Genomic DNA, 144,179 nt, shown 5'->3' with positions numbered 1-144,179 from the left:
CATTAAATATTAAAATGAAAGAAAATTAGTATCTTATTGTTGTTCTTTGTGAAACAAATAGAAAAACCATGCACACAAACTGCTAAACTTTAACAAAGCAATGTATAAAGTTTTATTCTTTTCACAATTAAAATTTACCTCACATCCTTTTCATTCAATACCATTCCTAAGACCACCAACCTAGAAACAATTTCCAGTTTTTAACAGCTCCCATTAATATATATGAAAACAGAATAAATGCATAATTTTCACATCAGGATATGGAACCACAAGAAGTGAATTATTTATATGAACTACATAAAAGTAATCTAGTAATACTAATGCTTGCCAAACAAAAGTATCCTTTATAATTTTCATTCATTCAACTAAGATTACTTGATGTCCTACCAAATGCTTTGTACCACGGCAGAATGTTTAAGGGATATGAAATATATAACATGCAACTCCTGTCCTAGAGAAACTAGACTCTAGTTGGGAAAACACACAAGTATGAATGTATGCACACACATACACAAAATACCCAGAGATATGTGGTCAAGGCTTTAACAATAGTCACAACACACAAAGGGCATAGTGACTCAGTGGAAATAGTGATAACTCTTACTTCTAAGAGTTTAAGAAGTTACCATGGAACTGGTGGGCATTTTTCTAAAGGATAAACCAATGGCCAAGGATTCCATTCTTTACAGATGTATACATCTAATTGAAAAGAACATTCTGTTGATGTCCCATTACCCTGGATAAATAGTTTTATACCTTAACATCCCTCTTCCTTTTTCACTTCTCCCCACCCCACTCTCATCAGCTGCTTATGCTGATAGTGCCTATCGCTATGATTCCTACAGATTCTGCCAGAAATCCTAAGAACAAGTCTTAACCTCTGAGTACCAGAGAAAATGATGTTACATTAATGCTACATTCTTATGTACAAATTAAATGGCCTTTTCAGAGTTGGAAAAGGGACATATATATAAACATTAATTTTCTGAAGAACTTTCACTAAGAGTTATAAGCCATTGGTTGTATTATCTTCCATGGAACTAAATCAGCTGACTTCAGAATGATTTATCTTTTTGCATAGATGACTAAGCTAGGTGAAAACAAAGTTTTCATACTCTAGTCGAGTTTTCTAAATATTTCTGAACCTGCACATTTAATCAATTCTTTTTACCTGAGTATTATTATTTTAATTATTAATTAGAACTTGCACTAGAAGAATGTATTATATCATTGAGAGCCTTATATATACGTAAAGGTAAGGGAACTAAAACCAGATAGAAATTCTAGGAGGGTCATAACAGAACTGAAATGTTTTCTTCCAACCCTTTTGGGCTGTAGCACCTCCATCAATGAGATACTACACCTTCATCAGGAGACGAGAGCCCATGATCTGAGATGGGTGGCACAGAGTATGTGCTAGTCTCTGACACAGAAGCTCTCCAGAATGTAGAAAGATTTCTATGCTTCTTCAAAACCCTTTTCTACTTTGTTTTCTTCAGAACTATACTACAATTAGGATGTTTCACACATGTGTTAAGGCTTATTTGGAGAATTCAAGTCGTGTATCTTTTCTTAACAAATTGCTTGCTCTCTGCACCAGCAACATGGATGTCATTTTCACATAACAAGCCAAAAAAGAAATCAATTTACAGCCTGTTATTCAAATTAGACCAGCTGTGAATTCCTCTCTGTGCAGGGAGGTTTTATGGCCATCCATTTTTAAAGTTGACAGTTGTTCAAGAAATATGTGTTAATTTTACCAATTGAAATTTTATTTATTAAGAAATTCCATGTACTCAGAAAGATATATGACTTGTATAGGCTAGCTTTGTTGAAATGAGCAAGCCAGATTTTGGGGAGATATAAGAACCAATTTTTCAGACCAAGATGCCCCTTCAACTAATAAAATAGCAGAAATTATTGTGCCACTGAGTTTAGTGATAGCCAAAATCTTGTTCTGGGCCATAAGTCTATGGCCTACTAAAGAGCTGGAAGACTTTGTGCATTTCTGAAGTTAAGCAAAGGTACCTATGATTTGAAAAGATGTATAACCATGAAGCATGAAGGGAAACCCTAAGAGATTAGAAAAGGACTATAAGAATCCACTTCTCAATTTGCCCATCTTTATGACTGTTTTAGCCAGTGAAGTTATCTTCTGTGACTGACTAACTCAGCATCATCAGATTTCATTCAAGTGAATTCATTTCAATGCAAGTGTCTACAGGAGCTGGGAAGGTAATACAAAGAACTCTGAGCTCCTAAAGAAAAGGTGCCTGTACTCACAAGGAATTTTTAATTAACCTTTCTTCCTTTAAAAACCTGCTTTTATATTTTCCTTTCTCTCCTTTTATTATTTCCCTCCCCCCTCCCCGCCCCCCATCAGTCACTCTTTACCATGGTCAGTTGGGTTACCACCCAAACCCACAGTGACACCTGCTGGCCAATTGGGAATGGCGGGACTGAGTCCCTGCAAAGGCCTTGCCTGACCTGTGGTAAGCAACAGAGTATATTGAAACAAACGTTAAATACTCTAAAATTCTTTCAGAAACTTAGTGAGGAAAAAATTGAGCGAGAATTGCCTTCCAAGTACAGCTTGGGAGGGGGGAACTTTGGAGGGAAATTGGCCTGAACTATTAAAAACATAAAATTTAAGAGTTTCAAGTGTTTTGACCTCATAAAAATGAGCCCAAAATACATCCTGTACTACAAACCAATGATTAAGCCTTAAGAAAATTGTTATACTAATTACTCATGGAAAGTCACTTTTTACATTGGTTTTTATCGGCTATGCTTAGAGTCCAAAGATTTCATGTAGCATTAATTTAATAAAGTCCCCAAAGAAACACATGGGAATGTGTTGCACGCACACTTGTTTCCGTTTAAAATACTGCTTAGATCTTCACCACAAAGGGTTAACCATTTAGGTTTAAAACATCCTTTCCTATCATTTCCCAAGGACTTCCAATTCCTGGTTAAGTTTCTTTACTGAAGAATATTCATATTTTGTTAATCCTAGGCATTTATACATTGGTTATTTTGGCTGCGTACATTTTTGAGGATGTTTGCTTTGTTTTAAGCAAATCCGTTTCTGACTTGAAAGTACAAATTCTAGTAAAAACAAAGACAACAGGAATACTTTTTAACAGTTGTACATTTTCTTAAAAATATTTACACTTTTCATTTGAAGGTTAAATCCTAGGGAAAATTCTCCATACACATGTTCATATTTGAACCAGGAGGTTGTCCCTGAGGACTTGTAGCAGCAAATGTGTATTAGACAAAAATGTTGGCCTTCTTCATCCTTACTCTATGTTCTAAAAGCCAAAACTTCATTTTAGCATGACCTTAGGAGAATAGGGATACTTTTAGCATTTCCTGGTATTTGGTGGAAGGAATGTTTTTATTTGACTGCGGATGTCACTTGGTTTACAGGAAAGATTTGGTAATGTGTTCATGCCAGTACTGCACTTACCCCAAATTTCTTGCTATGTAGGAAGAACACATGTCAAAGCTCACTGTTTGTTAAATGGAAAAGATTCAGTACACCAGAAGCTTCTATTATAAACATTGTGACTTCGTGCAATTTACAAAATGTTCTATCTCCATTAAACAATAAACCCTTGACCCCAGAGCTCAGTTTCGTGATTCTGTGATTTGAGAAGGTAGACATAATGGATGGCAATAATAAATGAAAAGTTCAAGAGGTTAAGAGAAACTGTTTAATTATTTCTCTAGAGCATGAGCTGCAGAAGCCTTGCATGTCTGCCTTCTTCGTTGTGCAAATGCTGCGTGGAAGGGGCCCATCGGTGCAGCCCAGGCAGGGCATAAAAGCCGGTTGCTGGCCTTCAGCTGTGTTTATGAACAAATGGTCTCTAGATACCCTTCCATCTCTGAACCTTGCAGCTCCTGCCAGGGGAGATCCAGTGCCAGTCCCAGGGTTCAGCATCTGTTTTCCAAAGAGCTTGGATTTGTTAGCATGAGAAATTCATTGCTCATAGTTGCATCCCAGCTGTGGCACTGGTGAGCGTTGCCTTTTGCCTTATTTATTTGTAGAAAACCATGTTCTGTCCTCTCTAGGAGGCTTTCTTATATAACTAGTCCTGGACACATGCTGCTGTGCTCTCAATACCAGACCCATGAAGCTGCCTTGTGAGCTCAAGAGCTCCTCCTTAAAAGCCTCCTCATTTGAACTTTGCAAGGTCGGGGGTTGGGGTGATGTCCCCCATGAGGGCGGGACCTGGCAGTTTCCATGGCACCATGGGCACGACTAAATCAGATATCCAAGAAATAGACCAAGTCTATAGACTGGGCCCTTGTTTGGAGAAATGGCCTAGGGAAAGCGAGCTTTGAAGGCAAGATTAAGAGCCTTCCCAGAACAGAATGACTGAAGCAGAGCTTCTGGGAACTCCTCACAGGGTCCATAGTGTGCTCAGAGGAGGAGCCAGTAAAGAATACACAGAATGTTGCCCTGGCCGGTGTGGCTTAGTTGGTTGAGTATAATCCTGTACACCAAGAGGTTGCAGGTTCGAATCCCGATCAGGGTCCATGCCCGAAGTTGTGGATTCAATCCCCAGTAACAGATGTGCAGGAGGCAGCTAATCGATGTTTCTGTTCTCTCTCACATCGATGTTTCCCTTTCTCTCTCTCCCTTCCTCTCTCCCTAAAATCAATAAAAAACGTATTTGTTTTTTTAAAAAAAGAATATACAGTCTCCTTACACGCAGGGTTTTAAGGAGAGTGCACAGACATTCTTGTTGCCAGGTGAATGTGAATTCTTTAAAGCTTCCTAACCCTCGACCCATCCCAAAAACGTTTACAGTAAATTGCTATCAGTCTGATTCCATCTAGACTTGCAGAAACCGGATCAGGGCAGCTGTTTAGGAATTTAGATTGGGGACCTTGGCTTCTGAAATACATTGTTCAGGCTGCTACACGGGAAATAAAAAGGAATTGGCTTTGCTATAATTTAGACACTGAGGATTTTTTCATTCTCTGTAATCTAAAAAAAAAAAAAAGAAACCACATTGAAATTGAAACTTTAATGAAAGAAGTCTAGCATATTATTTACTTGGTGTCTTAATGTGAAAGACACTGCTATCAGCATGCCCCATAAAAGAAAGGAAACTGACTTTTTCCCGATGTGTGTGCTATATGAAGGAAATGTGCAGAAGGATGGGTAAGAACCATTACTTTGAGTTAGAAAGGTCTGGATCCCACTATTATCTACCTGGTAATCCTTCTCTAAGCCTCAGTTTTCTAACCTGTAAAATAGGAATAATAATAGTTCTGACACAATGCACCTAAGAAGATATTCAACATAGGGTCTAGCACTATGCAGTCATTACTGGCAATAACTATTATCATTAAGCTATCAACTGTGAATATGAAGACCTTGAATGTAAAGCTAATCTTAACAATAGTGTGGATTCAAATTTATTCCCTTTCCTTTGGCTCAGGAAATGCCCTTAGGTGTCATCACTGGGGTGATAATAGAGTTTCCTGTTACCAATCTGTATGAGATTAAAATAATCATTTTTTTTTGGGGGGGGGAGACTATGTTCTAGGAGCTAGTGTCTTTATTCAGTTCTTATTCTGAGCTACTCAGATAACTTCTTGACAAGAGGGGAATTACAATCTCTATGGCCTCAGCACTAACTCAGATCAGAAGAGGGGCACATGACCGGACACACTGGATACAGGCCATCTGGTCCCCAGGAAGAGAAAGCCCAGCTGAACCAAAAGTCAAGGGTGGGCGAGAGCAGAATTTCTGAACCACCATGCCCACCCACACTGCACAATGGGGTGCTTCGAACGGACTAGAGCCACACTTCAAGATGAACAGAACCCTTTCCCAAGCCCTTCCTGCCCTTCACCAACCTCTCCAAGTAAGAGCTGTTTATCCGTTTGTGCAGATGCCATATACTTTTTTTTAATGTGAGCCACAGAGTAAAGAGGACAGGAAAGCCCCAGGTGGGAGGTGAAGCCAGAACTAGGGTGAGACTAGTGGGGCATGTGCCTCAGGCACAAAATTTAAAGAATGCCAAAAAACTCAGTAAGAAATATAAACAGCATTTCAAAGCAATGTCTTAAAACAAAAACTAATGCATAAAACCCCAGGATGAAAAATATATAATCTGAAATATAGATAGGATCACGGGGTTCAAAAGCACCAGGCATGGGCAGGATTGGGTCAAACTTGGGGCTGCACCTGCAGCAGGGGAGAATCTAATGCTGGCAGAGTCCAATGGGTATCAGGAGGCCTTCGTGGAAAAGCTCACAAATGGGCCTTTTCCCCCGCCCCCAAAGCCTTGTCCCCATCATGCTTTATTTTGGACACATGTAAACATCTACAGACTGGCTGGGTTCAGGGTTCATTCAAAGTTGGCATAATTTTACTTTTGAGTTCAAAGGGAAAAGCCACTTATTGGAGAGCCCAAGAGATTTCTTGAACCCAGACCTCATATTTACCTTGCAATATTTTAATGAACAAGGGTTCAATGATTCCAAAACACACAGATTAAATTTCCCCAGAATATACATGGTTTTGAAAAATGAAAGGGAAACAGTGCTTTGAGCAAAATACATTTGGGGCTCTGCTGTACCCCAAATATTTAAAAGAAATTGCAAAGCTTGCCAAACCCCAAGTGCTTCTGGGCTCTCGTAGCCCAGATCTCAAGTGCAGAATACCTTTCCACCATCATTCACCCCAAGCATCTCTGCTCACGACAGGAAATCTGTAATTCAATTTTCTCTTCTGTAAATAAAGGCATCTCCAAGCCTATGGGCCTGATTTCCACACCAGTAGCCAAAAGAAAGGCAAATACAATTCTTTCAGGTCTTGTCATCTGCACAGGATTATCACACAACTAGGCAACTGACAAGGCAGGTGCTGACCTTGGGGGACTCTCTCTGATTAAGGAACAGCACTGATTCTCAAGTGATATTACACTCCATCACAGGCCTTGGGAAAATAGCAATGTTGGCACCAAGCTCATAAGTCCTTACTGAAATCTACATACACAGATGAACCCAGGAGTGTGAGCTGGTTCAAATTCAGATATAAGCACCAAGTGAGCTTTAAGTAGGGACATGATCCATGGGGGCAGATGCAACACTGTGGGCTGGGGGACCACATTGTGATAAAAGCCAAAACGTTGTGTTTGGGCGAAAGTCTCATATATGTGCACATGCTCCTAATTCTCTAAAGCAGGATTAGAAATGGGTATCAGACTGATAGAAAAATAAGTCTGAGTCTGAGAGCTCAAGGCGTCTACTGAGCCCCCGTGACTGAAGTCCTCAGGTTTGCAAATGGGTTAGCAGGGCAGCCGCGAAGTGTTTCCTTTCCTTTCACAAGTTTGTTTTGTTCTCTCCTTGGCGTGAGAAGCCAGGCACATTTCTTCAACTTTGGAAGCAAGGAAGGAGTCCTATTCATTGGGGTTTGTGAATCAACAAAGAGGAATGGCGTTTAATATTTAAATATGTCTCATGTAGCCATTAAAAGTCTTTTACGAGTGCTAAGCCATTATTAAAGCAAGATGAGCTCTAGGTCATGGACCCTTTCACGGCACTCCCACCGTGCTAATGAGACAAACAATATCTCCTCACAGGATGGGGCTGCCTCCAGCACTGAATTCAGTGTGCCTGCTGTCGTTAAAAATTCTAAAGGGAAAAAAAGGTACCATTAAAATAATCCCACCCCAGGAACTTTTCCCTTCTCATTGTCTGAGCAACAACAACAACCAAAAAACACCGATTCTAACTCAATTAATGTCAATGGGTGTGTGTTTTCCTATGTGTGTTTGTGTGTCTCTGTGAGGGTATTTGAAGGGGCTGAGTAGGGAATATAGACCAAAGACAGTTAAATGCATGGATATTGATAATACACATATATGCCTGTTAGTCACTAAAAGTTCTTTACCATCTCATGTTTAGGGATGGCATTATGTTGCACTCCAGCCTAAGTCATCCCCTCTTTCCATGACAACTAAGTGATGACAGGAGGAAAGAACAATTATGGCCAAAGCATGGAAAGCTAATAAATGATGAGCACACTGCGTAAGAAAAATATGCGAGTGAGCATGGATGCTGTAAATTTTACACAGCAACTTGTTGGGGAAGATTTACCTTACTATGGAGTCATATCCCACACTTGCCAAAATCAAAGCTTTATTATACCCCATTGCCAAACCAAATCCTACAGAGAGAAGCCATCACACAAATGAACAGTTAAGATACTAGTACTTATATATGTAAATGTTCCCAAATGAACTTCTTTCACTCTACCCCAAAGGAGATAGAGTTCTACATTCAGCCTCCATCAGAATGGGTATTCCCCCCACCAGCAGTTTAATGGCAACCATAACACCATGAGAATGAAACACAAATGTCTTGTGGTTTTCAGAGGATATATTCAGCACAAAAGTTCATCATCGCCTATTTTATGTCGTGTATAACAACTGACTAGGTCCTTAAAGCATTTATTAAAATGAAACAACACAGGATTACATAACATGGACCTTTGAGTGCTTATTGATGTTATCAGATTTTTTTTAATGAACACTGACTGAAAAGGAACAATTTCCAGTATTTTTCAAACTACAGCCTAATGTCAAGGCATTTAGAAAAAATTTTCACAGTTGGCAGGTGGTAGCAAGAGGGCAACAATTACATCAATGTCTTTAAGTTAATTTCTCTTGGTTGCTGTGATATTATTCATTACTAGAGGCCAGGTTCACAAATTCATGCATGGGTGGGGTCCGGTGGGCCCACCCCAATGGGGGCTGATCTGGCTGGGCCAGTGGGCGGGGAGGGGATGCCAAAGGTTGGCTGGTTGGCCCTGCTCATTCTGGTCATCTTGGTCGCTTGGCTTTTATATATATAAATAGTGCTATAATGTTCAAAGAAAATTCATCAGACTTCACTGATGTTTTCAAGATTCATTTGTCATGAGGGGCAAAGATGGCTCAGTCAAGATGCCCCAAAGAAAGAGGCCTGGGTGTACTGAAACTGAAAGCAGAATGCAGTCATGAATTGAGGTGGCTTTTGCACTGTGTCTGCGCATGAACTTGTGTGTGTGTCTGTCTGCCTGCCTTTCTCCCTTTCTCTCAGGGACTGCATGCACATTTACTGAGTGCAGTTCTGCCTTGTTCTCCCCATTTTCTTGGTCCTCATCCTCATACTTTCAGCCCATAATTGCTGCCCTGGACCCAAGCCTACCTCATGACATTTCAATTCAGTTCCTAAAGCTAACCTGCTCAGGCTCTGAATTTCCTCAGTTCTAAATTCCAAGAGAACAGAGAGAGGATGTCTCCTTTTGTCCAGCCAGACACACCGGCTGGCGGTCACGACAAGCCTGATAGGCCATCTTTAGACCATAGGTGCCCCATCAATCCAATCTGGCCTTGCTGGGCCATGGAGTCACTGATGTAGCAGGGCCTCGGCTGGCTGTGAAAGGACACATCTCACAACACCGAGGGCATGAAAATGGCAAAACACTACCCCAAGAAGCTGCTGCCGCCAGGGGTTAGCAGACAGAGGACGGGTGACGGCCACTGTGTTTCCAACTAATGGGAGACTCTTTTTTCACTTCAGTCTGGAAGCAATTCAAAGGCAAAAGTCTTGTCCCTTGTGTTTTTTTATTTTTTTGTTAAAAGAAAAAAATCTAAGACTATACGAGTACACATAAAAAAAGAGGCATTCCCTGCTAATAATTAGAGGCAAGCATTTTTCAGACTAAAGTGGGTAGAGGAAGGTATCCTTGGAAACAAAACTGATTAAACCTAAATGACAATAACAACAACAGGGCCCTGCTACGTGAAAATGACCATGTCAGACTAGTCTATAGAAGGGTAAGAGTGACACTTGGAAGAGGAACAGCAGCCAGTGGAGAACCCTAGAGGAGAAGCACAATGTCGAGAAGATACTGCTGCTATTAGCATGTCATTATTGTCAGGGTCTATACTAATGTGTTATTAGCTAGCCTTGGTCTGGGTTTTTAACAGTCCTTAGCGAGGAGGAACTTAGAAAAGAATGTCCAAACCAGCTGTGTTCTTGATCATTTGTTACTCATAACATTTGCTTATATTAATTGATCTATAACAAATTATATATGATTTTCAATCCTCAGTAGAATTTAAGCACCTCTGTTGCTTAAATAGATACCCCTGTTGCTGCCCATCCCAAGAGGTTTTAAGAAATAGGAAAACTGCACAGCAAGGCGGTGTGGAGCTTTTTCTTTCAAAATGTTGTTTTTAAGCAATTGCCTAGTCCCTTATTATCTCCTCAGCCATCTCCCCAACTGTTTCAAGGAAAGGAGCAAAAAGGCCAGCAATCTTATAGTTTACAAGTCTATTCTCAATCCCCCATAGAAAGAACAGAAAGTGAGTCACCCAGACTTATTCTAAAAGAATACATTTTTAACTCATTGCTGTGGGTTTGTGTTTTTTTTTAGGACTTAGAGGTAATGTCTAGGATAAACGAATTCAAAGATATTCAAATCTACCTTTACAGTACTGGAACCTAAGGTCTCTAAGGGCAGTCAGAGAGCATGCCTGCATGGTTCCCCTGGTGCCTAGTACAGAGTTTGGTCCAAGATAATGACTCAATTAGTTTGTGCTGAATGATTCAATTAATTAATGGATAGTAGGCAGGAAGGGAGTAAAGGACAAAGGGAGGTAAGGGTCACTAATGACATCTTTACAGGATTTTCCCTCCCATCTCGTTAGATGTTATACTAGAAGAATCTAAATTTGGACAGTTTAATGAACACAGCTGTTAGATCATGCTGAATGATAGACCCAGACCTTTTAAGTTAATTGAATCTAAAGGAGCAAGCCACAAAAATGGCATCCAACTTGTCCTCAACTAAGCCAGTGAGTAGCAGTGGGGCTTAGACTCATTGTCAAACACATCTGCCTTTTTTGAGTTGACGTTTTGGGATTTACTAGGTTAATACCTATACTGTGACTTATATCAGACATTTTAGAAATGAACAAAGATGATGTTAATTATGATTGATGACCCTGACCATATCCTGATTACTATTTGTAGTTCCATCCTTTCACTGCCTATTAGCTCATATCAATGTCTGGTTATAAAAGTGTTCCTAATGTTTACAACGAGAGGCCTTGGTGATTACAGCCATATAAATGTGTGAATAATTGAGAGGTTATGCTGCAGTACACGCCTCATCAAGCTTCCTTTTCAAGTCTCAAGAATATATTTAAAGCTCAACACTAGACCTCAATTATGCTTGAGTTACCAACAAGGAAGAAAAAAAACTACATTAACAAAGCTGTCAAAAAACACCCTCTGCTTTAAATTTCCCTGGACAACTGGACAATGGAAATAGTTCACTCATTTAAGGGTTGGCCTCCTCTGGTAAAGATTCCATGGCATTTAAAAGAAGAAAAAAGAAAAAGAACCCTGAAATCTATTGAGTTCCTTTCTTGGTCCTCTAGAAGATAGACAGAAAGTCAATCTTGACAAAAGGATTGTAAAGATAACTAGATTGCCAAATTTATATTGCAGATTCAGTACAATTAATAGAGAGGGAAATGAAATGTTTATATATGTATGGTACAACAAGATCATATTACAGTGGTCTCAATAAATTACAAAGGACCTGGCAATAAAATCATCTGTTTTAGTACATAATACCCAAAAATACAATTAAGCACCAATGACCTTTATTTTGACTCCATAAGAGAAGATTCTGCAGCTTGAAACCAAAACTAACCCAATGCATGCTAGAGTTCTATCCTTTTCCACAAAAAAAGGTACATTTGATACAATGCTATTTTAAAGGATACTTCAAGCTTCAGGGATAACTTAAATTATTCTAATATGAAAAGTAAAGGGGGAAAGTGTGGTAAGATTTTAAAATAATAATAACCACCAAAATTTATTAAAATTCAAATCCATGTCTATTTTTAAGGTACAGAATATATTTTGCAATCTGTACAACATCCCAAGTGGAGATAATCTTGGATTACTCCTCTAATGCTAGGGTTTTTATTTTAAACCATCCACAGATAAACTTGACAAATTCCTTACTCTAAATCCCATATTTATGTAAACTAATCCTTATTACTCAAAATAGAATATATTCCTATCCCCCTTGTTGAGTGATTCCTATTTTAAAACATCTCTCGATTTGTTTGAAGTTCTCCAGCACCTTACCTTAGGCTTAAATGAAGGTAGCATACCACAGGAAATGTTAGAATCTTAGTGTTGTAAGGAGCCTTGAAGGCCAACTCATCCTATTCTTTCATCATAAAAAGGAGGGAACAAAGGTTCAAAGAGTTCAGTGATGCATCCAAAGCCATGGACAAAAATGCAGTGGCAAAATGTGGACTACAGTCCAGTTCTCTGACTCTTACTCTGATTTCTTTCCCTATGGTGTCCTCCACCGATACCAGATGCTTTTCTGCAGTCACTACCATTTTCCCTCCCATGCAAACCCTACTAAAGAAATGTAGTGATTCAACTCACAAAGTGTTCACTGTGCATGTACAGGTGTGGCACTCTGGAAGGTAAGGCGGGCAGGGGCCAGTACAGAGCTGACAAGACGTTCCCAAATGACCATTAGCTACAGTTGGTAACCTCACAGAAGAGCTGCCAGGGAAATAATCAGTACTGGGAAAGCACAGGAACTAAGGGGGGAGTGTTCCAGGTTAAAAGACCTCAGAGTGCCCTGAGAAGTAGGTGTCATTTGAGGGTGATGAAGAAGATTATGGCAAGTGGCTTTGGTGTTCATCCTGGAGAATTACTTCATTCTTCCAAATGAGCTCAACTTTAATCACTAAAAAATATAATTTAAAAATATAGTAAATTATATCTGGTCAATGAATAGAAGGTCAGAACGTTACTACAGATTGAACAGATGGGCCTGCAGAACACTAAAACGCACATTCATCCATGGCTTTGTCTAAGTTATTCGTATGACTAAATCTGTCCCCAACACAATGCTTTCATGTTATGATAGGGCATTAGGGACAAGTATTATTTCATTTGTTTTATGGATAAAAAATGAGTATCCGAAAAATTGAAGACTTTCCCACAGTCTCATGGCTGACAAGATGCAGAACTGAGACTAAAACCTATCTCTTCTCACTCCCAGCATTCTCCACACCCCCATGTTGTCTTTTGCAAGTTTACTGCTTTCAAATCCATTTTTATGAGCATTGAGTAAGATAGGGGGAAGCATAAATGCAAGGTCACAAACTTTCAAAATACCACTGCAAAACCAACCCTGATACATCAGATATAGCTGTCACACACTGTGGACTCACTCACGACCCACCATCCAAACTGTGATCAGCATCCTAGTGTTATCAGGCAGTATCCTGTCAATATAGTCCATCGGGTATTGCATATACATTGGCTATCTTTCCTAAGAAAACTAGAAACACCTGGATCATGTTAGGTCACTTCTGAGTTTCTACAGCTGGGTTTTATGCTTCTCCCCTCTTAAGGAGTTGACAATCTGGAAAAATCTTGATATTCAGCCAAGAAAACAAGAGCCTTTCATTTTGAGCATGGACGTTTCTATATGTTCTGGCGAGGGAGTGAAGTGGGGAGAGTGAGTTGGAAATTATTCCTTATGGTGGATAAATAAAAGTGTGGAGAATACAAAAGATGGGTCACAACCTTCTAGAATGGACATATTAATGCAAGAAAAAGCACCCCATTGCCCCCTAAACAGTCCCCTTCAGCAAAACAAGTGGCTGCCTCAGTCAGTAGTGCCCAATTGGACAGTAGCCTCCGGCCACCTGTGTCTCAGCTGGACCATCTGCTGTGTGGGTCCAGGCAGCAGGGCCTCCACTCTGCCATTCCTCTGTCCTTTCGTAAAGACACACTTGAAAATCTCACTCCAAGCAAAGGGCAGGGGGCCAGGGGCAGGGTGGCTCTGCTTACTCTGTAGCACACAATTTCTCTGGTTGAAAGGCTTCTGATGTAAAATTAGTCATCAATTTAGCTATTTTTTCCATGAGTTGAAACCCTGGCTTTCTGAATGTAATGTGTAGATATAAAATATCCAAACCATGAGAAGAGCTACAGTTTCCAGGACATGAACGTTGAGGCTAGCAAAGTCTCAAGTAAATTTGACATGAACCAAACATCCCTTCCCTACCCAGTCTGTGAGCTAAAAACTCATTATGCTGCAAACAAGAAAAGGAGGGTCCCTACCCAAGGGCACATGAAATACCCTGTGACAGTGTGAAACAAGGGCTCTTCTCTACAGCAAGAATAGGCCAAGGTATACATGGAGGAGGGGTAGTAAATGCCTCTTTGCATTTACTTATGAAATGTGTGCGTCACACACACGTCACATGTGTGCGTCACAAGGTGAGAGGGAAAATTTCACAGGCTGCTGTATCATTTCCTTGACCAAATTGGAATTATTTACACATATGTTTATATCCCGTCAGCCTATGACTCAGTGCTTGTGTGCAGCTAGAGACATGAGGGCAGGTGTGTCTCTTGTTAAAAGGTCCCTTCCACATGGGCAGTCCCAGTTGTACATCTGATCTACCCCAATCAGATGCTATACTTTTGATTTCCCCACACTGGCATGCTGACTCCTGTCTAGCCAGTGGCCATTAAAGGCAGGTCGTCATGCTCCAGCTACACTCTTGGAATTGTCCAACACTTCTCTCTGTTGCTCCTGATCTTGCACCATTCTGGCTCCACCCAGCTCCTAACTCCTGGCTTTGCCTCCCATTGGCCAACCTAAGGGCAGCTCCTTGTATTTACAGGCAGTACTCATGTGTGCTAGTGTTAAGCTTCCATGTTCCCAAAAGAGAGTGGATCTGAATCATTGTTTGACTTGTTCCGCTTTTGGACACTTAGATGGTAATTTCCTCCTCCCCTTACCCAGCTCTGGTTCCTGGGACCCAAACTGCAACCCTGATCTGTCAAACTTCAGTCCCCTAGGAGTTAAGGGTTGGGAGAAGTGGCACAAATCATCTATTACTCTATTGTGGAGCATCTTGTTACCTTATTAAGGAGTCTCATGTCATGGGATAAAGCAGAAAGAGTACCCTCCTTAGGTGAGAAGGTCAGAGGAAATAAGGTGACATTAATGAATCTTAGTTTGAAAAATAATGAAGTCCTCGCTGGTTTGGCTCAGTGGATAGAGCATCAGCCTGCGGACTGAAGAGTCTCAGATTTTATTCCAGTCAAGGGCACATGTCTGGGTTGTGGGCTCCATCCCTACCTAGTAGGGGGCATGCAGGAGATAGCCATCAATGATTCTCTCTCATCATTGATGTTTTTTTTTCTCTCTCTCTCCCTCTCCCTTCCTCTCTGAAATCAATAAAAATATATATATTTTAAAAAATGAAAACAGTAGCAATGAGTATTCCTACCTTCTCATTATGAGTAACCAAAAGCTGTGATATGTTTGCTCCTGTGCAGAGAACTCTGCTATTCATTAAAAAGTACTTTAGCCCAACCAGTGTGGCTCAGTAATTGGGAATCAACCCACGAACTAGGGGTTCCCGGTCAATTCCCGGTCGGGGCACGTGCCCAGGTTGCAGGCTGGATCCCCAGTGTGGGGCCTGCAGGGGGCAGCCAATCAATGGTTCTTTCTCTATAATATTTCAGTCATTGCCAAGGCCACAAACAAATAAATCTTTAGGAGAACCTAAATAACATGCTCATATATTCTGCATGGAAGGTGAGGGAGATGCAAGAGTTGCCCTCCTATCAGAAAAAGTATCCTACAAGAGGATCCTTGAAAACTAGAAATGAAGCAATTTAGAAAGTTTGGCAAAAGAGGAGATTCCAAGTACTCACCAAGTAGTCAGACTTAGAACTGAGCAGGGCAGATGGCTAGAGAGAGAAGATGTGGAGGGAAGCATGTAGTGGGGAAGAAGAGAAAATAATAGTAGCTACTGTTCATTATGCATAGAAATAATAAGGTTTAGTTAGAAAGGACGAGCATGCTACCTCCTTTCTGGACCCAGGTCATGCTACTTCTCTGCCCTGTCTTTACTCAGAACTGGTTTCCTATTGCTCATGATCCTTCAGGAAGCTTTCCAAACACAGTCTGGTAGGCCACAGGAGAGGTTTTGATCTTTGCTGGAGGAAGGCTCATCTCTGTCTTAGTGGTGGCAGCCTGCGTGCTGGGCCACCTGGGCAGTCTGCAGCAGCTGCCCCTGGAATATGAGGTCATTATGGACATGACTGAAAGCATCTTTCCTCCCTCCTCCCACCCAGAGTCTCCTGATTCTTGCCAAGGCTTTGTTTTAGTCACTGTGGTATGAGATGCCATGAGACCCTCTTGGTGTTCATGTATATGGACTGCTTCACCTGATTCTGCAGTGTGCTGGAAGGCTGGCCAGCAGGCTTGCTGCTACTTGCTGTGTGCCCTGTATGCTGTGGCTCACACTAAAGAGACAGCTGCTATCTTGGGTTTGACCTTCCACAGTGGCTATAGGAGGACCAGTTGGTATAACTCAGAAATGCAGAGTTTGTGGGGCAAACTTTGACCAATGGGACATAGGAACTGGTGGAAAAGTCCTTCCCTCTTTCTTCCCACAGGTGAACTATTCTGAGAGATGATAATTCCTGTGGCCTCTCTCAAGATGTCTTTAAAGAATGAGTGATCAACAGCATTGGCTACAAAGCTGTGGCCAGCTTGGGAATGTACCACGTCGTATTTGCTCTTCCTCCTTCGCTGCCTCACTCTTTTTCTTTCAGTGTTGTTGCTCTGGGATGACTCTTCCCATTAAAATGATAACACATAAAAGCCTTGAACCTTGTTTTCCAAGCTAACAGTTGGCTAAGATAAGTGACATCCCTAATGCTGTACAACTTGTAAGTGACAGAGCTGGAATTTGAATCCAAGCCAAATTCAACTATGAAAGGTAGCCATAGACATAGAAAGAGTCAGACTTTAATGAAGAAACAATGGTAGGCATTGCTCTACTCATTTCTTGTTGAAATCCCTAGACAAGAAATGACTAGTGCAAAGCCAGGAGAACAAGTGCCACATTTTATAATTCTGGATATCTGCAACCAGAGGAAAATTAAAGCTATCAGTTCTGCCTCACACCTTTCTATCACACAAGCTATCTTGAAATTATTGGTGGTCTTGATTTATCCTAGAAGAAATTATCTAATGAAGATAACAGAATTTTGATTCCATGTGTAATTTTTACTCTGTTTTAAGTTCCTTCTAGTGTACCATCTCTAAAATGGGTACCAAACATCAGTGGCTACTTCACAAGAGACTAGCTCTTTGATTTTAAGATAAAGGCTTCAATTTAAGTATTTTTAACCACAAAACATCAATTACTACAACTATTGCATTTTTATTATCTTCTTATTTTATATAGAATCTTCAAGAACATTGAAGTAAAAAAATCTCTACATGAACAATAATGATAAAACACTCTCCTGGAAAAGCCCATTATCTTTAACAAAGAGATGTCATTTTTAAGATGTGTATATCTCTGATTTCTTGTACTGTCTTTAGGAGCTTTCGATTTTTACAATGAGCACTGCCATTACAGTAATGAAGAGAAGACCTACAACATACATTTGTCAGCTCTATCTCATAGATTAAGATCTAATTTTCTCCAGTAATGGAAGATGGGCCACACATTACCAAATAAATCTTCTCTGGCTTCTCTTCAGCAGACTGTGCATCCTCTACCTGGAGGACTATTAACAGATGACACAATAATTTCCTTGGACTTCAACAGTCTTCGTAGTTTATCTCCTTGAATTTTCATTCCAGTCTCTATAACATGACTGGGTCCAGCAGCATCATCTTACTTCTCCTCTTGCATACCTCTCCTCCCCCATTCCCTGCATTCCATCCAGGATAATTCATTAGAAAAGATCATATAGGAGTATCCTTGATCACATAACTACACCATGACCATCAGAAGAAAAAAAAAGAATATTTAAATTATCCATTCCAAAAACTTTAAACACAAATGTCTATAATCAATGGTAAGCCTGGAACTCTTTCTTTTCCTGCACATATGACCAAATGGTAACAGAGGAACCTCTCTGAAGGTAAAAAAATAAATTAAAAAAATCTGGAAGTGAATCCATTTGGAATTTCTAGCTCAGTGAAGGCTGGGTTCCATACTGGTTGATCTTCAGATCTTCAAGGAAGTACCAAGAGAGCTGGAGGTCTTGTATTAGTAAGACTAGATAAATGAGGTACTCAGAGCATCACTCTGGTAAATTTTATGGCTTCTATCTGCCATCACTACTGCTTTAACATTTTATATGGTTGAAATAGAGATTAAGGGAAATGCTGGATAGGAAAAGAAGCCACAAGAGGCCAGCCAAGCGGTGGATATGGAAGTAGAAAGTGTTGTCCAACTGTGTGCCTCGAGTAAGACACTGGCAATGAGTACTTCAGTGACTGAAAATATATCCATGTCATTTTTAGACTTGTGAAGCCACCTTCTCTCTCCCTGCCCATATGCCAACATCAGAAGGATTCCTAAGCCATGGACTTTCATACAATCAATTTACCCCATTATTGGGACAACAGTGCTTATAGAAGACTCCTTGTTCATTGAAGAACTCTATTTTCTCACAAAAGAATCAATACCACTCAAGGTAATAGAATCAAAAGTATTTGGCTTTCAAAAATGAACTTGACTATACAGAAATTGATATTAAGAAAACCTGCCATTTGGAACAGAAAAATACATTAGCCTTTTTTGGCCAACTTTATAAAATTGTTTCAATATGGTTTTACTTGTTTATTTGTTTGTTTGTTTACTTCAATCGTTTCTTGGAATGCATTCAAGCCATTTCAACATGACCAAGTGACTCACATTACATGCAAAGTGTACAGACCAACTACATTCAGAGAAATCCAAGGAGGAGAGATTATCCATTTGATAACTTTTCTATTTAAAGGAGAGACACCACTTTTTTCCTACTCTGAATTCAGCATTTGTACTCTGGTCATTACTGAAGTTGAGAGTGGAGCCAATGACTCCTTTTCTCCCAGAGAGAATGTATCCTACTGAGGGCCCAGGGGAAAGAGTGACACCTGCAAAGCCCATCCATCTTCATGGAGGTACAAAGGAGAAATTTAGTGACCTCCCCTGATTCTTTTCTCTCCAGCTTATAATTATGGGAACACTGTGGTTAAAAGAAAAGGACAAAGTGAAAAAAAAATGCCTCATTTGTAAAAATGACCACTTTTCCCCAGGGAATTCTCATGATGCTCAAACTCTTTATCATTTTATGACCCTTGATGTCTGTTTTTTTTCCATACTTAGATGGCTTTATATTGTGTTCCACTTTGGGTGGAAGAATTTAATAGGAATGTTGGCACAGAAGAATGCATCAGAAGAAAAGAGAAGGAAGCAAACATTTTTTGAAAAATATTGCAATAGTGAAGGGTCTGGTAAGAGTATCATGAAAGAAATCATCAAGGTTATAAAAGAAATTTAGCTGATAGAAGACTATATGGGGTAGCACTACTGTGTGGAAAAGATAAAAGACTTACTTTGTGTAACACCTCAAGATAAAGACTGAGATTCACCATAATAGGAAGATTTTAGATTATTTTAAGAACAAAATAGAATTGTCTAACATTTAAACATGCTGCATAAATAAGGAGTGAGTTTTTCAACAATGGAAATACTTTAATAAAAACTAGATGACTTCTTGTTAGGAATGTTGCTAAGGGGATGTCCCTTAGAAGACATGATTGAACAATGTTTCCAACTAAAATATTCCCTAAGTACCAATCAGCACTGGTAATTATGATTAAAGTTTTTCAAAATATAAAAGCTGGCACCAAGTCAATAAATTTACACAAACTGCCTTTAAAGTGGAATTAGTCATTTATTCATCCATTCATCAAATAATTATTTGAGCCCCTAGAATACGCCTTTATGATTTCAGGCACTGTGGTACAGTAATGGAAGAACAGATAAAGGCACTGCCTTCACAGCAGTTGAATTCCTATGTGTGTATCACACAATAATCATTTTTAATAACAATACATAAGAGAACCAAGATGGCAGCATAGGTAAACACCTGTACTCGCTGCCTCCCATAACAACATCAAAATTACAACTAAAATACAGAACAACCATCATCCAGAACCTCTGGAAAGCTTGTTGAGTGGAAGTACTACAACTAGAGAAGTAAAGAAGAAAGCACACTGAGACTGGTAGGAGGTGCAGAGGCGCTGAACGGCTGGTTGGGCACCCACGTGGGCCGCTTTTTGATCAGGAGGGAGATCACCTCTGTAGAGGCCGCACGGAGAAGCAAGCGGTCCCAGCCCCACACCAGTTGCCCAGCCCAGCGTCCCAGAGCTAGAGAAAGAAGTCCCTATGGGCAGTAAGAACTACAGGCTATAAAAACTAGTGCAGATTGGGGCTGAGTGACACATAGGCTGCTGGAGACTCAGCTGCTCCTCTTAAAAGGCCGGCACCACAAACTGAATTTACAAGCTCCCACTTCCTCTGAGCTCCAGTGCCGGGCAAGGCTCTAGGGGACCCAGACACATATGGGGAGAAACTGGACTGTCTGGCATTGGGGCAGGAACTCAGGGGCAGCTTTCTTCCAGACAGAGGTGCTCGCATTGTTCCTGTGCTGGGACCTCCCTGGTTGCAGGGCTGAATGGCAGCCATGTCTGTTTGCTCTACCCTGGTGATTCCCTGAGACCCCCGCCCCATCCAATTTACAACTCATCCAAGCTGTGCGCAGCAGCTTTTGCATATGAATGGCCTGTCCTATCAATAAAAGGCCCAAGACCTGGCACCAGCACCTGCCTGCCTTCCTTCACAGCTGGGCCTCATCTGGGCACTTCCAAACCTGATAGCTCCTGCTGGATGGCCCCAAGCAGTGTCTGACTTTGCACCTCCCTGGAGACCCAAAAGCCAGTGTACCCAGTGGTCAGTGTGAGACCAGAACAGATTATAACTCTTCACACCCATAAGCGACACATTGAAGGGGCAGACTCAGTGAGCACCAAAGCCCCACTGAAGCAAGTCTTGCCTCATAAGGGTGTCTCCAGCACAGAAGTTCTCTCAGCGTAGACACAGCTGATCCGCACAGCCAATTGGCCTTGAGGTCAATTCCTCCCAGTGACATCAACACCAATCAAGTCTCAACTACAACAAGACTGTGCACACAGCCAACAAAGGGGTGCAACAAGAGTGTCTACCTCAGGTGATTGGAGAGGCTGAGCCACTGGGCCCTATAGGACACCTACTACATAAGGCCACTCTATCAACTCAATGAGACTTAGCAGCTACCCAATACATAGAAACAAACACAGGTAAGAAGCCAAAATGCGGAGACAAAGAAACATGTCACAAATGAAAGAAATGGAAAAAAGCAAACTACTGGATATAGAGTTCCAGATCACAGTTATAAGGTTAATCAAGAATATTCTAGAAACCTCCAAGTAACTTAGTGAGACTTTCAAGGACCTTAGTGAGAATGGCAAAGAAATGGAAAAGGACCAGTCAGAAATTAAGCATACACTGACTGAAATAAAGAGTAATATATAGGGATTCAACAGACTAGAAAATCCTGAGAATCAAATCAATGATTTGAAATATGAGGAAGCAAAAAAACATCCAACCAGAAGAGAAAAAAGAAAAAATAATCCAAAAATATGAAGATAGTGCAAGGAGCCTCCAGGACAACTTCAAGTGTACCAACATCCGAATTATGGGGGTGCCAGAAGAAGAGAGAGAGCAAGATATTGAAAATCTATTTGAAAAAAATAATGACAGAAAACTTCCCCTACTTGGTAAAAGAAATAGACTTACAAGTCCAGAAAGCACAGAGAACCCCAAACAAGAGGAATCCAAAGAGGACCACACCAAGACACATCATAATTAAAATGCCAAGGGCAAAAGACAGAATCTTAAAAGCAGCAAGAGAAAAACCGTTAGTTATCTACAAGGGAGTGCCCATATGACTGTCAGCTGATTTCTCAACAGAAACTATGCAGGCCAGACGGGAGTGGCAAGAAATATTCAAAGTGCTGAATAGCAAAAATCTACAACCAAGATTACTCTACCCAGCAAAACTATCACTTAAAATTGAAGGTCAGATAAAGAGCTTCACAGATAAGAAAAAGCTAAAGGAGTTCATCACCACCAAACCAGTATTATATGAAATTCTTTAAGAAGAGGAAGAAGAAGAAAAAGGTAAAGATAAAAAATATAAACAACAAAGTGGCAACAAATACATATCTATCAACAATTAAATCTAAAAATAAAATCAATAAAAAATCTGATGAACAGAATAAACTGGTGAATGGAATAGAATCAGGGGCATGAAAATGGAACAGACTGACAATTCTCAGAGGGAAGGGGGTATGGGAGGGTGCAGGAAGAGATTAGACAAAGATCTTATATGCATGTATGCATTACCTATGGACCCAGACAATAGGGTGGCGAGGGCCAGGGGTGTGGTGGGAACAGGGTGGAGGAGAGCTATGGGGGGGGGGGGGAAGAGGGACATCTGTAATAATCTCAACAATAAAGGTTAATTTTTAAAACAAAATACGTAAGATCATTTTAGACAGTGATAAATTCTATTACAAAAATAAAATAGAATAATAGGACAGGGAGTGGAGGAAGGCAGTTACTTTAGCAATGTTGGACAGGGAGGTTCTCTCCTGGAAATGTCATATGAGTTAAGACCTGAATGAAAAGAAAAAGCTGGCCATGCTAATATCTTGGGGAAGAGAGGTTCAGGCACGGGAAAGAGCAAGTGGAAGGGCTCCTGAGGGAGAAAGGGTCTTGATCCAAAAATAGAATGAAGGCCAAGTATCCTTATGAGATGAGGTCAGAGAGAAAGGCAGGATTTATGTCATGTATTGACAGTGTAGACTATGATAATGCATTTCGATTCTACTCCCATTGCAGTGGAAAGCTACCAGAAAGTGGTAAGCAGGGGAGTGATATGGTCTGAATTACTTGTTTAAATTACTCTGGCTATTGCTGTAGAAAATGGCTGTCAGGAGTCAAGGGTGAAAGCAGGAAGCCTGATTAGGAATCCATCACAGCGGTCTAGGTGAGCACTAATGAGGACTCAAGAGGTAGCATAATTCAAATAGCATGTTGACTACTCTTTAGACATTTGCACATGGCACAATTAGAAAGTTGTTCAAAACAGAAGTTATTTAACAGTTTGTGTGTGTTTATAGTTATATGTGTATGCACATGTCTATGTATACTTCATATAGGCTGTCTTTGATACTTCAAAGATTCAATTGATGGAAATTTAACAATAAAAAAAAAACCCACAAAAATACATGTCAGTATTTTTTTATTTGACGCAAAAACACTGTTTTCCAAGGGAAGTAAAAAACTCATTCTATCTAGTTACATAATTAGAACTAAATGATAATGAAATTGGTGTTTGATGCCTGCTGAGATGGACTTCTTTCTCCAGCTGTGAGAAGACAACAGGGGAACAAGCCACAGACTAAATCTGGAGACCCTCCCATGGCCCGTCACAGAGTCACACAGAACAATTAACCAGTGAGGGGCTCCTCCACATTTGTTCAACAGGGTAGAAAGGAAAAGCTAACTTGTAAGTATTTATCCTCATTGTTTTGTATTTTACTTTGGGAGAAAATATGCAGTTGTTTGGAAACTGCAGGTGATATGACCCATTCAAACCAAGATTCAAACATTGGTTTTATGCGCAGATGGATAAGCCATCAATCACTTGGCTGTTGGTGGAAAATCTTTGCTTAAGTCATCAACGCTCCCAAGTGTAATCCTACCTGTGTTAAGAAGGGGGAATTCTGTTTTTCTACTGTGATTTGATATTGAGAAATAACATGAGCAGATAAGCTTTATAACAGCACTAGAAGCCCTTGTTATTTCTAACAAATGAGAACCACTGGGTTCCATGAGCTGGACTCTGGCTCATGGTCTCTGTGTGTGATGACCAAAGTAATGTGGCAGAACCCAGATCACTCAAAGGCAAATGAGCAAGAAAGCAGAGTAGCTGAAACAAACAGTGGAGAAGGGGAGTGCAGGTGGGGAGGAGAGGGAATGAAAACAATGAGATAAAGAGACTAGCTAGACCCCAAATTTTCAAAATTATTCCTTTACTATATTTATTAATTCATTTCAATGTGACAGCTAACTCAAGAGAGTTGCCTTTCTAAAAACTCTATGCTCACACATATCATACCAAGAGTGGTCCTGACCCTTGTATCTCAAAAATTCCTTCCCTCCCATTCCATTGTTAAAACTTTAAGGAGGATTGTTATCATTGAAAGTCTATTGGGTGGTTTCACCTAGGGAGTTATTCAAAATACCCCTTCCTTAATTCTCTCTTTCTTCCCACCCTTGTGGCACCAAACCTTCAATGTGACCCCCACTCTTTTCTTGTTCACATTTTTCAGCTTCTTTCAAAAAACAGTTGGGAATTTCCATCAATAGTAAGCACTGTAGTGCAGCTACATGAGAGGACAGCCCCAACCCTTAGAAACATTCACCCTTGTTATGACTAATTCCATGTGATTATTATGTAGTGTCTAAGAAAAACACTTGTTATAAGGAGTAAGCATCTATATATATATGCCTATATGTGTACATGTGTAGACATGTCTAATACACATATGTTCTAAAAAGAGTTGGAATGAAATAGCCACAAATAATTGGTGATAGCTACCAACATATTTATCACTTAAACTGGTTTTATAATACAATTCATCCTATATAATAAAAGCCTAATATGATAAGTGTCTGGTCAACCCATCAGCCATTCAACCAATCAAAGTGTAATATGCTAATGATATGCTAAGGCCTCTCAACCACTTGCTATGATGTGCACTGACCACCAGGGAGCAGACGCTCCGACTGGTAGGTTAGCTTTCTGCTGGGGTCCGGCTGATCTGGACTGAGAGAGATGGGCCGGACATGCCCTGGAGCCCTCCCGCGATCCCTCCCCAGCTGACCAACCTCCTGCATCCCTCTCCAGCCTTGATTGTGCACTGGTGGGGTCCCTTGGCATGGCCTGTGCCCTCTCGCAATCCGGGACCCCTCGGGGAATGTCAGAGAGCCAGTTTCAGCCCAATTCCACAGGCCAGGCTGAGGGACCCCACTGGTGCATGAATTTGTGCACCGAGCCTCTAGTTTATGAACAATAATCATAAGATAGCAATACAGTTCACTGGTGAAGAGCACAGTCTTTAGACCCAGACTATCTAGATTAAGACCTCATTTCACTACTAACCTATTAAAAAATGCTTAAAACAGTTCATGGTACATAATAATTGCTATGTAAGTGTTTGCCATCATCTTCATCATCATCATCATCATCATCATCATCATCATCATTTCACTGCCATTAACTTATGACTCCAAGATAAAGAAACAAGCTATAAAATATCATGTCAGTATTAATTATTATTATAAGAAATAATTTTTTAAAAAACTTTACAAATCTTCAAAGATTTCATTCAACTAAAAACCATTCTGTCAATGTCTTTTGAGTGCTTACGATGTGCTAAGCATTGTTTATGTACTTGGTGCTAGGGATGGTCATAAGCAAGACAGACAAGATCTCAGGTCTCATGTAGATTACATTTTAGGGGGCTGAGCACTATGTATGGTTCATGTGCACCAAAAATTGTTTCAAAGAAGATTCCATTTTAAAGAAGAAAACCAAGTTTTCTTCATCCACAGGCTAGAGAGTAATATGTTTTATTTTCCTTTAGAGCTTCATCCAAATTGTGTGATTCCTATGTAAATATATCACTTCTGTTTCATAAGCCACAAGAAGACTTATATTAGTGATTGTCCTCTAATTGGTCTGCTTCCTTTACAAGGTGCCTGGTCAGAAGGAGAGAGTACTATTGGGTTCTCGTACCCTTGACTATGAAAGACAAGAAAATGTGAATAGTATCATGAGCCTTATTGAAAAAAATTCAACAGCAGGTATCATTGCAGGCTGCTATAACAGATGCCATAGACTGGATGACTTATAAATAAGATAAATTTATTTTTCATCATTCTGGAGGCTGGGAAGTCCAAGATCAAGATGCCAGCAGATTTGGTATCTGGTGAAGCCCTGCTTCCTGGTTCAGAGCCATTTTCTCATTGTGTTCTCACATGGTGGGAAGGATGAGGGAGGTCTCTGGGATCTCTTTTATAAAGGCACCCTCATCACCTAATCACCTCCCAAAGCCCCACGTGCTAAAACCATCACATTGAGGGGTTAGGATCTCAAAAGAAGAATTTGGGAAGGCAAAAATACTCAGTCCATAACAGCAGGTTATTTTTAAACATAAAAAGAAAGAAATGCCAAATGAAGCTCCATTATAATTTGACTTGCACTTGAGAAATCTTAGCTCAAGCTATACACAGAAGAAGGCTGACCCTGACAAAAAGATCTCACACCAACTTCATGTGCATGGTTTTGAAAAATCATGATATTAAAACTCAGAACAAGTTTAGGACATTTAACCAAAGTCCAATGGTATGAGTTCTAATCCTGTGCAAATTGTGTGAAAGTCCCCAAACCTCACAGAACCTTAGCTTCTTCTTCTGTAAAATGGGATAAGTTCCTACTTTGTGTCTCTCATAGGTAAATATAATAACTAGTGGCCCAGTGCACGAAATTCTGCAGGGGGGGGGGGTGTTGTCCCTCAGTCCAGTCTGCACTCTCTCCAATCTCGGACCCTTCGGGGGATGTCCAACAGGGATCGGGCCTAAACCGGCAGTCAGACATCCCTCTCACAATTCAGGACCGCTGGCTCCTAACCGCTTGCCTGCCTGCCTGCCAGCCTGATCGCCCCCTAATCACTCCCTTGCTGGCCTGATTGACGCCTGACTGCTCCCCTGCCAACCTGATCACCCCAAAGGCTTTTATTAGTATAGCTATGACCCTTCACAGAAAATTTCACTAACCCTGCTTTACAATAAGGACTTGACGATTGAATCATTGGGGCCAGACACCAAGATTTCCTTTATTTGAACAGTGGAGGGAATAATTATCTTGTCTTTAAGTTGCCCTGAACATCAAATGAGATAATGATTTAGAAAAGTATAAAAGCACCATATAAAGACAACTGTCTTTTTCATGTACTGAAAGACAATAAAGTGGTAAAATGAAAAGCACTATTTTTATTCTCCCCCTTCCTTCCTTTACAGCCTTTATTTAAACTTTGAAATTTATAAAAATTTCACTCCTATTTTCATTTCTTTACATTCAATATTATTTTGTATTAGTTTCAGCTTTTATATTAGTTACAGAATAGTGGTTAGACAATCATATACTTTACAAAGTGTTCCCCAATATTTCCAGTACCCACCTGGCATCATACTGTCATTGCAACACTATTGACTATATTCCCTATTTAAGTGACAATACGTTTACAGGTTCCTTCCAATCATTTTTTTGTGTTGCTCGCCCTTCCTTTTCTTTCTCACTTCTTCATTCATTTTCTTTATATAGTATTTCAATTGGCCCTCAAAGTTCAGTGAAGGCACTGGGACACGCTTAATCCATTTTACAGACCAGGAAACTGAGGCCAATTCCAGTTGGCTGTGGAACTTGACTCAGCGCGCAGGGAGACCTCACAACTGCGTTCTCCACCCTTCCTATGGAACAGCCACGGGGCAAACAGAACAAACCTCCCCGTGAGGCTTCCAAGCCTCTTCCCAAGCACCTCTTCATAGTGGATGCTCCACATTCTTTCCTCTCCCTTGTCCCCACCCCCATTTTTACTGCCCCCCCCCTTTCTGGGGAGCAGGTGGTAGGCTTTGCACTCACCGTGCAGGTGCGCGCCACTGTGGGGCAGGGCGGGAACTGGGGGCGGGGTGGGCGTGGGCTTGCTTTTGGGCCTAGGTGGGAGCAGGAGTCATGGCCTCTCAAGTGCGCAGGCTGCGGTGAGGCCCTGTTAGTGCAGGGAGCTTCGCTGAACCGCCGTAGTGGGGTACCCGGCAGTGCGGTGTCCCTCCACTGAGGTGGTGCTGCCCCTCAACCCGCCTCAGGGCTGCAGGTCCGTGCCCCGCCCCCAGGGAGTCCTACCACGCAGGCAGTCATCACCTCTTGTTTCCAGCTTCTTGGGCCACTGCAGAACCTCACTCTCCGCAGGCCAGGCAGATCCCCACCCGCTGGCCCCCTGCCCCGGCCTGAGCCCCCTCCGGTGCACCCCACCTTGGCACCACTCTGCGTCCCTTGGGCCACCCGCTTCCTGTCTGGCCGCTTCCTCGAAGCTTCCTCTTCCTTCAGGCGTTCTCCTCAGAACCCCCGGAGCTTGGCTCCAGCACCCCACCACTCTATGGCTCCCTTCAGCCCCCACTCCACTCAGCTCTCCCGGGCTGCCCGCCTCTCAGGACGCTGCTGGGGCGCCCTGCTGCGGGCAGCAGGGTCCTGGGGCAAGGGGTGAGGGTATGGGGAGCAGCTCCAGTAAAGTTTAGTAAACCCCAAGTGGGCATTGGGATTTGGCTGCAGGCCACAAGGGAGTCTGCCTGGGCGGGAGGAAATCGCACTTAGACCCAGAGTGCTGCCCCCACGGCCCTGCAGCCACACCCACCCTGTGAACGGTTGTGACGTGATGCTGTCCTGGACTAATTTGCATATTCCTCCATTATATATATAGATAGCATTATAGATTATAGAGCACAGGTAATGGTCTTGATGCTGGGGCATGATTCATGTGATAGAGATAACCTGCTGAGGATCGCATCAGTTAGGATTCAACTAGAGAATCAGAACCAGTAGGGGTTTGTTCCAGGAAATTGGCTCTGTGCAACTGCAGTGGCTAGATAAACAATCTTGGTAAAGGCTATTCTCTCCATATACAATGTTGAAGATGGACGTCCACAGAGCAGGCAGTCAGGTGGAAGACAGCTGTAAAGCAAAGGATATCAAGGGCAGGATGAAAGCCAGAGGCACAAGCTGGGATCCCTGGAGCTTGGATAAAACCTGTGATGACCTTGGTGACAGACAGAAGCTGGACCCTTCATCACGGAGCTAAACACACGCACACCTGGCCTCAAAGAACCTGAAGCAGGGTCCAGGGGAAATAGAACAGTTACAGGCCCAGTTTAACACTAGTCACTAGGTGACTCAGCAGATCAGCACAACATGTGTGAACTATAAAATGGCAGCTGCTACCCCGCCGGTGTGGCTCAGTGCTTGAGCATCCACCTATGAACCAGGAGGTCATGGTTGGATTCCCAGTCAGGGCACATGCCCGGGTTGCGTGCTCGATCCCTAGTAGGAGATGTGCAGGAGGCAGCCGATCAGTGATTCTCTTTCATCATTGATGTTTCTATCTCTCTCTCCCTCTTTGTTCCTCTCTGAAACCAATAAATATATATATATTTATGATGGCAGCTGCTTCCTTTCCCCTCCAAATCTCCCAAGAATTGTTCTGTGGTTCTGCTGTCACCAGAAATGTACAAGAAAGTGACTTCTGAGAAATGAAATGCAGTCTAGACAAGTTGATACACCAAAAAAAAAATATCATAAATTCCTTGATCATGATTGGGAAATTGACAGTAATTTTCATATTCTTATCCATACAAATGTCACTAAGTTCTAAAGCACTGGTACTGCAACAGTTAAGAACAAGAACGTTAGAGTCTTCCTGACCCAAGTTCAAATCCAAGGTTTATTACTTTCTTGTTTTATGACATTGAGCAAGCAAATTATTTAACTCTCTATGCCTCGGTTTCCTCATCTGTAAAATGGGGATTATAATACCTCCCTCATCTGTCAGATCAAAGAGTAAGGGAGATGATATAGGTAAAATGATAGAATAGAGTCTATTATGTGGCTAGTGCTTCATACTAGTAAGTGATAACTGTTATTCTAATGGTCACTCACCATGGGGTCTTAAGAGCTAACTATCTTAGAATCAAATGTCTGAAGAGATTCCCAGGGATCTCTTTTCCCTAAGCATCAGCATATGCTTAAGGGGAGTGCAAAAGAAGTTCAAAGGACATCCTTGAGGCAAATAAGAATGGATCCAATTCATACATGAAATCATAGAAGCTGACTATTTTTATATTTTCCCAGCTGCCGGGGATATTTGCTGAAAGAACATTGGTATTTTGAACCATTATGCTTCCAAGTTGACTTGCATAGTGGGTTCATCAGAAAAAGCATTTAACAGGCAAGCCAAATTATGTTGGACACTATATGCCAAGAAACAGAGTTATGAGTATGGACTTATACTCTTGGGACAGATTGCCTGGGTCCAAATCCTGGCTCCATCATTTATTGTGCTTAGACAAGTTATATAAACTCTCTATCTCCTGTTCTACATCTGGAAGATGGAAATATACTATCATCTATGTCATAGAGTCACTTTGAGGATTAAGAATTTAAAATATATCGAATGTTTAGAAGAGTAAGCATAGTAATCATCAGGTAAGTGTTTGCTATCATCGTAAACAACATCTTCATTGTCATCACCCACAAATGTATCATCTTCTTCAAATGTATCAACTCAGGTCTATCCACACCCAATAGGAAACAGAAAAGCAAGCAAAGAAAACTTGACCTTCTGGAGTGGGGAGTGGAGGCAGGCTAGCAGAGGTCAACGGGGGAGAAAGGGAGGCATATGTAATACTTTCAACAATAAAGGTTTTAAAAAAGAGAAGAAAAAAAACTTAACTTTCATCAAAGGACCAGTATTCAATTCTCTAACATCTATACTCCTTCTTATTGAGATCTACCTGCTCCATTTGCATAGGGAGCCTTCTCTGTACTTGACTCCTCACCTGCCCAGACCTGGGAAATTGATCAGATTGTCCTTTTAAACTGGATTTCAAGACTGTCTTCCTGGCCAACTGCAGCCAGCTTCCACTCATACTCCAGAGTAATAGTCCATTTGAATGGACTTCCATGACACCCTTGTGCCTAAAGAGAATTGGTGAAATTGCTTTCCATTACTTGTTTTAACAAGTCAAAATAAAGGACTATTTTACAATCTCATTGTCCAAAAGAGAATGTAATTCTTTAAGCTCTTTGCTCACCCATTGGAAAGCATCAAGTGATTGAAAACTTAGCCCTGCTGCTCTATAAAGACCATGGTTTTTCTCAAATGTTTGCTTTTCCACACTTGCACCTGCACTTTGCCATAATAATCAAACTTGAAGAAGTTTAAATAAAGATGTGTCTAATTCAGAACACAGACGCTTAAGGAAAGATTTCTGTTTTTAAAAGAGATTCCTATAAATGATTTAGCAAATTTGAACATACAACCTGTCCAAAGTGCTAGCACACTTTGCTTCAAGCAGCCAATTTTGCAGGCAAAGCTGTGGTTTTCTTGTTCCTCTGTGAGCTGTGGCTGCCATTTCCTCATGGCCCAGCCCTCAGTGGTGCACAAACCAGGGATGTATTTCTCATTTGTGCATAAAAGTGATTTCCTTGAATTATGAGCCCCAAAGTTCCAAGACACTTACAATCTGGGTGGCCACACAGGTATAAGTGCATAAAAGTCTGTTCTTAGCATGACTCAAGGAGAGAACGAATTTACTTCAAACAACTTGTCTCTCTGGGAACATGCTTCACAGCACTCCATCAGGGAGAGGCATATTTGTGGTCATAATGTACGACAGCAAAGGTACAAGGAGACACACTGAGAGAAGTTAGAAAACCAAAGAGCCAAATAAATCCAGCTCTTTATAGGATAACATCCTTTAGCTCCCCTTCTTGCCTCTGAAACTTGGAATTCAACAGAAATGTCAAAAGAAAGGTTACCTTTGTGAACTCAACCATAAGCCCAACAGTAGCAGAAGTTAAAATCTAAACTTAAGAATAAAGGGATTATGCAAAAAAAAATCTATATAGATTTCCACACACATAGAAACAGCAGCAGTGTGGTGATAGCCAGAGGGAAAGGGGGTGGGGAGTTGGTAGAGTGGGCAAAGGTGGGGGGGGGTGGAGACAGAAAGAGACTTTGCTTGGGGCGATGGGGGGCACAATGCAGTGTGAAGATGATGTTTAGTTGAGTTGTATACTTGAAACCTCTATGTTTTTTTAACCAATGTCAGCACAATAAATTCAATAGAAAGGAAGGGAGGGAGGGAGGGAAGAAAGATTTTTTGAAAAGGGGACTCCTAACTTATGGGGTTAATTCCACAAAATAAAGATTCCTCTGGAGGTGAAAGCTCTCATCCTTTTCAGACTTGAAGAAGGAAGGCTCCCATTGGCCATGCAGAGGTGCTGGAGTGGTGTGTGCCTCAGGCTCTGAAACTGCAGAAGGACAAGTCAGCACAGCCCACAGCAGGCCCCAGGCCTCCACTGAAGATTGAGGACCACTACAACCACCTGAATCTCCCTGCTCTCCTGGAACAGAGGAAGAGCATGAAGGGTAATTTGGTCACCTGTAATTATGCAAGTCCTTCAGATTCAGGACATCCATTTTCTCTTTTGAGTGGATCCTAGGGCCCCACAAACTTACTCTTCTATGAGCCAAGAAGAGAATACTTAAGAGGTTATAACTATTTTCTTGGAAAAGTTAACTCAAATTGGAAGTAACCTGTTTCCTATAAGCAGTATGTCTTACATTCCTTTTTCATCCTATGCACATAGGAATAGAATTATTATTGATTATAAAGTACATATTTGCCTATTAAAATAAAACTGCCAAACTGAGCAATGTCATTATAAGTCACTATGAATGCATGAATTTGATTCTGTTTGGTTATATATGCACTTGAACTAAAATTGTCTACAGATGTATTTTTGACTACAGAATAGATACACCCCTAAAGAGTTGCCAGGAAATCTTTGAAAATAAAACTATCTTTAGTGTGCTAGGGAGCTCATTATTTCCAAGAACCCTGAGATGAATTATTTAGTACAGAAACAATGTGTATTTATGGAGGGCCTAGTGGATGAAAGAAATATAAGACAAGATCTTTGCCCTCAATCAGAATCCAATTCAGGAAATTGTTTCAAGAATTTAGATTTTCAATTAGTGAATTTTCTTAAAATGAGGCCACCTGTACAATATACAGTATACAAGAAGTCCCAATCTCACCTTGTGCCAAGGAAGCCTTCGATGAGATCCTGTGATGAAATGACACTCCTTCCTAATAGTTGAAAGAGTGCTGAACTGCAGACCGTCCAACTTGCAAAGGTGATTTGCCTAGGACTGAGTAGCCACTAAGGAAACTTGAGTAGCCATTTTTCCTCCTCCTTCCTTTGTCTTCCCATGCTGTACTGTCCTCTGTTCACTCATCATACATAAAGAAGCATCTGCATGCACACACACACACACACATACACACCACACACACACACACACACACACACATACACACACACACCACATACACCCCACATACACAACATACTCACACAGTTCCCAGTGTCTCGGCTACACTTCTTGGTTATCATAGGCCTTCCATAGGGAGGCCTCATTCTAATGAGTTCAGCATCACCAGTCTATTCTCTAGGTACTCACTGACTTAATTCTACCTCCCCCAATCAGGAGAGAATCAGAGGCAAGATGGGAGGTCTTTCTCGGAGCTCCTCAAAGCACACTCTGTAAGTAGCTGCAGTCCATCTATGTCTAGGTCTTAACTCTATCCTGAACAAAATCAGAAAAAAAGTCATCTTACTCTCTTGGTTCGGTTATAGCTGAGAATGTGCCCAGATGATTGAGAGAACCCTGAGAGTCTAAACCTGGGTTAAGTGGCAAAGGACTGTTGGTGGTTTAATGGCAGTAAGTCAATCAGAAATAATGCTGTACTCTCAGAACCCAGAGAATGTTAGACCTCCATAGGCACATCACTCTAGGAACAGTCAGTGCAACACATCTAGCGCTTGATTCTGTGGCTTTGGCCCCATCCTCTATACACCTTTTCCTCTTAGCTTCTGTGACACATGTTCTCATGATTTCTATCTTTGTCTCTACTAATGACAGCAACAGCACCAACAACAATCCTATCTAATAAAGAGGGAATATGCAAATTGACCATCACTCTGTCACAAAGATGGCAGCACTCATAGCCACAAGATGGAGGCACCCAGTCCCCTCAGCCCCGCCGGAGTCCCCCAGGCCTGGGGGGCAGCAGGTGGGCAGTGCAGCTGGGCCTCCTCCAGGCAGGTATGGCCATGCCACTTGCCTGCCGCTGGAGTCCCCCAGTCCTTTCAGTCCCACCGGCGGTGAGCAGGCAAGCAGGCCCCAAAGACAGCAGACAGCAGGGCCTGCTTGCCCATTGCTGCGGTGACCCGTGAGCAGGCAAGCAGGCCCCACAGACAGCAGACAGCAGGGCCTGCTTGCCTGTCGTCGTGGTGTCAAGCAGGCAGGCCCCGCAGAGAGCAGAGAACCACGGGGAGCGGGTCTAAGCCATCAGTAGGACATCCCCTGAGGGCTTCTGGATTGGAGAGGGTGCAGGTTGGGCTGAGGGACACCCCCCCCCCCGTGCACGAATTTTGTGCACTGGCACTGGGCCTCTAGTATTTGCTATAAGTTGTAATGATGACTTACATTTATTGTTTCCTCTGTACCAAACATAGTGCTCAGTATATTTCCATGTATTAACACAAGTCCCAGCCTTGACTTTTCCCTTTATTTCCCCTCCCTTTATCCCTCCAGGGATTTAGAAACCATCTATAAGCTAATCATTCCCAGATTGTTATCTCTAACTCACACCTCTTTTTTTGCATTCCAGACCCAATATCTAACAGTCTAGTTGGCAACTCTTCTTGAATGTCTATTTCTCAGGCATCTCAATGTGAATTCTTCATCTTTTCTCAGACAGCAGCCCCAAGGTTCCCTAACTCAGTGAATGGTGCTATAACGACAGGAATATAGCGATCATTCTGACACTTCCCTTCCTTCAACTCTTATACCCAATCCATCATCAACCTTGTCAATACTGTCTCCATAATGTACTAGTACAGTGGTTGGCAAACTCATTAGTCAACAGAGCCAAATATTGAAACAGTACAACGATTGAAACTTCTTTTGAGAGCCAAATTTTTTAAACTTAAACTATATAGGTAGGTACATTGTTATTAACTTAATTAGGGTACTCCTAAGTTGGTCTTTGCTAAAAACTCAAGGGGCCAAAGAGCCGCATGTGGCTCGAGAGCCTCAGTTTGCCGACCAGGGTACTAGTATACCAAACTCACTGTTTCCCTCCTTTTCCACGGCCACACAGATCAGTGCCATCACCTTGTAACCAGCTTTCATTCTAGTCCAGTGCCAACCTATTCTCCAAAATGCAGTCAGAATAATTTTTCAAAATAAAGTGGTTCTTGCCCATTTAAAAACCCTTCCTGTGGCTTCATGTGGTGCCTGGGATAAAATTGAGAATCTTCATGTGGCTTCTGTCCATTTCTGCAGCCTTACCTCTCCCCACTCCCCCCGCCGCCCCCCCCCCCCCCCGCCCCCATCACTCTGCTTCACTCATTACTCATTTCCCCAAACACTCCAAGACCATCCCTACCTTGGAACTCTCCCACAGGCTGCTCTCTCTGCTCTCTTAATGTTGGTCTCCGTCCCTAAATTGTACTCTTTACGAGTGTCCACTAGTTCAACACTATATCCACAGAGCAAACACAATACCTGGCATAGGTGTTTGGTAAATATTTGCTGAATACATGAATATATAAAATATATTTAATACATGTCTTTTGAAGGTCTAATATGTTCCAAGTATGATGATAGACATGTGAACAGTCCATAGGTTAGATTCTGTATCCAATTCCATGTGTGTGGGGATTTTCCCCCACACAAACAATTCTCTGACATCAGCTGGGTGTCCCACAACTCAACTCAATTCTGACATTATCTTCCTAGAGACAGCATCAGACTCCACCGGTTAAGGGCTCAGTCTTACAAGACTATTCCCACTTTAGGTGCCAATTACAAGTCCAGGATGTCACCTCTGCTTCTGATCCACAGCTATAGATTGTCGGTTCCACAGATCCCCTTCTTGGGTTCAATTAATTTGCTAGAATGGCCCACAGAACTCAGAGAAACATTTTCTTACTAGATTACTGATTCATTATAAAAGAATATAACTCAGGAATAGTGAGCTGGAAAAGATGTATAAAGTAGGGGATGTGGAAAGGTGTACAGAGTTTCCATGCCCTCTCTGGGTGAGCAATTCTCCCCAAATCTCCACTTGCTCACCAATCTGGAAGTTTTGGAACCCTGTCCTTCTAGGGTTTTATGAAGGCTTTATAACTAGTACATAGTTATAATTGATTAAATCATTGGCCACTTTCAATTGATTCAACATCCAGCCCCTCTCTCCTCTGTGGAGGTCAGGGGGTGGGACTGAAAGTTGCAACCCTTTAATCACATGGTTGGGTCCCCTGGCAAATAGATCCTATCCTTAGGTGATGAATTCAAAAAGTCACCTCATTAACATAACAAAAGAATCCTAATTGTTCTTACCACTTAGGACATTCCAATCATTTTAGGAGCTCTGTGCCAAAGAAATATATCTTATCTATATATATAAAAGTCTAAGTGACCGAACAACCAGTTGACCGGTCGCTGCGACACACACTGATCACCAGGGGACAGATGCTCAATGCACAGGATTGGGTTCCCTCCTGTCTGGATCGGGCCTGCAGGGATCAGGCTGAAACTGGCTATCCGATACTCCCTGAGGGGTCCTGGATTGCGAGAGGGTGCAGGCTAGGCCGAGGACCCCTACCAATGCACAAATCCGTGCACCAGGTCTCTAGTTATTATTATAAAGCACAATATGGCAACTGATTTCTCTAGGAGTACACAAGTAAGAAAGCAAAAGAGAGCAGGACAGAAGTTAGCCTTTTGGGAACCCAATCTCAAAAGTGTCATCCCATAACATTTGTCATATCTATTCATTAGAAGCAAGTCACTAAATTCAAGGGGAGGGGATTGAACCAGGGCATGAATATGAATACCAGGAGGCAGGGATCATTGGGGCCATCTCAGAGGCTGCCATCCTAAGTGCCTATCACTCCATGTCAATGTATATAAATCTATTTGTTGTTGTTGAAAAGATAGGGTATTCTAATTTAGAAATAAAATAATTAGCTATCTGAGCAATCCCCTATTGTTGGGATTTTTAGGATGTTTATAATTCCTCACTGATTTTGCAATGAACATCCTTGAACATACTAGTATACATTCTCACACTTCTCCAATTATTTCTAGAAGATCAATTTCTACAAATAAAATTGTTGGGCCAAAAGTTCTGCACAATTATTCATATGTGTTGCCAAACTGCCTTCCAGAAATGTTGTAGCAATTTACCTCTCAACAATTTCTAATACTTCAAATACTAAATATTAAAATGTTTTGATATTTCACTTTTCCATGACATAAGAAATATTGGGATGGTGCCACCTTCTTCTCATGGCCTTTTTCCCAGTGTTGTTTTACTAACTTTCCCAGTCAGGTATTTGATGATCTTAAGATGTGATATCTATCATTAGATATTTTACTTAATTTCCCTACTTGGTACAGCTTTTATTCTTCATCAGAGAGATGGTGAAAGATGTATTAGCTAGGATAGACTACGTTATGCTGCAGTAACAAAACAAAAACAAAAACTAGAAATTTCAATAGTTTTCACATGAAAACTTATTTCTTACACACATGAAACCCATTCAGGCTCTCCATAATACCTTTTCTTCCCATGGTGATTCAGGGCCATCTGCTTCTACCAGGTGGTTCCACCAGATCAACATGTGGTATCCTCAGTTGAAGTATGGGAGGACAAGAGAGCTGAAGGGTTGAGTAAGAGCTTTCAACTACCTTAGCCAGGAACTGACATACCATCATTTCATCTGAACATGCTTTGACCAGAACAAGTCATGTAGCCCACCCAATGTTTTTGGTGAACATTCAATTATTAATTAAACTAGGGGCCCAGTGTACGAATTCGTGCACCTTGAAAGGAAGTGTGGGCCACAAGGCTGTGCCGGGCACAGGAGCAGGTCTCGGCCTATCCTCCGTGCCCTGCCCGGCCCTTCCTGCCGTGGCCTCCCACGTGCTGAGGGTGCTGGCCCCACTCGCACCCGCTGACGGCATGGAGCAATTGGGGCTGGCGCCAACTGCGGGTTTGAGTGGGGCAGGCACTGTCAACAGGTGCGAGCAGTGGCTGCTAGCCCCAATCACCCCTTAGGAGCAGAAGGAGGTGGAGAAGCCCTCAGGGTCAATCAGGACCATCAGCTGCTGCTCGCACCCACTGACAGTGCCGAGCAATCGGGACCAGTGCCGGGTGCCAGCAGCAGGTGCGAGCAGCAGCTCTGGCACTGGTTGCGGTTGCAAGTGGGGCTGGCGCTGGCAGTGGGTGTGAGAGGCAGCTTTCGGCCCCGATCGCCCCTCTGGAGCAGGGGAGATGGAGAAGCCCTGAGTGGTGATCGGGGCTGGCAGCCACCACTCGCACCCTCTGATGGCACTGAGCAATTGGAACCGGCGCCAGGTACCAGCAGTAGGTGTTAGCAGGGCTGGTGCCGGCATCAGGTGCGAGTGCTGGGCAGGACCGCAGTGCATGGGAGCAAAGAATTTTCAGTAACCACCAGAGCCTCGCCCCTATGACAGCGACCAGCGCCCCACCTTGGTCTGGCACCCCCGCTCACCTGCTCCACCATCCTGCCACAGCCGACGCCTGCCATGTTCTGCGCTCTGCCACCTGTTGCCAACGCCCGCCATGTTCCGCATGCCCCCCTTGTGGTCAGCCCACATCATAGCAACCGATTGTTCAGTTGTTTGGTTGTTCCGCCATTCGGTCTATTTGTATATTAGGGTTTTATATACTATATAGATGTTTTAACTTTACTAAATATTAAATAACTAATACCAATAAGCATTTAATATTCACATATTTCAATAATTGATATAGGCATGCAATATATGTTGGTAAGTATGTAAAAGTGATAAATAATTCATGTAATATCTATTAAACTATATCTCCACCACAAAACACACCAAATACTTTTATGGATAGCAGAGACTTCTCTCAATGAGCCCAGGTATTGTCAACAAATCATCAGGCTTGCCCTGACCTTGGTCTTCTTGGTAAAGTCGTATAAAAATATGAAAGTAAAATTGCAAGTCTCTAACCTTGCCTTGCTTGATACAGACAGACATGTGCCACTTTGCTCCACATGTTGAAATGGCCGTTGCCAGATGATGTATTCTTTAAGTGGACACAAATTGGCACTGGGCTTTTCCACCTCTCCTGTTTCTAATCATCCACTGCCTGGGCATGTCAGGGTCAGGCTTAAAGACTTGCTAGAACTGGATTCAAGATTTATGAGAACGAGATGTAACCAGGCCTCTCCCAGAGGTTTGAGAAGAACAGCTGGAGTCTGGCCCTTTCCATCATGACAAGGACTATTAAAAACTAAAGCAGGTTTTTGGGTTTTTTTTGAAAGATGAGTATAGAAAAGCAAAAAGTATTCCAAAAGAATATCAAAGACATTCTCTTTCAGAAGCACCTTTAAAGAAAAAGATTGTAACAGCCCTGGCTCTCTACCTCACTCACATTTCAAACTCTTTGTAAACAAGGGGCAAAAATTATTAGGTTTGAACTGTGGATTTTCCCCCTTGACCCATTCCTGAATGGAGTTGAATCATTCCCACTCAAAGCAGTAAGGGGCTGTTTTGTTCTTCAGGCCCCACCCTGTGCTGATGTAATGCACCCAGGCTGTGTTTTTCTGATGAGTGTGCTAGGGAGGGTCCTCACCAGGAGGAGGGAAGCTGTTGCCCAGCACTCCTGGGATGGCAGGGAGAGAGGAAGCCTGAGAGCACACAATGCCTGCAGTGGAAGGAACTGACAGCTCACGCTGAGCATTGGAAAGTTCACCTTGTCCCTTCTTCCCTTAACCCCCATGACTGCCCCCACCCATCCCCTCCAAAACCATTCATCCCTGAGAGCTCATCACTCATCATGGGAGAGCTCTGGTTTCCTGAAACTGGTGCCAGCATCCACACCTCCCTTTCTATGTAGCATTAGACAATGATAACAACCCAGTCTAAGGGTTGCCCAGGTTCACCCCCCTAGGAAGAGGAAAGAGACAGCTCAGGACCTTCTTCTGGCCTTCCCTAAGGACAACCCTGTCATCTTCTCAAAGGGACTCTTTTTTAACTGCTTTGATACACTTTTAATGTTGAATTTGTATTTGTGAACATGTCAGGAAGACAAAGGCAGAGAGCAAGTTTGAAATAAGATACATAAAATTAATTGAATAAATTAAATAAAATAAACCCGTTTGTGTGTGCGCACGCACACACATGCACACACATAATTCTCACTCCTAATTCACCTCTTTAATGTCTTTACCTTTCTTATTGGTTTTCAGTTTCCTGCTAGTTGAGAAATATTTTAAATTCAAGAATTGAATGTTTCTTAAAACACATGATATATATATATATATATATATATATATATATATATATATATATATATATATATATATATATATAAAATAGAGGCCCAGTGCACGAATTCATGGGTGGGATCCCTTGCTCTGGCTGGTGATCAGGGCTGATCGGGGCAATTTCGCCCAGTCCCCATCAGGGCCAGGGCTGGGGCCGGCCGGGGGGAAGGACCACAGAAAGTTGGCCGGCCATGGGAGGTTGGCTGTGGCTGTGGGAGCACACTGACGACCAGGGGCAGCTCCTGTGTTGAGCGTCTACCCCCTGGTGATCAGTGCATTGTCATAGCAACTGGTCAACTGGTAGAGCGGTTGTAATGGTCGTTTAGGCTTTTATATATATATACTAGGGGCCCAGTGCATGAAATTCGTGCACTGGGGAGGGGTCCCTCAGCCCAGCCTGCCCCCTCTCACATACTGGGAGCCCTCAGGAGATGTTCTACTTATGGCTTAGGCCTGCTCCCCATTGGGAGCGGACCTAAGCCGCAGTCTGGCCTCCCTTTGCAGGAGGCGACTGGGCTGATCAGGGGAAGGTGCCAGCCCCATCACCCCGCTGCTGCAGCCACTGCCAGTCACTGCAGCGGCCAAGATATTTTCATCAACACGGACTTCAGTCCCTTCACCATGAAAAAATGACAACTTTCTTTAGGCATTTTCAAGATGTGTCTTTCATAGGATATGACATTTCTTTCTTTATTTTTCTTTTTATCCTCACCTGAGGATATGTTTCCATTGATTTTTTCCCCTTCCCTCCGATCCCAGGCTCGGCCTCTACCCAAGCCTAAAACCTCCGCCCCAGGCTATAGGCTTGGGAAGCGGCCGCCGCCCCCCGCCCCTCCGATCGCAGGCTTGGCCCCTTCCCTCGCCCCTCCAATGGCCAGCTGGGAGTGACCTGGGTGCCAAGGAGGTTCCCAGGACCCAGGTATGTATGCAAATTAACTGCCATCTTTGTTGGGTTAATTTGCACACTTACTCTGATTGGCTGTGGGTGTAGCGGAGGTACAGTCAATTTACATGTTTCTCTATTATTAGGTAAGACTAGTAGCCCAGCGTGTGAAATCACACACAGTAGGCTGCCCGCTGCTTCCGCAGGAGCTGGCAAGAGCTGCGGCGAGCCCACGGGAGCCTGTGGGAGCCGTGCCGCTTCCGCAGGAGTGAGGCAGGAGGGACCAGAGGTGCTCCATGCATCTCCTGGTGACCAATTGCACAGGCAGCCCTGCCCACCTGCACACGTCTCGCCGCGCATGCAGCCCTGCCCACCCACGCGCATTGCTGCGCATGCAGCCTCCTGCTGATCGGTCGTTATGCATGAGGGCATGATGACCATTTGCATATTAGCCTTTTATTATATAGGATAGACATATGTATTCAAACTTTATAATGCAATTTTTTAAATTCTCCAGTTTATTTCATAAAAATATAAACAAATATTTTAAAGTAATTTTGCTTTATTTTTTATATGAGAGCAACTTTAGTGAAAAACTCTGACTAAAAATGATATGTTCCTAATATTCCTAATAGATCAGTGAAAGCTGCACACAATCCTGGAATGTAAAGAAAAGTGTTAAGTACTGTAAATGCATTGCTGTAAACCATATATTTTTTCTATGGAATTTAAATGCATCCCAATCTATTCAGAGGTTTAACTTGGTCTCTATTTGGTAGTTGATTTTTTTTGTACAGTCACACCTCGGTTCTCGAATGTCTCCCATCTCAAACAATTCAGTTCTCAACCAAGTTGTTCATGGGAAAAATGTCTCAGTTCTTGAACAAACTTCAGTTTTGGGGTTTTCAACCTGACAATCCTTTCCTGCTGATACATCAGCATAACAAAAAGCAACTCTCAGGCCGCAAACAAAGGAGAGAATGTACTGGTATGAGTCAGTTTACCTCTAACATCTCAGGAAATTGTGCTGCGAATATTTTTGTGTGTTTTTTTTGCTTTTGTTGCTGGCAAATGGATGGTTAGCACAATTTAAAAACATAAAAAGGCCACCAAGAGTGCTAATATTGCTAATGATGTGAAAGAAACATTGATCACTAGCAATTGAAGAGGTAGAAAAACTATTGCTGATTTGAATAAAGTAGATAGCCAGTGACAGCTAGGGAAGATGCTGCATACTGACCTCCTGAAAGACACCCCTGGAATGAGTACTGAAAGGATTCCTGTAAGGCTAATAGGGGGTGGATGGATAAATTTAAGAAAAGAAGTGTTTGTTCATAGATTAAGCTATACATTAGGCATGTACTGTATATGAGAAAGGTTAATGCCCTAACTGGTTTGGCTCAGTAGATAGAGCGTTGGCCTGCGGACTGAAGGGGCCCAGGTTCGATTCCGGTCAAAGGCATGTACCTTAGTTGCGGGCACATCCCCAGTAGGGCCTGTGCAGGAGGCAGCTGATTGATGTTTCTCTCTCATCGATGTTTCTAACTCTCTATCCCTCTCCCTTCCTCTCTGTAAAAAAATCAATAAATATATATATATTTTTTAAAAGGTTAAAGCAGGGAATCATTTGGGGTTTGGAATGAATTAATTCAATTTACACTATATCTAATGGGGGGAAAATGATTCCGTTTTTTAACAAATCGCTTCTTGAACAACTTTCTGGAACAAATTAAGTTTGAGAACTGAGGTTCCACTGTACTCCCCCTGGAAAAAAGAGCAAAAAATGGGAGAAAGCAGTTCTTTCTTTGAAGGAGGTTAGAAGTCATGTACTGTGAAAAACATAAAAAACATTTTCTGATTCATTTTCATCATTAGTGGAGACATGTTAACTAAGCATTAAGAGGTCTGCACAAATGATTGAAATAATGTTAAAAATAGTTCATCTAAAACTATTTTTTTCATTGGTGAGAAACTGATCATGAAAACTTTAAATCTGATAATAAATAATAGCTTAACAAAATACATCCGAAAAATCCTCTAATACTATTGGTTGAAACCATTCTAACCTTTTTAGCAACCCTCTCAAAATGTTTCTTACTACAGAAACAAATTAAAAAAATAAATCTATTTGAATTTATTAGCCTCAGATTAAAGGAAATTTAGAAACATATTTTATCCTTCATAAAACTTTGCCTTAGGGCTCTGCCTCCTCCTACCCCTTTAGAACACCCATCAAGAGCCTCCAAGTATACATCATGAGCCTGCTTAGGACTTACTCAACTGAAGCAATAAAGCAAAATAGTTAAGAATGCGGGCTCTAAAATCAAATGGAACACAGCTCTATCATTTTAGCTGTGCGATTTCATGCAAATTATCTAACTTCTCTGAACCTGTTTTCATATATACAAAATGCCCCTAATCATAGTACTTCTTTTTGATGTAAAATATTAGCCATTATTATTCTTGTATTTCTGACACTACTGGGGGAGAGTCTTAACTGCCTACAATTTCTCATTTGTTTTAATCACATATTTAAATTTATACAACTATATGAATATGAATGTATATATGAATAATCTATGTATATACTCATAACTGATCTTGAGTTAAAGTTAAAAAATAAGGAACCTCAATATTAAAATTATAACAATAATGAGCATAAAAATAATAATTCTGTAAATTCACCGCAGTATTATCTTCACCATAATCACAAAGGGCATTCCTTTCATCACAATTTTTATCTTTGTGAAGAAATTCCTGGTATTTCAAAACCCAGTTACAAAAAATTTTAATAACAATTATTACCTGATTTAGCTTTCTTACTGGCAATAAATATTATTCATATTTGAAATGTATTATTTGTATGAAAACACAGGCAAATAGCAACCTCAAAACTTCTCACAGATTTAGATTTAGAAAGGAAACAGGAAAATCCGAAAATCCAACCAGGTAAGCTTTTAAAGCACCAACTGCAAGAATTACAAATATGAGATGGTAAAAGCAATTTTGTTTATTTTTTGTGTCATCAAATAATTACATTTCAACTTACATTTTCCTGTGATTTTTCCTCAGACTCAAGTACAATATTTTCAATGTATTTATCTTACATCATGCATTTTATTACATTATTTATGGAAAGAAAATTAAATCAAATGCATTACTGGTGAAATGGAAACAGGCAAAATGGGTCTACATATACAATGAATGTTATTGAGACTGCATTCAAACTAAATTAATAATAAAACATTTTTTATTTATTTTATTTTTTTCCTTCACAATTTATCCCCCCTATACTCTCTTCCACCTCCACCCCCTCCACAATCACCACACTGTTGTCCATGTTCATGAGTTCTTTCTCTTTTTTTTTTCTTTTCTATTCAATCCTGCCATCCCAACACGCCCCCCATAAGATAATTTAAAATATTTGATTTACCTAACATAGCTTTTTTACTCTATACTACACACATAATCCTATGTAATAAAAGCCTAATATGCTACGTGTCCAGTCATCCGTTCAACCAATCAAAGTGTAATATGCTAATGATATGCTAAGGCTGCTCAACTGCTTGCTATGACGTGCACTGACCACTAGGGGACAGACGCTCTGACTGGTAGGTTAGTTTGCTGCTGGAGTCCGACCAATCAGGACTGAGCAAGACAAGCCAGACACACCCTGGAGCCCTCCCGTGGTCCCTCCCAGCTGGCCAACCTCCCTCATCCCTCCCTGGCCCCGATTGTGCACTGGTGGGGTCCCTCGGCCTGGCCTGTGCCCTTTTGCAATCCGGGACCCCCTCAGGGGATGTCGGAGAACCGGTTTCGGCCCGATCCCACAGGCCAGGCCAAGGGACCCCACTGGTGCACAAATTCGTGCACCGGGCCTCTAGTAAAATCATAAAAATTAAACTCCAAGGAGGATCAAGAGATTATACACATAAGTTTTAAAGGGTAAATAAGTCAGAAAAGCTTGGGAAACCATGCTATAGGTGATGATGGGGTTTATGCAAAGGAGTGAAAGAGGACTTGGACAAGAACAAGATCGAGACAAAGAGAACAATTAGGAGACTATTGGAAAAACCCATGTGAAAGAGGGTGAACACCAGAACTTAGAATTATAACAAGATTGGCTTGAAAAGGAGAGATTTGGAACAGTTTTAGGAGGTAAAATTGTCAGGATTTGTGATGGCACAATGGAGTAGTTTCTCAGTGAGAAAAAGAAAGGAGAGCAAGAAGTCATAGATGGCACCCCATTACCTCTTGGCCAATAGGGAGATGGTGCCACCCACTTAAATAATTAGTGCTGGGGGAGGAACCAGTAGGAGAGAAGATAACAAGTTCAGCTTAGCCAATCAACAAGGCAGGGTTTTTCCTTCCTCATTGAGCATGCATTTCCTTTCCTTCTCCTTTTTTTTTTTTCTTTCTTCTACCCCACAGAGCCTCTTTTCCTTTATTCTGATGCTAGTTTTTATAGTGATTTAAAAAACTTCAGAATACCTTAAAGGTTCTGAACTGTGGACAGAGGTAAGGTATATTTTACAAAACTAACATCTGTTTTCAACCTGTAAACCTGTCCTCAGCTGTGATTATTAGACCCAAGTTCTGGTTCTAGTTCTTCCTTAAACCAATTGTATGATCTTGTGCAAATCATGTAAATTCTCTGGGTCTCAATTTTTTTTCTCTGCAAAATAAGGGGGATGAATTAGATATTTTTAAGACTTCTTCCAATACAGAGATTTTGATTCCATAGAATCAATGCTTTTTGCTAAGCACCAAGCTTGGCAGGCTTTTTATAATTCATGCAGCATTGTAATGGTTAAATGTACATTGACTGAAACCATCTCTCATTTAATGCCAACTAGCAGGCTGCATTATGGTGTTTGAGGTTTTATATTAAATAGGTAGGTAGGTAGGTAGATAGATAGACAGACAGACAGACAGACAGACAGACAGACAGACAGACAGATAGAGATGGAAGGAAGTGAAGGAAGGGAGGGAGAGAGGAAAGAAAGGAAGAAGGAAAGAAGGGAGGGAGGGAGGGAGGGAGGGAGGGAGGGAGGGAGGGAGGGAGGGAGGAGGGAATGTGATTTCATAGGGGGAAAATGATTGAATTCAAGTTCTTCTCACTATGTGCTCCGTTGCATACAGGCAAGTCACTTTCTTCTTTGCTTCAATATCCTGAATTTTAAACTGAAAAAAAAAATAATCCTCCAATTACACCCCAAGAGCACATGGAGAAGATGATTAATAAAGTTCAAGGTTGAGAGGATGAAGAAAAGCATTGCAAATGGGGTCTGATATGTTCTTGGAGAAAAACGCTCCATAAATAAAACTTAATTATCTTACTTTCAATTGAAAATGCTAAATTTGCTTGGTTAATCCTATGCCAAATTCTGTTTCATCTTGCTCCTTCCAAATGACAGAATAGATATAAAAGTACTTTAAAAAATAAAAGAATTTCCTAATGAAAGTGGTATTTTAAAAATGTTTACAGTTTTCCCTCGGGCTTGGAAAACAGTATTAAAATAAACGCAAAATTCTCTCGATCATGGTTCTTATTCCAAATATGACACTTAGCAGATGAGAGATAAAAATAAAAAGTAACACCAAAAAAAAAAACCGCTCTGAACTTCAGTTTTCTCCTCTATAATATGGAGATTATCATATCCAATTATAGAATTGCTGAGATGATTAAATGCAATCTGCATGCTCAAAGTCCTTAGCATTAGAGCTGACATGTAATACGTGTTCAACAAATATTTGTTCTTCTATCCCTCTCTCCATTCATCCATCACACAGCCTGATTACATCACTTCCCTACTTAAAATGTATCAGTGGTTCCCCATTACCTATGAAGTCTGAATTCTCTGCAATGGTGTTCGAGTCCCCTGCCCGCCATCTCCGACCTTAGCAGACATTGCAACCTGTTCTCCTGGCAAATGCAACTACTGACAGTTTACTGAGAAAACCACATTTCTTCCTTCAGGTCTTTGGATAATCTAAATTAAACGTTATGCTTTTTGCAAGGAATGCCCTTTCCAACCTCATCTGCTTGGCCAACTCCTACTCCTCCTGCAAGTCTCACTTCAAATGTCACCACCTCTTAGGAGCCTTCCCTGACCCTCCTGGCTGAGTTAGGTGTTCCTCCCATCTGTATTGTGGCTGCACTTATGCTTTTTTAATCATCCAAGTTCTTGAATGTGTAACGCATCAGACGGGAATATCTGGAGGACAGCTTTGGTTGGATTTATTTCTGAATTCCTAGCACCTTGTAGCGACTCAATATATAATTGAAAAAGGAAGAAATGTAAGACGATGAGAAGAAACAGTGGAAAGAAAGGAAGTAAATGGGGAAGAAGGGGAAGGGACGGGGAGAATGAAGGATAGAAAAAGGGGGATGAGAGGAAGATAAAGATATTTTGACACTCTAACAACCCAATCAATTCAAATGATAGTTTTAAGAAAAAACTCATTAACCTAAATGAAGTTTATCTGCCTAAATTTCTTCTATGATGGCGATGCTACAAAGTAAGACTTATGATCTACCAAGGTTGCAATTTGATGAAAAGGAAAGATTTAGACCAATATAAATTAAACAACTTTAAAAGTTAATTTTGTATTGACAAAAAGAAGAGAGTAAGGGTCAAATAGGCAGTGCATGGTTATTATATTAGATACCAGGGAAACTGCCCTGGGGTGAAAATACTAACAAACTAGAAAACATCACCAAGGGAAGTTTCCAAGTCTACATAGAGAATTCAAGGAAAAGCCAAAAGGAAAAATTAAAGAGACACACAGATACATATGATATGATATGTAGAGATAAGTAACTCTGAAGGTGATTTGAAGGCAGTCTTGCCCCTTTGTTTCATTTTTCAGGAAAGATTATTTCTTTGATGATTTTTTTCTGTGGTTCATGATTATCATTATGAACTATGACTACGCTTAATTCATCCTTTGAAACCAATTTTTAAAATTGAAAATCTTTATATCTTATTCACAGAATGCTCTCATTTAAAAAAAATCTGTACCAAATGAAGTTTGAAATCATGAGATTGTACTTTCAGCAACTATGGAGCATGTCTAAAAGAACATGTTCTTCAAAATAAAAACTTGGACATTAGCACATCACCACACAAACATTCCTGCTACCTCAGTGTTTTATCTGTGCCTACCTCTCAAGCCTTGTCCATTGAATGAACCAAATGAAGTGCTTGGGCTACAGCGGGTAAGGGCTGCAAAGTCTTAGTAAACTGTTACTCAAAGAGAGAGAGAAGAGAGAAAAGGACAAACTAAGCAAGGCTACCTTAGGCCAGAGATTCATAATGTCTTTTATGGTAAATACTAGTGGCCCAGTGCACAAAATTCGTGCATGGGGGGTGTCCCTCAGCTTGGCTTGCACCCTCTCCAATCTGGGACATCCCTCTTGCAATCTGGGACCGCTGGCTCCTAACGCCTCACCTGCCTGCCAGCCTGATTGCCCCCAACTCCCCCCCCACTGGCCTGCTTACCCCCAACTGGCCCCCTGCCAGCCTGCTCACCCCCAACTGGCCCCCTCTGCTGGCTTGCTTGCCCCCAACTGCCCCCCCCCTCCGCTGGCCTGATCGCCCCTAACCACCTCTGCCTCGGCCCCACCACCATGGCTTTGTCCACGTCCAGAAGGTCTCCCAGTCTAATTAGCATATTACTCTTTTATCAGTATAGATATTTCAATGCTCTTGAAAAGGACATCATCTCTGGTGCCAGGGTCAATATCTGGTCTTGCCTCAGGTGAAACACTTTTCTGGTCCAATTTTCTTACCCAGCCTTGTAGAGTTCTGCACAACCACACACAGAGAAACACCAAATGCAAGCTCAAGCATTTCAATCTTTGACTTTAATGGACACTGAATAACCACAGCCTCATCACGGAGCATAATTTCTATGCAAATTGTTCTTCATGGAAGAGGAAAACTCTCAATACACCCTGTTGAAACAATTATTTGCAGCATATCCCAGCTTTTCTTTCTTTTTCTTTTTTTTCTGGGTCTCTCATTATGAAGGTTTTACCCATTCACATGTGAACTGTAAACAGACTGACAGATGGAATTCTTTTGTATAAACAATTTCAGATACACTACTCCTTCGTGGCCGTGTCAGTTGTTTACAGTATCAAAAAGCCACAGATACGCCTAAAAGTAAGGAAAGTCCATACTTCTGCCAAACATTTGCACAACATCTATCCATAGTTTGTACCCGGGTGCTCAAAGTGTTGCTGATGAAACACAGTTTTCTCAAGTTATTTATGAGCATTGTCTCAAAAAGATTCCCCAGGAATATTCTCAGAGCACCCCCTTCCAAAGTGGTCCATATTTTTGTGAAAAGGCCACAGAGATGGCCATACCAGTCTAGAAGCAAGCTGAAAAACAGGGTGGCCATAGAAAAAATGTAATAATGTATAAGCAGAAAACATTCTCATACTCTCTTCATATGTTTTTTTCTCGCAGGCTTAGTGCACTTTGTCCAAAGCAAAGGATTCATTTCTCTTCTTCCCGGCAGCTCAACTTCAAGAGTCTTAGGGAGCCAATATTGCAAATATTCATATCCATTTTTTAAAAGAATAGTTTATTGATTTTTTGGATAAAGAGGAAGAGAGAATCATCAATGTGAGAGCATAACATCAATTTGCTGCCTCCTGCATGACCCTTACCCAGGCATGTGCCCTGACTGGGAATCGAACTGGCAACTTTTCTGTGTATAGGATGATGCCCAACCAACTTAGCCACACCAGCCAGGGCCATTCATATCCATTTTAGATTTCTCTCCCTCATCGCCCTTCAGCCATGTAAGCACCTTATCCTCCTTTCCACGTATTTCCTCTAAGGTGGTCCACTTCTCTGGCTATTGGAGCTCTTTGGAATCTCTTTTTCATTGTTTTATGGCCTCTACTACCCAAAAGTTCACCTTTTCTGAGAAAATGACTAGTTTCATAAATCATGCCTAATGCTCTTCTATATCATTTTATTTACTCATTCATCAGTTGCTGGGCATTTGGGTAGTTTTCACTTTTGACTATTAATAATGCTACTATGAACATTTATATATAAGTTTTTATGATTTTGAGCATCTTTTCATATGTTTATTTGGCATTTGTATATCATTTTTGAAGAAATATCTTTCAAACATTTTGCCCATTTTTAAATTGAGTGATCTTTTTATAACTGAGTTATAAGAGTTCATATATTCTGAATATAGCTCTTTATCAATATATGGTTTGCAAATATTTTCTCACAAGATGTGTGTTTGGTGTATTTTTTGTTTTTCTTTTACTTTCTTTATGGTATCATTTGAAGCATGAAAGTTTTTAGCTTTGGTGAAGTACAATTCATGTTTTTCTTTGTCACTTGTGTTTTTAGTCTCAGATCTAAGAAGGGTTTACCGAACCCAAGGTCATGCATATTTTTTTCCTATGTTTTCATCTAATAGTTTATAGGTTTAGCTCTTACATTGAGGCCGATGATTTCTTTTGATTTGATTTAGTGGAATTTTGTGGAATAGTGTAAGGAAATAATCTAACTTCATTCTTTTGCATGTGAATATCCAGTTGTACCAGCACCATTTGTTGAAAAAAAAATTTTTCTCTCATTGAAGTTTTGGCACCCTTGTCAAAAATCATGCATGTAAAAGTTTAATTCTGGACTCTCAATTCTATTCTATTGATTTATATGTTTATGCTATATGAGTACAACACTGCCTTGATTACTATGGCCTAACTAAGTCTTCCAGTACTTGTGAATAGAATTGGCAAGAGCAGAGAGTATTTTACCATTCAGCATGATGTTACCTGTAGTCTTTTCACAGATACTCTTTATCAACTTAAGGAAATTACCTTCTGTTTTTAGTTTGCTATGTGTTTTTACTATATAAGGTTGTAGGATTCTGTCAAGTGCTGTTCTGTTTTTATTAATATAAGCATGTCAATTTTGTTCTTTATTGTTACATTACATTGATTAATTTGTTGGAAATTAAACCAGCCTGTACTTCTAAAATAAATTTCACTTGGTCATGGTATATAATAATTTTACAAAAGCCTTTTGAAATATTTCCTTTTTAGGTTAAAGAATGGAAGAGATATTAAATTTGTCACCCTTGAATTCATTGTGCGTAATACAGGTTTGGGGAGCAATCTTAATGTGACATGAACTCTGAGTAGTAGACTGAGTAAACCAAGCAGCTGCATAGTAGCAAATAAATAATTCCCCTAGATCCCTTGTAGCTGACTTATTGGGAAAACTTGGTAAGTGGTAGGTAATTAATAGTTGAATATTGTTCTAATGATACATTACAAATGAGAGGAACTAATATGGGAGATTGGTGGGTAGAGAGAAGAAATCACCTAACAATCAAAAAATGTAAATATCCAGAGAATAAAACCATTAAAAAAATAAAAATAAAAACTGCAGCTTCCAAGTGACTTGCTGAACCCTGGGGACTTAAAGTTATTTTTATCACACATTAATGTGGGGAAAAAGGCAGAACAGATGGAAACTAAGGCTCAAAGAAGTTAGATGAATCTATCAATGTTAGATCATATGACTCCCTGTCCACTTTCCCTTACAAGGGCTACCTCCCTTAACAAAGATGCTCAAATGTGTGTCTGGACAGCTCTTTATAGTGTGCAAATCACTGTCACATATATGATCCTGTTTCATTCAGAGAACTTTGCCAAGCGCCCCCTGACTCACATGTCAACTAAGGACAGATGCTGAGTGGCCCTTGCCTCTTGGGCGATGACAGTGGCAGGATTTATTCTTAAAATTATTAAGAATTTTGTTCCATATTTTACACAGAAGTCAGGGTAACAGAAATTTAACTTAAATCATGTGATTCGCTGCACTAAAATGGACGTAAATATAGAGGGATGACCTATTAAGCAACAATCTACACAAATCTGAGTTGCTTATGGGTAGAACTACAGAGTACATAGAAGCCAGTGCTTTTAATCTGCTAGCAAATATAATACATATGTACCCAGATGTTCATATTGAACTAAAAGCACAGAGAGAAAATTTACTAGTTTACAGCAGTGATTAGGACAAACCACATTTTTTTGACATCTTGAAAATGATTGGTATAAACTAATTTCATATAGAATTAAATGTATCCATATCTACCAAAAAAAAAAAAAAGAATCTTCTAGTGGGTCACTGCAATTGATAGCCTGGTAAAATAGAGACTTCCTGGGCTCATCCCTTAGCCTGGAAGGTGGGGGTTGTACTACAAGGATGCTATATAGGATGGGAATGGGGTCTCTTTACTAGCTGTACAGTGCAGAGAAAAGAGTGTGTGGCTGGGAAACAGTCATCGCAGAACCTTTGAAGAAAGAGTATGAGTGAATTGATGGATAGAGGCGAATGGCCTTGTTATCAAAGGATCAGAGAATTTGGCTAAACTGGTGTCTTTAGGCAGGTGAATTCACTGCTAGGCTTCCATTTCTTAACTGACAAATGGAAATACGCACATCTGCCCTTCCTCACAAGTTGCTGTGAATTTGAATGAGATAATATCTTCAAGGTAATTTCGTAACTGTAAAATGGCAAATAGATATAAAATAGTATTGTTATTAGCTGAAACTGATCATTTCAAGAACACAACAGGAAGCTTGAGGGGAGAAACTGAGTCAGGGCAGTTGGGAAGGAGGTGAAAGATGTGCAGTGATATCAGTTCTTGTTGCAGAAGTCCAAAGTGTTCCAAATTTAAAGACTCACAGAGATATGGATTGAGTTGTCCTTGTAAAAGAAACGTCTTCCTGTACAACTCCTACTTTGAATGTTACAAAGTACTTTATGATAGTGCACACTACTCCAGAATGTATTTATAGAGACTTATGAACAAAATTATCTGTGTGACCTCCAGGCCCCTTCTTCCCTTATTTTCTTTTTATGTTAGTTTAATGAGCTTTAATCAAGACAACCTTGTGAATTAATTTTAATGCAAGTTTAAAATCTAAAATGTGAAGCAGGTGGAGACTACGGGAGCCATAGAATTGCAAGAATAGTAAAATATCATTTCAGGAAAAGTGTTTGCAATGTGTGCACTTGTGTAATAGGAAGGGAGGATTTGCATGCAGGAGCAGAGAGGAAAAAAAAATCAGAGAAGTTGGGAAATAGTACTTAAGAAAATAGATAAGCTAAAAATTTCCCTCCCTTTGCATGGAGTAAATGTTCTTTGAAAAAGCTAGACTCGGGTTCTGGGAAGGACTGGGGCACAGAGTCTCTTTGAGTGATAGAGAGCATTAATCAGCTATTTTGTTAATAGCATTAATCAACCCAAATTTATTAAGCCCCTCAAATTTGTGCCCAGCCCCACTTTTGGAGACAGCCTCTTCTCTTTATAATACAAATTTCAGAGTGTACCTTTGTAGTAGCTAGGCATCCCCATCATATAAAATTATTTCTTTTCTAAAGAATTTGTTTGAAATAAATTGCTTGGAATGCTTGAGGCTTAGCCTTCATGATTGGAAGCCCTATGACACAGTCTGAATTCACTTACTAAGTGTGCACCACAAAGATGAACAAAACAATGAGATTCAGCATCACTGGCCCACACTACAGACACTGGTAAAGCCTCTGAGGTAATCTAATGTATTCTGCTTCAGCAGCGTTTCTATGACAGAGTAAAGAAAAAACATTTGTATTTCAGTATAAAGCCATGACCTAGCAACTATCTTTAAGCCTACATGTCCTACAGGGCTTTTCATTTCTAATTTCTAAGATCTTTTCCTTTTTATAAATATGTTTTTATTGATTTTTTTAGAGACAGAGAGGAAGGAAGAGGGAGGGAGAGAAACATCAATCAGCTGCCTCCTGCTCGCCCATATTGGAGATGGAGCCCACAGCCAGGGCATGTGCCCTGGAACTGGCAACCTCTCGATGCACGGGACAGCATTCAACCAACTGAGCCACACCGGTGATGTATTAATTTTGTAGTGCTTATCGTATACACATTTAAAAATCATGCCACTGCATCCTAACATGTAAAAATTTAATTATAAACATATTCAACAACGTGAATGCCTCATTAAAACTCAAATGGGGAAACAAAAATACTACCTCTTCCCCCTCAAAAGTTCATGTGATCCAGGATCCAAAAGACAACATGCACCCTGGGGAAATGGCAGCTGAACAACATGTGAGATGGAAGCACTTAGAATTATTACAGATTTAGAGCTGCACTGTCCAAAATGGTAGCCATTAGCCACATGTGAGCACTTGAAATGTGGCTAGTACAACTGAGGAGCTAAAGTTTAATATCGTTTCCTTTTTATTAAAATTTAATTTTAAAAATTGAGCATTTTGGATATTGGAAAAAAAGTATGTTCAAAACAACTTGGTATATAAATCTACTTCTTCAACAGTAAATCTTATGAAATGTATATACAGATCTGGTACTTAATTTCTGATGAATATGTAGTATCTGAATTGAGTTGTGCTATAAAACACACAAAGGATTCCCAAAATGTAGCAAAAAAAAAGGAATTTAAATCTCCCATTAATAATTGTAAATGTTGATTATACACCAAAATGATAATTTTGATATATTGTTAAAATTAATTTAACATGATCTTACTATTTTAAGGGTGACTAACAGAACATTTAAAATTACCGGTGACTCATATTTTGTTTCTACTAGACAGTCTGATTTAGAGTTGTATGCCCTCAGGCACAAATGAAAGTTTATAAATAATTAAATAAGAATTCTCTGTATAAAGGCAATCTCATAGACAAAGTAAACTCATATTGCACTTTTTGAAGGCTCAGACAAAAGTAGCCCATATTATCTAGTTCAGGGTGAGACCACACTCAGGAGGATCCATTCAAGCTTTGGGGACCTCCCAGTGAGAAAGATGCACAGTGTGTAGAGTTCAGAGCAAGTCAGAAAGAATTACTGAATGGCCAGAGGGGTTGACTTATGAGGGGGGAAAATAAACGAATGAAATGTAAGGAAGGACCAAAGATGATATAATTGTCTGCAAAGGACAGAGGGGAATTAGTTGGCATGACAAAAGAAGTTGTAACTAGAACTAATGGGATAAAGGGAAGAAAAGAAAATTTAGGCTTGAGACATTTCAAGTTGAGGAAAAACTAGACAGGGCTCAGGGGGTAAAGCTGACCCAGGATTGACAAAGGAATGGAGGACTTGACCCAGAGGTCTCTCCAGCTCTGATTTCTCAAATCCTTTCTCGGTGGTGTAGTAATTTGCTGATAGAGGGGAGCGGGGCAGGCAGAGGCGGAGATGGAAGGATGAATTGGATAGCCATTTCTATCTGTGGCAAATCTGAAATGGCTATGGTCTCCTTGCTCCTTTGGCTTCCTGGAGCATCATTTCGGTGACATTGGTGTGTGTCCCCTGTTGGGAATCTCTGTAGTGTCCCTTTGGTATTCATGTGTGTCTGTACAAAAACTCCACCAGGAACAGTGTGTCACAAGGCAAATCTGCTAAATGACTCAGAGGGTTGTGAGGCCACAGATATGGTGCACCTGTTTGTTACTAAGTGTTTTTTTCCCCCCACCACAGTTTCTTTGTGAAACAGAAGTAGAAAGAGCCAAGAGCCCTGGCCTGAAGATTAAAAACAGATTGATGTTCACACACATGCACCAAGCCTATTTCTCAACAGCCTTCCAACACACAGTGCCGAGACTCCTCACAAATGCTGATATGGGAGACATTATCTACAAGAAAAGATAGATCACCAACTTAAAAATATCTTATAGTTATCACCAATATGCAAACATCACTCTGGTAACCTCTTAAAAAACATCACCTATGCTCCATGAAAGGTTACAAAAACACGTGTTTCTACAATCAATGGAAATGAAATGAATAGAAGGGGTCAATGGAGGGAAAAGGGGGACATATGTAATACTTTCAACAATGAAGATTTTTTTAAAGCAAAAAAATAACTTATGTTAATTCAAGTATACTGTATTAGAAAGGAACTCTCCACTATCATCAAGGGTATACTAGTATGTGGGGTGGGAGGGAATATCACATCCCTTTTTCCTCACTCTATATAATCTTACTAATTTAAAAAAATCAAAAATAGAAAGCAATGATACTGCAAACTCTTCCACACACATCACTAGCAGTTTCTTCTTGTTCTGATAATTTCCTAAATGTAAAATGTAAATAGTTCTAGTTTTCAAAAATTAGCTCTGATGTGGGGGGTTTTCTTCTAGGACTCTAATTAAGAGCACGGATTCTAGAATTAGAGTGCCAGGGTTCAAATTCTGGCTCTCCCACTTAAGAGGTGTATGACTTTGGGCAAGTTACTTTCTTCTCTAAGCCTTCGTTTCCTCATCATCAAGCTGGATCTTGTATCTCTCTCATAGAAGGTAACTTAGAGAAGTACGTAAGCTAAAGTATATAAAATTCAGAGCGTAGTACCTGGCACAGGGCACACACTGACACATATTCTTTGTTGTTGTTTCTGCTGCTGTTGTCATTGTTATGATTGAGAGTCACCAGTGATGGAGCACCAGGCAACTAGTCGGGAAATACAAGCAGTTAAATAATCGAAAGCAGAAATTTGAAGAAATCCAGTTCTCAGTAGGAGAGTAACAGGTTGCCTCACCTGCCAAATACATACTGGAGAGCAGATTCCACTCTTTATTCGACAAAATGACTCTTGAACCTTAAGATCAAATGGGTTGGATGAGTGTACTTGAAATAGCCATTGCATAACTCTGTTAGGCTAAACTGGGATAAATTATTAGCATGGCCCTGGGACTGTGCTTCATTGTGCAATCAAGAGATTCTGTATGGTTTTACTTTTCATATGAAAAAAAAATCAAAAACTAGAACCAGAAAACATTTGGAATTTTTTTTAGTCCATGGCCAGACCTTACAACATCAGTGATTTAAACCAGGCATAGAATATGAACTCAACTAGGCTTCTAATATTTCTGCATTACTTGGTTACGGCGAGCAATGCAGTCACTGGCTGTTGTTGAAACTCTGCAGCATGCGGAGGCTACAGGGCTGTGCAGGACCACTGCAATCTCACTTTCACAGGGTTACTCTCCTGGCATGCTGGGATAACTTAGTCCTCCAATGCTCAAGTCTTCTGCACCGTAAGTAAAAAAATAAAAATATGAAATTTAATAAGTTCAGAGATGAAAATCAAAGCCACATTTACCGACAAAGAAGCCAACCAACAATGATGTGAAGCAAGGAAAGAGAAATCTACATTCACCCTGGTTTAAGTTTGCGAGAAAATGATAGAAGAAAAAATTATGTGTATAACTCCAATATATCTGCTTTCCAAAAGTCTTTAAGAAGTACACACAGGATTTCCTACGTCCATTAGGAAATTATTTTCTAAATGGCTACAATTCTATCAGTACTGCTTTTCCTGAAAGAGGAAGCTGTTTATTTGCATCTTCTATGCTGTCTTTTCCAAAGGGCCATTAAGCGAAGAAGCAGCTACAAACAAGTACCTGAAAAGAATGGGATCAAGGCAATGGTACAAAGCTTTGTCCCAGCAATCTGAATGCAGGTGTGAGAGACACAAACCAGGTGGCTAAAAGGCTTCTTTGTTTGAAGCTGTCAGTAGGAGGACCTGATTAATCTCATGCCCCATCCCTAAACTCCCTTTTAACTATGTCAAGACATCGCCTCACATCAGGAAGTCTACAATGACATGGCTATGTGCTAAGCTCAGTTAATGTGGCCCTAGGTTTAAACACTTCAGGTTGAAAGTGGATAATTGGTGGTAGTGGATTTTAAAAGCTCACACAGGTGCCTTTGAAAAGAGGTCAAAAGTCAAGTGCATCTCTCCTGAGAGTTCTGGTGAGCCCTTCCTAAGGAGATCAAAATTCTTTCACACAAACCCCCAGGGTCTTGTAAGAACTGTTATTAATTTAGTTCTGTATGTTCCAAATAATGGAAAAACGATACCACATGTGTATATTCCCAGTAACCTGGGCATATTTGTTCCAGAGAGGTAAATGTTAGATAGATTTTCACCTGGCACTTCTGGGTTGCTAATGAAGTAATCCACTTTCTACCAGGGCAAAACTGGGAGTTCGGGTCAGGGTAATGAACCTTGAAAACGATGAAAAGCCTGAGGGAAAAAAGAGTATAAACAGAGGAATGTGTTGTCATATACTGAGTGTATTTGTAAAACCAAAGCTATGGAGTTTTAACTATAGCTCATAAAAAAACAACAACACACAAACATTGCTGTATATATTCTGAGTTCAAAAAAAGTGTGGTATTAAGCATTTTCCCTTTTTATTTAATATAAGTTACAAAGTTTCATCATCATAACATATTTTATGTGTTTTGGAAAGCACTCAAACACCCCAACCATTAATTGGTACATTGGAAATACCAGTTGGGAAGTTTTCTAGTTCCATTTGGAGGTCCTCCACTGTCCACCTTTATTTTTTTCCTTCCACCACTGGTTAGACACTTTTAGTAAAGGTGTCTACTATCCTATTATCCTTAGGATGTGTTATTTATTATATGCTATATTTGAAGTTAATTTTAAAACAGGAACATACAGCTAGAAAATTTTATGGTTTTGCATATATCCAGTAAAATATTTAATTTTATATCTTTTGTGTCTGCCTATAAAAAGCTACAATAGGATACCGATATTTTTTTAAGCCTTCATATGTACCCATTAGAATGGCTATTAATAAGAAATACAAGTCCTGGAAAAGAAGATGAAAAATTGGAACTCCTGTGCACTTTTGGTGAGAATGTAAAAAGAAAAAGTATAGCCACTATGGAAAACAGTATGGTTGCTCAAAACTTTAAAAATAGGATCACCATATAATCCAACAATTTCACTCCTGGGTGTACACGCCAAAAAGTTGAAAGCAGGGATCCAAGCAGATGTTTATATACCCATGTTCAGAGCAGCACTATTTGCAATAGCCCCAAACTGAAGCAACCCACGTGTCCATCAACAAATGAATAGATATACTTACAATGGAATATTATTCAGCCTTAAAAAAGAAGGGAATTTTGATACATGCTACAACATGGATGAACCCTGAAGACATTCTAAGTGACGTAAGCCAGACACAAAAGGCAAATATGATATTATTCCACTTACAAAGTCATAGAGAAAGTAGAATGGTGGCTGCCAGGATTTGGGGGGGGGGGGGAGAAATGGGGAGTTACTGTTTAATAAAAGGTACAGAGTTTCAGTTTGGTAAGATGAAAAAGTTCTGGAGATGGACGGTGATGATGGTGGCACAGCAATGTGGAGGTACTTAATGCCACTAAACTGCATACTTAAAGACGGTTAAAATGCTAAAATTTATGTTATGTATATACTTTACCACAATAATTTTTTTAAATTAAAAACCCCTTCATATGTACATTAGTGCTCTGGAGTTGGGGTCTGGATTGGATATGCTTAGTTGATTGACTGCACTTAAGTCTGATGCACAGTTACTAATCAAAAGAAAATGTGTTTCTTTCAAGATCTTAAAGAATCCAACTGGCTTGAGCAAACAGATAAAAACAAGGGTGTAGCTGACATTTTGAAATTGGTACACAAGTTCTTGGACCCACTCACTCTATACTTAAAATTAAGAAAGAATGTTTGTCACTAAAATGTTTAATGAAAATCACCAGTTTGTCATAGTAGTTTTGTCACAAAATCATGGTTTCGCTCAAGAAATGGGGGAAAAAAGGAAAAACTCTTTCTGAAATAACACTTTAATTCAAATTTAATGTTAAGCACATATGTTCATGGTATGTAGCAAAACAGAGTTAATAGCAAATATGACATTTGATTAACTGGTGTTAAACGGAACGTGTTAATTGCAGAGAAGAGAAACTTGCCAAGGCACGTTAGGAGCTGAGCTTCCAATTTGAATTGGGAATACAAAAGAAATGGCTCTAAGATCTGAGTAGCTGTTTCAACATTTACCCAAGTCCAAGAAATTTCAAGCTCAAATCCCAGGAACATAAGTCTATTTATTCTACTTAAAGTGTTAACAGAGGACAGTCCAATTAACAGCATGTAACATTTTTTTTGAGAAGACCTCAAAATCCCTTAACTTGCCAATAATAGTTTAAAGACTCCATCATGTTTTAAAGTCTGGGAAAAGATTCAGTCTCTACTAAAAAGTAGATGGCCCTTGGAGAGCTTGCTAAAGACGTCGGTTAACCAATAAGCTATGAACCCCAATGTTCTCATTATTGCTCACATATCTTTCACTGTTGATAGAGCACAGCAGTTCACTTGATTGCTTATAACTAATAGTATTCTCTGGTATAAGTTCACCAATAAGGAGAAAGTTCCAGAGCCCAATCTTCCCAATTTATACTTTCCCAGCCAATTTTCACCTACCAGTAAAATAACAACAAAAATAACCAGAGAGATTGGATGGTCACAGAGAGATTGGGTAGTCATGCTTGATTTCTGCTGCCTTTTAATCAACCTCATGACTGAAAACTTTAAGAAGCAAAACACACACACACACACACACACACACACACACACACACACACATACACACTCCTATATAATAAAAGGCTAATATGCAAATCAACCAAACGGCAGAATGACCGGTCACTATGTCGTGCACTGACCACCAGGGGACAGACACTCAATGCAAGAGCTGCCCCTTGGTGGTCAGTGCGCTCCCACAGGGGGAGCACCGCTCAGCCAGAAGCCAGGCTCACTCCTGGCAAGCACAGTGGCAGTGGTGGGAGCTTCTCCCGCCTCTGCGGCAGCACTAATCATCAGTCGGACATCCCCCGAGGGCTCCTGGACTGTGAGAGGGCGCAGGCCGGGCTGAGGGACGTCCCCCACCCCCACCCTGAGTGCACAAATTTCATGCAACAGTACTCCAGTATTAGCAAAATTAAGGACCACAGATGTTGAAGCATTTAGTAGAACTTACGTTTTGGAGTGCTATTCATGATCCTTAATGAGCATTTAGTAAGTTGCTAACTGAGATGAGTGTCTTTCCTTGGTTTTGACATTGGTTACATAAAAATTCATTAGGTTATAAACTCATGAAGTCAGACACCATCTTGGTGTGTTCACAACTAGATTCTCAACTTCTAGCACAGTGCTTATCCAAGTTAGGCACTCAATACAAATGTGTGTGGAATGAATGAATGAATGAATGAATGAATGAAAGAAAGAAAGAAAGAAAGAAAGAAAAAATAAAAACAGATAACATTATTGGAAGCAAGCAGAATTTTAGAACTTAAAGCAAATTATGAAATGCTTACTATGTGCCCAACACCATTCTAAGTAGTTTACATGAAATACGTCATTTCATCCTCAAAACAGTCCTATGAAGTGGTCTTATTTTTTTAACCTTTTTAATTTTTTCAATAACAGTTTACATTTAATATTATTTTGTATTAGTTTCAAGTGTACAGCATAGTGGTTATACAATCATATACTTTACAAAATGATCACTCTGATATTTCCAGTACCCAACTGGCATCAGACATATTACAATATTACAGTCTATATTCCCTATGCTGTACTTTATGTCCTCATGACTGCTTTAAACGTCTCAATCCCTTCACCTTTTTCACTCAATCCTCCAACCCTCCTCCTCTCTGGCAACCATCAGTCTGTTTGAAGTGGTCCTATTATTATCCCCATTTTATAGATGAGGAAACTGAGGCACAGACATACAGCTTAAGTGGTGGTGTTAAGAAGCAGAATGTCTGGTTTCAGAGTCACACTTACCCTTACACATTATATGAAAATCTTAAACTAAGATTGATGATGTGAAAAGTTCCAGGAACTCTGACTCTCCTCTCCCTAAAAATAGACTTGAATGTATAACATTTTTAAAGTACTAGGGTGGGTCATTTCAATCAGAAATGCTCACTTATAGGCATGAAAATGGAATTTCTAAGGGGAAAAATATCAATGTCTTAGTGTGTCAGCCAAAGCAAATGTTTTTTAAAATCACTTCCTGAGACCCTCCAAATATTAGAGAGAGAAGGCAAAGGGCCATCTCTTCCTGCTATTTACCCTTTGCAAGTGTTTATAACAGTAACTGGCAAGGTGTGAGTGCTATTTAAGTGTTGTCATTACACAAATCCCTTCTTTGATATGGGTATCTGGTCACACTTTTTATACTTCAACTTCTTCAGATGTAGAAGGGATGGCCAAGTCATTGCAAGCAACTGTAATATCAGAAAACTATTTCTTACATTGAGATAAAACACAAATTGGTGTTCTTCCTTGCCCACTTTGGCAATTCAAAACAACTTTTTTATAAAATTCTCTTTTATAGGATGACAACTCATCCTCAGGTTCATTAACTACTCATTTGGTGCCATGAACTGAAACTGTCTTTAGCCATTGGAATGGCCTCTTCTGGATACTATTGAATCAGTCACTATGCCTCCTAAACAATGGCATGAGAATTGGACATAACATTGCAGCTGCTTTCTGACCAAGGCAGGTTTTCAAGGAATTAGTAGACCTCATGATCTGGAAACTACTTCTACTATGTGGCCTGTTCTGCTAGCCATTTCTACGCTTGCATCAGACTGTTGATTCATAATAAACCAGAGGTCAACTAAAATTTCTGACCCATCACCACGTGCCTTTTAACTCATGCTTGGGAAATTAATACTCTGACCCTAACTATTTGGTTTTACTTTTATTGAATTAAATTTAATCTCATTTGATCTAGAATTTTGAGATTGTTTTCTAATTTTAATTCTGTTGTTATCTGGGAGTTTTACAATAAAGGCAGTGAAACTTAAGCTTTCAGGAGCTCTCACTTGTACAGATACCTTCTAAGACAACTGGGAGAGGCCCTAGTAATGTGTCCATGTGGTCATAAGTTTTTGTTCAATTAGCATAAGAAAGACATTTTAACTGTAATCAGCTCTTGATCTTTCCACCCCATTTTCCCCTCTGTCACATGTGCCCCATGGTGCTCAACATAGACGTATGTGGGAAAAATAAGATGTGAAATATACAGGGCCAAAAGTTAATCTTTGGAAAATTCTCCCAAATCTCACAGCTCATTATGAACGAAACATAATTTTTCCAGTTCTGACAATTCTAAAAATTTACATTGCATTACCAAAATAAATTTCAATTAGCCATGCTAGAGACAAGACAATTATCTTTACATTCTCTTGCTAGAAAAACATTATAAAACTATTCCCATATGAAGTGACAAAGAGTAAGCAGCCAAAAAATGGGAAAGGGTATTATGAAGATGTATCCAAAAGTTACAAATAAAGTTGCTATGTTATCTTCCTATATACTGTAGTATTTTTAGATTTGTAATTTGTTGTAATTTTTTCTTTTTCTAAATAAATAGATTATATATCCTAAATACTGATAAACACTTCAGATGTCAATCCTTAGCAAAATTCTGTTACAAGTAATGTGTGGTTTGCTAATAGCTTAACAAGAATGCAAGTCATTCTACAATAATTTCATTTTTAATTTCCTTTAGTAGCACCAGCTTTATACATTAAGATAACTATACAAAGTATAAGAATATTAGCAAAAAATACTGGATTTGACCAAATCTCCCATAATGTACGCATGGATTAAATGGCACCCATGAGGGTATGTGGTAGATGTGGGATAATATTGTGAGGTTATTTTTTAGCTGGTTGAACTCAACCTGGTATCATCCTGGTGAGGATCTCCAAGAATAGTATGCCTCAGGCTCTTCAGTAACATGGAGTGAGTAAAATATTTGGCCCTGGATAGGAGTGGATTTAGGTTGAGTGGGGCCTGAAGCTTACACACTGGGGGAGGGAGGTGAGGAGAAGGCAAGGAGGGGACAGAGATCACATTAGAAAACAAATACAAAATTACAGATAAAAAGTTGAGTATGAATATTTATTTAGAATGAAAAAGAAATCACAAGAAATGACTAATTTTGAAAAGCTGACATGCCATAAGCATCACAAAATCCAGGAAAAGAACATTCTATTTTTACTAATTCACTGCTTACCATACCATTATAACATCTTTTTCTGTACAGCTTTTTGACATTATCCTCTTTGAAGGCAGGTTTATATTGCTTACGTCTGCATAAAATCGTCTTCAAATATTGATTTATTGATTGATTAATAAAAATAACAAAAGCTAAACGAACTGGAGTAATTGAGGCAGACTGGTCTAAGTGGCAAATATGAATTATAAAATTCTTAAAATTGCATGAATTTCAAATACTCTTCAATGTATATTACTGTCCAAGGCAGAATTAAAATATAAAGGTATAATTTAAAGGCAAAGTAAAAATTTATAATAGAATCATATCATATTGTATCATAAGCATAAAATTTCTTTAAAATAAAAAAAAATAAATGCAGAAACTGGGATTGTAGAGCCATTTACACTGATTTAAAAAAAATAAAGTTTGAATTGAAATTACTTTAGAGTGCTTTATTTAATAAAATCACAGTTTGTTATGGAAATATTACTGATATTAAAATGAACTATGGTTTTTAATTAATAGAAGTTTATTGCATATTTGAATGAGTCAATTATATTTTCTAGAGATTAGAATTACAACATAAAATTTATTTAATGTGTGATTTCAAGAATTAGGATGTAATGGTAGGACATTTATTAGTATATACTGATCTAACATAGCTTCTTATAATAACCTGAAAGAAAAGTAACTAAAGTTGACCCTGAATAACACAAGGGTTAGGGTTGCCAATCCCTCTTGCTCCCCCTTCCCTCCATGCCCTCTGTGCAGTCAAAAATTTGTATATAACTTTTGACTCCCCAAAAACTTAACTACAAATAGCCTACTGTTGGCTGGAACCCTTACCAATAACAAAAAGTCAATTTACTTACATTTGGTATGTTATATGTATTATATACTATACTCTTACCATAAAGCAAGCAAGAGAAAAGAAAATGTTATTAAGAATATCATAAGGGCCCAGCCAGCATGGCTTTGTGGTTGAGCGTCGACCTATGAACCAGGAGATCACTGTTCGATTCCGATCAGGGCATATGCCTGGGTTACGGCTCAATCCCCATTGTGGGGTGTGCAGGAGGCAGCTGATCAATGATTCTCTCTCTTCATTGATGTTTCCCTTCCCTTCCCTTCCCTTCCCTTCCCTTCCCTTCCCTTCCCTTCCCTTCCCTTCCCTTCCCTCTCTCTCTCTCTCTCTCTCTGTCTCTCTCTCTCTCTCCCCCCTTCTTCTACGAAATCAATAAAAAATAAGATAAAATTCATTTACAGTATTTATTGAAAAAAAGTCAACATATAAGTGGACCTGTGCAGTTTAAACCCATGTTGTTCAAGGGTCAACTATATTTTGAAGTTAGCTTTTTATCTATAATAAATATCAACCATGAAAATTAACATCTGGTCACAAGCACAGAATTTCACAGAATCTTTGCTGTCAACAGTAGTAAAGAGCCAAAAATTCATAAGCAAAATATGTAACCTAAATATAACTTAAAATATTTGGGGAGCTGGCAATTTACAGGAAAACTACAGTGAAAACTTCTGCAAACTCTCCTCCAAGTGTTGAAATGTATTTATTTGTACATTGTATAAAAAGAGGTTCATGCTCAGAGAAAGGCAACTAAATTCTCCAGTGCCATCAGGGGCTCTTCATTTTAATATTAATCAGAGACGACCAAAGGTCTTGGGACAGCTGGAAACCCTGATGCAGAGTTCAAGGCTGCTGCAGGACAGTGTGGTGTAGGGTCCCAGCTTATTGCTTAGAGTCTATCTGCTCACCAGCCCCTGCTTTGATCAAGCTATTTCTGATGATAATTGCACCCTTTTGGTTTCATCTGCCTACACACTAGTGTTTCATTGTTTTTGTTTGCTGAATTACTCAGTAAAATAAAAGCCATACAAAGTACCAACTAGACAAGCAGTTCTCAACCCAACTTGCACATTCCAAACACTAGGGAAGATTTTTTTAAAATATACTTTTATTGATTTCAGAGAGGAAAGGAGAGGGAGAGAGTGAAAGAGAGAAATATCAACAATGAGAGGGAATCGTTGATCGGCTGCCTCCTGCTTGCCCCACACAGGGGATCGAGCCCGCAACCCGGTCATGTGCCCTGACTAGGAATCAAACCATCACCTTCTGGTTCATAGATCGACACACCACTGTGCCATGCTGGGCAAACTAGGGAAGATTTTTATAAAATATACTAGAGGCCCAGTGCATGAAATTTGTGCACGGTGGTGTGTGTCCCCCAGCCCAGCCTGCACCCTCTCCAATCTGGGATCCCTTGAGGGATGTCCATCTGCCTGTTTAGGCCCGATCCAGGTAGGATCAGGCCTAAACGGGCAGTCGGACATCCCTCTCACAATCCAGGACTGCTGGCTCTCAACTGCTCGCCTGCCTGCCTTCCTGATTGCCCCTAACCACTTCTGCCTGCCAGCCTGATCACCCCCTAACCACTCCCCTGCTAGCCTGATTGATGCCTAACTGTTCCCCTGCCAGCCTGTTTGCCCCTAACTGCCCTCCCCTGCAGGCCTGGTCACCCTAACTGCCCTCCCCTGCAGGCCTGGTCACCCCTAACTGCCCTCCCCTGCAGGCCTGGTCCCCCCAAACTGCTCTCCCCTGCAGGCCTGGGTCCCCCCCAACTGCCCTTCCCTGCAGGCCTGGTCACCCCCAACTTCCCTCCTCTGCCGGCCTGGTAACCCCTAACTGCCCTACCCTGCAGGCTTGATCACCCCCAACTGCCCTCCCTTGCAGACCTGGTCCCTCCCAACTGCCCTCCCCTGCTGGCCATCTTGTGGTGGCCATCTTGTGTCCACATGGGGGCAGGATCTTTGACCACATGGGGGCAGCCATCTTGTGTGTTGGACTGATGGTCAATTTGCATGTTACTCTTTTATTAGATAGGATAGAGGCCTGGTGCATGGGTGGGGGCCAGCTGGTTTGCCCTGAAGGGTGTCCCGGATCAGGGTGGAGGTTCCCTTGGGCCATGGGGCGGCCTGGGTGAGGGGCCTGTGGTGGTTTGCAGGCCAGCCACGCCCCCCTCCCTCCCCAGCAACCCAAGCAGAGGCCCTGGTATCTGGGATTTATTTATCTTCTATAATTGAAACTTTGTAGCCTTAAGCGGAGACCAAGGCAGGCCAGGGCAGGCAGAAAGCTTGGCTTCCTCCATTGCCGGGAAAACCCAAACCTCCTGCTCTCTCCGTGGCCGCAGCCATCTTGGTTGGGTTAATTTGCATACTCACTCCTGATTAGCTGGTGTGCGTGGCTTGTAGGTGTAGCGGAGGTATGGTCAATTTGCATATTACTCTTTTATTAGATAGGATGCCTGGACTCCACCAGAATCTCTAATGTTGGGTCCCAGCATAATAAAGAGCTGCCAGGTGATTCAAACATGAATCTAGGATTGAGAACCAGGCAGTGGAATAATGAATGAGCATGTCCAGATAATGTAGGGATGGGAGAGCAGCAATAAAATCAATTCATTTTGTTATAATATTTAGAATGTAGTAAATTTAGAAAGGGTAAAAGCTTGCCAATAAATTCCGGTGACCCCAAGAATCTGAAATTTGAATCTAGAGGGACTAGAGGTAAAAAGAAAAAAAACTTAATTAAAAAAAAAAACACAACAGGGAGTCCACACAATGGCAAACAGGAGAGAGTTCAAGCTCCATCTAAAGGAGGTGGCTTGATTCAGCTTTGATCAAGTATTATCATACAGAAGGTGAGCCAATGTTGCTGCATATTTTAATTTTTCAAGAAAAATCAGGTAGGGATGTGTGTGTGTGTGTGTGTGTGTGTGTATGAGTGTGTGTGTGTGTAATTTCCTGACTATTCAAAAATCCTAATATATAAAAAGCCAGGGGCCATCACCACCGAAACAACCGGATGGATGACCAAATAGCAGGTTGCGTGGGGCGACCAGGCCAGCGGGAGGGAGGGAGGGCAGTGAGGGGCGATCAGGCCGGCAGAGGGGACAGTAAGGGGTGACCAGGCCGGTAGGGGGGGCAGTTAGGGGTGACCAGGCCAGCAGAGGTGGGCAGTTGGGGGTGACCAGGCCAGCAGGGGGGGCAGTTAGGGGTTACCAGGCCAGCAGAGGGGGGTAGTTGGGGGCAACCAGGCCAGCGGGGACGGGGGGGCAGTTAGGGGCGATCAGGCCAGCAGGCAGAGGCGGTTAAGGGTGATCAGGCTGGCCTAAACCGGTTTGGCTCAGGGGATAGAGCGTCGGCCTGCGGACTCAAGGGTCCCAGGTTCGATTCTGGTCAAGGGCATGTACCTTGGTTGCGGGCACATCCCCAGTGGGGGGTGTGCAAGAGGCAGCTGATCGATGTTTCTCTCTCATCGATGTTTCTAACTCTCTATCCCTCTCTCTTCCTCTCTGTAAAAAATCAATAAAATATATTTTTTTAAAAAAGGGTGATCAGGCTGGCAAGGGGGGGCAGTTAGGGGTGATCACGCAGGCAAGCAGGTGAGCAGTTAGGAGCCAGCAGTCCTGGATTGGAGAGGGTGCAGGCTGGGCTGAGGGGACCCCCCCTCTGTGCACGAATTTCATGCACCGGGCCTCTAGTCTATATATATATAAAACCCTAATATGCAAATAGATTGAACGGTGGAACAATTGAACAACCGGTCGCTATGATGTGCGCTAACCACCAGGCGCGGAACATGGTGGGCGTCAGCAGCAGGTGGCAGAGCACTGAATATGGTGGGCATCTGATGCAGCGGGCTGGTGGAGCAGGTGAGCAGGGGTGCCAGACCAAGGCAGGGCACCAGTCACTGTCATTGGGGAGAGCCTCTGGTGGTTACTGAAAATTCTTTGCTCCCACATGCCCCGGTCCCGCCTGGCACTTGCACCTGCTGCTGGCGCCGGCCCTGTTTGTACCCACTGCTGGTGCCCAGCCCCAATTGCCCCTCGGGGCTTCTCTACCTCCCCGTGTTCCTGAGGGGCAATCGGGGTCAGCAGCCACCTCTCGCACCCGCTGCTGGTGACGGCCCCACTCACACCTGATGCCAGCATCAGAGCTGCCACTCACACCCACCGCTGGTGCCAGCCCCAACTGCTCCATGCTGTCAGCAGGTGTGAGCGGGGCCGGTGCCATCAGCACATGGGAGCAGCAGCAATGGCGGGAACGGGGCTGTCTGCAGACAGGGGAGTGGGGGGCACAGCGGGAGGGGCACAGAGGATGGGCCGAGACATGCCCCTGTGCCCAACGCAGCCTCGTGGCCCACAGTTCCTTTCAAGGTGCACAAATTCGTGCACTGGGCCCCTTGTATTTTATAAAGTTGGAAAGCAAAATAAGGATGCCTTCTAAGTAAACTGGGAGCTTTGCTATGTACAACCCAAGGCCCAATTCCAGGTCCTGGAGCTGTGGGACCAAGAGGTATGCCTGGTGGTGGCTGCAGGGTCCTGAGCCTCCTGCCTGAGTTGTCAGTTCTATACCAAGGATCAAAAACAAATGAATTAGCCACTAAACATGTGACATGCAACAAAAGTAAACATTTCTCCACACTGTTATTTATCCCTTAAAAAATATTACCTCATACTACCATTAAAAAAGAAAATGAGTACTTACTTAAAAACCACATTAAAGTCATTTTGAGAGATGTGAGATCATAAAATTCTGTTCTAAAAATGGACACATCAGTGGAACACACATAACATGACGGGTGTCCATCCAGACTTGCCCAAGAATGGTAACGCTAATATGAAAAGAGAAGATTGCCAGCTCTTTATATCTTCTTCAATATTTATTTCATAATAATGTCTATATTAGAGATGCTTAAAAAATATCTGTGAATTCATTAAGCCAAATGTGACAGTGAGTATTGCCTTAATGCTCCATTGCTATTACTTGGGCTTCTTTAGACTCCACATGCATTTATGTACATACAGATGATTTCTATGAAAGCAACCTGATAATGCAAATCAGAGTTTCTAAAGCATGTACTTTTTGGTCCAGCATTTACACCATTAGGAATACACAACCTATAGAAATACGCAAGTATACAAAATTATATGCTCAAAATCTTCAGCAATGAGCTATGCGGCTCTACATTCCACCACCCGAAATCCTGGGAGCCACCTCCATACCCTCAGACATTATCCAAATAAAAGCAGTGGGTATTTAGAAATATAAAACCAAAGAATTGTTGGGGGGAAAATAAGTTCTAAGGTGACCATTTAAATCAGTTTTTCAAATTGTAGGTCACAATCCATTGGCTGGTCATAACATCAATCCAGAGAATTGCCACTGGAAAAAAATTGTAATTTAAAAGAATAGAATAAAATAGAGCAAAACAGAAAGTATTTAAGTAAATTAAAACTAGTAAGGGGAAATGTGTTTCATAAATACACTGTTTCAGTTTTCATGCATGCATATAATGTGATGTAAGTTGTATTTTTACTGTGGATCACAACAAAATTTTGAGAAAATTCGTTAAAAATTTTATGGATTAATAATGCTATTTTTTTGTCCACTAATAGCATGTGGGAGCTTATTTAGAAAACCCACTCAGTTACACATACATGTAAATACATGCCACTTGTTGGCCCATGAAGAGGTCCAAAGTATGCACACCCAACAGTCAACTATGAATACCTTCCGGGAATATGGGAGATGTTATAAAAGGGAAGAATTTTCATTTTTATATTTTAATTACTTTATATCCTTACATGCTTTTGTATTGCAATTTTTAAAAATAAAGAAAAAATAGGTGTGTAAGAACACCTTGCCTATGAGATATTTAGTCTATTGATATAAAACGTGCCAATGTCTTTCAGCCAAAAGTCAATGGGAAACAAGAGAGAAGGAAGCCATGTTTTAAGCATGAAAAGTTGTGATAAACTGGCAGGAATGTGACTGATAGAAGCCCATAGTGGCCTATTTATTTATGTCCTGCCTAATTTATAAAAGGATTTGAGGCAGGTAGGTGTTTGGATAGCCAGAAGACATAGCAAAGAGAACGTGAGGGAAAAAATCTTAGAAGAAAACATAGCACTAGGAAGGAGACTTGAAAAGTGGGAGAAGGGTGAGACTCGGGGTCAAAAGTAGAAAACCCAGTGCTCACAAACAAATGAAACTCTGAGGAATGTTCACCTAATGGCCAGCGGGCCCCAAACCATTAGGAAACGCTGGCGTTAGTAAGAAGAGAGCTACTACTTGGAACTCCAATACATCAAGGGCTCAGTGACCATGATAAAGGCCATTCACCAGGCAGTTCCTCTGTTCACCATCATTCAGTCATGGTGGACTGCGGTATCCTCCTTCATCACAAGGCTCCACCTGCTGCCTGGACCAGGCAACCATGTTCATGGACAAGGCCTCTGGGCAGTGCTGGGGGTGCCCAGAGTTTGCCTCTCTGCCTTACCTTCTTTCTGATTCTATGGTGAACAGCTTCACATCTGGCTGGCACATGCTTGTGGCATAAATGCTAATATCTTTGATTAGATGTCATCTAAGAAGTAGTGTGGGTCATACTGAGTGGCACACAATTGATTAGCTGTTGCATTAGACCAGCTCTCATACTTGATGATACCGGCATCGGTATCCTACTAGCTTGCCTTGTCCTGCTGTTCCCAACGGGTTCTGTGGCCTCTCACCTTTCCCAGGGCACACTGATCAAAAAGTGGCCACCCTGTATTTGGTGCCTGCTGGCTTGGAGGTAATAGCACAGATTTCTTTTTATGGGCAATAATATATGCTTGAATGGCAACTATTCTACCTTTACAAACCTGAATACAGCCAAGTTCCGGGATGCCAAGATGTTCTAAAGCAGCATTTTCAAAGGGAGCAGGCTTCTGTTTCCTAAATTCTCATGAAAATGTGCAAAATGCATCATTACCCACTTGAGTAAACCAACCCCAAGGGAAGCCTTTGCAATTTTTTTTGTCTTAACTTAGAAAATCCATTTAACAAAGGCAACAGGTAAACTACTTTCGTAACTAAAACCCACAAATCCTCATCCTACACTTCACACAAGGAATTCCTTGCAAACAGATTAGCAGCAAACATATCTTAGTCATATTTGAAATTTCAGTCCTCAGTGGTATCTCACACTTCACATGCTTAAGAAACATTAAGTGAGTATATTAACGGGTAAGCTAATCAAATGAGGTAGCCATGAGGCCGATTTCATTGATGACTGTTGCCAATCACCACAGAACCTTAGAATCAGAAAATCAAAGGCTGATTCTCTTCATGAAATCTTGTACTTGTGAACATTAATTATCCTTTTATTTGAGGGGGGGGGGGCTTCCCTCCCTTCCAGTCATCAAGAAAGCTGCAAGATTCCTTGATCTCAGTTTCTATGGCAACTAAAATACATAAATTTTCCAGCTGCAAATTATTAATTGAGCATTCAATCCACCCACCACTCCATATTGGCAGCTTCACTCTTGTAAGTCCCTCCTAAATCATATTAATGTTATGAGCAGTGAAATCCATTAATTATCTTTTCTATTGCTCGTTGATAGTTCATTATAAGTGAGAGAGAGGAGATCTATTCCTTTTATAAGTAAGTAGCATAGACATAACACACCCATAACCAAACCTAACTCTTTTTCTCTTTCCGCCCACTTTTTCTTCTTTCACAACAGTTCGATTTAAGACCAAAAATCCAGATGAAAGTCAGACTCTTGATGTTAAATGCATTTTTATAGAGGCAAGTGTCTGTGAAAGACATTTTATAGGAACAAATGATCAATTGAATGTTTAAAAGTAACTCCTACACATACTGGTGGGTAAGCTGCCAAAAGGTTCATTGTGTTTCCCACACTGGGGCTGAGTGCTAAGGACACTCAAGAGGTGAGCTTAATATTTCACAACTTAGAAGTTTAATTTTTAAAAACTTGATTGAGATAATGCAATAGCAGTTTCAGAATAATGACTTTGATTCAGATTCTCTGCCCTGGTGTCACCGAACTATGTTTTTAATCTTTCTATTCAAAAGTTAATCATTTGTCTGATTAAATAGAAAATAAATATTTTCAAAGTCCTTCTTACTGAGCAATAGATTCATACCATTAGTCATATCAGCAGTGTTTTTTCCATCATGGGCCAGAACTTACAGTCTTTACAATTTTTAAAGTAGAGGCATTAGAGAGCCTCCTGGAGCAATTCACTGGCTGTGGTGTAACTACCATAGTAACTCCTTTGTGTGTGAGACAATGGTGGCAAATTCTCAGTGGTTGGCTGTAGGACCTTTTCTAACCACTGGTTAACCAGTGGCAATATTAACAATAACAGATCCAATGCCAGCTAGCTATAGACACCTCACCTCTTCATTTGATCACTTTCATGTAGTTGGAAATTAACAGTAATATTTACTTATGTATGGGATACACAGCCATACTGCTAAAGAAATGTTTCTCTCATAAATTAATTTTAAAACTACATAGCATATAATCAAGTGTTGAACAATATCAGCCTGCTCTCTGGGGTGTGGACATAACCTTAGCCAGCATAGATGCTGTTGAATATCAGAAGAATCACAGGAAAGAGGAAAGAAAACTTGGGCCCATGGATAGAAATGGTTAGTTACCACAGTGACATGTGTGTCTCAGTAAGTGTTCTTAAGGTAAATGGAGGAGCTATGGGAACTGGGTAAGGAGACATCTTCCTCTCCGGTATCACTCTAAGTCTGTAATTCAAAGGAATTGGGCTTTGCTTTCTCCCAAGCAAAGGCTCAATTTTCCATTAAGAGAGTAAATTTGCTGCCATTTTGAGTAATTGTGCACATCACCATGTCCCATAGTCAGAGAAAGAAAGAAAGAAAGAAAGAAAGAGGAGAGAGAGAGAGAGAGAGAGAGAGAGAGAGAGAGAGAGAGAGAGAGAGGAAGGAAGAAGGAAGGAGGTAGGGAGGGAGGAAAGGCACTTTGCACAAGAAGTAAATAAAACAAAAACAGGGATACTATGTCTACCTGTAGCCCTCCAAATAGAGGAAACTTGCCCTTTTGGGTAAGTTACTATCTCCTTTACAAAAACAGTTTTTTCTCTGATGCTTTTGCAATGGATACAATATGACAATCAAGTGAGGAAAATGTTCTTTTTCTTTCTACCATGTTCAGACAAATCCTCTCTAATAAAATGGTAATATGCAAATTAACCATCACTCCACTACATAAGCCACGCCCACCCGCCAAGCCACGCCCACCAGCCAATCAGGGCGAGTATGCAAATTAACCCCAATCCAAGATGGCTACAGCCACAGAGAGCAAGGTTTCCCAGGTAACAGAGGAAGCCAAGCTTTCCATAGCCGTTGCAGGCCTAAGCCTCCACTCAAGCTACAAAGTTTCAATTATAGAAGGTAAACAAATTCAAACAAATGGCGGCAGAATGGAGCTTGAGAGAGCAGGCCAGGGTTGCCGGCGGCAACAGGGGAAGCAAAGCTTTCCGCACACCCTGGCTGGGCTCACCCACTTAAGGCTACAAAGTTTCAATTGTAGAAGGTGAATTAACTGCCACAGAAATGGCTGCCGCCCCGGAGGGAACAGCAGGCTTGGCTCCACTCCAGGCTACAAAGTTTCAATTGTAGAAGGAAAATAAATTCCAGATACCAGGGCCTCCGCTTGGGTCGCCAGGGTGCGTGGCTGGCCTGCAAACCACCACAGGCCCCTCGCTCAGGCCGCCCCACACCCCAAGGGAACCCCCAGGGCAAACCAGCTGGCCCCCACCCCTGTACCAGGCCTCTATCCTATCTAATAAAAGAGTAATATACAGATTGATCATCACTGCAACACACAATATAGCTGCCTCCATGTGGTCAAAGATCCTGCCCCCATGTGGACACAAGATGGCCACTACAAGATGGCCAGCAGGAGAGGGCAGTTGGGAGGCACCCGTCCTGCAAGGGAGGGCAGTTGTGAGGGACCAGGCTTGCAAGGGAGGGCAGTTGAGAGGGACCAGGTTTGCAAGGGAGGGCAGTTGGAGGTGATCAACCCTGCAGGAGAGGGCAGTTAGGGGTGACCAGGCTGGCAGAGGAGGGAAGTTGGGGGCAAACAGGCTGGCAGGGGAGCAGTTAAGCATCAACCAGGCTGGCAGCGGAGTGGTTAGGGGGTGATCAGGCTGGCAGGCAGAAGCGGTTAGGGGCAATCAGGAAGGCAGGCAGGCAAGCAGTTGGGAGCCAGCAGTCCTGGATTGTGAGAGGGATGTCCGACTGCCCGTTTAGGCCTGATCCCACCAGGATCGGGCCTAAACGGGCAGTCGGACATCCCTCCAGGAGTCCCAGATTGGAGAGGGTACAGGCTGGGCTGAGGGACAACCCCCCGCCGTGCACGAATTTCGTGCACCGGGCTTCTAGTTATATATAACCTTAAAAATGTTGAGAGTAGCATGCCTTAGTTAGCCATGTATCCTTTGGGAAGACAGTTCTTATGAATTCTAGTCTTCCTTTATAATTAAACTACTCTTCTTGCCTTAGAACTTTTTGTTCCTGAATCTTCAATGTTCTTGTCACACGTATAAAGACTCGGTAAACAAACATGGCATCCTTCAGGATCCTAACAGCATGTTCAGAGAAGATGATTGGCTTCAAACTGGTGTAGGCAGACAGTTCCAAGTTAACAGGACTCAGTGGAATGAAAGGCCAAGAGTTACTCAATTAAAAGCATCCCTTTAGGAAAGAACATCTTGAAGTTTAGTCTCAAACTGCTTCTTCCCAGGAAATTGAAGCAAATGAAGAGGAATTTGGCATGGATGGAATTTCCCAAGCCTTTTTTTTTTTCATGGACCTTTCTAACATGTGAGAAAATCCATCTCTGGAAAGAAGTAAGGCCCTTCCAAGAACTACATCTGAAGAAGCCTGTGGTACAGAAGTTAGGCCCAACTTGGAACTGCAAGAACTCATGTTCAAATCCAAAGCACTTGAGATCAACCAGAACAAAGTATTATTTTACTTAATAAAGTCACTAGATTAATTTTTCATCCTTTCTGGGAGCAGAGATTGCTGAGTCAGTCCAGTTGCTAAAAATGTTCAGAGAATAAGAAATTCTTTCAGGGCTTGGGAATCAAGATGGCACCCTTCTCCTAAGATGTGGTTATAAACTTTTATTGCATGGTAGGAGAGTAAGCCATCTGTCAAATGAATCAAGATCAAGAAAATAAATTCAATATGCACTTAATAATGAAAGTCAGGTGTTTTCTCATACTGTATTTTTAATGAATCTGTTATTAAACTATTTAAAAGTAATATAGAAAGAAGTACAACTGTAATTTTTAGTTGAATACTCATAATCATCCCATTATATTGAAAACAACCTCCCTTATATCTTGGATTGAAGGAAACTAAATAATAAAGTGAATTTTAAAAACAATAAATAAAGAGAGAACACAAGGAGAGCTGCTCTTAGAGGCAATAATGGCCAGAAATATTCATGCATTCCCTCACATCTCTCTAGCAAGTTATTCCCTCCCCCATTTGTGCCCCATTAATCTCCTTTGGTAAACTTCATCTTTCAATTCAGTCACTCCTTAACTTCTCCCAACTCCATCTCTCATCATGTCACCCACCCTACACATAGTTAGCCTAATGAAAAACAAAATGGGATTTAGCAAATGCCTGTATCTTTTTCACTTACTGAGTTTTACAATATTTCTTGTTCTTTGTATTTATTTACATATTATCTTAGAATTCAAGAGTATGAATATTTCCATACTACATGTTACTACTATATGTCTAAGAACATAGTCAACACTTGCTAAGAAATCAAGTTATATTTGTTAGGTTTACCTTATGTAAAATAGCCCCAAAAGACCAGAGTTAGATGGTGAGAGGAACATAATATTTCATGATCATTTTTGTTTCAAATTAATATTATTCAGCCTGAGAACTTGTAATGTATTCTAAAGGGTGGGAGGGGGATACAGATACTAAACACAAAGATGAAAAAGGACAAATGAATCAGAGTAAATTCTGAAGAACAAATTAATAATTAATAGTCATATAATCTAAACCACAATGATAGGTTGTACTTTTATAGCCCTTAATACTTTTCAAATATCTTTCATCCTCATCATCCCATTTGATTGAAAATGATCAGTAATTTTTCTCCCACACTGAAGACCAACCTACAAGAAAATTGTGTTCAAGAATGATTCCATTAGATTTCCTAAATACCTTAATGGAACAAAAGAAATAATTAAGCTAAATACATGGAAAACTTTGCAACTGTGAAAGTTGTCTGATGCTAACACCTGGGCCCAAAACTTTAGATTTTGTTTCCTGAAAACATTGAAGAATGTGACAAGTACCTAACTTTCTGAAATAGTTGAAGTGCAACTCAATCTATGGGAAAATGTATAGATTCACTACAGTGGCAAGCATATTATTCCATATTATTAAGCTGCAGCTTTTTCACCACCTGAGGCCATTAATCGTACTCTGAAGAGAACCACATTACTGTGAACTAATGATTTCATCCAGTGAGAATTAATACCATTCTACGTGGTTTCTCCACTACCAGCTTCCTTTGCTCTCTGGATGATGCATATATGTATTGCCCTCTTTTCCTCCCTATAGTTTATATTCATTCTAATTTTATCTTGGGGATTTGTAGAACCCTTTAATTCCTCTTGCACAGGATAGCCTTTATATCTTTTAGTTCCACTTCATCCAAGCTACTAGTAAGTGTATTCTGGTTACTCAACAAACTTTATCTTAATTATCAAGTTTGAACACACTTTAGTTTGTCTCTGTCCCTCTGAAACTGTGGTGTCCAATACTGATTACAATACTCTCTATATAATTTGACCAGAGCAAAGTAGAGTAGAATTGCACTTTCCCTATACTAGTTACAATATCTTTATTAATATAGTCTAAAAAGACATTAACTTACCTGGCCATGGTGGCCACAGTTCGATTCATGGTTCCTGGTCAGGGCACATGCCCAGGTTGTAGGTTTGATCCCCAGTGTGGGCGTGCAGGAGGTAGCTAATCAATGATTCTCTCTCATCATTGGTGTTTCTATCTCTTTCTCCCTCTCGCTTCCTCTCCGAAATAAAAAATACATTTTAAAAATTAAAATTAAAATACATTAACTTTGTTGGCAGTAATGCCACTCATTGACATACATTGCATAACTAAAACTCCTAATCTTCTAAATTATGTAAGCTGAGGTTCCAGTGGTATAATATTTGAAAGAACCCAGAAATTCACCTCATAATCTCCAATCTCCATTTATGTCCTTATTTTTATCTAATCAAGCCTGCTGGTCTTCAAGCACCTACATTAAAAATTAATATCATTAAATATCTCGTTGGCATTTCATATTTTCTGTTTTATTTAATTAGCATTTTTTACAACAGTAGTCTTTTTGCTATTTGTTTAGGTTAATGCATAGCTTTTTAGCTACATTTTGACTTAAACAGATTGGTATAAACCTAATCACATCTTAGAACTTCCTACCTTTAGGAAATACATTCCAACACCTAAACAATAAACAAGAATTATTCTTGGAAGCATAACCTTCCTTATTTTAAATAGATGAGTTACTACAAGCTTAAGTTGACTAAAGCATCTTTATTTTCATTAACATTTGTGTTCTAATTATAGTCACAACATTATTTCAATTTTACTCTGTTTTCTTGATTTCATTCTCTATTCAAACCTGTTTAGTTTTAGCCAACATTTGCATTTATGTAACCATAAACTATTTATAGATAAGCACAATTTTTTAAATTATGCTTCAGGACCCCTTTTCAGAAATAGATATATATCTAATGTAAGCCTTTATAGTATAGCCAGCTAAAGTGCACAGGTCCATCCCTAAGCTCTGTAACTTCTATCTCCTCAGATCTCTCAGATCTATCTACTTCTCACTTTCAAACCCCATTGCCACTACCTTATGCAGGTCATAATCATCTCTTTGGAGAATTTGGCAACATTCTAATGCAATGTCTAATATAACCCCCTTCCAAAGTATTCTTCCACTGCAGACCGGGAGATCTTTCCAAACATATCAATCTAATTGTTCCAAGCTTTTGTTTAAAATCCTTCAGAGGCCTCTGTATTGCCTTCAGAATTATAGGAAATCACATCTTACATGGGAATTAGGTTATAAAAGTAACTAGTAAAACATAAATTAAGTATAGTCAAAAGCATCCTGGAAAGTTCCTTGAGTGGCAACAAGATACAATATACATGAGTGTGTGTGTGTGTGTGTGTGTGTGTGTGTGTGTGTGTGTAGATATATATGTATATATATCTCTATAGAGAAAGAGTATAATTTTATATTTTTCCCATATAGGAGAAAGTATGTATAAATATATAATGTATATAACTCTGTATTATATATGAAATGAACAAAATGTACAAAATATATTTTATAGTACTGCAATTAATTTTTTGTCTTACTTCATGTTCAAAGTTAAATTCTTAAGTAGCATGTGCCAATTACTCAACTCTGTATGAAGGACAAATATAGGGTGTCCCCAGAAAATATATACACACACTTTGAATAATTATAAAGACCATGTTTATTAAAATATATTTCATTTTCAAAATTGAGCCATCAGCTGTAAAATATATATGCATTTTTGGGGACACCCTATATATTAGGATGTATTTGATCAACATTTATTGATACATACTATATACCAGAAATTGTTCTAGGCACTGGGGCTACATCAAGGAACAAAACAGACTAAAACCTCTGCCCTCATGGAGGTTACATTCACTCAGCCAATAAGTAAATAGTAAATACTAGAAGGCTAATAGCAGTAAGTGCTACTGGGGGAAACTAAGGCAGAGAAAGTGCTACTGGGGGAAACTAAGGCAGAGAAAGGGCAGAGGGAAAACTGTAAAGGACAGGGTAGAGAAGGGAGAGGATGACAGTTTTCAACAGGGTGCTCAGAGAAAGCCTGACTGAGAAGGGGGCATTGGAGCAAAGCCCTGAAGGAGGTGAGAGAGTGAGCCAGGCTACCAGTGGTGGATTGTTCCTATGAGAAGGAAGAGCTAAGTGCTTACACTCTGTAGGGTTTGAGGAATGAATGACAAGAGCTGAAGGCAGCTGGAGTGGAGGGAGAGATCAGAGAGGTGGCAGAGTGCCAACTGTGGAGGGCCTTTTAGATTTCTACTCTTTGAGTGCTATGGGAAGCCTCTTGGAGGTTTCACACAGTTGTCTGATGGTCTGACTATGCATCTCCAAAGGCCATCCAAGACTTTGTCTATCCTTCTGATGCCACCCCTTGCCTCACACTAGAGCTGCACTTCCCTGATGGCTTTTTCTCACGCCTTCACTTTCCTGCCTTACCTCCTAGCAGCCTCTGCCTGAATGACTGCTCTCTCACTCAACTCCACAGCTAACTTGTTCTTGCACTTGGTCTCCAAGTTTCCAGGAATACACGTGTGCCTCATCCAGGACACCCTCTCTGACTCCCCCGCCTGGGCTGGCTAGACCTTGTTCAGATTCCCTGAGTGTTTAGACCTCCTATCCCCGTTTCTCCATACACTCTTTGAGAGTAGTGTCCAAGCCTTCTTTGTAACTCCAGCATGTAGCACAACATCTGCATGCAGAAAACACTCAGTAAATATTTGCCAGATGAAGGAATAAATAATGATGAAATAGGAGGAAGCAGATGAATATACGGAAAATCTCTTATGCAAGGCATTTAGAGTTATCTAGAATCTCTACATATGGATTTCTGCTCTTCTTTTTGGATAATTATGTGTTTTTTTCATTTTTTATTAATTTTGATGGGGTGACATTGGTTAATAAGATCATATAGGTTTCAAGTGTACATTTCTATGATAAATGATCTATATATTGCATTGTGTGCCCACCACCCAAAGTCAAATCAACTTCCGTCACCATATATTAGGCCCCCTTTATCATTTATTATCCCCACACACACCCCTGAGCAGTTATGTTTTAATTTATTTCCTTTATTATCTTTCAAATGTGATCCTGACTACATTCTTCTGTGCTTTAATTATGCATCAAAATGGAAAAGAAAAAGCTATGAAGTCTTTCCTTTGGCAAACTTTAGATAAACTTACATTTGTAAGATAAGAGAAATGCCCTAATTCAATTTTCAGAGTTTTCAAATTCTTTAAAATGTTTTTAAAATTTTAGTGCTATTAATAAATTATACTAACAGATACAATGCAATCCGAAATGCAACTTACTTGTAAATGGAGGCATTTGGCTCTATTTCTATAGGGAAAAAATGCGGACAACTTGTGTTCTAACTGCATTTTGAAATCTACTTTCTAAAAGGTTAAGGTAGAAATAAGAGACCACTAAGAACAGTGTTCAGTTTGAAACTTGATATGATCAGCTTCTGAAAAGAAAAGGTGGTCAATGTCGTGTTGATATCTTCCATAAATATAATTGTAGCATTCTGGGTGGGAAAGAAAGAGAAACAGAGTGTGGAGAAACAAGAGGTTTTGTGTGATATAACCTGGTCAAAATGTTAGCCTGCAAAAGTGACTACAAAGTCCTTTATCATACTTAGCGGGAGGGGGGGAATTTCCCTTCCTCCCTTCTGGAGAACATGGTGTTTAGTGTCAGTTTCAAAAGGCACGCTCTCCCTTTCAACACACATCTGGGGCCCCCCTCTTGCAAAAAAGGTAAGATAATGTGCTCTCTACGTAAGAAGTCAAGGACCCACTGCCTTTTGAAACTGCCTGATGAGAATTAACGGCCTTTGCCATCCTCTTTTAAACAACTCCGGCCAGGTTTTCTATAAGCACCTCGTTTATCTTGAGGCTCTTTCATCTATTATCTGCCTGTAAGCGTGTTCCTAGTTCATCAGCTGAATTCACTGTGACAGAGAAGTCTCATGACGAGTAGCCAACAGCCTAATGTCAGGTCTGTGAATATCTCTGGAATTAAGGTGATGGGAAAAGGGTAACCTTCTGCTACTTCTAACAGCATTTGCTGAACAACAAAAATAGAGCCTTAAATCATCCTCTATTTAGGAAAGCGGGTCCTCTGAGCTAATATTAGAGTGCAGTGCAGCTATGTTCTCACTGAGACGGAGAACACTGCTTGGGGCCTCCTCTGGACTAATACTTGTATGTGGTTACAGATGTGAACTGGGATATTTCCAGTTGTGGAGATGAGGGTTACCTTCTCTGTGGTTTTTACTTGACCTCTAACAAGTCCACTTGCAGATATTTTTTATAACAAGAGGAGGAAGACCATCATCCCCTCTATGTATAGTTTAGCCACCTGGTCCCAAAGTTTACAACTGTTACTGCTCTTCTTCCTGAAGAACTGGGAATGGGTTTTGTGATAAAAACAAAAATACCTGTTGTTGCAAACAGAAAAGTCTTCTTTTTAAACAGCTCCAGCTTGGTTTACACTAATCTGAAAGTTCATGGTGCTTGAACCAAAGACTTATGTTTACAATAACTTATAAGAATTATATTTCAAAACAAGTTTAAGGCAGGCTGTACACATTCATAAATATTTTGAGTAACTGAAGTAGACTTTTGAGAAATCTTGCCACCACAGGATTCAATGTTTATACTTTCTGTGGATAGAACAGGAGCTTTCTGAAATTATCATTTTTACTAAATTGTCGGGGAGGTGCCTGCTGTTCTAAATCCATCATTACCCAACCAGCATGGCCCATATCTGCCCAGCTGACAAGTAAATCAACTCACTGGAATGTGTTTAGCTTTGCTAATCACCTGATGATTATTCAGAAACATGAAAAACAGAAGTTTTCAGTCCCCAAGGTAAAATTACGCTATAAACAATGGCTTTCAATTGCTCAACACTTAGTCAACACTTCTGCTCCAATCCTGAGAGTGTAGCTTATGTTAGAATGGAAGAAACCAGTGTGGACATACCCCAAGTAAAAAAGGGCAGTTGGTATTTTATGGATAAGTTTGTTTCCATCTCCAAAATCCTTTGGACAGAGTTATAGCCAGGGGTAATAGGAATTGGAATTAAACGAGTATTTGTATATTATATCCTTCCCACATTTAATGTGTTTCCATTTATGCCATTTGTCAGTCACTTAAAAAATAATGTACTTGAATTTTCATGGGTAAAAATAACAAAAATAGCCCTAGCTAGTTTGGCTCAGTGGATAGAGTGTCAGTCTGCAAACGGAAAGTGCTGGGTTCGATTCTAGTCAAGGGCATGTACCTAAGTTGCAGGCTCCTCTCCGACTTGAGCCCTGGTGAGGGCCTGTGTAAGAGGCAACCAATCGGTGTGTCTCTCTCACATCAATGTTTCTCTCTGTCTTTCTCTCTCTCTTCCACTCTCTCTAAAAATCAATAGGGAAATATCCTCAGGTGAGGATTAAAAATAATAATAAAATAACAAAAATAAAGTCTACCCTTTATTTAGCTGTCACCCCTGTATTCTTGAGAAATTGTGAGGATAATATACAGAAGCAGGTGTTTATCTTCTACTCTGAGTAGATGAAACAGCAGAAGTATTTGTTATTAGATGTCTTGTAAGGTAAGATTTTCTTGAAGTTATGTTTTCCCCTAATTGGGTTATTAAGAGTGAAAAGCAAGAATTATTATGAAGGTATTAATAACAGTAATGATTTTTCAGATGCACCCTAGCCCAATGGAATATTGTGATTAGCAAACTGGGGCTTTGGGGATTATTGTTATTTTATTCTCTGTCTGAAACAAGAGGACTCTGTCAAAATCTCCAGTATAATCTTCTATAATAATAAAAGGGTAATATGCTAATTAGACCTGATGTCCTTCTGGACGCCATTCTGGACATCCTTCCTGATGAAGCCAGGGCTGGAGGGAAGCAAGCCTGGGTCTCTGGTGGCCCGAGGGAAGCCAGCCCCGGTCCTGGGTGCCAGAGGGAAGCCAGTGCCAGCAGCTGGGGGAAGGAAGACCTATTCTTGCACGAATTTTTGTGCATCAGGCCTCTTGTTTTAAAATAAGAACCCCTGCAGCCCGCTATCCCCTCACATACACACACAGATATAGAAACTTCTTCAAATTACCAGAAGACCCTAAGTACCCATTACCACACGGTTTACACAGGCTCATCCCTCAGCCCTGTGTTCCCATCTCCCTTCCAGGAGCTCCCCCCAAGAGCGCTCTTCCACATCTGCTGCATCTGCACCTGCACCAAGTCCAGGTCTCCAACTGACTATCAAGTCTTTTCACTTGGGTAACTGCCAAAAATCAAATGGACACATCTAGAAGCAAACTCATGTATGCATACATCTCCCTTGCCTTCTCTCTACTTGCTCCTCTCCCTCAAAAGCATCCATGATGTATGGCTCTCCTGTGGCTCTCCTGACTTATCAATGGTATGGATACTCTCCCAGTCACCCAGAGTATGGTTTTAGGGTTGTATTAGACTACTTCTTTTGTTTCATTTATCACCTCCATCATTTCACAAGTCCTGTTAATGTTTTATGAAAATGCTTCTCAAATTCAAGCTTCCTCTTCCTTCCCACCTTCACCATCCTATGAGAGAATCCATCACACCATGTCTGGGTTACAATAGCTGCCAGGTGGCCGCCCTCATGCCAAGCTCTTCTGTGCTCCAAACCTTCAGAGATTGTAATATGGTTGACAAAGTCAGGAAAGCCAAATGAGGGAGATATATTATCTCATGTATTTTTTATATTTATTTATTTATGTATTTATTATTAAATTTATTGGGATGATATTGGTTAATAAGATTATATAGGTTTCAAGTGTACATTTCTTTGATACATGATCTGTATATTGCATTGTGTGCCCACCACCCAAAGTCAAATCATCTGCCATCACCATATTTGGCCCCATTTACCCTTTGCTATCCCCAAAACCCCTTCCCTCTGGTAACCACCATACTATTGTCTATGTGTATGAGTTTCAGTTTCATATCTCACATATGAACAAAATCATATGGTTCTTAGCTTTTTCTGACTGACTTATGGAGGTTCCTCAAAAAATTAAGAATAAAGTTACCATATGACCCAGCAATCCCTCTTCTGGGTATCTACCAGAAATTTTTGAAAACATTTATTTGCAAAGATACATGCACTATGCTCATTTGAAGCATTATTCACAGTGCCCAAGACATGGCTACAACTAAAGTGTCCTTCAACAGATAATTGGATAAAGATGGTGTGGTACATATATGCAATGGAATACTACTCAGTCATAAGAAAAGATGAAACACTGACATTTACCACAACATGGATGGACCTTGAGAAGAACATGCTGAGTGAAATAAGTCAGCCATCTCAGTTTTTTCTGAGACAGAGGATGAAGTGGAGTAGAAGCAAGGGAGATGTATGCATGAATGCATTTGCTTCTAATATATCAGTTTTGGCAATCACCCAAGTAGAAGTCTTGGTAGTCGGTTGGAGATTTGAAATTGATGCAGGTACAGGAAAAACATTATCTAAAAAACTATTATCAACACATTGCTACTTGATCATAAGCCTCTAATGGCTGGAAGCACCCTTGCATACTTGTAAAAGTGTGAAGAACCTTCCCAGGCCAAATCAAACAGTTTCCTACATAAAATCAATTATCTCCCTATAACTCTTACCCATTTGTTTCTGTTACAAAGAGAAAGAATTAATTCTTTCTTCTACCAGATAATCCTTCAAATATTTGAAAACAACTCTCATATATGTCTAATATTTTTTCCCTTCAACCTAATTCCTTAAACCTCTCTTGAGATGACTTATTTTTCTCCAATCCCTTGTCATCCTCCTTTAGACCCACTGTCATAGCTCCATTTAAACTGTACAATACTCTTGAGTTGAATATTATAATTTTGCTTTTCCCCTTTTCTAATTCCTTCATGCCTACCCAGAGTAATGGTAAAATTTTACCCTTTGCGACAGTATAGATGGAACTGGAGAACATTATGCTAAGTGAAATAAGCCAGTCAGAGAAAGACAAGTACCATATAATTTCACTCATATGTGGAATTTAAAGAACAAACTGAACTCCCAAGCAAAATAGAGATAGACTCATAGAGAGCAGGCAGACAGCTCTGAGGTGTGTGTGGAGGGGTGGGGGGAGGAGGAGTGGGGAGGGAAGTAAAAAAAGAGAGAGAACTCATGGACATGGACAACAGTGTGGTGATTTAGGGGGAGAGTAGAAGAGAGCTTAGAGGAGATAAATGGTGATGGAAAAAATAAAATAAAAGTAACAATACAGTAAAAAAAAGATTTTTGATATATTGGTAATAGCATGAATGTATTTGAGAACTTAAACTAATGTAAGAAATTATCTTTTTTATATTATATTTTTATCTTCAGCATGGCACATCATTGACATTTAATTAATATTTGGTAATTGGCTAACTTCAATTAGTTATAAATAATTGTGGCTGAGTAGATGTATGGGGGAAAAAAACAAATGTAGACCCTTTGGATATGATACAACTTAGGCAGAAAACCAAGAGAACTCACTTAACAGAGGCTTTGTATCTTTAGCTCCCTGATATTGTAAAAAAAAAAAAAAAAAAAAAAAAAAAAATCCCTGTAGCTACCGTCAGACAAGAGCTAAGAGTCTTTAAACGTACTTTGCAGGAAACAATCACTCCACTTTCATTCCCCCAACTCTTAAGCCAGTGACCTTCCTTGATCTTTGAGATGACAGTTTGCCAAGTTCCATGAAGAAGGCATTCAGAAATGACCCCATTAGATTTCCTAAAGACCTTAATTGCCCAATTCCTTTCACCCAGGTTTCTGAGGTTCAAGGAATGCTATCCTTCAGTTACTCTCTTGCATAGGTTCTAGCTATTGTTAACGTAATCCTTTCAGAATCCCTGAGAATGCAAAGAACTGAAGCAGACTTTGATTCTCCTACTGAATTACAAGATACTTTACATACTTCTCTCACAAAGTCATTCCCCTGTGTTTACTGTTCAACAGTGACATTCACTTTCATGTCTAAACAGAGAAGGGAAGCACCATTGCTATAAGTGTAATCTTAAAGATTCAAAAGCTGATCCCCTTCAAAGGACCATGTTACATACCTAAAAAAATTAATCACTTCCTGCTGTCTATAGTTCATTCTTATCTGGACAAGCACTGAAGTCTGAGAGCCAAGCATGCACTCTGCACCAATATTCAAAAATATTATCTGGGCTTTTTCTTACAAATCAAATCAGCCTGCATGTGTTGAGTACTCATTATTAGCACTATACAAGGTGAGTCTATTGAAAACAAAGTGATTTCACTTAAATTTTAGCTTTTCTTTCAGGGTTTGTGATGACCTTTAAAAAAAGTATCACACTGAATATCTGTAGATTTACTTACCTGAAACCAAATAGAATATATGATGTGGGTAAGGGCACCAAAATACACAAAAACAGATTAATAAGTTAACCAAAAAAATATTAGGATTTCTTCTATATTTAATTAATCTTCAGCATGGCACATCATTTACATTTAATTAAATTCCAGAATCATAATGCTTTAATTTTCTTGCCTAAAATTCTTAACAGCATTATATCAAAACTGTTTGAATTAAGTCCATGTAGTTTTATTGTATTAAGTAGGACATCTGTGGGTACTAATGTTTCTTTTTACTTCTGATGCAATTTGTTTCCAGTGGCAAATAAAAGTGCACAAAGGGCCATGGGGTTATTTTATACTCCAGCCCCACCAACACCCTCCACACGCACAGCACACACACACACACACACACACACACACACACACACACACACACACTTAGACCATTCAGAGGCCGAAGGTTAAACACTACTCTGTTAAGAGAAAAACAAGATAAATGGAGGAGGCTTTACTTAAAGGACAGACACAAAGGAAAAGAATCACCCTATAGACACTTAGGGTTTCCAGCAACTCGAGACTGTGACATCATTTGATAATTCTAAATATGCAGCTAAATCACTACAGCAACCCATTAAATAAAGCAAACATTTCTCCAGTCAAAACATAGTTATTTAAACTGTACTCTAGCACTTGAAGAGAAATCAGACTTTAAAAAAACCTCCAAAGATACTAGTACACACACCAACTCTAAAATTCTATGAGTTAGCAAGATTTGTTCTGGTGGGGAGAAGGGTAATAAAACTAAAACAACCTCTATTGAGGAATAGGCTAACTATACTATTCCATAAATACAGCACACTTCAAAATTATATGATGTGCTTTTTTGCATTTATGTTTTACTTCATTAAGAATCACCAAAGATAGCCCTGGCCGGTTTGGCTCAGTGGATAGAGCATCGGCCTGCAGACTGGGGTGTCCCAGGTTCGATTCCGGTCAAGGGCATGTACCTTGGTTGTGGACACATCCCCAGTAGGGGGTGTGCAGGAGGCAGCTGATGGATGTTTTTCTCTCATCAATGTCTCTGGCTCTCTGTCCCTCTCCCTTCCTCTCTGTAAAAAATCAGTAAAATATATTTTTTTTAAAAAAGAATAACCAAAGATACATTGTAGCAATCTGATTGTTTATCAAGGACTTCTATTATTGGGGACCCAGTATCACAGATGAAACAGAATAGAAAATGTAGTCCATGACCCGGCCAGAGTGGCTCAGTTGGTTGAGCATCATCCTGTGCACCTAAAGGTTGCCAGTTTGACTCCCAGTCAGGGCACAGGTCTGGGTTATGGGTTTGGTCCCTGGTTGGGGTGAAAGCAGAGGAAGACCGACCAATGTTTCTCTCTCTCTCTCTCTCTCTCTCTCTTTCTCTGTCTATCTCTATCTCCATCTCTATCTCTCTATTTCTCTAACTCCCCCCCCCCCCGACCCCTTCCTATCATTGGGTATATCCTCAAGTGAGGATAAATACATAAATACTTTTTTTAAAGAAAAAATATATATTCCATGAACTAAAGGGGTGATCCAGAAAATAGGGAGGTGCCTGATCAAAAAACAAAAGATACATTAATTTGATAAAGGAAAGAGATTAAGGTGTTGCCTCTTCACCCTCTATGAAGGCTTGGTCTGCAAGGTGACCCTGAGCTCCATCAAGGAAAGCCAACACCCAGGAGGAGCTGCCCCCTGGTGGTCAGTGCACTCCCACAGCCAACCTCCCGAAATCAGTCAACCTCCTGCAGCCCCTCCCCCCCAGTCAGCCGGCCTCCCATGGCCCCTCTCCCCTGCAGGCCGCCCCTCCCTCCCCCCCCCCCCATAGTCCCCAATTGCCAGCCAGGCCGAGGGAACTCCACCTGTGCATGAATTTGTACACCGGGCCTCTAGTATCCAATAAGTACAAAAAAGGGAAGAGCATCCAAAGTCTGGGAAGGTTGGGAAGGAAGGACTGATCATCTTCATGTTTCAGCTAACAATGTTGTTTTTAATTTTTTAATGTTTTTTTCTGCTTTTCAAACTTTAAAAGAAAATGGACTCTTTCCAAGAGTTCTTGCAAGATATGGTTAGTGGAGAACAAGAAAATTGCCCCATTCAATCTGGTTAATATTTTGAGGTTCACCAGAGGCCAAAGTGAGAGAATATTCATAAGTATCATTCTCTGGACCCCCTCTGATAATACTATTTTGTTGGCCAAGAGGTTTCCATTAGCTGTTCCTTTTTCATTTATACATTAAGCCTTTCCTGCTTCTAGGAAATCCAATGAAAACCTCACTTCTTAGGGTCCCTGAACCATAGAAATTTCTCCCTTGTCTGGGGAGTCCTAAACTCCATAGTTATAGTACTTAGTGCTTGAAATCTATGTAGCTGCTTTGTTTGTGTCAGGATATTATATGATCCTTACCCACAATTGATACCATCCAATTTTATTTTCTCCAATCGGTCAGAAAATTCTTAAGTTCCAAATATCAGGTAAAGTAAAACAAGAATGTTCCTTCTTTGATCATTTTAGTAAGCTTGAAATCTTCACTATTAAACTACTTAGAAGATTAAATAAGATGAGGATGAGATTATACATTCTTTAAAGTATTTACTACTCTCATAAGGGACAACATGGTATCATAGTTAAGATTGTGAGTTCTAGAGCTGGACTTAACTCTTACTAGCAATATGACCTTAACCATATGACCTTGGGCCAGTTACCTAACCTCTCAGGATCTAAGTTTAAATGGGTTATTCAGTTTAAATGAAACAGAATTGTTTAAATGAAACAGAATTGTTAATGTGTGTAAGAAACTTATAACAATGCCTTGCTTATGGTAAATGTTAAATAAGTTCTAATTAATAAAAATCAGATGCTAGTATCCCTTCCCTCATAAATTATAAACATAACAACTGTGATTAAGAAAAACACACCAGCCCTAGCTGGTTTTGCTCAGTGGATAGAGCATTGGTCTGCGGACTGAAGAGTCCTGGATTTGATTCAGGTCAAGGGCACATGCCCAGGTTGCGGGCTCGATCCCCAGTAGGGAGCATACAGGAGGCAGCCAATGATTCTCTCTCATCATTGATGTTTCTATCTCTCTCTCCCTCTTACTTCCTCTCTGAAATAAATAAAAATATATTTTTTAAAAAAAGAATCACACACCAGACCCTCAGATGATGCTTCCATGCTATCCTGCTATTAGAGCAGGAGTCCACAAACTACAGTCCACAGGCCAAACCCAGGCCCTGGCTTATTTTTGTACAGCCTGCAGCTAAGAATAGTTTTTACATTTAAAAAAAGAGAGAGAGAGGAGGAAAAGGAGAAAGAGCAGAAAAAGAATATACAATAGAGATCAAATATGACTCTCAAAGCCTAAAATATTTACTACCTGGTCCTTTTCAGAAGTTTGCCAACGCTTATATTAAAGTAGAAGAATATCATTATACTCTGAGAACAAGCTGGTTTTCTGGAATATTCTGCATGTCTGTTTATTCTTTCAAGTACCATGCCTTTTTTATTAATTGGTGGAAAGGAAAATCAGAGCTTGGTGACAAAATGTTATTCGGCAACATCACAAATGGCAGCTATGCATTTCTGCCGCTTGTTTGTAAGGAGGGTGGCCCTTTGCACATCTTCAGCTCACACCTTGGATCCTCCTCCTGAACTGACCACCCTGAGCCATGCCCCCCAGAGGGCAAGTCACACACATATCCTCTCCACTCCACAATGGGCAGAGTTGCCAGATTTAACAAAGATGCCCAGTTATATTTGAATTTTAAATACAATGAGGTTTTTTTTAGTATAAGTATGCCCCATGCATACTTATTTGGGATACACTTCTCCTAAAAATTTATTCATTGTTTATCTGAAATTCAAACTTTACTGGGACATTTTATATTTTATCTGTCAACCTTAAAGTGGGGCCTTCATAAAAAAATAATGAAGGAAATCATGGACTATACTCAAAGCATTTTTAGAATAGTAAGATTTTTCTTTTTTAACTTAATAACACTAGTTACCAGTAACAGTAGTTAACATTTATTGAGAGTTTTTCATGTTTGAGCACTTTATAGATAATAAATCATTCAGTCATCACAGACACACACAAAATAAGTTGGTATTCATATTTTCCTCATTTCACATATGAGAACATTCAAGAAAAGGAAGGTTAAGTAACTTAGGCAAGATCACATAGCAAGTGGTGGAGTCAGAATAGAAGAATGCCTAATTCTCTCACTCCATTCTAATTAGCAGCTAATTAAAAATTCCACCTAAATACAAACACATATAATGCTGGAGAAGCACATTTGGGTGTGTTTGAATCCTGGAACCAGACACAAAGATACTGGCCTGCCAGCTTGTCTCTCAGTCTCAGCACTATTGACATTTGGAGCTGCATCCTTGACCTCTACCCAATTAAATGCCAGCAGCTCCTCCCTCCCAGTCATGACAATAAAAGTGTCCCCAATCCTCTGGCCATAGCAGGACCAGATTTATTAAATGAAAGTATAGGACATGCAGTTAAATTTTAACTTCAAAGAAGCAATGATTAATTCTTCAATATAAGTATATCCCATACAATATTTGGGACACACTTGTAATAAAATGTATTGGCTGTTTACCTGAAATGATCATTTCACTGTACATCCTGTATTTTATCTGGCAACCCTACCTGGAAGACAAAATCACCCCCAGTTGAGACAGAGCATTTGAGAGAGCAGGCAGGAGGGGCGAAGTTTCACACCTTTCTCTATGGTGAAACCCTATATAATGCTCCAACCTGCCCCGGCCAGCGGGGTCTTCTAACGGGGGTACCGAGGCGGCGCACCTAAGAGAATGAGAGACAGACAAGGGACGCAAAGAATGGAGGCAAGACAAATGGGTTTCTGATCAAGCCTTGAAATTTTATTCTTACAGTGTTCCTTATATGTGGTTTCTAGAAGGGGAGATGCCTAGGAGGGGTGGGGGCTGAACTGGTCATGTGGACTTAGATAATCGGCTAAAGTCGTCAAGGGTGCTGACTATAGATAAAGGGTGTGGCGGTTGAAGGGTGGCTACAGAAGGAATGCTATGTCCTCAGGCAAGAGGAAGTGGGCCTAGTTTCCGTGAGTTTCTGTTTCAGTAACTTACTGAGGTAAGGTCAGAGTTAATCCTTTGACCAACTCTTGGCTCCTGACACCAACCAGGCAGAGAAAGGGAAAGACAGACCTGTGGCAGCAAACTGGTGAAGTGTGAGGATCCATCTATCTCATCTCACCTGATGCCACACACATCCCCATTCAGCTGGCTTCAGATATTGCTCATCCTCTGTGCCAAACTCTTTGAAATCCTCTTTTAGGGACATGAAAACCCTTGACCTTTCTTCTTGGTGCTGATAAGCATGAGCCTCTTAATTCCTCACTTTCCATTTAATTTGCCTTATATTTCAGGTGTTTTTGCTTGCAATAAAAATTCGGGCTCACCCAGCCTGGTGTGGCTCAGCAGTTGAGCGTCAACCCAGGAACCAAGTGATTGCCCGTTTGATTCCTGGTCAGGGCATATTCCCAGGTTGCAGCTCTATCCCCAGTAGAGGTCATTCAGGAGGCAGCCCATCAATGATTCTCTCTCATTGATGTTTCTATTTCTCTCTCCCTCTCCCTTCCTCTTTGAAATCAATAAAAAATATATTTAAAAAATATTCAGACTCATTCTTCCCCTGATCTCCATGTCTTTGTATTCAATATCTTCCCCACTTCCTGGGATCCCAGGACCAGCCTTGTCCCGGAGTCCCTATGTTAGGTGCTCAACCCCCAATTCCTTTGCCATGACCAGAACTGGGATTTAATAGGCCAGGCATAAGCCCCAGGCATAGCCCTCCCTCTCCAACCCCCACTCCTATACTGGCCTCATTGGGAAACTGGGGCTTGGTCCCATCTCCTCCTGAATTCTGATCAGGTTCTGCCGGGTCCTCTGGACACTCTCCCTAGGCCTGGCGTTCAATTACAACTTCCAATCTGAGATGTGCGCCCTGAGACTCCATCCGGTGTTGTCAGGTTTAGGAACATGTTATCTCCCCCATATATGCTGACAGAGAGCAGCATAGTGTATGCAAATCACTCGGAACCACAGAAGATGCCTGGGCACCTCCGGAGTACCCCACTGCCACCTGCATATTATGCTGCTTTGCTAGTTCAGGGAGATACAGTTAAACGAGTTAGCACACGTGTGCAAGTGGGTGTCCGCTACAGGTAAGACAGTTGGGGAAATTCAAGCTCTTGCCTGTGAGTTACTCATAAAGGGGCCAAAACACAAAATAAAGAAAAAACAAACAAACACACAGGTGAAGGAGAGTATTAACAAATTGGAAGGGAAGAAAGAAAGGAGGGGAGGGACAAAGGGAAGGAGAGAACTTATTTCGGATCCTGACGGCCACTACCTTGGACAAGTTATTACACTAACCTGAGCCTCCATTCATTTATGGGTAAATAGAACAATAATGCATACCATAAAGAGTTGTGAGAATTCATGAATTAACATGTCTATGTCTGGGTTAGGAAAGGCATTCAGTAAATACCAGGTCCACCTCCCTCCTCGCTTTCCCTATTGTTTCTGAAATACAACAAAGATTGCTGTGACCTTCAAGGGTGGGCAGAGATTCTTTCCTCCCAACCACCCTACCCTCCTCCCACTCTTCAGCCTCTCCCCTTCTCTGCCCCTACACATCTCATTTGGTCATGTTGTTCCTTTTGCCTCCGTGCAGCAGTCTACATTTTATCACAATTCAATCAAATTCAATGAATGGGATTTTAAAGGGACCTAGAAAAGCAATGCTATATTAAATTATAAATGAAAAAAAATAGAGCAAAGCAAACTTCATGCCTCAGAGCAAAAGTTCATACTTTTAATGTGTAAGGAAGCCATTTGTCCATGGCTGCAACCCTCCCTCTAAGCATCCATAGTCAGTCTTACCTAACCATTTAGATTTATTATGGAAATATGGTTGCCTTCCTCCCCAGGAACAGCTACTGGTGACCGCTGGGTTTGATGCTAAGCCTGACAGAGCAGTGCTGTGATCCAGCATGTTATATTCTGCTTTAATGGTTGGGCAAGAGTTGCAATTGTAGTCATTTTAGCCACCCTGCACCACCTTAGTCAACAGGCCAGCTCTGGAGACCCTGAGGGAAATGATCTTATCATCGCTCCATTATTAATGTCCACCTTGCCTGAAGGAATTTGCCAAGCTATTAGAGACATGATTCTCAGCTCTTTGTCACTGTGAAATTCCTTTGGGACTATGAATTGAGCAAATCAGCAGATTATCACACCTGGCATTATTAAGATATATCAGGGCATAAAATGTGACTCCCCACTGACTTCTGTCATGGAGAAAACTAAAAATAGATGTCTGCGTATCTGTTTTCTAGCCCATAAATCCATGGCCTTTCCTATAGTTCAGCTTGCTTAGCTACTTTTCAGCAGCACCATTGCAGTGGATGACTTCACCAGACATTACACTTATAGAAGAGTATTTCTCAATTAGTTTTCTTTTTTTCTTACTGCTTGGGTTCCTAGGGTACTGTTGACCCCAGTGAGCCAAGTTCCCTTGTCTTGTTCCCCTTTCCTATAACTTTTAAGAACTTACTTCAAAAAAATTAATAACATTATTATGATGATATTCATGGCATTGTGGGTGGGTGAGGACTTCTCATTTATTTTTTTTTCCCACTGAGAGTACTGACTAGCAGCTTCCTAAATCCCCCCAAATTGATAAATATTATTTCCTTTCTAGGTAGAAAAGGAAAGCTCTGAGAATTCAGCCTCCCCAAATCACTCATTTTATACCAATGATTCTCTGGTTCTTTGAAGGGTAAATGACCTCAGCTTCCTTTTGAAGAGTATTTGTAAGATGATGGAAACTTCCAATTTCCTAATCGTTCTTTATAGCTTTTTCAACTTCTACCACGAGCCTTTTTAATGGGTCTCCATCCATTTCCTCTTTGCCCTTGGCTATAAGGACCATATTCTGTAGGTTTCTTCCTTCCCCTCTCATAATTTCTTTCCTGAACCTCCTGCCAGTGGCTTTTCCCCTCTTTTCCTTCAGTAAGGCTCAGTTCGGTCAGGCTCAGTTCGGGGCCGTGGGCTTTTTTCCTTCACAGCACACTCCTCTTGGAAGCTCCCCGTCAGATGGCTTTAATTACCACCTGAATGCAGATGACTCCCAAATCTCCAGCCCCAGCCTTGACCTCTCACCCTTTCTTCAGCCCCATATTTCTTTCTGTCTGCAGAATATCTCTACTTGGGTGTCCCACCACCTCCTAAAACTAAACATGTCAGAAACGAAGCTCATTATCTCTCCACGCCCCCCCTTCCTTCTCTCCCTGTTTCTCTGGCACTGTCAACAGCACCCTCTCCTTAGGCTCCAACCCTTGACGGTCCCAGGTGGGCACAAGGCAGTCTGTCACCCCCATGCTACAGAAAGGCCGATTTCAGCCCTCACCTTCCAACACAGCTGAAGAAGTGCTCACCAGCATCACTTGGTATCTCAGAAAGGGATTTTGAAAGAACATTTCGATCTGAACTGATTTTGCTTCAATTTTTTTTAATCTTCTTTCTTATTCATCCAAATGTTGACAAATATTTAAGATCCCTGCTGCATTCCATTCCTTATTACATCTTGAAGTCCTGCGGGGACGGGCGGGGGAGGCTCTTAATTGACAAGCAAATCATGTACCTCCTTCTGATTCATGACTCTAAATTATAGAATATATGAGACTGCATATTTATAAGATTTTTTATTTGCTAACATAATTAATAGCTGTAGTTACCAATTAGATAGTAAACTAATTAGTAATTAGCCTGAGAGACTGATGAAATATAAGTTTTAAGTGATTGTTTCTATTTTTAATTCCTATTCTCTATACCAAAACTCACCACTACCCTATCCCTGGGGCTTGGTCCCATGTCACTATCTATAGCACTCCCACATCTCCCCCTCCCAAGTGACAATAATTGCACCATCATGATGGATGTTGTCTTAGAACTCACCAGGCTCTGCTAAGATATTTATATACACATAACCACCCGAGAAGTAAGCATGCAAACTGGTTTATATGGGGAATAAACTGGTTTAACAAATAAGAAAAATTAATGCTCATATAACTGAAGAGTCTGGTGGTGCTATGGGCTTCAGGCATGGCTTGATCAGTGCGCTGGATCCATTTCTGTATAATCCCACATCCCTGTTCTCCTCCATGTGTTGGATCTGTTATTAGGCCCATTCCCCTCACAATAACACAATATTGCCAGCAATAATCAGGTCTATGTGCTTTCTCATTCACATTCAAGGGGATAGACATATTCCCAGAACCAGTGAACAATGTCTGTATATCCCTGATACGTTACCATCACTGGGACAAGGGGTGGGAGTACAAAGATGGGCTGAGTAATCACAGCCCACTCCTGAACCTGGGGGTGGGGTCGATTTCACCCAAGGCACCTGTTACACAAAGTGGGAGAGATGGAATAACTATGGAGTTCAACTATAATTTTATGGTCTCTGTTGCTTACATGAGAAAACTGACCGTCCCAAAGTGAGTGAAAATTCAGAATGTACATCTCTTGGATCTTTGTAGCTTATCATGGGAAGGTCAAACTTGGTTTCAATCATTCTTAACACCTAACATTTGAACCACACTAAATTTATCTTACCCTTCTATTGTCCTACTGATATTCACAAAGACTTTTCCTTCAAGGAGAAAATGTGTCACTCTTACTTCAACCATAGACTTTATATTTAGAGCAATTATGCTTATTCCCATCCTATATAATAAAAGCCTAATATGCAAATTGACTGAATGGTGGAACAACCAGTGGAACGACTGGTGGAACTACGGGTCGCTATGATGTGCACTAATCACCAGGAGACAGATGCTCAACACAGGAGCTTCCCCCAGCCTGCAGGCCCCAGGGAAGCCAAGGAGGGTGCCAGCAGGAGCCCCCCAATCACCCTGCTGGTCGCCCCACAGATTGGCCATGATTGCCGGCCAGGCCTAAGGACCCTACCCATGCACGAATTCCGTGCATCAGGCCTCTAGTAAGATTATAAAATCCTCAGGACTTGGCCAATGGCCCCTGAACCTTAGACAGGTCATTGACACAGAAAATTTCAGTAAAAACAGTAGATCTTAAAAGTTCTCATCATAAGGGGAAAAAAATTATAACTATGTATGGTGATGACTTACTTTGCAATATATACAAATATCAAATCATTACACTGTATACCTGAAACTAATATAATATTGTATGTCAATTACACCTCAACGATTAAAAAAGAAAAAGAATATCAGTGACAGTGTCCTTCTCCCATAGCACAGTATGGTATCTGCCTTACGTAGGACAATCAGTTTTGCTCACTGACTAGTTTCTACTGAAGAGCCATTCAAAACATAAAATCTGCTCTAACTGGTTTGACTCAGTGGATAGAGCATCGGCCTGTGGACTGAAGGGTCCCAGGTTCAATTCCAGTGAAGGGCATGTCAAGGGTATGTACCTTTGTTGCGGGCACATCCCCAGTAGGGGGTGTGCAGGAGGCAGCTGATAGATGTTGCTAACTCTCTATCCCTCTCCCTTCCTCTCTGTAAAAAATCAATAAAATATTTTTTAAAAAACATAAAATCTTCTGGATACAAGGGAAGGCAATGTTGAGAAGCTGAAACACTTGCCTTTCATGCCTTCATTTCCATGCCCCTTTCTCCTTTTGATATTATTATCTACCACCCAATATGGTATAAAGAAAAAAACAACATAGACTTTGGAGACAAGTGGGGCAAATATTGGCTCTTTCCCTTCCCCAAGCAAGTTATTTAACTTGTATGAGCTCTAGTTTCCTCTAGGGGTTATTTCAGAGAGTTTATTTTACATATTTAACAATGCTTACATAGAGCTCTTACCTTTAGCCAGTTACTGTTCTTAGCACTTTACAACCATTGATCCCTCCTCACAATACACTGAGGTAGATACTATTATCTGTACTTTAAGGATAACGAAACTGAGGCAAAGATACATTAAGGAAGGAACTGGCCAAGGTCACAGAAGTGCTACATAGTAGAGTCAAAATTCAAACCCAGGCAGTCTGGCTTCAGAGTCTATGTTCTTAATCACTAAACTATCTTGACTTATTAAGAAGATTTAACCAGGCAACTTATGTGAAAGCATGTTGGTATATTTTAGAGGTCCAGTATGCATTAGAGCATCTGTAACTATTCTCTCTCTTTTCTGCGTCCAGCGCGGCTAGAGAGCAGGTCCAATTCCTGAGTAGAGGCAGCTGGGGATTGAGAAATAAAAGAAAGAGACAAGACACAGAGATAGAAAGAAAAGCTGGGGCCAGGTGGACCGCTTCCCTCTTCTGATGGAGAGACAGTGACCCAGAGCTGATGCAGCGTGTTTATTTTATACCCCCAAATACCAGGAAGTTTCACCAAAAGGTCAAGACAAAGGAGATAATTTGCATTCTTGAGTAGGCCCTGAGCATTCCTGGTGCTAGGCTGGATTTAGATATCAAAACCCACTTCCCCACACCATGGGCTGAAATGAAGGTCAAACTGACAACACCCTTGCCCTTTTGGCAAGGCATGTTTCCCAGGGCGTGGCTTTGCTGATGCCACTGGGTTCAGCTGACAATAATTAAAGAATGCCCATGTGCCTTCCTAGGGGGCCCTCTACAAGCATCTCCCTTTCTTGCCCTTTAAGGTCCAGATTTGTAATTTGATAGGAAAGGGATTTATTAGTTTAGTAGATTTTTTTTTTTTTTTTTTTTTTGCGGGGGGAAAGGGAAGGATTTCTGTCTCTTTATTAAAGCCTTGGTTTTCTGGTGGTGTCCTTGCCAGTGGAGAGGTGTGTGATGGATCCAGAACATTTTGGAGGCTTCAGAGGTGATGCTGCTCATGACCAGGAGTCCCCCACAAACGGAAGTGATTAATGAGTTCTGAAAGAGGAGCTCTGAGGCATGTTGTAGAGGGACAGAATGGGGGAGGGCATGAGAGGCTGAGAGCAGCACCAAAAGGGGCTGGGCTAGGCAGAGCGCCCTTGTCATGAGGGGATGGCAGAAGGTGTGCCTTGGTGCAGGTATGGTTCCTGTCAGAGAAGTGTCGGTGCCTTGGGTCTTGGTGAAGAACTCGTGTTTGTGTATCTGAGTCCCTTGGTCTTGTGTCTGTTTTTCCTTGGTGGGCACAGGGTTCACGTGGTAGCCAGCAATAAACAAGGCCTCATCGGTTAGTTCTGTGCTGATCTGGGTCAGGAATTTCTCAAAATGGGATAATGAAGCCTTCGAACCTCCAATCAAGGATGTTGCAGCTTGGGACAACCCGCTCCCCTTTTTCTCCTTATTTCTGGTAGGAGTGGCTTCCATCCCTCTCCAGGTCCCTGTTTGGGGGCCATGACTGGAGAAATAGCACATCACGGTGGATCGTGGGACCTAATTCTCCTACCACTAGGGGCACACCCAAGGAGCAGCCTAGCCCCAGGCCGCCCTTCATTCAGCCTCTCTAGCCATCACTTCGCAGCTGGGAGCCTGTGAGAGCCAATGAGCAGTTTATTAGATTTTTTAGTCTTTCTTTAATTGCATACAATTTTATGTTCCTTAAAGGAATTTCAAATGTCACTGAGTAGGTAAAAAAGACATTTCAGGGACAGTATAGGATTCTAATTCCAGTGGCCTTGGAAGCTCACACTACTCCTACCTGTACAGCTGCTCCTTAAGAATGACCAGTATCATTGCACAGTGCCTAGGTAGTATAGGCAGGATGTTTCCAGTTCTCTTCTTTCTGGTTGCTCTGCCACCTTAAAGAAAGCATGGGCATGTAACTTGCCTTGGTCAATGACATTTGAATGAAGTTATTTATGTGATTTCCGGCCAGAACCTTTAAAAGCCAGTGTGAAATTTGCCTTTCTCTTCCCTCCCCCTTTGCTTAGAAATCATTCATAGAGATGGGATGACATAGAGAAAAGTGCCTAGCCAGCCCATGATGGACATGCAGAATAATGGAGAACTAAATCTTTGTAGTGTTATAACACTGATATCTGAGGGTTGCTTGTTACAGCAACATCACTTAATCTATCCTGACTGGTTCTAAGGGGGCCAGCATAAGGGTAAAATGTCATTTAATCTCTCTCTTAAATATGCATTCTGTCCTACAAGTAAGAGACCGTGCCAGCTTCTGTTACTCAGGGCTCATTCCCTAAAGTTGCTGGGTGAAGAATGTCCCCAGAAACCTTCCTACTCAAGCATTTCCCCTTCCTCAGCAAGACCCTTCTATTTTCCCAGCCTGAGTACGAGCTCTTCCTCCTAACCTTTACCTTCCCTTCCCTAAGTTTCCAAAAAGGAAAGGGCCCTTCCCCTCCATATGCCATCCACCTGTGTCTATTATTCTCCTGGGCAAGATAGTCCAGGGTCATGCACCAGAGTTCCCTGGTGTTCAGACCTTTACCATCCTAGATACTCAGAATGAGAAATGCTGGCAGAGAACCAACCCTCTGTGCCCAACAGAGGACAGGAAGCAGGCAGGCCTTAGGGGGAGTGAGGCTGTCCACTGAAGAAGGGCAGGCTCTCTAAGGAAGTCATATTTTTAATCAAGGAGAGCACAGAGTATGGGATAGAGAGCATTATGCAAGCAACATGCATGAGTCACTCTGTAACATCTCTATGATTCAGATTAAAGTGTACACATAAACTTCTCAACTTTAAGCCTGTTCATATTTATATCCCCCAGAGCCCAGCACAATACTTAGAACATAATAAAACTCAATAAATGTTTGATAAATTAATTTTAATTGACGGTACACAATATCAATGAAAACTGCTGACATCCATTTTAGATAACGAACTAAGAAAGGAAAAAGGAAAAAAAAAGGTTGATTTGACTTTCATCAGTATGAATTACATTATTTTATAAGAACTGTTTACCGTAGCCCAAGTGTACATCAGTAGATGAGTGGATAAAAAAAAACTGTGGTACAGCTGGCCAGTGTGGTTTAGTGGTTAAGCACTGACCCATGAACCAGGAGCTCATCGTTCAATTCCTAGTCAGGGCACATGCCCAGGTTGTGGGCTCGATCCCCAGAAGGGGGTGAGCAGGAGGCAACCAATCGATGATTCTCTCTCATCATTGATGTTTCTAGCTCTCTCTCCCTCTCCCTTCCTCTCAATAAAACCAATAAAAACATATTTTTTAAAGCTGTGGTACATTTACACAATGGAATACTACTCTGCCATAAAAAGGGAAATATTTTACCCTTTGCAACAGCTTGGATGGACCTGGAGGACTTATGCTAAGTGAAATAAGCCAGTCAGAGAAAGACAAGTACCATATGACTTCCCTCATATGTAGAATTTAATGAACAAACTGAACTACCAAGCAAAATAGAGACAGACTCATAGATAGAGAGCAGGTTGATAGCTCTGGTGGGGGAGTCTTGAGGGGGTGAAAAGATTGAGCAAAAAAGGAAAAAGAGAGAGAGAACTGATTCGGGGGGGGGGGAAGAGGTCATAAAGGGGATGAATAGTGGTGGAAAAAAATAAAATGTTTTAAAATTAAAAAAAAAAAAAAGAACTGCTTACCACCTGTGCCTAACTATAACGTAGCACAACAGTGACTGTGAATATGATTAAATGTGTCAGGTTAACTTTGCTGTGTGTTTTATTTGATGACAAGTCTTCATAGTCTGCTGCTCTACTGTTTATATAGCTTGCTCATCTGCTTCCATCTTAAAAAATTAAAAGCAATATTGTTCATTGACGCTCTGCCTGATTACATCAGCCAGAGCTGAAATCTACATGTGTGAAGGGTAACCACGTCTAAAATAATCACTACTAGCTTCTTCTGGTTAAAACAGTGGAATTACCCTTTTTAACCTGCGCTGGTATTATAAAGAGGCCATCCCTATTTGTCATGGGCACACAGCCTCACACTGGACTTTGCCTTCAGGCTCTTGTTGCAAGTTACTCAGCACCACCTGTCCCTGCACCCTCACATCCCCAGGTAATGCAGCCATAGTCACCATCCTCACGGCTGAGGCCACCACTCGGGTTCTCATTTGAATTTCAGTTTCGTTTTACCAGGTTCCTTTGGAACATCTCCATTTGCCTTTCCCCGCGCCTGGACTCATTTCTTTCCCCAACTTCCCCAGTTTCCTATGGCTCCATTGTTCTCTCCACCAGCAGGGGAGAAACCTTACCTATTCTACCGCTCCTTTTGTCCCTCCCTGTTCCCCTGTTGGTTCCCTCCCACCACCAGTTTGTCTGATGTAGCCCTTCCCCTCTATTCTCTCCGCCCCCACATAATGCAGGTCTCACTCCACTGCTGAATGACACAGGAACTCATGAGTTCTCCTATTTACACAATAAATTGGGAGACCCTGTGTCAGTCAAGGTCTGGTAAAGAGACAGAAATAATATAAAGAATTGTTGAGTAGACATTGAAGAACAGAACACTCATAAAGGCCAACAACTTCAAAAAACTTCAAAATGTCACAGAGATAACAATCCAAGGAAGCAGCTACAGTTCCTAAGGCTGCAAGTACAAAGACAAGAGGCGGGAACTATTAAAACTTAGAAAGAGGGGCTGCGCTGAGCTGAAAACCCCAGACCTGTGAGGAGGGGCGCTGGTTGCTGGGGCTGGTGTCTGCGTTAGAGGTGGGACTGTGAGGTTGGAAACCCAGACCTCTGAGCTGGGAATGCTTCTTGGCTGCAGCTGGTGCTGTAAGAGGTAAGATTACAACAAGCAGGTCCTGTCAATGTCGGAAACATGGCTAACTGGATTCAACGGCTGCTCCTGGAACCAACTACCAGGTTTTGTACAAATGCAAGGCTGGATGATGGTCCCAGGAACAGGAAGCAAACAGGAGGCCCACAGGAAACAGGAAGGAGCAAGTCGTCCATTCTCCATCAGCATCCCGGAATGACAGAGCCTCACAGGGAGCCAGCTGGCAATGCTGGATCGTTTGCAGAGCCCCAGCCCCAGCCTGGCGAAGGGAGTATAGAAAGGCAGGCTTCAGGCTAAATGACTAGAAATAGCACCTGATGACATAATGAATGAAGGTCACTTCATCTCATCATGACTCTCATCTTCTTAATTTCTTCTGGCTCAGGTCCAAGTGCAAAACCCTGTTCCCTTTCATGTTTCCAACCTCACTACTCAACACCACAGACATTCTGCTGGAATCAATTTGTCTCTTGACTCTATTTTACCCAGTAACCCTTGTCTTCCCACCAGTACCATTTGCAACTGCCTCAGGATCATCTTGCCAACTAAGTCAGATCTCCCAGCAGTCAAAACTCTGTAGTTCTTTTCAAATCAATTCATAAAGCTCAAGCAAGAGCCCACTCTGGGATTGCCTCTGACATTCTGATGAAAATCCACCTCTTCTCTTAGAAAGGAGCTCCTGGGAGGAAGAGCAGTAAACACTTGAATGTGCTTGTGGACACATACTAAATGGGAAGTATAGTAGCATGTAGAACCGAATGCAGTCCTATGGGGAGCCCAGACATTCATGAAATCAGCCATGAAGATGGCCTAAGCTTTTCCTCTATCATAACCACGGATAGGTTGGACCAAGAAAACAAGCCAGGGACTCCGGTGTTGTTTATGGCTTTGTTTTCAGAAGCTCCACCAACTGGAATTTCCTTTTTTTTTTTTTTTTTTTTAATTCCTATCCATGAAGACAAGCCCTAAATTTTCTTTAAGGTCAACTTTCAGACTCCTTTCGTCATGGCACCATGTTGACCAAGCCTTCAAACTCTTGGCAGTGTAAACGAGGAGCAGAGAGTCTAGAATTAAGTTGGAAGTATAGTTTAAATGTATCCAGTCTTTACCCAGGGCAAATCCTATACCCAGAGATATCCATTTTCACTCACTAGTCTGCAAAGTTTTTAAACACTGGTAATAGTTTAAGGAAAAGATAGTGCCATTTCAATGTTGATATGATGATAACGTTTATTTATAATTACAGTAGGTCCTCGGGTTACGTCGGAGATCCATTCCTACGGTGCGACATAAGTCGGAACCCACCTACATAAGCACCTACGTCACTCACATGGAGCACAGACACAGCAGTAATAAAGTGAAACAGTAAAAAAAAAATTTAAAAGAAAGATAATTCCTGACCTTTACTTGTGGCAAATAAATAATCAAAAACATAAAGCACATATGTACATACGTCGAAATGATGGAATATATATATATGTGTATTTATATATATATACATATATATATATATATATATATATATATATATATATATATATATATGGGAGATGGCAACGTAACCATGAAACGACGTACGTGGAGTCCGACGTAACTCGAGGACTGCCTGTATACACATTAATGTGTTTTATAATAGATCTGGAGGGATATATATCAAACTATTAAAGGGTTATCTCTGGGGAGGGGAGTTTAGAGAAAAGAGTACAGAAGAACTTCCTCCTTTCAGTCTATATCTTTCTGTACTGTGTTAATATTTTTATAATGCCAATGTATATGTTTCTAATTTTTAAAATTTTAACGACAGACCCCAAGTTAAAAGTGATAAAATTGTGCACATCAAAATACCGATCAGAAACGGTCTAGTGAAAATACCAGAAACTTGATTAGCCCTTTTCAGAAATATACTATATTCAACTACTTGTTTACAGGAAAAGAAAAATTAAATTCAGTAGATGGGTTTGTCCAAGCAGCCAACTGCTCTTTATCTCATTACATATATCAAAGTATGTGTTTCTCTGTAGATTTCAAAGGAGACCTGCCATCCACAAAAATCGTATTTTTGAGCTGTTATGCAGCTAAAAATCATGGGAGCCTATCCAATGCAATCTGCAGCGTACATTTTGGCACTCACCGTTGAACATTTGAACAGAGCAAAGATCAATGGGAAGCCCGTTATCCTTGGGTTTGGCAAAGTGTTTAAACCTGTTTGGATTTAAGTATTCAGAATGATGAAATGTTAGCCCATCTGAGACTACTTCAGCCTTTTTTCAGGTGCAATTTCGACAGCTGTGTAAAGGATTTATGCAAGTTTGGATGAATTCAAACACAGGTGTAAAAGATAAAAGGCAAGTGGAACAAATGGCCTACCTATGATCATTTTTCCATGTTTGGCCTCCTTATTTGTGCTGTTGAATACAGTACCCTTTCATGCAACATCTATCTTATGAGTCATCAAAAAAATCTACCTTATTTTAATTTATTGCTAATAAAGAGTAAAATTTTGAACAAAATTATGCCTGGTTATTCTCTCTAAACTCAACTTGTATTCCCTTGTGTTTCTTCCATCTTTTCTCCATAGCCTTCACCTAGGTTACTCTGCCCCCTTCAGTCTCTTGGACCTGTAGATGTATTTAGCAGATCTTATAACAGATTCTCAAAATAATAGTGCACACTATTTCATATGATCATTTGACTATATTCTAATAGAAAGGCTTAATCTTTTGTGTCCCAGTAAAGTTCTAGAGAGTGGCACAAACTCAGAAGTTATTTGTTCCTCATCACACCAAACATAGTGTTTATAAATTGATGTCAGACAAAAGATAGATACCTAAAGTCAGATTTTTAAAAATTTCTACTCCACGATGCTCTAGCGCTGGTTTGACTCAGTGGATAGAGAGTGGGCCTGTGGACTGAAAGGTCCCAGGTTTGATTCCAGTCAAGAGCATATCCATGGGTTGCAGGCTTGATCCCCAGTGGGGGGCATGCAGAAGGCAGCCAATAAATGACTCTCTCTCATCATTGATGTTTCTATCTCTCTCTCCCTCTCCCTTCCTCTCTGAAATCAATAAAAATGTATTTTTTTAAAAAGAAAGAAAGAAAGAAAAATTAAATAATTTTCACTCCATGGAAAAAAATGTTACTTACGGATTTTGTCTTAGTTTTGTATCATCATACTATGTTAAAATTAATTCAGAATGAGGTGGCCCATTCTTGCCCAGATTTTATCTAAAATAAGGAAAACACAACCAACATATCATTATAGCAATAGATAAGAGTGGCCCAACAAAAGCAATAGTCATGCCTGACAGATAAGCAGGACATAAAGGAGCAGGGTCACAGCAAAAGAAGGGGGAAGACTTGCAGATTTACGGAGCTGCCCAACAGCCTCAAAGTCTTTTAGAAATCCTTGAAAGAACTTGGGGTCCTTCATCCAAAACAAAACCAACAAAAACTGTGATGCACAGAAGAGAAACTCAGATTGCGTGTACACCCATTTTTGGAATATCCAAGCCCTAGACAGGATACGGGATCCTGGATTCTAGCTAAAATTACTAGCTACACAATTCCAGGAAAAACCCAACTCTGTGCCTCTTTTTTCTCATATGTGAAGTGGGAATAATAAATTCTATCCAATTTACTTCTTAAGGCTCAAATGAAGTAAGAAACATGAAACTGTTTTAAAAAGTGTTGAGCACCATAGGAGGTAATATGATGCGTAATTTCATTTGCTCATAAAATTGCGTTTAGAATATTATTGCTGAAATTCTTAATTCCTTGTGAAGAGTTGGAGATATTAGAGTACAAATTATTCCTTCTAAATTTACTTACTGAATTTACTTTTAACAGTATAATTTTTGTTGCAAGTGGAATTTTTAACTGCAAAACTTGAAGACATTTCACTTCTATTCATTTCTGGAAGTTTGTGAAAACAAGAAAAACTAATGTAACAAAACCACAAACGTTATAGTAGATTATTTACTTTTCTAATGTTTTGAAAACTCTATAGCTCGTTATTGTTTTTTTTTAACTCTCATTTTCTAAAAACAGAATAAGGAATTTTAAAAGACTCATTCCCAAAATACTCATGACATCTAACTTTTGCACCCAGCTGTCTGCCTAATTATTCCAAATTTTTGAGCTATCAATATAAGCACTTTTGAGATTTTTGCCACTTTCTTTTATCATCTTGGTAGATTTCTAAAAATCAAGGGTTTACAATAATTGAATCATGTTTCTATGTTATTCTTAGAACTAGAGCTGAAAAGGATTTCACCTTTCTTTTTATTTTTATTTTTTTAAGGCAATGAAACAGAAGTATAAAAAGACTGACTATGTGACCAGCTGAGCAAGGTATTGGAAGAACAATGCTGGCATGGTCCTCAATGCTTCCCCAAACACCGGCCAGCTAGTGTTATGATTCCAGACGTACTCCACTTTCCTTTATGTACAGTAGATAATGGAGGAATCTAAATTAGAGAAGAAATAGCCCAGCAGGCGTGGCTCAGTGGTTTATCATCAACCTATGAACCAGGAGATCATGGTTCAATTCCTGGTCAGGGCACATGCCCAGGTTGCCAGCTCAATCCCCAGTGTGGGACATGTAGGAGGCAGCCAATCTCTCATCATTGATGTTTCTATCTCTCTCCCTCTCCCTTCCTCTCTGAAATCAATAGAAAAAGTATATTAAATAAATAAATAAATAAATAAATAAATAAATAAATAAAAGAAATAACTAAACACTATATTGGAGGGACAGCTTGTGATACCTACTGAAAACTACTTACTATAACTAAGTCATTTTCTACAAGTAAGACTTACACCTGCTCCCATGGTGGGTCCTTAGCTGCTTAAAGCCACCTCCTGGAGAGAGCACCCTACTCATCCAAACTACATCGCCACAAAGCTCTACCCATTTTCATTTTAAAATCTGTGTTTGCAATTATTTCTTCATGCATTCCCCACCGAAATGCAAGTTCCATGAAGTAAGGACCCTGTTTGTGTGGTTCATCAATTATTTCCCAGGGTTCTGAACAATGCCCAACACAGAATACACTCAATAAATATTTGCTAAATGAATGAATGAATGTGCTGCTTGCTTTGTAACACAATCAAAATGCATTAACAGCCTATCATCAGTTGCATTTCTGCCTGAGAATGTTTGTCCCAGTAGTTCGGCAGTGGCATGAATTAACCAACTACAAAATTCTTTCTATTTGTTTTCCTATTGCCTGGGTTGATAATATTAATAAAACAATTAATTATACTTTCCTCTGTACTTATAAGAGAAAATACACTTCTGCTCATAAGGAAAGAAATGTTATCTTTGCCCTTTAATTTGACAGTGTACTAACTGAATCCATTTTTCTGATTTTTAGAAAACCAGAATTTGTTTAGTACTCAAAAGTGAGATTTTTTTTTTTTTCTTTCCTCCCAGGCCTTAATGTATCCAGACTCTGTTGTCTGTTTGCCCAGAAGTCCTTTCTCAAAATGTTCCTCTTTAAAAGCTTTCAAGAACATACCAGTGCTCTTTAGTGTAAAAAGCTATTTTTAAAGGGGGAGGAGGAGGGAGTTAAACAAAACAAAATGAAAAGATTGAAACCTCTTGCCTATTTGACTTGTCCACTTGGTGCTGTTAGAGCACAAGGCCTTTGTCTATCCCACTTATCACGAGATAGACACACTAAATGACCCCTACACACTAAACACCCTTCACCAGAAAGTGCCAGCTTTCTGCAATAACCTCACCTACTTCATCGGGATCTTAAAGAATCTCTGTAGAGCAGAGACCTCTGAAACAAACTAGCTCAATGTTGCTTGTTGAATAAATTGAGATACAATGCCAGGATGCTGGTGTCTAACTCGGCATGATAATAAAACCTGAGACAACTAAGGCAAGAAGGAGAGGATGAAGTCCCACTGGCACCTTTTCTTTTGAAGTGGCCCCGAAGCTTAAAGCCTGCATTTCATTTGGGAAAATCTTTTGCTAAAACCACTTCCCATATGCAACCCACCTGGAGGACTATAATCTAGTCTTGCCTGCAGCAAACCGACAATAATGATGCTTGCCTTTCATCACAGATCCCCCAGCACTAGACAAACATTAATTAATGCCCCCAACACACCTGTGAGGTAGGGGAGTATTATTATCCCTGGCTCACAGATGAGGAAATCCAGACACCAAGAGGTTAAATGGCTTGCCTTAGGCCACAGAGCAGCCAGCTAACAACAATGGCAAAACTTTCCACTAACCCTCCGCCCTCTTGAGTGCTGAGAAATGTTGAGATCAGTCCAGTGAGCAGAACCATTTCTAGATGAGCTAGGCTATAGCCAACTTATTTATCTTTTTCCCAGTTAAGTTTAGACCTCATTCCAGATCATAAATGAACTGTGTGCCCAAACATCTTAAAATATAGAGACAATAAGAAAATCTGGTGTATTTACATATATTTCAGTGCCCTTTCCAAAGTATTCTTTAATCTTTCTGTCTGGTGGAAAACAATCAACTGACTGCACCTGAACTTCAGATAGCATTTATTGACCCACTGTGTGCCAGGCACTGTGATTTCATTAGTGGCTCCCAGTTTCTTTCCAGAGAACTCAAGTGTGACTCCAGTAAAATAACTATGGCAACTTTTGGGTCAAGTGGAAATTACAAACTACTTCAACTAAGGATGGCTTCTCTCCCACCTAAAGGTTGGCAAGAGAGTTATAAAAATTACCAAGAAATGATTATTATACACCAGGACAGCCTTCCTGATAGTCACAACATTTTGCAGCCCACCCAACTTTTAAACAGCTTATCAAAAACTGTACCATTTTTTAAAAAAAGGTTCTACCAATATGTACAATCTTAGTTTGTCATTAACTGAATTTCTCCATGTTCCAGGCTTTACATAAAATATCTCATTTAATATTTGCAACAACCATCAGAAAAATTGTTAGTATTTTTCCTTCAATTTACAAATGAGGAAATAAAGCTCAGCATGTCAGCCAGTCTATGGCAGAGTCAGCATTTAAAACCAGGTCTGACCACTAAGTCCATACTCTGAACCTTAATATTTTACTACTTCTTTTCTGAGGATAATTGAGGATTCTTGATTGATCATCTCTCCTTCTTTACTCTTTCCTTATTCTCTTAGCACCTGCTATAAAGCCTTTAAATTGATATCCACAGCATGAGGATGAATCCAAATGCCAGACTTTTCAATGAAAATCTCTGCTCCCCACTGGCCCACTCAGTATTTTGCAACACAGCCATATTTTGAGCTTTCAGACTTGCTGACCAATCCCTGAAAGACTATCTTTTGATTCTGTTACATAAAAACTACCATTTGGAGTAGAGCTTCTTACTCAAGGAGCACTGGACCATTTCCATACTCTGGACCTTATATCTGTTTTGAGCCCTTGATTTCAACCTGGCCTCAAGCTTCAGTGTACTAACTGGTTGATTATCCATTCATACATCAATTTAGGCTGCAAGTATCAGATGAACCAAGTCAAATAGATGAACAATAAAAAGGATTTATTGGCCAAGTGAAAAGGCCAGCAGTAAAGTGTCCTCCAGGTATGGTTTGATCAGGACACTGACTCTGCTTCTCTCCAATTTATTCTTATCTGTATCAGATAGTTTCTTTGACTCCTCTCCTAATTGAAAGATGGCTGTCAGTAGAAATTCAGGTTCCAGCTTCCTTGTTCATATCCAAGAAATGTTGAGGATGGGTAGCAGGAGAGAAGGGGAGAGGGAGGGAAGGAGGGAGGGAGAGACGGGGGGGGGGGGAGAGAGGGAGAGAGAGAAATTTGGACTTAATGTCAAAATCTTTGAGTGAAGATCATGAGCTTTGCACTGAATAACTTAGGTTCAGATTATCTAATCCAATAATTGTGCAAAGGGGCTAGGATTATCTAAATTGTCTTAAGTCAACCCACCTCATTCTGTATACCTACAACACAATGGTGGAGGTGTAGTTCCCCAAATAAAAATCTGGAGCGTGTTAGGAAGGATCAAAAGAGGGCTGAGTGCTATATTGACAACCAATGAATCTTCTCAACTGTTTACCCCTTTGGCTACCTAAATTTATACACATTCACTTTCCCATACAGGTACTTTCAAAATTGTCCACACCTGTGTAAATGAACTCACCCGATGGGGCACAATGAAATGCCTCATGTAGTTACTATGTCCAGCTCCAAGCCTAGGCACTGTGGCTGGTGTCAGACTACTCTGACAAATCTTGCATTTAACCCCTCATGGCTCAAGGACACATGGTTAAGTGGTGAAGTAACCTCCATTGAGATATATTTATGTAATATATCTCAGAGATATAGATATATTGCATATTATATATGTTATATAAACGTGTACTTAATCCACATGTTATACACATATTTCACTGCCTTGGAGGTAGAATGGGTTCCTTGGTCAATTAGTAGACGTCTCTTTTTGCAGGTAGAAAATGATGAACACAAATGCTCAGAAACAGCAGGGAAGTCAAACTTTTCAATCAGGATCTACCGCTGGAGCTCAAAGTGCCCAAACTTCAAGGCTGCTACACAACACATATAAGAGGAAAGTCTAGATTCTGTTAGGATGTAGGATTAGAATGAACAGATGCTAACAGAGAGTGCTAGCTGCCTAACCTAATATCCATTCTCCTCTTTTTCTTTAAAAATGAAATTTCAGATTTTGTTAGACATAAATAAATATCTCACTGTCCAGCCTCCCTTATGGCTAAGTGTGGACATAGGCCTAGTTTCTGGCTAGTGAAATGTAAGCAGAACTGTTAAGTGACAGATTCCAGGAAATTCCCTTTAAGGACAGCTGGCATGTACCCTTCGCCTCTTCTCCCTTTTTTCATCTTACTGTCTGGAACATGGTTGTAATGGGTAGCCCTTTAGCCACTACCTTGGCCCATGAGGACAAATTTACTATTTGTAAATAGTAAGCTGGAAAGAAACTGGATCCCTAACTTCATAGAGCTGCTAAAAAATTCATAAATTCTCTTTCTCAAGACTTCATTTACATGAGAGAAATAAATGTTTACCTTAATTTAAACCACTGTTTGGGAGGAATGTGATATATTTTATTAATATTAATCTACTAGTAGGCAACCCCAAGTTTTTCATTTAACCAACATTTATTTTGGATACCCCTGTACTAGATTTCTTAGTCTTCTGTTTCATTTACTCATTCTACATCCAGACTGACCCTCACCCTACTCTGACACTGTGTGCTGATACTTCCCATAGCTCCCTGGGTCCCAGGAGAGAGTTGCTCCATTGTCCCCCATTTTCCAGGGCCCAGTGTAATTCCTCTTTTGAGCAGGTTTTTCTCTCACCCGACTTAGGTGTATAAATTCAGATTTTTGCATGTCCTTATTAATTTAAGCTGGAGTTTATTCATATTCCAGAGGAGAGTAAATTATTGTACAGTAGTCCCCCCTTTAACCATAGGGATATGTTCCAAGATCCCCGTGGAAGCCTGAAACCTAGAGTAGTACCAAACCCTATATATAATATGTTTTTTCCTATTTACATATATATATACTTACGATCAAGTTTAATTTATAAATTAGGTCCATTAAAAGATTAACAATAACACAATAAAATAGAATAATTATAACAATATACTATAATAAAAGTTATGTGAATGTGGTTGCTCTCTTCCAGCAAACTAGCATGAATTTCTTTTTCCTTCTTCACAATTTCATAGGTAGATTTTTTTCTTACCATAGATCTTAGCAACCTTTTTTTTTTTTCTTTCCATATTAAGTTGAGAACTTTTACATTTTCACTTAAAGAAAGCACTTTATGGCTTCTCTTTGGCATATCCAACTTGCCAGCATCACTCCCCCTTGTGCTTTGGATTCAATATTAAACACTAGAGGTCCGGTGCACAAATTCGTGCATGGGTGAGGTCTGGCTGGCCCGCCCCAATGGGGGTCCATCGGAGGTGGGGCTGGCCGGGGGGAGGGGCCACAGGAGGGCTCCAGGGTGTGTCCGGCCCATCTTGTTCAGTCCCAATCAACTTAGGCCCGCTCCCCGGGCCGATCAGGGGAAGGCACCGCCCCCATCACCCCCTCGCTGCTGCTGCCTCTGGCCTCCCTCTGCAGGAGGCAACCCAGTGATCAGGGGAAGGTGATGCCCCCATCATGCCTCTGCTGCTGCCACTGCCAGCCATGCAGCTGCCTGAGCCTTGGCCCTCACAGCCACCACAGCTTGCGTGAGCCCCAGGCAGCCGCTGTGGCTTTGTCTGGAAGGACACAGCGTCAAGTCCCCACCCACCTGCTTGTGCCTCGCCGAACATACAGCCCCGCCCACACTGCTGATCGGACATTACGGCATGATGGTGTGATGAACATTAGCATATTAGCTCTTTATTATATAGGATAAGGGTGACTTGGATGCAAGCACTGTGATACCACAACAGCCAATCTGATAACCTAGATGGCTATTAAGTGACTAACGGGTGGGGAGCATATACAGTGTGGATACAGCTGGACAAAGGAAGATTTATGTCACGGGCGGGATGGATTGGGACAGCATGAAATGTCATCGCACTAAACATGGCATGCATTTAAAAACGTATAAATTGTTTCTTTCTGGGATTTCCTATTTAATATTTTCAGACCACAGTTGACCATGGGGAAATAAACCACGGAAAGTGAAACCACATATAAGAGGGAACTGCTATATTCCTGGTACTGAACAATGCATTTGACCTGGTTTGTGCTCCTTCAAAACAGCAAATTCCCCTGTTACTCTATAACCTTGATTTTCTCCTGTGAGGTTATTTTCTAAATGAACATCCCCACCTTTTTCAATCTCAACAAAACCTAATTTGAATTATAGAATAATGTACTTCATATCTATTTTTATATTTTTATGGTTCTATATCAGCAACTATGTATGCTTAGAATAAGAATATATGTAAGTTAGCAGCACAATTTACAATAGCTAAGATTTGGAAACAGCCTAAGTGCCCATCAGCAGATGAGTGGATTAGAAAACTGTGGTACATCTACACAATGGAATACTATGCTGCTGTAAAAAAAAAAAGGAATTCTTACCATTTGCAATAGCATGGATGGAACTGGAGAGCATTATGCTAAGCGAAATAAGCCAGTCAGAGAAAGATAAATATCACATGATCTCACTCATTTGTGGAATATAATGAACAACATAAACTGATGAACAAAAATAGAACCAGAGTGCCATGGAAGCATTGAACAGACTATCCAACCTATGAGGGAAGGTGGGGGCGGGAGGGGGGCGGGGTAGGGGGTAAGAGATCAACCAATGGACTTGTATACATGCATATGAGCATAACCAATGGACACAGACAGGGGGAGGGGAGGCAAGAGCATGTGCTGAGAGATGGGGGCAACTGGGGAGAGCTCAATGGGGGAAAAGGAAGACTTATGTAATACTTTAAACAATAAAGAATTTAAATTTTTAAAAAAAAGAATATATGTAAGTAAAGATTTTGTTGCTTTTTAATGAAAAGAATGAAGATGTATTTGTTCACTAATTTGAAATAGTACAGTGATAATGTCATTTATTGAACACATTCTATATTGCAGGAACACTAGTAACCTTATTAAATTTATAGATGAGTAAACCAAGAAGTTAGAAACAATTGCCAAAAATCACACAACTAGTAGTGGTGGAATCAAGATTCGATCCTAAGTCTGGATGGCACCAACACTTTCTGTACCCACAAAAGGAACAAAAAATTTCCAGGTGGTGGTACCTTACCTGTAGTCACCTGCTCTGAACCATACAATCAATCCTTGTATTTTCACTTTTGGAAGATAATCAGAGCCACTCATACTTCCCTGTTATATGTCAAGTATTAATATTTAGAATCCAAGCAGAGAATCAGGGAAACCCCTCGACTAAATAATTCATATATCAGAAACTCCACTTGCTCAGAAAATTATAGCATCCAGCACAGGAGGGGAAGGGGGGGGTGTATGTGTATGTGTTTTTGTGTGTATAATAGGTGTGGTCTCAATGAAAATCTTGGATAAGTTTTGGAATTCTTTTCTAAATCTGAAAGCAGTCATTAAAGGCAGGTTTCCTAATATACATTTGAAAGCCAAAATCCCTGGCTTCCCTCACCAGCTGTTGCAAATCTTGTACTTCTAGTGCAGAGTTAGAAAATAAGCAGGGTCCACCTTGCTCATATCTGCCCTGGCTCTGAGGGCTGTTGATAGAACACATGACAATTAAGCCACCAGCAAAGGGTATTTGTTTTAGCCATTTAGAGTTTTACAAAGAATGCAAGGAGGCTGGAATGGAAAGAGCTCTACAATACCCAGCCACGCTCACACTGTGCCACCTGTAGGCTGAGCCCGGTAATCTCAGTGAACACCTGAGATACAGGAAGAGGCCTTGTTATTCACCAGAAATGAATGAAGGAGCCTGGAAACCAGTGGAGCCATTGAAACAACAGCACAAGGTCAAGGGTCAAACTGGGGTGGGAGAGGGAGGGGTTTGAGGGGGGGACAAGGAAAAACTCAATCACACACCACCTATGGCTTCTGAAGGCTCCTACCAAAAGAGACAAATCTGTATTTCTACCTTCCATGTTTTAAGATCCTAAAATATTCTAGTGTGGTACATTTAAGGTCAACATACTGGGGCATATTCTTAATGTGGGGGCAAGTGGGAGGAACGTTTTGACCTTCCTTCAATTTTCTAAGAGGTAGCTTCATTTAGCTGTAACTGGCCTCGCCAGTCCATTGATTATTTTCAGTACTGTTTCTTTGCTTAAAATATAGCTCAAATCAAGGGAAATTGTGGATGCATCAACTCAGCCACATGTAGTCACTTAATTTTGAACTAAAAATAAATAAAACTTAAAATTCAGCTTTTCAGTCACAAAAGCCCTACTTTGATAGCCATGTCTGACTAGTGGTTTCCAGAGAAAATTCTGTTGAATAGTGCCAGTCTCAAGTCAAGATTGTTAGGGTAAGAGATTCCACTGCTAAAAAGTTAAGGTTGTGTATTAAGATATACTTTCATGGAGTCACAATTATCCATGAGCTGGTTATTTAGTTCAACGTAGTACACATAACTAGAATTAAATTCAGCCGCATGTGACAAAAACACAAATTAAGAGTAGCTTCAACACATGGTTTTCTATTATGTCCAACTTCCAGAAATGCGAAGTACAAAGTTGGCACAGTAATTGGATTAATTCGTTAGGTCTTTACAAAATGCAAACATTCATGGGGATAGTAAGAATATCATTCTCAATTTATTATGAATTATTAAATCCAATTTATGATCTCAAGAGATAGAGGGATTGACTAAATTGTAATTTCGTGGGGAATAAGGAAGGAGGAAGAAGTAATTCTGCAACTTTTGGATTGAGATTTGAGAGGAAAAAGCATGCTGGGTGTTTTGTAGAGTGGTTGGGGGTAGCTAAAGAGCAGAATCAGATTCTGGAAATGTGGGGAGAAGGAATGTTCAGGGTAGGAAAGAAGAAGGGAATGGGAGAATAAAGGGCACCAATACAGAAATGAGAGCTGAGAAAGCATCCAAGATAAATTTTGTCATCTTGAAATATTTTGCCTGGAGTTGACCATGAATATTACAGTATTTACATGGTTTCTTAGCAAAATAAGCAAGGATACAAACTCTTTTTTCCAACTAAAAGGCATATAGGAGCATAACCTGCAGAGCTCATTTAAGCTTGCATTTTGTCTACACTCAACAAAAGCAAAATAAATCTATTATCTGAACTAAAAAGTATCTCTCTTACTATTTTGAAACTGTGTTAACTCATTAGCCTTTGATTTTAATTTAGCTGCCTTTCTTTAGAAATTCTACCTAATAACAATAATAACAATGATAACATTTAACAAGAACTTTAAGGAGGGCACTATCCTTAGTGTTTTACCTCTATTATTGTTCCATTTACTCTTCACAATATCTCTTTGCAGTATATATACCCATTTAACAGAGAAGGAAACTGAGGCTCAAACGGGTTAAGTGACTTGCCTGATACATCACAAATAGTAGTAATAGTTGAGTCAGACTCTAGACCTATAAAGCCAAGCTCAAGATTCTGTGCTCTGTCAAAAATATCAATGATGCCCATTTAGATCAAAAGTGACACCTGAACAGACTATATGCTGTACTTTTTGCTCAATAAGGCATTCTCCAGAAGATTGACATGACATCTGACTGCTTTGAATGTCTATTATGGAGAAGAACTGCCACTTTCTCATACAATTTTCCTCAGTGTCCTCCCATCTTCCCTGCCTCAAGCTCCCACCATCATTGCCACCTCCCCACAGCAACAAGGTGTTTTCTGTCAATGGTGTCATCTAGTGGTCAGAAAGAGAAACTCATATATTTAATGTCCCTTTTCTATGCCTTACTCTACTTTGCTCTCCAAGAATTTTTTTGGCAGAATATATTCACCTCTTTAAAATTATCACTCATAGGTCATTCAATTTTACCTTAAATAATCTTTTTCATTCAAATACATTCACCACCTTTAATTCCCTTTCTCCTCTCTCTTTTTGAAGGAAGATATCTGTCCCACTCATCATTTCTTTTACTAGTAAAAAAGTCAACTTCATCATCAGGGGATAGTGGGCTTTGGAGTGAGTCAGAACTGGATTTGAATTCCAGATCCATCATTTATTAATTGTGAGATCTTGAGCAAATTACATAATGTCTCTAAATCCGTTTTCAAATCTAAAATTGGAGATGAATTACCTACTTCAAAGATTTGTTATAGGAATGAGATTAAGGAAAGCACTAATACCTATCTGCCACATAGAAGATATTTAATGAATATCAATCGTTTTGATGCCTTCATGTGTAATACATAAAATAATCAGGTCATTAAATTTTTTTAAAAAGGGAAAGCCATACTTTTTAGGCTAAATTTGTTCTACTAAATAATCAGTGTCTATAATACCTGAGATGACAAAATATGCTTGAAGATGCTCAGTGCTTTTTAGAGCAGGTTGAATTTTGACATTTTCCTCCAGTGTATCAGCAAATGGATTCCACTCTATTTTGCAAGAAGACCCACTTAGAAGTTCTGGCCTCCATTAGAAAAACAAATGTACTCTTTACCATTCAGTTCACTTACATTAAAGTTTTTTCAAAATTCTAACCCAAATTAGAAGAAATTCCCAATTTATAGTTCTTTGAATTTTAGAATACATTTTTGCAATAGAAATAGTGTTTGTACATGGTTACATACCCAGGCTATCCCATAAATATTTGATTCAGTCGTCATAAAGAAGAAATATTGTACATTTATAACATGAAGAATCAGCAAGTAGATGGAGGCTTGCAGAGATTTTTATGGGAACTTTGTATTGTATGTCATTTATATCTTGATTTTAAAAACAGTATTATCTATTTCCTCTTATTATATTTTAATTACATTGCAAGAAATGTTAGAGTAGTACAAAATGAGAAACTTCGTAAGCTCATATTTCATTATGCAGTTAGTTTGTATAGAACTTTCGAAGGAACTTCACTAAAAAATTGTTTTAGTCATTTGCCTGTTGAAAGGCAAAATATGGAAGATATCTCAAAATGCAATAATAACAAAACAAACAATCAAATTAAAAAATTGGACAAAAGATTTAAACACTTCACCAAAGAAGATACACAAATACCAAATAAACACATTTAAAGAAGTTCCACTTAATTAGCATTGGGTAAAGGCCAATTAAAGCCATCATTAAATACTACTACACATTTATTAGATTGGGGTGAGGGGTTGACAATACCAAGTGCTAATGTAGTTGCAGAGCAATTAGAATATCCATGCATTGCTGCTAGAAATGAGAAATGGCTCACCTGTTTTGGAAAATACTTTGGCAGTTCCTCAGAAAGTTATACATACACTTACTACACTCTCCTAGTCAACCCTCTCCTAGACACAACAGAAATGGAAATGTATGTTCAAACAAAAACCCGAATGCAAATGTTTATAGTGGATTTACCCATAACCGTCAAAAGTGGAAACAAGTCAAATGTCATCTAACCGGTAAATGGATCAACAAACCATGGTGCAACCAAACAATGGAACAACACTTGGCAATAGAAAGAACAAAGTGATGGAACCACAGCCACTGGGTGACTGCACTGTGCTGAGTGAAAGATGCTGGACTCTATGACATTCTGGAAAAAGGAAAACTCTAGGGACAGACAAAAGATTGGTGGTCTTCGGGATCTGCAGGTCAGGTGCAAGTAGATGAAAAGGGACATAACAGAAGTTTCCTAGCTAATAGAAATGCTCTATATCTTGATTTTTGTGGTGGTCACATGGCTAAATGCTTTTTAAAATTCTGTACACAAATAAGGGTGAATTTTACTGTTTATAAAGTACAACAATAAAAAAATTTAATAATATAATAAAAGTGAGGGTATTCAATTTCATGTTTCAGAAGGTAGATAAAATAAATATTAAAGACATCTCAATTTGTGTAATTAATATGTACAAAATAATGTAAAGTGTCATAGATATTAAATGATATGCAAAAATGGCATGTATAATATATTATGAGTTGCATTGGAAAAAATATGCATAAAAATATATACCCAAAAATGTTAAAAATGGTTACCAATGGGTAGTAAAATTATGGATAGATTTCCTATTTCCTTATCTCTATTTTCTAGTTCTCCTACAATGAAAACATGCAATAAGAACAAAGATAGAAATTCCATCTTACCAATATCACTGGTTTTTATGTATAAATAAAGAGTTTAGTGCGAGAAGTTATCTTAGATTTAATGGCAGACAAAAACAAACCTCATGAGGTTAAATAACTTATCTTAGATACACAAGGAAGCAATGGGAATAATTAAAAGGAACACAAAATTTTTATACATAACAATAATTAGAAAGAATCAATACAAAAACTGAGTTATTATTTTTTAAATTATGTCCAAACATTTGTGTTCCAGCCTGATAATGGGGATACAATTCTAGAAAAGATGCTATATAGCCATGAAATCTACTTTCTTCTTCTTGCCTACCCCTGCCATAGTGGTAACTTAGAGATACTCAGCTGTGCCCACACACTACATCTTTGTAAGAATTATCAGAGCAAGAAATCAGCATATGTTCTTGTTGCTTCTACTTGACAAAGGGAACTTTAATTCTTTTGCAAATATAAAAATGATGCTAAAACAAATTTGAAAGCTCTTTTCAAAGCATTTTAAATATTTAATGCAGTCTAATAATTGAGTATGCATTAACAAGTAATTTTAAGATAAGTTATGCTTACCAGCCTTAAGTTCCACACAGATGAAATTAAAAAAAAAGAAAGAAAGAAAGAAATCCAACAGGTATAACTGCCCTGGATTATAGGATTTACATTGGTAAATAAAAAGGATTTTTTTACTCACAGAATATTCGATTGCTGGAAAGTCTTAAAACATGTACTCATCAACCTCCTATATGCTCCTTCATTTAAAAATAAAAAGCAAAAAGCAAAAACAATAGCCCAGAGAAATCAAGTGCTTAGTCCCAAGTCTCACACCATGTCAGGGCTACTAGATGGAAGGCCTCCTGATTCCCATTTAAGGCTCCTTCCCATGCACCAGGGGAGAGGGAAGAAGCCACAAGGAGAATGGAGAAGTGAGTTGTGTCATAGAGAGCCTGATAGCACTTTCTACTTTTCTATGTGTTAGCTGAAAGACAAGGTTATCTCATTAGCGTTGATTTTAGCTGACTCAATGTTTTTTGAACTAGAAGGAGAAAAATCTTGGCTTGTAAAATGTCACAGAAAATGATGTTTATTTTTAAGGGGTAGGATTGGTAGATTATATTTTACTATTGAGTAAGCACAGTGTTACTTCTGGTACATTCCAGAAGTACTAGTGTTGATAAATTATACCACTGTGCTTGTAGCCACTTTCTAGCAATATTTGCAGTCAACTAGTTGGCTCACATAATAAGAGAAATGGGAGTGGGGGAAGGAGAGACATACAACTAATCCCAAACCCTAAATGTGTCAAGAATCTTCTGGGATTTATTAGGGTCAAAAAGTTGCCTTAAGGATCCATTTAAGATAATTTTAAAGATAAATGGGGTATAGATAGCCATGCCTCAGAGATTGTTCTTGAATTGCATCAGCATAATTTGACGCTGATCTCAAGATATTCAGCATAATTTTCTAATAAAAGTAATTTTTCATGCAGAAGTAATATATGCCAAATATTTTTAACTAGAAAATAATTCAAAAAAGTATTTAGAAAAAAGAAAATAAAAACAACACATAATCCCACCATGTCAAAATAATCAGTTAAAATTTTGGTATATTTCCTTTCAGACTTTTTCTGTATATGAATATGTATGAATTTGCAAACATTTACTTAAATACAAAATGAATACATAATCCTATTTTGTAATTATGCTTTTTTTACTTAACAATCGAATTATAAAAACTCATTTTCATGTCACTAAACATAGATTCACATCATCTTTAATCTGCCACAAGCCTCTGTAGATGGCTATTTAGGTTGATAACAGATTTTTATAAATCAAAAACATTATCTGATAAATAACTGATTTAAATTAATTGTAGATTGATAACTATTTCCTTTGCAAAAAAAAATATCTGAAAGTGAAATAGCTATATGAAAGAATATGTACCATTTTAAAGATTTTTTTGTTTATATGTCAATTGCCCTCTAGAAAGACAGTGTCAACTTATACTACCATTAGCAGTAAATAAGACTGGCAGTCTTTATACTCCCTTGTCAAGAGTAGATATTTTTAAATAAATATTTTTTATATTGAGAATATGATAGTTTTTATTTGTTTTTAATTATTAGTGAGACTAAATATTTTTCATATACTTATTGGCCATTGTAATTTTTCCCCTTGTAACTTGACTATGCCCAATTTCCTATATGAGTGTTGATATTCTATCTCTATGAGAGTGTTTTTCACAATAAGATATTCACAGGAATTCTTATTGACACTAAGATAAGGGCAACTGTCTGGATTTAAATCTCTTCATACATTCTCTCCAAAGCCATAAAATTAAAAGGGAGACCATATAATCCACACATGTCCTAAGAGAGAATACTTCATAATACTTATAAATAGAGAAATAAATACTAAATTCCAACAGAGATATTATGAGATATTCTGCTGCCACTACAAGACTATTGGGGTGGAGAACAGTGGGAAGGCAATCTTAAACACTCCATGGAAAGAGATGAATAGAAGATATGGATAAAGTGAAGACAAAATCACTCCCATAAAAAGAATATTCAACACTAAGCTGTAAAATAGTAAACACAAATCTGGAATTTGGTGGATCATACCACCAGTTACAGGGAATTTAGCAAAACTGGTGGTGGTAGTCCTGAAAAAGCATTACTTGTAGAAGAAAAAAAAAAGATAAATAGAAGGGGAGGGGAGAAACCAAGATGGCGGCATAGGTAAGCACCTAAACTGCTGCCTCGCACAACAATTTCAAAACTACAACTAAAAGACAGAACGGACATCATCCAGAACCACAGGAAAGCTGGCTGAGTGGAAATTCTACAACTAGAAGGAAAGAGAAAAGCTCACGGAGAATCAGAGGAGCTGCAAAGGGCTGAGGTACGGAGACACACGTGCAGAGAGGAAGGGCGGCTGAGTGCCTGGCTGGCTTTCTCTGGTGGCGGGGAGAAGGAAGCTCCTGACTGCACTGAACCCCAGTTCCGACTGCACTGAACCCCAGTTCCTGGCGAGACCCTGTGGACCCAGGCTCATATGGGGAAAATATGGACTGTCAGGTAGACAGAAAGGCACACAGAGACTCGGGGGAGCTGCGGAGGGCAGGGGTCTGGAGGCGTGCATGCAAGTGCGTGCAGAGAGGACTGACTGCTGAGGTTGCCACTGGCTTTCCCTAGCGGGAGGGAGTCGGAAGTTCCCAACTTCACTGAACCCCAGTTCCGACTGCACTGAAGCCCAGTTCCGGGCGAGCCCCTGGGGACCCAGGCTCTTACGGGGGGAATCTGGACTGTCAGGCGGAAACTCAGGGGAGCCGCGAAAGGCAGAGGTCTGGAGGCGCGCGTGCAAGTGTGCGCAGAGAGGACTGACTGCTGAGTGTGCCGCTGGCTTTCTCTAGCTGGAGGGAACCGAAAGCTCCCGACGGCGCTGAACTCCTGTTCTGGGCGAGAATCTGGGAATCCAGATTCATTGGGGGAGAAACTGGACTGTCTGGGAGTGGGCGAGACTTGAGGGCATCTTTATCTCAGAGGTGCTTGCAGTGATTACTGAGGGACACTGAGACCCAGGGGCCTCATAGGGCAGGGCTGATGGGAAGCCAAGACTGTATGCTCAGCCCTGACACTTCACCCCATCCAAGCTGAATACAGAGGCTTTTGCAATTTTGCAAGTCTTGTCTCATAAGGCTGTCTCCAGCACAGAAGTTCTCCCAGCATAGACACAGCTGATCCTCACAGCCAACTGGCCTGGAGGTAAATTCCTCCCAGTGATACCAACAACAATCAAGACTTAACTACAACAAGGCTGTACACACAGTCCACAAAGGGGTGCACCAAGAGTGTCCACCTCAGGTAACTGGGGAGGCCGACCCACTGGGCCATATAGGACACCTAGCACACAAAGCCACTCTATCAACTCAGGGAAGCAGCGAAAATGTAGAGACAAATAAACAGATCACAAACGAAAGAAATGGAGGAAAGCAAATGACTGGATATAGAGTTCAAAACCACGGTTATAAGGTTTTTCAAGAATTTTCTAGAAAAGGCTGATAAATTTAGCGAGACCCTCGAGGATATGAAAAAGGACCAACAAGAAATTAAGCATACACTGACTGAAATAAAAAATATTATACAGAGACCCAACAGCAGACTAGATGAACGCAAGAATCAAGTCAAAGATGTGAAATACAAAGAAACAAAAAACACTCAACCGGAAAAGAAAAAAGAAAAAAGAATCCAAAAATATGAAGAGAGTGTAAGGAGCCTCTGGGACAACTTCAAGCGTACCAACATCCGAATTATGGGGGTGCCAGAAGAAGAGAGAGAGCAAGATACTGAAAACCTATTTGAACAAATAATGACTGAAAACTTCCCCTACCTGGTGAAAGAAATAGACTTACAAGTCCAGGAAGTGCACAGAACCCCCAAAAAAAGGAATCCAAAGAGGACCACATCAAGACACATCATAATTAAAATGCCAAGAGCAAAAGACAAAGAGAGAATATTAAAAGCAGCAAGAGAAAAACAGTTAATTTCCTACAAGGGAGCACCCATAAGATTGTCAGCTGATTTCTCAACAGAAACTATGCAGGCCAGACAGGAGTGGCAAGAAATATTCAAAGTGATGAATAGCAAGAACCTACAACCAAGATTACTCTACCCAGCAAAGTTATCATTCAGAATTGAAGGTCAGATAAAGAGCTTCACAAATAAGAAAAAGCTAAAGGAGTTCATCACCACCAAACCAGTATTATATGAAATGCTGAAAGGTATTCTTTAAGAAGAGGAAGAAGAAGAAAAAGTAAAGATAAAAATTATGAACAACAAATACATATCTAACAACAAGTGAATCTAAAAATCAAGAGAATTAAAAATCTGATGAACAGAATAAACTGGTGAATATAATAGAATCAGGGGCATAGAAAGGGAGTGGACTTAGAATTCTCAGGGGGAAAAGGGTGTGGGAGGTACGGGAAGAGACTGGACAAAAATCGTACACCTATGGATGAGGACAGTGTGGGGGAGGTAAGGGCAGAGGGTGGGGTGGGAACCGAGTGGAGAAGAGCTATGGGGGGGGGGGGGGGAGGAGAAACAATTGTAATAATCTGAACAATAAAGATTTATTAAATTAGAAGGGGATGACATACCCTTTTGAGGAAGTGAAAAAAAGAAGAAGATAAAAGTAATGATTCTGCATAAATAAAAGAGAATGACAAGACATGCCAGTAACTCCACTTCCCAACTACCATCATAATGTCACCCATTTATGAAGGGATTAAGAAGTAAAAATTGTCAGTTATAAAAAGTCACTATGATATAAAGTAAAGCAAAGAGGATATCCTATATAATAAAAGCCTAATATGCTAAGTGTCCGACCGTTCGTTTGCCCATTCGACCAGTCGCTATGATGCACACTGACCACCAGGGGGCAGATGCTCCGACCGGTAGGTTAGCTTGCTGCTGGCGTCTGGCCAATGGGGACTGGGTGAGACAGGCCAGACACACCCTGGAGCCCTCCCACGGTCCCTCCCCAGCCAGCTGGCCCCATTTGACCCCAATCCGGCCTAGGCGAGATGGGCCCAGACATGCCCTGGAGGAATCCGTGCACCGGGCCCCTAGTAGTCAATAATATTGTAATAACTATGTATGGTATCAGATGGATACTAGACTTATTGGGGTGATCACTTCATGAAGTTATATAAATGTTTAATCACTATGTGTACATTTGATCAATATAACATTGTATGTCAACTATAATTGAAAATTTTAATCCTATCTAATAAAAGAGTAATATGCAAATTGACCATCACTCCAACACACAAGATGTCTGCCCCCATGTGGTCAAAGATGGCTGCCCCCATGTGGACACAAAATGGCCACCACAAGATGGCCAGCAGGGGAGGGCAATTGGGAGGGACCAGGCCTGCAAGGGAGGGCAGTTGGGGGCGATCAAGCCTGCAGGGGAGGGCAGTTAGGGGTGACCAGGCTGGCAGAGGAGGGCAGTTAGGGGCAAACAGGCTGACAGGGGAGCAGTTAGGCATCAGGCTGGCAGGGGAGTGGTTAGGGGGTGATCAGGCTGGCAGGCAGAAGCGGTTAGGGGCAATCAGGAAGGCAGGCAGGCGAGCATTTGGGAGCCAGCAGTCCTGGATTGTGAGAGGGATGTACGACTGCCCATTTAGGCCCGATCCTACCGGGATCAGGCCTAAACGGGCAGTCAGACATCCCTCGAGGAGTCCTATATTGGAGTGGGTGCAGGCTGGGCTGAGGGACACACACCCCCGTGCACGAATTTCATGCACCGGGCCTCTAGTTATAAATAAATAAAAATTGCACTTCACTATATTGACAGAAGAAGATGGCCTTGAACTAGGAAATCTCTTTGGAATACCCCAAAATTGGAGAAATCAGAACAAATCTATTCAAAGCCTAAAATATAATAAGAAAACATATCACCTGATAAACATCCTCACCTGATAAACTACAAAGCAAAAGAAAATTGTAATACAATACTCTGAATGGAACTAAATGTTCTCAAACATTTATTTGTAATTTTTTTAAAAACTAGTCTTCAAAATTTGAAAACTATAAATAAAATTGTACAAAAAGGAAAGAAATTGAACAAGAGTTCATTGAATACTAGAAAAAAGTTAAAGAAAAAAAGAAAACTCCCTCAGAAGTAGAAAATAAATTACAAGGCTCCCAAGGAAAATATTTTCAAATGAATCAAGGCAGGGAAACGAAGAAGAGGATAAAAGTGAGATATAGAAGTAAAAACAATAAGAGAGAAAGTGGTCAAAATAGAAGACTGGCAAATAAGATCCATCATATGTATAATTGAAACCACTAAAGAAGAAAAACAATACTTCTTAAAAATAAGAGAACGTATAAATTGACATATTGTAAGGGCCCACCATTTTTAACTGGGAAATTTGATTCAAAATGGTTAATTCTGAAAATACCATATTGTAAGGGCCCACCATTTTTAACTGGGAAATTTGATTCAAAATGGTTAATTCTGAAAATACCGCAAATTCTGAGAATGTTCACAGCATCATTCTCTCAAATGGCAAAATGTCCACCAGTAGAATAGATAAATATACTGTTGTATATTCAGATAATAGATTACTATACAATAGTAAACAATGAAGGAACCACAGCTACCTCTATCAACATTGATGAATTTTAAACCCATGTTAAAATAAACAAGTCTCAGAAGAATATTTTTTCAATATTTTTTTCAACTTACTTAAAGCTCATAAATAGACAAAATTGAGTGATGTTATCATTTAGGGATGCATAAATAGGTGATAAAACAATCCAGAAAAGCAAGAGAATAATTAACATAAAGTAGAGGATAGTGGTTGCCTCTCAGTGGAGAAAGTAGGAGATGTTTTTGGCAAGGGGAACATAGTAAGCTTCTAAGTTACTGGTAATTTTCTATGCCTTTATCTAGGTATTGGGTACACTACTGTTTATTTTAAATTGTACATACACACTTTAAACACTCATGTGTATATCTACTACAATTAAAAATTAAAAGGAAAGTATTGTAGTGGAAGCTTCATTTGGTGCTGCCTTCTCCTGGGATGTCAGCCAGATGAAATTTGAACATTTTAAACTTTTATCTCTTAGAAATCAAAACCAAAGCAGGCAGGCCCTAAGCCTCAGATTTCAAACTAGCTGGATGAATGATTTTGCATGTGCTATCTGCTTTGGTTATTTGTCAAATTTTCTTTACCCACCACAAGAAATTCATTTGTGAAGCCTGGAGGCACAGAGGTTCATTTGACTAATCAAGGGCTCTGTGTGTCTCCTCTTCTCCTTCCTTGGTTATTTACTACTAGAGGTCCGGTGCACGAATTTGCACATGGGGGGAGGGGGGGAGTCCCTCAGCCCGGTCTGCACCCTCTCCAATCCAGGACCCCTCGGGGGATATCCAACTGCCGGTTTAGGCCTAATCCCGCTAAACCAGCAGTTGGACATACCTCTCGCAATCCAGGACCACTGGCTCCTAACTGCTCACCTGGCTGCCTGCCTGATCACTCCTAACCACTCTGCCTGCCTTCCTGATGCCCTAACTGCTCCCCTGCCTGCCAAATCACCCCTAACCGCCTCAGCCTGCCTGCCTCATTACCCCTAATCCCTCTGCCTGCCTGTCTGATTGCCCCTAACCACTCTATCTTCCTGCCTAATGCCCCTAACTGCTCCCCTGCCTGCCTGATCACCCCTAACCACCTCTGCCTGCCTGCCTCATTGCCCCAACCCCTCTGCCTGCCTGCCTCATCACCCCTAACTAGTCTGCCTGCCTGCTGATGCCCCTAACTGCTCCCCTGCCTGCCTGATCGCCCCTAACCACCTATGCCTCCTTGCCTGATCACCCCTAACTGCTCTCCCCTGCCTTCCTGATAACCCCTAACTGCTCTCCCCTGCTGGCCTGATCGCCCATAACTGCTCTCCCCTGCCGGCCTGATTGCCCCTAACTGCCTCTACCTCGGCCCCTGCCACCGTGGCTTTGTCTGGAAGGACATCCGGAAGATATCCAGTTTATCTGGTCTAATTAGCATATTATCCTTTTATTAGTATAGATCAGTATAGACTAGAGGCCCAGTACACAAAATTCATGCACGGGGGGGAGGGGGGATGGTGTCCTTCAGCCCAGCCTGCACACTCTCCAATCTGGGATCCCTCTCACAATCCAGGACTGCTGGCTCTCAACTGCTCTCCTGCCTGCCTGCCTGATTGCCCCTAACCGCTTCTGCCTGCCAGCTTGATCACCCCCTAACCACTCCCCTGCCAGCCTGATCGACGCCTAAATGCTTCCCTGCCAGCCTGACTGCCGCTAACTGCCCTCCCCTGCTGGCCTGGTCACCCCGAACTGCCCTTCCCTGCAGGCCTGGTAACCCTAAACTGCACTCCCCTGCAGACCTGGTCGCCCCCAACTGCCCACCCCTGCAGCCTGGTCATTCCCAACTGCCCTCCCCTGAAGGTCTTATTGCCCCCAACTGCCTTCCCTTTCCAGCCTGGTCACTCCTACCTGCCCTCCCCTGCAGGCCTGGTCCCCCGCAACTGCCCTCCCCTGCAGGCCTGGTCCCCCCAACTGCCCTCCCCTACAGGGCTGGTCCCCCCCAAATGCCCTCCCCTGCAGCCTGATTGCCCCCAACTGCCTTCCCTTTCCGGCCTGGTCACCCCTACCTGCCCTCCCCTGCAGGTCTGGTCCCCCCCACAACTGCCCTCCCCTGCAGGTCTGGTCCCCCCAACTGCCCTCCCCTACAGGGCTGGTCCCCCCCCCAAATGCCCTCCCCTGCAGCCTGATTGCCCCCAACTGCCTTCCCTTTCCGGCCTGGTCACCCCTACCTGCCCTCCCCTGCAGGTCTGGTCCCCCCCCCAACTGCCCTCCCCTGCTGGCCTGGTTGCCCCCAACTGCCCTCTCCTGCTGGCCTGGTCACCCTTAACTGCACTCCCCTGCAGACCTGGTCGCCCCCAACTGCCCTCCCCTGCAGCCTGGTCACTCCTAACTTCCCTCTCCTGCAGGCCTGATTGCCCCCAACTGCCTTCCCTTCCCAGCCTGGTCACCCCTACCTGCCCTCCCCTATAGGCCTGGTCCCCCGCAACTGCCCTCTCCTGCAGGCCTGGTTGCCCCCAACTGCCCTCCCCTGCAGGCCTGGTTCCCCCACAACTGTCCTCCCCTGCAGGCCTGATCGCCCACAACTGCCCTCCCCTGCCGGCCATCTTGTGGCGGCCACCTTGTGTCCACATGGGGGTGGCCATCTTGTGTGTTGGAGTGATGGTAAATTTGCATATTACCTTTTTATTATATAGGATAATTGCACAACTCCTGGGGGGACAAGTTTCACTAGCACCCCAGTACATCAGCATAAGGATTTATTGCATTTTAGTGGGGGGGGGGGAGTTCATTTATAATGGACTTTAAACCAGCTGGGCCAACTAATTCACAGATCTGTGAGCAACTCCCGAGTAACTCCACCAAGCAGAAGAGAGTGTGTGTGTCCTATTCATACACAATAGACAAATTGTAGGCAGATAGTGAAGAAATAGGAAGATACATGCATAAGCCAATGGGAGGGAGAGAATATTTTGATGGGATTTTTAATATATATTCTTATTTAACTCTAAGTATGTAACAGATCAACTTAAAGTCAATGTAATTTGAGTTATTGGACACAGCCATCTCTGAAGTAGGGCTCTATCCCAGGGCCATTTACATTTAAAAAGTCCTTACTCTAGCATGGGATCACTAAAGACCACCAGATGCAGTATGACATAGGGAAAGGTTTGTGGAATGGAACACACTAGCTTCAAAGGCTTGCAAGAGACACAGAAACAACTGCCTTTTATTTTTTTTTTTTTTTCAGAGAACATCAAATCTGCAGCAATCTGGATGCTGAGCAATTGGTGAGGGTATACAGCAGACACATATATATAATGAGGAAAGGACAGCCAGATTTAAAATTATACTTCCCGGCCCCTCAATTAGAGAATTCTTTCAATATTTGTGCACATAATATCCTCACTGCCAAATCGATAAAACGTGAGTTTAATGTGAACCTGTGTCGAGAAGTTTCTGTTTCTCATGTACCCTCCTTTGAACCGGTCAGTGGTTCCACCCTGGAAATGAGAAACCCAAGTAGAGAATGTGGGCCCTCCTCCTTCCCTCCATGTTTTCTGAAGAGAATAGAAAACAGCTCCACCTAAGGAATGAAAACTTAAAATGCCTCTGAAACAAGAGCTCGCTGAGATTGGCAGAGAGGAGGGAGAGGTATTAGGTTTGGCCAACACTTTCAATTAATGTAACCCAGATGTTCGTCTAAAATCTAATTAAGATTGTCTTGAAACCCCCATGCCATGATTTGTGGAAAGTCCAGTGCTACCCCCCAAGTTGCTGTGAACCCCTGGGTTCCTTATATTCTCAAGATCACCTGCAGTATTCCTTCCCGTGTTGGATAATCTTCTCATCTTCCAATCAAGATAGGCTATTCAACCACGTTTCATGATGACCACACTAAACAAACAAGTGAAAGCAAAAACACTCACAAAAGGCTTTGTGAGTGTGGCAGTCTGTAAACATAAAGTGCACATAGTTGCTCTTTAAAGTCCTTTGTCAACTCCCCAAGTTGCTCCCCCTGGTCCCTACCCCTCACCCCATTTCAGCCATGGCCTCATTCAGTTCAAGTACAGGCCAGCCATCTATCTTGTTCAGGGCCTCGTCTACAGCGAACCTGCACATGTCAGTATTTACCCCAGAGGATTTATCAAATGTTTTCCTACACAAAGCGATCAAGAGGAATTTGGGGTTCAAGTATTAGGATAATAAAGTTTGTCACTACAATATGCAAAGAACCAAAGAGAGTGCCAGTGTCTTCCTAGGACAGTATTTTCTTTGTGTACCCAGTCAATGGCATGTTTTCTAAAGAGGTGGAAGCCCTCACTCCGGGGATTCAAGTCTGTGGAGAGTGCACCACGGGCGGGCAAAAAGGGAGGTCTCCCAAGCCAGGAGTGCTGGAGCAGAGAAGATGCTAGACGCCCAAAGACAGAAAGTGCCCCTGTCCCTACTTAGGGACTGAGTGATAATCACATTTTTTAGACTTTATGATACTCTGTCTCCCTATGCAATCTGCAGGTCTAGGCTTATCGATCCTATTCTCTATTCATTAAATCTTTTTCTAAAACATCATTTGGAGCTGATGGTGATAGGGAAGGCGGAGAGATAGCTTAAGTTTACTCCGTGGTTAGATATACTTTTTAAAGGGCATTATCTTTATTATCTCCAATGGAGTTCATCTCACCCTTAAATTCATATGCCCAATAATGTCAAAAGAAAAAAAAACTTGAATTTGTCAATTAAAGCTATCTCAGCCTCTTTTGGTCTGATTCAGCCTCTAGTGAATTAAATATTCATTTAAGTCAAATTTCAAACTGTCTAGCAGGCCTGATTATGTCTCAGGACATGTTCCTTCATCCTCCTTCTTTCAAAGTGGTGTGTGCAGGAAAAGTTCTATAACTCCGTGGGGAGCTGGGAGGAAGGATCTCAGGACTATGGACCTTCTCCACAGAGAAGTGGCTCATCTCGTGCTTGGAGGTGCAGGTGGTTCCACATGATTCTTTGAGCACCAGCTGGCACCCTTTGCTGAAGCCCTGGGTCCCTGTTACAGACTCCAGTTGAAGATTCTGCCCTTTATGATCTCCTAATCCTGATCTCAAAACTTCTGCATCTCACCAAGGCAGGCAAGAACATCAAGGTCCCTTCCATGTCCTTTCCACTCTGTAGGACAAGGAAAACTAAGAGGCCCTCACTCATCAAGTCCCTTCCTAAACACCCTAAGCAGCCAGTTCTAGCGACAGTGGCCATATCAACCTGAGAGTCTCAGGAAGACAGTCTTCTCACTGAGTTCCAAACAGGAAATAAGAAGCAAGTTCCTTTTGCTTCAGATCCACCCTCAACCTATCTGGAGCTTTGCCTCTTTTTGCCACTCTTCCCTTCCCACCCCCAACTCTGGGCTGAGTTCCATAGGAATGACTGGTGGGTATAAGATAATTAGCTCAGGGGAACTAAGGGTTTGTTCATTCAACATCTTTTTATTAAAAACCTACTATAGCCCTGGCCTAGAGGCTCAGTGGTTGAAGCATCATCCTATGAACCAAAAGGTTGCAGGTTTGATTCCCAGTCAGGGCATATATCTAGATTGCTGGTTCTATCCCTGGTTGAGAAGCATACAGGAGACAACTGATTGGCATTTCTCTCATATCAATGTTTTTCTCTGTGTGTCTCTTCCTTCCTCTCTAAAATCAATAAACATATCCTTGAATGAGGATAAAAAATACATATACAAAAACCTATTAAATGCCAGATATGCTTCTAGCAGCAAACAAAATCATCTAAGTCCTTGTTCTCTTGGGCTTTAAATTCTAGTCATGGTGGAGAGTTAAGAAGTATATATATGTATATATTAGAGGCCTGGTGCACAAAATTTGTGCACGGATGGGGGGGAGTGTCCCTCAGCCCAGCCTGCACCCTCTCCAATCTGGGACCCCTTGGGGGATGTCCGACTGCCCGTTTAGGCCCAATCCTTAAACCAGCAATCAGACATCCCTCTCACAATCCAGGACTGCTGGCTCCTAACCACTCGCCTGCCTGCCTGCCTGATTGCCCCTAACTACTCTGCCTGCCGCCTGATAGCCCCCTAACTTCTCCCCTGCCAGCATGATTGCCTCCAACTGCCCTCCCTGCCAGGCTGAGGGGACTGGGGGACTCCAGCTGGATGAGGCGAGGCTGAGGGGACTGAGAGACTGAGGCCGGATGAGGCGGGGCTGAGGGGACTGGGGGACTCCGGCTGGATGAGGCGGGGATGAGGGGACTGGGCACAGCCATCTTGTGGCTGTGGGTGCCACCATCTTTGTGAGGGCATGATGGTCAATTAGCATATTCCCTCTTTATTAGATAGTATATATATATACACACACATATATATATGTATATATATACTATCTAATAAAGAGGGAATATGCTAATATGATATATATATACATATATATATATAAAATATATATGTGTATATATATATATATATATATATATATATATATATATATATATATATAAAATATATATCACAGTCAGTTTGGAATAAGCACCAAGAAGAAAAGGTAAAGCAAAAATGGGTATAAAGAGTGCTGGAGTTATTTTCTAGTCAGGGTGGTCACAAATAATTAAACTGAAGACTCCACAGCCATTCTCTAGCCAATAGTTATAACGCAGAGAGAACTATAGATTCCTCATATGCCCCCTAGTGTGTGTGTGTGTGTGGGGGGGAGCATTTGTTGAGAGGGAATGGGGTCTGGAGACCGGAAACCTAAGAAACACTTCTCTCCCAAGAAGAAAAATAATGAAGGGATGGCTATCAGATTTTGCAACAGCTATAGTTAATACACATCTCATGAAAAGAAGGGTGAAGAGAGGAGAGAAGAATAGCTCTGAAACTACCAACCCCATTTGTCATCTGCTTACAGAAAGGCAAAGAAGGAGCACAGCTGGCAGAGACAGTGACATAAGTCCAGCTGGATGTGCAGGATTAACCCAGCATCTTCAAGCAACCATCTTCCAGTGATGTGGCAAGAAAGAATAATTTCCCCTAATCCTGATTCAAACCAGTGTCAAGCTGGCACCGGGAGCAAGTAGTACTAGGACAACTAAGGAGAGACACAAGTTGGGAAGATTCCGAGAAGAAAAGGCAATGAACAAGGAGGGTATAGGCAGGGGAAACCATCACAATAACATCAAAATAATATCTCCTTGGATCTGCTCTACCCGGGCCTACCAGATTCTGAGTCCATCAAGGGGAGTCTTACCAGCCCCCTTCACCAGTCTTCTTGGCTCTGCAGTGCCCATCCCTGCTGTGTTGTATAAACAGGACAACACACATTTAAAAAAGAAATCACACCCTAGCCAGTTTGGCTCAGTGGATAGAGTGTCAGCCTGCAGACTGAAGGGTCCTGAGTTCGATTCTGGTCAAGGGCATATGCCCAGGTTGCGGGCTCGATCCCCAGTAGGGGATGTGCAGGAGGCAGCCAATCAATGATTCTCTCTCCTCATTGATGTTTCTCTCTCTCTCTCTCTCTCTCTCTCTCTCTCTCTCTCTCTTTCTCTCTCTTTCTCTCTCTCTCTCTCTGAAATTAATTTAAAAATATTTTTTAAAAATATATAAAAATAAAAAGGAAATCACAACATTTATCAACAATGTCAGGTAATAGAACAAGATTGGTCATGCCATGACTGAACTCCAAATGAGCAGTGACATGTTCAGGAAAAGAAGCCACCTGCCTTCTGCCGCCTCCCTGGCTCTGACCTCAGTAAAGGGGAACCCCCCTCATTGCCTGCCCCCATATGCCAGTTTACCACAGAGATCCTGGATACCTATTTTTTCACCACCTCTTAGCTCTGCTTACCAGTCCAGGCAGGACCATCAACACAGGTGCAATTTCCCAGTGACTATAGAATTTTCAAGGGTGAAGCTTTTTTAGAAAACACCAAAAATAAGTTTAAGGAAAAAAGGACCAAAAACAAGTAAATACCTAAAGACATAGAACTGTAAGTCCACAGACATGGATGCTAGTAACATCTCTAATCTAACTAACTGAGTGACTCTCTCTGCTGCTTGGTGTGCACATCTGTAAAATGAGGATATTAAGTGATCAACTCTCAGGCCTCTCCAGGCCTAAAATTGGGTGGTTTCACATTTCTATTACAGAAATGCTAAAAGTACTAACAACTTTGCCACCACCTACTGAACTTTGGATTTAATTCTTAATATTTTCTGTGACTCCAGGCCACGGGAATGTCATAGAAACATGTAAGCATCTGAAATGATGGGCCCTCTTATTTCTTTTTATCAAGTCTTGGGACAAACAAAATCCATAGCAACACAAGCATTCAAAATAGTTTTGACCTTTTGTCAGAAAATATTCTAATTATAAGCACACAGTGTAAGCACAATGCTTTTCCCATGTTGTCCTTACTTGGGGCACCTCCCATAACTCAAGCTAGCAAGATACTTTGAAAATATACATATGTTGAAATTTGACTCAAAATAACTGCCTTCTATGGTTTACATTGACTACAAAAGGAGTTAACTGGTAAGATGTACATGTTTTTGGGTGCCTTCTATGTGCTTTTACAAGTGTTTCTCTTTGATGATTTAAACCATATGTTGAGGTATTTAGAGGATTTTTTGAAAGAAATATCAGGGCAGAACCTACAAGTTTATACAAGATGTGTATGCACACACACACACACACACACACACACACACACACACACACACACGTGCACGTACGGTTAGGCGTAATTAATTTTTGTCCTCCAGCAGTTGGACTGCCATATTGATAAATAGGACCTGTCACATTAATTTAATCCTGAATTGCTCTGAAACATAGTTTGGGTGAGAATATAAATTCTGTAGAGTAATGGAATGTGTTAAGCCTTTAACAAATGAATGTTTAATGACTGTGAAAAAAAACATAAATAATGAGAAACAAAAGTTACAGGATTTAGTAAATTTATCCTCTCAGTTTACAAAGCTTGTAAAATATTTAGAGGCAGCAATGTCATATCATACTTCAAATAATGCCCTTCAAAAGCATTTCTGGTGATAGACTCTGCCAAGGTCCTGATGGAGATCTTGCTACTGAATTAATTCCAAATAGTCAGTGACTCCTTCCTGCAAAACATACTCACCCAATGATGCTTCATTAACTGCTATGTACTTTAGTACAAGTGTCTGAAGTGGCAATAGGTTTCATCTCATTTGCCAGTTCTGATCAACAAATTGTAAGTTCCAGAATGCTGTGTGGAGAAGGTTCTGAGGCTGCGCCTGGAATCGGAGTCCTGATTGATTGTTGATGTCTGCAGTGGGAGAGGGAGGCTGGGGTGGCTCCAAATGTGCTGCACATCTTCTCTTGGCTCCACTGGCATCCGTATCCTAACCACTCTGCATGGTGATGGAAGCACCGTCTTCTTACACAGTTCTCACCATGCCTCTACTCATTCCAGAATTTAAAGTAGCTCCAAATTGCAATTCAGATCAACCATAAGCATTATGTCTAGTCTTGTATCAATTGATTACATTTGCTAACTGCCCTACCTCCTCCCTTTCTCACCTTCCCAATTTGGTTCTCAATTTCTTTTCTATTGAGTCACTGGCTCTCCACAGTATTTCTCTATTGTCCTTAACTCTTCCCACCTCCTTGCCCTACTCATGCCATCCCTTCTCCGTGGCCTGACTGCCTGCCAGTCGGGGCCAGTCCCCTCCTCCTAGACTCAGGTTTAATATCCAACAGTATTTTGTAATAGACAAATTTCTGATGCCTATTTTTAGCCACATTTTCTCAGTCTTATGCCACATATTCTATACCAAATTATCACGTTCTTTGATTATTTTAGGAGGTTTTATTTTTCTGTTAAAGTGGATGCACCATAACAATAGGTACCATATCTTCTGATTTTCCACACCCTGAATGCTTTTACCTGAAAAAATATTGTGTCATCTTATTGCTGTTATGATATACCAACAAGAGTCACACATTACTTTAAAATATTCTATTTCTCCCTGCATTACATGGAAAAGAAGAAAAGGACAAATAACAGTATTGTCTCTGTGCTTTCTATTCCCAGGCCTTATTTGCATTATCTCATAAAGGGCTTATAACAGTACAATGAGGAATATATTATTATTACTAATCCACATTTTCCAGGTGAGAAAATTAAGGCTCATAGAGAGTAAGAGACATGCTCAAGGTTACACAGTTCTTCTGTTGTCCCTCACTGTCTCCCTTGGACAAGATTCAAAGATGATAAGTGCCCTTTATTACAGAGGAAAGAAATTAGTCCAACTAGAGCGGTCCAAATGTTTTGGAATCCTCAGATAACTCAGAACCTCATTTTTTTATATAATCAAGAGAAAAAAGAAAATATGTCATTACAATAGAGAAGAAGCTAATACTATTGGGTGGACATTGCAAAAAAAAATGGGTATATACTTTTTTACACAGGTGAAGCAGATAGAATTAATTTTTACCATCCACTCCCTTCCCATATTGGTATCACTCAGCTCAACTCTGATGCAAACAATTCTTTTAAATTTCCTTTTTATTGCCTTTCTTATGCTTTCCTGTCACCCAAAACAGAAGCAGTCAAGAAATGAATATGAACATAACACAAGCAGAAAAAGAAGCAGGGATTTCTAGTAGTTTTCCTTGATGAAATTAAACAGCCTTCCACACTGCATGATTTTATTTATGTAAGATTTATTTTGGAAATGAAAACCTATAGGAAGAGAGATCAAATCAGTGGTTGCGAGACGCTGGGAGGAGGAGGAAGAGCTTGACTGCAAGGGGATTTGAGGGAACTCCTCGGGGTGATGGAAATGTTCTGAATCTTCATTGTGGAGCTGGTCACACAACTGTATGCATTTGTCATACCTCAGTGAACTGTGTACATAAAAAGGATGAATTTCACTCCATGTAATTACATCTCACTAAAGCTGGATTAAAAAGAAAATAAAAAGCTTTGAATAATTTGAAACATAAAATCTAACTAGCTAGAGACTGTTAGATAATGCCTGCATGTAGATATACATAATTTACCTATCCTCCTATATAAGAAAGAGGTAATATGCAAATTGACTGTCACACCTCGCATAAGATTGCTGCCCCCATGTGGTCATAAGATGGCTGCTCCCATGTGGTCACAAGATGGTCGCCCCATGTCATCACAAGATGGCCGCCCCTGTCATCACAAGATGGCCGCCCCCATGTGGTCATAAGATGGCCGCCCCTATGTGGTCACAAGATGACTGCGCCCATGTCATTACAAGATGGCCACCCCCATGTCGTCACAAGATGGCCACCCCCATGTTGTCACAAGATGGCCGCCACAAGATGGCTGGCAGGAGAGGCCAGTTGGGGTGAGACCAGGCCTGCAGGGGAGGGCAGTTAGGGGCGACCGGGTCAGCAGGGGAGGGCAGTTAGGGGCGTCCAGGCCGGCAGGGGAGGGCAGTTGGGGGCAACCAGGCCGGCAGGGGAGCAGTTAGGCATCGATCAGGCTGGAAAGGGAGTGGTTAGGGGGTGATCAGGCTGGCAGGCAGGTGAGCGGTTGGGAGCCAGCAGTCCTGGATTGTGGGAGGGATGTCCATCTACCATTTTCCACAAGAATCGGGCCTAAACCAGCAGTCAGACATCCCCCAAGGGGTCCCAGATTGGAGAGTGTGCAGGCTGAACTGAGAAACATCCCCCCCCCCCACCGCCAGTGCACAAATTTCATGCACCAGGCCTCTAGTTACAATATATTTAAGTTCAGACAGTCATCTGGTATATGGCTGTCATTTTTCCCCTCAAAGAATTTAGGAGTGGCAAGAGCATTAATGTTAGATTGACACAAGCTTTTATCGAATTGAGGGTGTTTCCCTCAAAGTCAAGATCACACAGCCCGAACCCTTTCCCCTGCAATAAAACCACAAGTTGGAATGTCAGTAAAACATTGATATGATAGATCCTTCTTGGAGGAGTTGGTCTCTGCTAACACCTCTTCCAATCACAGTACACTTTGTAATTAACAAGACAGATGACTTATCTCAACCTAGACTTCCAAGTCCCAGGAGACAATGTATCCAGGAGCCTTTAAAATCTCCCCCAAAAAATTACAAATAAAACAACCCACTTAAAATCATTAAGCTTCTGACTGATCAAAATAAATTAAAAAAATGAAGGAACAAATATTGCAAACCAACATTAGTACACTATATATCAAAAATTATCTTGTTAACTTATTTTACTAACATTATAATATTACAATACTATAGTTTCCAGTGATTATATTTCCCAGAATGTTCAAAAAGAGAAAACTAGATCAAACCTTTTGTTTTCTTCTCTTCCAGTGAGATTTAAAAATTGCCTATGTGTTAAAAAATGTGCACATTATTAACAATAAAATCTCACTATACCTACAAATGAATTTTATGACAGCATACCTAACTTCTCAGTATATTTTTTAGACAAATCCCTCCTTTGGACTTTCATTATCCTTATTGTAATCTTAATCATATTTACTTACTTAATCACTATAAAACTGTGAAAGTTTTATTAACTTATCTAAATTTTATTGTAGAAAAGTTTAAATGATTTAGGCTATAAAATTGTGATCATTACCTAATCAAAGTAGTTCCTTGCTGAATGCATAATGGTCTGACTCTGTAAATGTGTTTTTAATTCTATTTCAATAGAAAATAAACAAAAATTGCAACTACTTAATGGTCTATGCCTTCACTTCTAAGCCAGGTTTTGTGTTTTGTGGGGGTTTTTTTTGTTTGTTTTTTTAGTAACAAAAGAAGCAGATAAGAGTTGTGGCTCCTGGTTTAAATGTCACTTGCATAACATTTTAAAACTTATTTTAAAATTGTAATATCAGTCAATAGTCACCCTATTTGCCTCTCCTCAAAATTCTAAACAAATTCTTTGATAACCATTAGCTTCAGATATTGTTAGGTTTTACAAAGACAAATGGTGTAATTTCTAGAAAAAGACAGTTTACCAAAGGAACATAGCAACTGAGGTTGAAACATGTCCCCAAATGTTAAAATATTGCTATGTCTTCTCAAAGGGTATGCACTGAAAATTGATGGGCTGAGCAAAGGAAAAGAACTGAGAATCTTCTTGAGTTTCTGGGTATTATTAATAGACATCATTTCTAAAATGTTTCAGTAAACTGTTTTCAATACAGACCTTGGGTATTAGTATAATCTAGTGTTTTTGAAATTATGCTTCACTATGGGGGAAAACTATGTGGCAAGTTACTTTAAACTCTTCTTGCCTAATCTGTAAAGTGGAGCCAATGGATATCCCATAAAGCTGTTGTAGGGATTAAATGAGATAACACAAGTAAATCTCTTAGAGCAGTACCTAGAATACAGTGAGCACTCTGGCAGTGTTTGCCATTTTGTTGTTGTTGTTGTTGTTATTGTTGCTGTTGTTTTAGAGTAGCTACAGTTCTTAGACCATCTACCATTTTCCAAACACTAACATCCTTTAATTTTCTTAAACTCTGCAAAGTAGTATGTTAACTCCACTTTATAGATGGGAAAACTGAGCCTGAGAGTTTAAACATGCCAATCTGGACAACACCTGAATTCATACCACAATCTGTCTAACATGGGAGTCTGAACTCCAGCAGCATGACCCCCATCCTTCATCTTCACACATTTAAGAATCATGATGTTTTCTGCTTATGGTAGTGCAATGAAGCATGATTATTAAAAAGGTAACATCTAAAGCCTTAGAGCACAGTCTATAAGTCCCACTAAGAATATTCGTATTTATTTTCCCAGGAGTCAGATAATTAATCTTGAAACATCTCTAATAAACATCTATATATATGTAAAAGCCTAAATGACCTTTATGACCAGTTGACCGAACGACCCGTTGACCAGTCGCTATGATGACGCACTGACCACCAGGGGACAGATGCTCAATGCAGGAGCTGTCCCCTGGTGGTCAGTGCACTCCCACAGCCAACCTCCCACAGCCAGCCAACCTCCCACAATCCCCTCCCACACTCCCCGGCCAACCAGCTGTGATTGCCCCAATCAGGACTGGGCGAGATGGCCCTGATCAGCCCCAATTGCTGGCCAGGCTGAGGAACCCCACCCATGCACAAATTCATGCACCGGGCCTCTAGTCCAGTGATGGGCAACCTTTTGAGCTTGGTGTGTCAAACTTCGCCAAAAAACTGAGCATAACTTGGGTAGTGTGTCACTTTGAGGAAAAAACATTATTTCGCAAATGTTTCATCCTCAGCATGCGGCCGCCTCAGCGGCCACGTGTCATCAGAAATGGCTACGTGTGTCAGTGCTGACACACGTGTCATAGGTTCGCCATCACTGCTCTAGTCTCTAATAAGAGCACATGTCTTAGGTGAACTTTTAAAGATTTTTAGATAAAATAAATGTTATAACTTAGTTAAAAGTGTGCTCTAGGCAATTGGTTGAATAATTAACCAGAAGCATTATAGTTTAGTAGCCTCTTTACATAAGCAACTGGTCAAAGGCCAAACATTCTATTCTGAAGAGGACACCAAGGTTCCCCTAATCCTTTCCCCATTGGGGCAATGGCAGTTTACTATCAACCTTTCCTGTAAGGCTCCCAGGAAGAATACACACTTACTGCTTATAACCTTTCTTGCTGTTCTCAGTGCATTTATTTCCTATACTACATAGAGTATGGTTTATATTTTTCTTGAATTACTTTTTTTTGTTCACATGTTTTATTTTCTCAATGAGTGAAAGAATAAGCAGACCATCACATTTTTTTTCTCTTTTTTCCTTAAATTAGATCTCAGAGCACATTTCTCAAGTGCAATTGAAATTAACCAAATTCAAAATAGAAGATAGTTGTTATCACCACATCACTATGTTTATGACTGTTAATCCACACAGGCAGCCCTATTAGAGGCACAGAAACTATTGAACCCAATGGGAATTGGCCAATAAAGCACAAATTTACACACAGAAGCAGATGTTTAATGTGCTATGATGGACCCCTGAGACAACTCTCAAAAGACACAAAATCATGGGGTCAAAATTGTTCAATAATAACTAAGGGGACTTTTTTTTCTTGCTGGTCAATACAGGGTAAGGCAAAAGTCGGTTTACAGTTGTGATAATGCAAAACACAAAGTTTATTCCTGTATTATTATTTATTAACTAGAGGCCCGGTGCATGAAAATTCATGCACTTGGGGGGTGGGGGGGGTCCCTCAGCCCGGCCTGTGCCCTCTCACAGCCCAGAACCTCTCAGGGGGTGTCCACCTGCCAGGTTAGGCCCACTCCCCAGGGGATCAGGCCTAAGCTGGCAGTCAGATATCCCTCTGGCAGCCCGGGAGCCCTCTGGCAGTGGGGAGCGGGCCTAAGCCGTAAATTGGACATCCTTAGCACTGCCTAGGAGGTGGCTTGTGGCTGAGTGGCTCACCTTGTGGGAGCGCACTGACCACCAGGGGGCAGCTCCTGCATTGAGCGTCTGCCCCCTGGTGGTCAGTGCGCGTCATAGTGACGGGTCTTTCCTGATCGTTCTGCTATAAGGGTCAATTTGCATATTAGCCTTTTATTATATAGGATTATTATATTATTTTCCATGCAAACAACTGCAAACCTACTTTTGCCTCACCCTGTATACCCAAGATTTTTTTTTTATTTTTTTAATCTTTATTGTTCAGATTATTACAGTTGTTCCTCTTTTTTCCCCCCATAGCTCCCCTCCACCCGGTTCCCACCCCATCCCATGCCCTTACTCCTCGCCCCACTGTCCTCATCCATAGGTGTATGATTTTTGTCCAGTCTCTTCCCACACCCCCACACCCCTTTCCCCCCAAGGATTGTCAGTCCACTCCCTTTCTATGCCCCTGATTCTATTTTATTCACCAGATTATTCTGTTCATCAGATTTTTTATTCACTTGATTTTTAGATTCACTTGTTGATATATATGTATTTGTTGTTCATAATTTTTATCTTTACCTTTTCCTTCTTCTTCCTCTTCTTACAGAATACTTTTCAGCATTTCATATAATACTAGTATGGTGGTGATGAACTCCTTTAGCTTTTTCTTATCTGTGAAGCTCTTTATCTGACCTTCAATTCTGAATGATAGCTTTGCTGGGTAGAGTAATCTTGGTTGTAGGTTCTTGCTATTCATCACTTTGAATATTTCTTGCCACTCCCTTCTCGCCTGCATAGTTTCTGTTGAGAAATCAGCTGACAATTGTATGGGTGCTCCCTTGTAGGTAATTAACTGTTTTTCTCTTGCTGCTTTTAATATTCTCTCTTTGTCTTTTGCTCTTGGCATTTTAATTATGATGTGTCTTGGTATGGTCCTCTTTGGATTCCTCTTGTTTGGAGTTCTCTGCACTTCCTGGACTTGTAAGTCTATTTCTTTCACCAGGTGGGGGAAGTTTTCAGTCATTATTTGTTCAAATAGGTTTTCAGTATCTTGTTCTCTCTCTTCTTCTGGCACCCCCATAATTCGGATGTTGGTATGCTTGAAGTTGTCCCAGAGGCTCCTTACACTATCTTCACATTTTTGGATTCTTTTTGCTTTATGCTTTTCCGGTTGGGTGTTTTTTGCTTCTTTGTATTTCAAATCTTTGACTTGATTCTTGTGATCCTCTAGTCTGCTGTTGGATCTCTGTATATTATCTTTTATTTCAGCCAGTGTATGCGTAATTTCTAGTTGGTCCTTTTTCATATCCTCGAGGGTCTCACTAAATTTATTGGCCTTTTCTAGAAAATTCTTGAAAAACCTTATAACTGTGGTTTTTAACTCTATATCCAGTAGTTTGCTTTCCTCCATTTCTTTCATTTGTGACCTGTTTCTTTGTCTCTGCATTTTGGCTGCTTCCCTGAGTTGATAGAGTGGCTTTGTGTGCTAGGTGTCCTATAGGGTCCAGTGGCTCAGCCTCCCCAGTTACCTGAGGTGGACACTTTTGTGCACCCCTTTGTGGGCTGTGTGCACAGTCTTATTGTAGTTAAGCCTTGATTGTTGTTGGTATCACTGGGAGGAATTGACCTCCAGGCCAATTGGTTGTGAGGATCAGCTGTGTCCACGATGGGAGAACTTCTGTGCTGGAGACACCCTATGAGTCAACACTAGCTTCAGTGGGGCTTTGGTGCTCACTGAGTCTGCCCCCTGAGTGTGTCCCTTATGGATCTGAGAAGTTGTAATCTGGATGGTCCCACTCTGACCCCTGGGTACACTGGCTCTTGGATTTCCAAGGAGGTGCTAATTTAGCCTCTGCCTGAGGCCAC

The sequence above is a fragment of the Cnephaeus nilssonii genome (assembly GCF_951640355.1).
Source record: "Cnephaeus nilssonii genome assembly, chromosome: 4".
Classification (NCBI taxonomy): Eukaryota; Metazoa; Chordata; class Mammalia; order Chiroptera; family Vespertilionidae; genus Cnephaeus; species Cnephaeus nilssonii.
This window is presented reverse-complemented; position numbering follows the sequence as displayed.